Raw genomic sequence first — 102538 nt, 5'->3', positions numbered from 1 at the left:
TTTGGAGTATTTCTGTTAGTTTCTTGTGTTAAAACGTAGACAAAAGCTTTGTGACAGTCTATGAAGTGGGCATATATTTCTACGTTTATATACCGGGTTCTCTGTGTAAGTAAATTGAGCAAGATTACTTACAGTTTGCATTTCTTATATTTATGCGGTTTTGCATGACTCCCAAGAATATTTTTAATACGTGAAACATCAAGCTTATCATACGGATATCAGATTAAGAAGCTTAGCTTTTTTATTTAAGGTCGCGAAAGTAAACTGTAGCCAGTATGTGGGTATTTTCCCAGTTCTGTGTATGGTATTGAACAGATCTGTCAAAAAGCTTAACTGTCCACATGGATTAGGAGTTTTAGGGTTTCTAGACCTTTTTTATTCATAAAATATAAACTAAAATATAAAATTATAAGATAATACTATAGATACTTATGTTAGATTGCATCAAAGAAATTTGAGCTTTTATTTCAGCTAAGTCCACAAAAATTTTCAAATTTTTAAGCAATATTCTTATAGTTTATAATTAACGGTATATTCATCAATGACAATGATACATCAAGACTATTATTTCATACGACGGTACCCACACTCTACACTTAATACTTAACACACTAAAGCACTACAACACATTGATGATATTATTAGAGAGAATGTCTCTTGAAAGTGAATGCAGTATAGAAAGGGTAAGAGTGCCAATCTGGAAAAGTTGTTCCAGATTCAAAAAAATGAGCCTCAACACCATTCCTGTAGTTAAAGAAATACCGAAGCCGCAAAGTTAGAGATAATAACACTACAGTTTTGGAAAAACTACTAAACTAATTGTTTTGAAGTAAATATAAACCGAAAAGTAAATTGATTTGCATGAACTTTGTTTGTGATCGTCAAAAAGTAGAATTCTTATGCTCTTAAGAACGACCTTCTTAAAAATCAATATTAATTATTATTTGTTTTTGAAAATAACTCGTTTAATAAGAACGAGAATTTATATTCGTTACCAAAAATAATACTGAGGTGTATAATAATGCACAAAATCTAAACAAACCTTTTAAAAAGCAAAAAGCACTACACATAAATCCACACCTTATGATGTAATCACATGCATGCATTTTCTTCTAGTCACATTACCCATTCCCATTAACTATAATGTTTTTTTTTATCGGTTTTCCCATGTCAAAATAAAATGATTCCAATATTTACAAGAATTTTGTTTTAATTACATACCTTTAAAGAGTTTCAAATACACGACACAGCAAAAATGGAACAACGAGAAACACTTCAAAAGTAAAAACCATACAACATAAAAATGTGGCCACTATTGAGTCTGCGTTAATTTTCTCAACACACATAAAATGCTTCTAAATTTGATCTGTAAATAGGTAAATCGATAAATTGACGATAACACCTTTAATCTTTTAAAGTAAATAATATGAACTTTGAATAGTTATCTATATATTTTTGGAGTGACTGTATTGTGGTTACTTTATTATAAGACCTATTTATGTATATTACCGATTGTAATCAGTATATGATATGGTTATGCTAGGCTATTATGCACTATGCAGTATTCACCATTATGAATAAGTTTGTGGTTAGTGTAGACAGAGTTGAATTAGGTAACATGGATTCATCGATTTTTTTTATAAACGTTTTGTGTAATTAATTATATTTTCCATAAATAAGCTTAATGTATGCGAACTGCTAGAAGCAAATAATTACCAGTTTCGCCGATTTCCTTCTCCTCTCGAAAATTATGGAAACGAAATGCTTTTATTCTAGTTATCATCCCTTTTCTGTGTTTGGCTGCTGTTTGAGTCCAGTTTGAAACCAATTAAGTCTTGGACCAATCTCTAGATATTTATAACAAATGCTCAAATTATTCGGATTATTTAATAATATCCAAGACTTCTGCTAACGATTTATCGGGTTTCGCCAATTGGTAGTTTAATTAACGTGCTATTTACTTCTTAAGTAATCCCCGACAAAAAAAAACTTTATGCAGTTAAATATAGGACCTATAGATTGTCCCAAAGTGACTAGTCTGTACAGGGTAAATGCACAACATCGATGCCATACTTCTTTGCAAACTTGTATTAAAATAAACGTCACTTCTTACTATTTAACCTAATCCATCTTTTGTGTTGAGGGTAGCTTAAGTACTAATGCCCACTAACGACCCTGCCTAGCTTCCTTCTGTCAGTGGTTCTCAAGGATAAATAATATTTGCTACAAATTACTTGGGTTAAATTAAAATAAAATAGAAATTAAGAAATGCCTTTTATTTATATCACACAAGCAGTTTGTTTTTAATTCTACAGTATGTGCTAGCGATACAAACCATTTGTTTATAGATTTAAATAAAATCGAATAAAATAAAACTAAAATATAAAGAAACATTTTATTTATGAATTGTTCCGTTTAAAAGTTAAGGGAGGAAGGACTTTTACAAACCGCACTGTATATGTTGGTAGTAACAAAACGTAGAAGTATCCGAAAATAAAACTAATAAATATAAGCTGAAAATATAAGAAGTCATTGTATTTAACTTCGTGTGTAAGTAATCGTAATTGTACACCATTATATTTAGTTCCTTTTTCTGTCAATCACTGTCACATTTAGTTTTTGCTTCACTATCATCATCATCATTATTATCGTCACTGTCATCACTATTTCCGTTGTTTATATTTATAATAATTGGTTCGATATCATCCAAGAAATTGTCAATTTCCCACATTTTTTTTTTCTGTTTCTGTAATTAAATTTCGCATTTCAGCTTCTTTAAAATTCGCTTTGCGTCCAGCTATATACCGTTTCACTTCACTCCAAACCATTTCGATGGGATTGAGTTCATAGTGGTGGGGTGGGAGCCTCAGAATCTTCACATTGTGCTTTTTGGCAATATCTTCTATTATGTACCTGTCATATTTTGCTTTGAAGGCCTTGACTACATCAAGTAACTCGCATTTTAGGTAGTATTCTTCAAAAAATAGGTCCTTTGACAGAAGCCATTCTTGAATATCTTTTTTTAGTGTTAAACTGTTGGGAATTTGTTCTGACTTTCTGCTGTGATAGGAGGTATTGTCCATTACCACAACAGTTTTTTTCTGGCAAGTTTAGCATTAAGTTATTTTCGAACCAATCTTCGAAGGTCGGTCCATCCATTTCGTCGTAGTAGTCCTGAGTATTTTTTCTTTGCCAAAAACGTGAGCTCTGCTTCATCCAGAAATCCACTGGTTGATCCTGCGTGCAATAAAACGAACCGTGCACCACGAGCTGTTGGAGCTTTTAATCCTGTTGTCAGACCACGAACAAAAGCATCGTGATGAGATGTAATTGTTTTATCAACCCATTCTTTTTTCACACTGTGCCCGATATTTACCCATGATTCATCCAAATACACTACATTGTATCCTTCTGCACGGTATTTACGGAAAGCGCGTAAATAACGATGACGCCACGAGATGATTTCTGATTTTTCAATCAAAATTTAATTTCTGCCACGTTTTATAAACACAAAATCCATATCACTCAGCAAACTATGTAGCGTTGCCCGTGAAAAGTTGGGCAAAGTTTCTTCGACATTTACAACAGCTAATATGGTGTTTATTGCACCAACAAATAATAACAATAACAAAACAGTAACAGTATATCCAAGATGGCACAAATAATCGTAACTCGAATATGTTTACGCGCTCCGAATAACAAATAAAGACTAATTAAGGCCCTGGATGTATCAAGCTTTTAAACATATTCTGTACAAGAATTACTCTAATTGCTTCTTAATTACTGAATAACTTAGAAGAAAGTATTTACAGTTGATATCAATCAAAATTACAAATTCCTTACACATTATGGCAGTAATTAGCACCGCAGGGACATAAATAACATTTTAAATTTGGCAGTTAGTAGAAATTACCGGAATTATTTTAAACTTTGAAACAAATGTTTATTTAATGCACATTTTATTATAGTACTGCTACTAATAAAAGATAAAAGTTGATAAGTTACTATTAGAAACAAATAATGTATAGTATTATGTAAAATTATTAGCAAACGATATTTGTAAATTACATAAAATTGTACGTGAGGACTTGTTGAGAACTCCTGGTTTATTCGTTTTATTTTGAAAGATAGACAATAGAGAACGCCAATAAGCGAAATATGAGAATTGTTTATAACAAACTGCAAAAGTAACTATAGGTACTCCATACGAATATGTGATTATAGATGAACAGCTATTGAATTTTAGAGGACGATGTCCATTCAAAACGTAAGAACCTACCTAGAAAACTGGAAAAATATGGTCTCAAAATTGTTACGATGTGCAACTCGGAAACTTATATTATTATGTGATTTGCTATTCTCTAGACTTGAAAAGATCCATATAGAGACCCTCGGGGCGGTTCGATTCCAACGCAATATATCAATGTCACGAATCGTAACATTACAATGAACAATTGGTTTTCGTCATTATAGTTAGCACGGAAGTTGCTTGAAAATAAACTCAGCATAGTTGGAACTCTTTGCAAAAACAAAGGGGAAATGCCGATACAATTTTTGGATATAAAACGCCAAGAGATCTCTTCATCAGTTTTTGCTTTTTAAAAGTCATTACCGTAGTTTCGCATATATCAGAAAAGAAAACATATGTGGTGTTAATAAGTTCTACTCATTTTCAAGACAGTATAAATTTGGAAAAAAAAATGCCAGCTATTACAAAGTTCCACAATTCGACTAAGGGTGGAGTCGATACATTTGACCCACTTCGTCCCTCAAAAACAGTTTCCCGAAAAACTAGAAGATGGCCATTATTAATTTTATATGGTATGTTAGATTCCGCTGGATTCAATTCTTTTTTATTATATCGATTTCAAACATTGGACAACGGCGATACTCGAACTATTTAAAAAAAAAAATAGCGGATGTTCTGGTCGAAGTTCATATAAAGCAAAAGCGGAAAATAAACAATTACTAAGGAATTTAAGACTGCTTATTTGCGACTATCTTGGATTTACTGACAAACTGCCGTTCTATGAACCATAAAACCGTTCACGTCGTTATGATTTTTGCCCAAGAACTCGCCACCAGAAATGACGCCATATTTGTGTTCATTATGCAAAAAAATGTGTTCGCAGAACATCAGTTTTGCATTTGTAAATAATACATGCTATACCGATCGGACGTGAATGAAACTGCAGGCGACCTGCCTGATGTTGGGTCCTGAAGTTCGTTTCGACCGCCTGAAGTTAAGAATGAACAATATTCATGAACTTGCCTGACAATAGATCCAAATATCCAGTGACAGAATAAGAGATGAATATAATTCTCGATGCAAAAATAAGAGCTTTGAAGTCTGGTTTTATAATCCACAACGTTGTCGAGGCCTGTCGACTGCCTAAACTGGAACGACAATAGGAAGGTTCGTATGAAATCCAAGTATAAAAAGAATATCGGGAAAGAGGTCCATATGAAATTAAGAAGAGAATAAATGATGTAATCTTATCTTATCAGCTTATAATAAAAGCGCAAAATATTTTCATTCATGGAAACAGTCCATTTCATGCGCTGCCTCGGTCGTCCCGCTTGAGTGAGTGCCGGCTGATGTTCTCGGAGCGGAGCGGAGCTCATGTTGTTTGGCTCGCTTCCGGTTGTTGTTGTTGGGCTGCAGCTGATCATATGACAGGAGTTCGCCTCCTCAATACCCTTGCCACCGATGCGACGTCCAGCGCCGGCTTCAGACGTGCCCTGACAATCTCCAGGCAGCGACTCTAAACATAAATTAATAAACTCCATTTTTATGAGTGTGCATTTTATACCTCCTGCCAGGTGTCAGTTTTTCTTCCACGACAGGTTTCCCTGCTATCCTTTGGGTATTGGTGCTACGAATACCCAGAGAGCGTCCTACATTCGCAGGGGACCGTGCCTGATAGAAGAACTGGCAAAACACCCCCACAGGGAAACATATTATTATTATCCCAGATTTAGCAATATGGCTTACACTCCCTCTAAGGTGAAAATTCACTCATCCAAATGATTGAGCTCTGGCGGAACTTTTTCCGTATTATCGAGCCCTAGGTGACTTGGTACGTTAGAGTATCTCCCAAAAATTTTCGTACGCATCTGGAAGTCGAGAGTAGCATAGCTTTTTGCATGGTCTTATACATGTGTTTACTTAGATCCAGCTGTTCTATTTTTTCTAGGAGATTTTTCGGAATAACACGAGTAGTAGATATAATAATAGGTATTGTCTGGGTACTTTCCATTCTCCATTATCTCCTGATTTGTATTTCTAGATCTCTGTACTTGCCAATCTTTTCGTTGTACTTAACACGCAAATTATTGGTGTTAGGTATCTCCACATCAATAAGTGTTGTTTGCCTAGTAATTTTATTAAGTAGGATGAGATCCGGTCTGTTGTGTGCCACTGGTTGGTCTGTGAGTACAGTGCGGTCCCAGTATAGCTTGTAGTTGTAATTTTTAAGCATTCTGTCAGAGACGTATTAATAATAAGGTAGATGGTCGGTTTGAAGAAGTCTCATTTTGTCAACTAGTTCTTGGTGGATAATATTTCTTACTGAGTTATGGCGTTTTTTATAGTCAATATCGACAAATGTCTGGTAGTGCCCTGTAAGATGTTGGATGGTTTCTTGGGCTTGATGGCATCTATATCGGCATTTGTCATTTTTGACTTCTGAATGGTAAGTAGAAAACCCTCAGTCTCGGCAAACATCTTTCCTGATGTTAACCAATAGTTTGACGCTGTATTGTTGACATATTCTTGGCTGATCTATTTGATATGTCGCCTATGCAGAGGTTTACTCATCCAGGTGCGTATTTTTTCTTACATTAGTCAGGTGGTTTATGCGCATTTCTTGTTCCCTCAGTTTAAGCGGTGTTGTATCATCTACTGCGCCAATCGCTCGGTGTAGAGCAGATGTCTCAGCATGCATCTGAAAATAAGTTCTTAAATCGGCAACCTGTTTTTCCAGTTGCTCACCTATGTCCATAAGTCCTCTTTACCCTGGATATCGCGGTAATGTTGTTCTCTCTACAGCACTACGTGGACTTGCACCTTTGCACCATACGGAGCAGACATACGTATTTAATGCGTTAACTAAATTTTTACTATTAAGATATGACCGATTTAGTTGTCTTACTCTTCGTATGAACTTGGAAGTTAGTTAGGTTTTCATTTGTTTATGGTCAATTTTCCGCACTTGCTTTACCTTAAAATATTTCTACATATCATTTTCACCCATTGTCTCGATGTTTTGGCCATCTTGCATATCAAAACCTCCGAGATGAACCTATACAACACTTGTCTAGTCCAAAATGCATATTGGTATCATTTGAGAAAGTTTCTACAGTTCAAGCATATGATCTAGGTGGTTTCGAGTGGAAGCCATTAATTTCAAATCATCCATACACAACAGATGATTAAACTTCGCCACAACAGTATTGTTATTTTTGATGCTAAATCCTGAGTCAGCGGAGTTCAGTAGCTGAGATAGTGGGTTCATCGCTAGACAGAACCAATGTTTACTCAACGAGTCTCCCTGGAAAAGGTCCCGGTTAATTGGGATATCTTCAGTTTTTATATTGCTTTCACCAGCTATTTAAAGGCTATATGCGGCACCGAATCAAAGGCCTGACCGGCCAAATAGGAAGAACAGACGTGGATAAACGTAACAGAGAGAGTAGGAACTCTCCTTGACAGCCTTGACGTCTCCGTAAACCCGGGGATTAGGCGAATACTTAGCTTCCCTGACTCAAACTCAAGTATAAAAAAAGAGAATCCTGAATTTTACTTTATAGTATGGTAGTAAACTCACCTAGGATCTCTTAAACTAATTATGGAGGTACTTCATACCCACACACGAATTAAAGAAACGGAGCAAAGAGGAAGTATAACAAACGTCATAGGGGAATCGGTGAGGAGATGGTTAGACAACTTCCAATACGATGTCACCGAGAGATGAAGAGTAAAATATCCCAAGCAGACATATATTCCGCAGAATGGCTACTATGAGTAAACTCCTCACTTGTAAAATGTCAACCCAAATGGATCCCTGGCATGGATTAGGAATTAAGTCAATACTAAAAGCCTTGGACTTGATCCAAGCTTTAAATCCACAGCGGCCTTGGTTAGAAAGATCATAAAGGTAAATATCACGTCTGATCTCCAGATGCTGTGGGATAGGCTGATGCAGATTAGGGATGAGGTAGGCGATGGGAATAAAGTGGCTCTCCATCGTGTGAGTACTCTGCAGCTTTAAGACCTGAGGAATATGTGCAAATGTATCTTTCTACAAGCCAACACAGCCATGCATAACCTTCACGGTCACAAGTAGGCCGACATATGGAATGATTATGAATGAATATGTCCTTTGGGACACAAAGTACAAATAATTTCTATCTATTGTAAATACCACCGTACAGGTAACAGGAGCTACTGATGCCATCTGTATTCTTAGGAGTACGAAGAAAACTGACGAGTAGTGACAAGAACCAAGACGCCCTTAAGCAAATTAAGGCTGTGCTATCTGATAACAATTTTCACGGGTGATACGCTGGCGACCACTGTCATCCATTCTAAAGCAGCCGCGGTGACAACTGCAAGGGACCGGAGAGAAGTGGATCCTGCTTTAACCGCGGAGAAGCTGGCCACGAATCGAGAAATAGTTAATCTTCATCTAAATGCATTCTGTGCAGCAAATCACACAGGTATGGTACCAATAATTGCCCAAAGTTTAGGACAGCTCTCCAGGTAGCCAGAAATACCGATTAAATACAGTCAAGATATCAATGGACAGGACTTTCGTTAATGGGAAAATGCGCGAGGATGACCTCTTTCACCCTGATTTGAACACACGCTAGGGTCATCACAAGTACGGTCTTTAGATGATTTGAAACCTTACCCACTAGATACGTCACCGAATAAATAACAATCAGAATGCCCACTCTCAGATGCCACCTTTGAACAGGCGATCGCCATACCTATTTTAAACGGAAACACAGAACTCGGATTGAGAAATTTGTGACAAGCTACGACAGAACCGTACATTTTTTTATATATCCTTGTCAAAATTTTCCACTTTTATTTAAGTTGTCTACTTTAAAATATATAAATCGTAATTTTAAAAATCAATTAAATATTAACATTGAAAAATTTTTATATTATATATATATATTATATATATATATATATATATATATATATATATATATATATATATATATATATATATATATATATATATATATATATATATATATATATATATATATATATATATATATATGGCTGATCCCGTCTGCGCAAACAAGATACGCGTACTTATCTTAACAAGCAGAGTGGGTATTCTGATTGTTTTTTTTATTCTGTGGTTACGTTATGTCTAACCATTTTTTAATACAAATATAAATACAATCTGTCTATAAACAACGTTTATATTGATAATGACATCGACATTTAATAATAAAATCCAGAACTTAATTACAATTTTTTCAATGGCTCGCTATTTATCAAAAATTTTTTCGGATATTTTGTTATTACTTACAAATTTCACTTTCTGATTGAATAGGAGCAATTGACTATTGATTACAGTCAACATTTTTTAGAGGCGTTTTTTTAAACGTAGTGTATCAAAAAAAATTGTATCGAAAATAGTTTAAATATGAGCATTAAATTTTTTTAATGGCAACTCAATTGTACAATACCGATGAATGTAATAATTTCAAACATATTAGGTAAATATTCTCTACTTTGTAATATAATACTTTTTGCCGAATAAAAAGATCTAATTCACCTCCCAATTTTGTGGGACTGAGTCAATTCACTTTAAATTTGGTGAGTTATGGTAAAGTTCTCAAATAACAAAATTTATATAACGCCGATCTGTGATTCCGCTCCAAGGGTGGTTGCCACCCCTTCTAGGGGATGGACATTCTTTTGCTCAAAATAATCAGGGGAATCGATAGAGGATTAGATTCTATGCAACTCTTAGTTTATAGAGTTTTTCATAAAGTCAATACTATTTGAGCTGTTTATGGTTGAATATAACTCAAAAAGTATGCCTGATCGAAAAAGTATGTAAAACAAAAGTGAAGCATATAAAATAAGAATGAGATTAATTTTTTAAAAGAAATTCTAGATACAATAAAAAGTAAGATATTGCGAGGTTCGTGTCTCTTACTGGAGCTTGGTGGGGTTTTAATTCACCATTATTCACAAAGAAAAACACAGCTATTGCCCTTTGCACTTTAATATCTACGATTCTAATGCATTGACATTGTGGTAAGTCGCTATGCGTCGGATAACTTAACTCCAGTCACCAATTAGTTTTTACTACATTTTCTGCTTTGAAAAGCGGTATGCTTTTTATATCTTTCGACCGAGTCAGTTTACAAATATAGTTTATATCAGTGGTGCTCAGACTTAACTGCATGGAATCTACCACATAAACTGCAAGCGTCCGGAGATCGACTGCTATACCCTGTCTTTAAACCAGGAGGAGTAATTCAAATTTACCGCGCCGCAATGTTTGTTTGTAATTGGTCCAACCTCAGGTAAGTTTACTCCACTGTTATGAAATTTTGACACTAATGACATTTCATAGATTAATTAAGTTACATCGGCGATTTTTTGTGTTTTCTGCGTTATTCTTTTAATTTTTAGATTTTTAGTCTGCTTTTATATAAAAACAGTTGTTTTTAGAACTCTTTAGTGACGTATTAGTATAATATAATATTTTTGGATTACCGTCGAAGGCCGATATGATCTACCAATAAAGAAGATGTATTTGGTAACTTTTCTAGTGATTTTCTTGGGTGTGAATCTGTTTCTTTAGTTTACTTCTCCTAGTTTAAAATCAAAGCATAGTAAAAAAACAATTTTGAAAATAAAACACTTTATTGCACATTTCTAGTTGATAAAAAGATGTAACTACAGAGAGTAATTAAAGTCATGTTTTTCATATTAATTTTATTTGGATGTTGATGCATGGCACTGAATATTATCCACAAGTATTTCATATGATGGTACATAATTACCGAGGGCCAAACGCAAGCATGAAGAGAGATGTTCGTCAGTTAGCCGATTACGATATTTTGATTTCATTATCTTCATTTGGGAAAATGCAGACTTACACAAGTATGTTGATCCAAAGAATACTGTGAGCTACAGAGCTACTTGTCTCAAAGACGGATATTTCTCAGACGATATGAAAGACCAAAATTTCGTATCGGTCGCTCTGGATTTAAGGTGTATATCCGAAATTATTTTCAGTACCCCAGTTTGGACGGAAATTATCTCCATATTGAACGTAACGGATATTTCAGTGGCTATTTATTCCACGTCTTGACAAGAAAAGAGGTTAGACATGAATGTTACAATATCTGTCAGTTTTTCTCCGTCTCGTAATAAACATAATTCAAATAAGCGGCTACCCTTTTGTTCAACGATGGAAAGTTGTTTAAATCCTTTCTGCTAATTTGGTTAATCAATAATTTCAATTTGTTGACAAAAGAATGTATTGCGCTCATCATATCGATAATTGTTTTATTTTTACCTTGTAATTCAAAATTAAGGAGTTTTAAGTGATTTGTTAAATCTGTTAGCAAAGCTAGATCACTGAGCCATTTTTTGTTTTGAAGTAGATGAGTGTCGTCCCCTCGTTCTTCTAAAAAAGAAATTATTTCGGGAAGTAGCTCCTGGAACCTATCTAAAAATTTCTCACGGCTCAACCACCTCACATCTGTATGCAAAAGTAAATCAGTGTGTTCCGAAGAGTCGCTAGCTTCCAATTGCGCTTTAAAAAGACGTCGTTGCAAGCTTCGCGCTCTGATTGAATTCACAATATTTGTTGTCATCTTCATGATGTCGTCCATATTTAAAATTTTGGAACACAAAACTTGCTGGTGAATGATGCAATGAAATGAAAAAAACGATGAAAAGTCATCGTTAGCTCGACATAATGCAACAAATACATTGTTAACATCAGTCATGGATGGTGCACCATCTGTTGTAATACACACGAGTTTGTAAATCGGTAGCTCGTATTGTTTCACAAAATTTATAAAAACGTATATATCTTCTCCGCGAGTTTTTTCTTTCAGAGGCAGCAATGTTAACAATTCTTCTTTAGCCAACATGTCAGAAAATACCATCCGAATGAAAATACACAACTGGCGGTATCAGTCATATCGGTTGACTCGTCAAATTGCAAAGAAAAGTACATACACTTCATAATATCACTTTTAACTTGGCTTTCTAAATCTTTACCCATGATTTCGATACGTCGAGTAACCGTTGGACGTGATAACTGTACTTCTTTGATGGGAAACATAATATCTGTTTTATTTTTGAAGTCCTCAAATAATACATTCGCAGCCTCAGTGAATGCTGACGCTACAATATGGTCGTTGAAAGGGATTTTTTTGCGAATATTTGAATCAATGTATTCAACGTTAAACTGTAAGAAAAGGGTCGATTTTTCGTGGGTAACAATATTAAAATTTTTTTAGTCCATCCAAAAAGTCATTAGCATGTAAACGGAAAAAGTTAAAGCTCGTTAAAGATGAACTCCTCGAATATTTTAAGTAAAAAAGGGCAGTATAATTAGCTTAATATCAACCAGAATTTAAATGAATCGTTTTTCTTCTACAATACATTTTATTTTTGTGTTCTTCATTAGATGCAGGAGTTTAAAATGCATTATTTTTAAAAGAAGTTATGTAAAAAATTGTTCTTTTTTCCAAAATAACTTAAAATCTATAATATATACGTAAAAAATAATATAGTACAAAAATGTATTTTTTCAATAAATATTCTCGTTTTTTTTTTATAAACTTCTGTACCGTAAAAAACAATGGAAATATCACTGATTAAAATGTATGTCTTGGTGTGAACACCCCCTGTTTTGAGTGCTCCAAACCTTAATTTCTTAAAATTGAAAGGTGTTTTGGCTTTCTAATAAACCTATCCTTGTAGCCCTTGAAATTAACTTTCAAATGGGTATGTATACATATATCAAAGCTTGAAAATTAATTGATTTATCGAAGAAAAACCAATGATATTTTTGTTAGATAATTTTGGAGCTGAAAAATATACGAATTTTGGAGCTCTCACATGGTATTTAAAGTATGCATAATAGTCTTGTAGAAGAATATCTCGGCACCAATAAATAATAATAAGTGCTTTGTACCATTATTAGCATAGGGGTAGCATGGGGTAGTTTTTAAGGGTTAAAAACTTGCAACCAAAGAAATAATGGTTCATAAACATGGAACAATTTTTTATTGATTTAAATACATAAGTTTAGAATTTTAATGTATACAAAACTATTTTAAACATTTTAGTCGTCTTTAGGGGTGATCTTTAGGAATTTAAGAATTTAAACTTAAGCGAGAAATGAATTTTTAGTTATCTAAATGAAAAATTAAAACATTTTAAACTATAAATAGGCTTTTTAAGTATTTTCTTTTTCATAAAGAGATGCTTTCTAGGGGTTAAAAACTTTAAAACAATGAAACATAATTTTACAAGCGATGAATAAATTGTTATTGATTGTATTATTATAATAATAAATTACAATAATTATTATATACTTATAAGTAACGCATTTTACAACGTAAAAAAATATTTTTTAAAGTTATATTTACGTCATAAGCAAGGTTGAAAATTTGTGTTGAAGTACAAATTATCATTGAATATGTTTAGTTTACTTAATTTAATCAGATTTTAATGAATAAAACGCTTAAATACGTGTTTTCCTATTTTTTCCACTTAGAGGTAGTTTTAACACATTCAAAACAAAAAGTACACTTCGCTCATATATAACTTTTGCAAAGGAGGGTAAGACAAGCTTAAATAAAAATTTTCAGCGAAATCCATACAGTCCGACAGAATTGAGAGGTAAGGCCCAATTTTCTGCCCGAGTTACTGGACTACATGGCAACCTGGATTCTCCGGAACGCGAGTGTCTCTATTTAATAGAAATATTCCATTAAGTTGCCGCTCTGTATCCCATTGATATTGGCATATCATTAATAATTAAATAAAGCTTTAAATTAATCATTATTAATTTAAAGCAACAAGCAAACTAAGTACGGTCCTGTAGTCTAACAATCTTCAGTTTTATTGCAATTTGGAAATCGTCCGTCGTTAAATATATCACGTGGTCGATAAATATTTACCTTATTCAATTTCTAAGCACCTAATTTATTATTGTTAGAGGTAATGTCTCACTATTTTAAGATTTTGCACGTAGTCACTTTTCTTACATGACAGAAGTATTTACGAGGGATTTTTTGATAAAAATATAGGTAAAGATATATGCTATTATAGCAATAAAAAAATATAAATACACGATAATGTGAAAGAGTCTGTAAAATACATTAGAGCATACATCATTATTAAGTTACTCTATTCTTATCATGACGATTATCGCGAATATTAATCTCCCAAAATATTATGAGTATGAACTATTTCTTATATTTTGCAAAGTCTTAACTATTTCCATTGTTTATAAAAGATATATTTCTAAATCTATCTTTAAATATAATCTCAATAGTATGGGTGGGGGTAAAGATCCGCACTGGCTAAAACATCGAGAAAAAAGACAAAAGAGGGAATGTAAAGGTAGTGGGCGCAAAAATATTGTTAGACAGGAAGTGCCATCTTGAGAGGCCACATTAAACACGGAAAGAGAGACTCTTTCCTTGTTTAAGAAATCAAATTTAGTTGGGTTATGTTATTGCTGATGTTATTGTTTGTCCCAACTGTCACATGAAAGATATTATTTGTATTTTCTATTAAAGTTTTTTTAACAATTGTTTCACATTTTAGACTATTATTGTTATTATTTAATTAAAACTTTATTGTGTTCTAGTGTTAAAAAAAAGTATTGTAAGTGTATTATGTATTAATATTATGTAATATTAATATTATGTAATATAACAAATAAATAGATAAATTAGAACCCCTACACCACTGTATGATTATTGTGAAGTGTCATGAAATTTAAATTTGGCGCATTCGCATTTCCGGATATGTCCGCCATCAGAGGCCATTTTTTTGGTCTCCTTTTCATAACGATTAGATTCTTTTGTCTTTTTGCTCGATGGGCTAAAACCACGCATTAGCTTTTTGAATTTCCCGGGTAATGTATTAGAGCCGGCCGCTACGTGGATGATCGGTAATTATACAGTTCAGTGTAAAATCTCGTGTAGCCAAGAGTTTTATTACCCGAGAAAATGAGGTTAGTAGATTTTTCGTAGTTTTGATCTAATAGTTGTGTTTATTAAGGCCAAGGTAAATATTGTTGACGTACTTTTAAGAGTAAGGGTACGTTTATGTTGGAGCTGCGATAAACGATAAGAACGGCGATACTAGCGAAGCAAAGAAAATGATGTCATTATTTATGCAGGTGTTTATATTGGAGCGACGCGTTGAGCCATGCAGCCGAGCAACGATAAGAGCGGCGATAGTTGTTCCGTCTATTTTCTTTGCGTTTATCAGAGGTGGCCGGCATGGATATCGACAGCTTAATTAGTGAAATATTTATTAGATCCCCCTTGTGGGACAAAAAAAATCATCATAACAGATTTGTCAAATTATGGGACGAAGTAGCTATAAATTTGAACACAAAACGTAAGTACCAGTTTAATTATTATTAAGAATTAGTAATTTCTTTAAGTAGGTGTAATAATAAATAATATTTGGGAATTTAATAAAGAAAAATGTATAATACTAATAGTAATAGTATATGACTCAGTAGGAACGATTATCCACGAAGAAGTAGCTCACAAACTGGGACTTCTCCAAACCGATCATCTTCCTTATTATCAATACGTCCCTGACAGAAGACAGAATGCTTGAAAATGACAACTACAAGCTATACTGGGACCGCACTGTGCTTACAGACCAACCAGTGGCACATATTCGACCGGATCTCATACTAGTTAATTAAATTATAATTAATATCCAACACCAATAATTTAGTCAAATACAACGAAAATATCGTCACGTACAGACATCTAGAAATACAAATCAGGCGACAATGGATAATGGAAAGTACCCAGACAGTACCTATTATTCTAACTACTACTGAAGTAATTCCCAAAAACCTCCTAGAGAACATAAAACAGCTGGGTCTAAATCAACATCTCTATAAGGCCATGCAGAAAGACACCTCGCGACGTCCAGATGTGCTCGACAACACGGAAAGAGTCCCACCAGAGCTCAATCCTTTTGATACCTTAGGTATCTGGGATGAGTGAATTTTCCCCTTAGATGGAGTGTGATCCGTATAGCTAAATCTGGATAGTATATGATAGTCTATGAACCCTTCACCATAGAAGAAGTCTCTAATAGCATCAAAGAGCTTCATTACTGGAAATCTCCTGGACCAGACGGAGTTCAAAACTTCTGGCTTAAGAAGTTCTGGAGTACTCATGAGTGCTTGTCAACACTAATTAATCGTGTTATTTCTAATCCGCAGGAAATACCATCATTCCTAACTCAGAAAACAACTTATTTAATACCGAAGGATCAAAATAATACCCAAGATCCAGTCAAGTACCACCCAATTACTTGTCTTCCAACTCTGTATAAATTGGTCACATTCTGTATAGCCCAGCGTATCTACCAACACTGCGCTCTAAACAATATCATAGAACCTCAACAGAAAGGATGCGCTAAGGGTTCTATGGGTTGCAAAGAACAACTTATTAACATTAGTACAACATTATTATTAACAACTTATTATCGACTCAGTCATTTCTAACTAGGCGTATACCAAAAAAGGGAACCTTTTTACTGCCTTTATTGACTATAAGAAAGCATTTGACTCAGTGCCGCATGAATGGCTGGTAGATATATTAAGAATATATACAGTCGATGATAATATAGTGACCTTCTTAAGATATATAATGACAGATTGGAAGACTAAAATTCACCTCCAAATACCTGGTGAAAACAATATCGAAACGGAAAATATCACAATTAACCGCAGGCCTATTCAAAGGAGACTCGCTGAGTCCATTGTGGTTCTGTCTAGCGATGAACCCACTATCCCAGCTATTGAACTCCACTGACCCAGGTTTTAGCATTAAAAACAACAATACTGTAGTGGCGAAACTTAATCATCTGTTGTATATGGATGATTTGAAACTAATGGCTTCCACTCGAAATCACTTAGATCAAATGATAAAAACTGTAGAAACTTTTTCAAATGATATCAGTATACACTTTGGGTTAGACAAGTGTCATGTACTAAATATAGTCAAGGGAAAGGTTCAGCTCGGAGGATTCGATATGCAAAATGGCCAAAACATCGAGGATAAGGGCGAAAATGACATGTATAAATATCTAGGAGTAAAGCAAGCGCGGAAAATTGACCATAACCAAATGAAAATCGAGTGAACATCAGAGTTCATATGAAGGGTAAAACAGCTACTCCGCTCACATCTTAATAGTAAAAATTTGTTTGGCATTAAACACCTACGCATTTTCCGCGCTTAGCTACTCATTTGGGATTATTAAGTGGACTAAAACGTATATAGAAACTCTTCAGCGAAAAATACGAACACACGTCACAGAGCCCAAAAACACCATCCTCGAAGTGCAGTAGAAAGAACGACATTACCGCGGTATTTAGGAGGATGAGGGCTTATGGATATAAGCGACCAATTAGAAAAACAGATTACTAATTTAAGAACTTATTTTCAGGTGCAGGCGGAGGCATTTACTCTTCATCGCGCGATTTTTGCAGTAGATGACACAACACCGATCAAACTGAGGGAACAAGAAATGCGCATAAACTATCTTACTAAGAACGAAAAAATGCGCATCTGGATGGGTAAACCTCTGCACGGGTGACATCCGAATGAAGTCAGTCAAGACTATGTCGACAATATAGAGTCGAACTATTGGTTGACATCAGGAAAGATGTTCAATGAAACAGAAGGTTCATTACTTGCCATTCAGGATCAGGTTATACCAATCAAAAATTACCTGAAATATATAGTCAAAGACCCTCAGGTCCAAAACGACAAATGCCAATATGGATGTCAAGCCCAAGATAAGGTAAGATTTATGTTTGGTAAGATTTATGTGATGTTTCCAGTTTAGTCGAGAAGCAAAGATTATTCCCAGAATTTTATAATTATTAACTACAGGTACGGGATCGTTGTTGATTGAGATTAGTGGAGCGGGGGAAGTGGCTTATCTGCGGAATTTAATAAATTTGATATTTTTGGTAATAAGGATAAACCTAGGTTTTGAATTTTGTTTTGTAGGACATCGACTGTACGAACGAAAGTATTGAATATATAGCATATATATAACATATATATATATATATATATATATATATATATATATATACATATATATATATATATATATATATATATATATATATATATATATATATATATATATATATATATATATATATATATATATATATATATATATATATTGCATTTATAGCAAAAATAAAAAGGGTGGGCTAATAACAGAACCTTGAAGTACTCCGTGGCTTTGAATACAGATTCTAGATTTACAGATACTTTTTTAAAGGTTTATGGAAGGGCAAGGTTGTCCCGACTGGATCGATTAAAAATTTGGAATTTGATTGTACTTATCCAAAAACCATAGGAGTATTTTGTTAATAATTTTCTCAGGAAGTTTACAGGCAGTGTAAGTAATGTATGTAAGTAAAAATGTATGGAATGTAATCAGGACCTGCTGCATTGCTTCTACAGGAGAATAAAGCTGTCAAGAGGGTCAATAGAATTAATTACGATAGAAGGGACAAGAGAGGAATTGGACGCAAAACACGAATTCTTACTTTTAAATTTTTCTTCAGAGTGAAGAGCGAAAGCTTTAGAAATCGATTGATTATCACAGATAACTTTGTCGTCTATGATAAGATTAGGACCCTTATTACTAGATTTGCTACCCTGTATATGTTCTATTTTGTTCCAGACCTGACTTGGGCAGGTATGAATTCTTAAGGATGAGACGTTATTTTACCAAGAATTTTTTTTTGCTTTGTTTTATAATATATTTGGCTTTGACTTTAAGTTTTTTGTGAAGTATAAGACGGGTATAAGAGCGGATTTGGATTTGCGGATAGCTTCTTTTGCGGGTGAGAGATGATGTTTTTTTACCAACATACTTGTCAGCCGTTAAAATAATACAGTCGATTACTTTTTTAAGGGCAATCAATGTTTGTATCTGAATCAAAAGTTTGAGTGGAAAGGATGTCTTCCGTTTCAATTGTATATCTTGTCCAGTCAGCAATCAGACAAAAGTACACGAAAATTCTAAAGATGGTGGTGCACGACATGAAGCATTTACGTTATCAGAACAAACATTTGAAAATTAATTTGTAGTATTAATAGTTATCTGCTATTGCAGCATGTAGAAAATTCCTTAAAAACTATCTAATATTCAAGAATAAAAAATTTTTTAGTACGCCCCTGGACCAAGTATAAAATATCTCGCCGATTCTTTATTTAGTGATGTAAAGAAAAAATCCTAAATTCCAGTTATAACTACGACGTTAAATATGGTTAGATTTATTTGTATGCTTTAGTTTTGAGATTTTAGCTGGGAATGATTTAAGGTCATTTTACGATATAATTTGAAGCATGTTTGTCAAGAATTCGGTTGCGAAGACTGGTACGAGGGGAAGGAGAGGTGGGACGCAAGACTGGAAGTCGGCCGGTATTAGGAAGGTCGAAGAGAAGTGAGGTTTGAAATGTTGGCCATTGTAAGCAGACGTGTTCCGTTCGGCTCGCTGAGATAAGAATACGGCTGAGGCGATTTTCCCTGCCTGTCGTAAGAGGCGACTATTGGAGGTGTCGGGTTTGTAGAAACCCACGCAGGGCGCTTCGGCGTTACGGTCACCGGTCTACACTCCTAGTATCCGAGACGAGTCTCTCGTGGGACCACTCTACTCTCATTCCACAGAACCAGGTGAGTTTGAACGTACTGCGTCCCTGACACGCCCTTTCCCCATTAAGTCGTCCCCGTCTCTCATCTGAGATATTTGTAAAACGGCGTCTATAACAACTTTGATGAATAACCACATGTTGCCATTGTGTCCAGTTGCACCTATTCCTGTTTTTTTAAGAAGCCGAGTTCAAGGTTTGCTTCCAGTGCCAATTTCAACCTCAAATCTGCTTTGTCCTAACTAAGAAGCCGTTTCAGAACATAATTCGCAGTGTGGGATGCAGTTTTTTGTGTGGCAGAAATTCTAAAGTCCAATGTAAGTCCCTTAGTTTCAACCTTAAAATTCTTAAAGTGCATTTAAGTGAAATCCAGGTAACTTTTTTTGTTTGAACTTTTAAAGTAAAAATAGACATTCTTTTCTAATAATAATTGCTTTCATATGAGTTTGTAAAGAAATTGTAATATTTAAATCGTATTTGAGATTTTGTTTTGGTTTTTTAAAGAAGGTTAACCTCTATGCATAGTTTCACATAAAGATAATTTTTCATTTGTAATAAATTATTTCTGCTACAAATCGGCGCCCATTAACAATTGTAAGTTTTTGTAACTATTGTAACTATTTATATAGTATTTTTCTTGTATTACCATTTATATTTGTAACTGTTTGTGGTGAGACAGTAATAAATGTTTAATTTTTTACCCTAAACCATTTTGTCTATTTATTTTAAAAACGATTCTAACCCTTTTTTTGTGTTTTTTACGAAGGAAGAGCCTTTTTCTTTCATCCAGCAGGAAGCTCCTTAAATCGGCGTCCCATTTTAAATAGTTAGAGGACCTTCTTGTGTTTTGATTGTTCCAGGAGATTCATGTAAGTACCCCTTTGTTTTATTTTTTTAGTTGCCACAATCCAACCCCCTTGTCATTCACTTATCCACGACCCAGTTCTCCAAATAAACCTTGAGTGGCCTTTCGTTAAAGTTTCGATTTTGTTTTGCTTGCCCTATTTCTAGCCCCATAATTTCTGTCCCCAATTTTCAACCCTCTATAGTAATATCATATGTGGTAGGCAAAATATTCGTTACAGTATAATCTGTTGTCCCACATAAACATTGTTAGTAAAGCCTTACAGATCAGTTCAAAGGATTTAAATAATGCTGTTAATTTTTTATAATCTTGTTCAAAATATCTTGAAAATCATTGTTCCAGTTCTTTATTATGTAATTTTGAGTTTTTTCCTTTTCTACTATGTACACTGTGTGTACTTTTTAATTTGCAGCAAATTTGTATATTCAAGTATAAAAGGTTACTGTTTTACACAGTATTTTTATGGTATAATTGGTTATGTACTGTTTTAAACACTAATAATAATTACTATGCTTTGAATTTAGCTTATTTATAATTTACTTCCAATTTAATAATGAAAATCAATATAAACAATTTCCGTAATTAAAAAAAACATTACACTTATTTAGGGGAAAAGAGGGTACAGTAAGACAGAGGGAACAGTGAGACATTTGCCAATATTTGGTAAATTAAATGTCGATTGTTGGTACCCTAAAAAGAAACTAAGTTGGCGGTATCACTATGATATTGATCTTTTAGAAGCAGTGACAGTTGGAAGCATTTTGTTCTTAGTCGATGTCAAGTGTTCAGTCATTGCCAAAGTAATTGTTTTGCTCCCAATTTTAAAGTGTGTATGAAAAAAACTATTAACAATAAAATTGTGGTGTTGATAGTAACTGATTTAAAGTAATTCTAAAGCATGTTATTTTCTTACGCACTAGTTTCAGAAACATTTTTAAGTCGTTTAACTGAAAAAATTGTGATGTGGGTACAGTGAGATATTTCATATTTGGGTACAGTGGGACATTTTACAAGTTGTCTCACTGTTCCCTTGTAAAATTATGTTATTTTCCTTTTGGTAAAAAATTAAACTAACTAAACTAGTCATTCTTTATTTGCAGTATGGTACGTTCCAAGAAAACTGCAAAAACCGCTGGTCGGTTCACGGACACAAATGAGGGAGGCGGTACTTTTAGTTACAAATGGTATGAAAATACGTTGTGTTGTCAGGGAAACAAACTTAAGCTTCCAAACTCTAAGCAGATATGTAAAAAATATAAAGAAGACCCTACTTGTAGGAAGAGTCCTAACTACAAAGTTAAACAATTGTTTTCGTCACAGTTAGAAGAAGTTCTTGTTCAATATATTGTGACTTGCTCAAAGATGTTTTATGGACTAACTGTTGCCGACTGTCGCAAGTTAACCTATGATTTGGTCAAAGCTAATAATATTAACCCACCGGACAATTAGGAACAGTCAGGCATCAATAGATTGGTGCAAAGGATTTCGAAAACGGCATCCAAATTTGAGCCTACCGACCCTCGAAGGTTGTAGTTTAGCTATGGCAGCAGAATTTATTCCTGCTAATGTACAATTATTTTTTGAAAAACTATAAAATGTTTTAAGAAGGCACGAAAATTTCTCAAATGATCTGAGAATTTATAACTTGGATGAAACGGGGTTTTTCGACAGTCGCAAACATTCTAGCCCAAAAGGGCGTCAAGCAAGTTTCGACAATTCAAAGTGGCCAACAAGGAACATTAGTTACAACATGCTGCATCGTAAACGCCTGTGGTAGTGCAGTGCCACCTGTGATGGTATTTCCACGAGTACATTTTAAAAGTTATATGTTGGTAGGAGCTCCTCCGGGTAGCTTAGGACTGGCTAAGAAAGCCGGCTGGATAATCACGCAGTGCTTTATAGAAGTATTGAAGCATTTTATCAAACACACCTTAAGTTCAAAAGAAAACCCTTCGTTCTTAATAATGGACAATCATGAGAGTCACATCTCACTAGAAGGAATTAATTTGTGCAAAGAGAATGGTGTAACAATCCTGATAGTTCCTCCTTATTGTACACATAAATTACAGCCGCTTGATGTAGGTCTTCTAAAACTTTTTCATATCGTTTACAATGATACGTTCGTGATAAAGCTAATCCAGCAATACCAGTAACTATATATCATGTGGCATCATTTGTAGGAGTGGCCTACCCCCGAGCAATCACCCCTGTAAATATAGCTGCAGCTTTCAAGAAGACAGGCATTTTTCCATTTGATCGGAATGTCTTTAACGAAGGAAATTTTCTGGCGAGTCATGTGACAAATAGACCCCCAGAATAGTTGGAAGAATTACCTTCTACTTCTACTATTGACGTTCAGCTTCATTAACTTGACGAACAAAGGAAAAAGACACCAAAAAAAGATATGAAACTACAATTTGTAAGCCCTGTGGGAATACGAGGATATCCAAAGAAAGCCAACGTACTAGCAATACGCAAACAAGAAGAAAGAAAAGACAATAATTGCTACAGATACACCAGAGAAAGACGAGCTACAAAAAATTAGAATAAAAAAGACGGCGATTGAAACTGTTAAGGTTAATAATTCCAAAGAGGAAAAAATGATAGAATCTGATGACTCTTCTTCTTCAAAATTTTCAGTTCACGACTCAGATAGTTTAATGGGCCTTGAAAATTCAGATGATGACGAAGAAGATTTTACCAATTTAACAGTTGACCCAGTCATAGTTTCAAAGATTCAAGTCAAAGATTTCATATTGGTTGGACTTGATTATGATGCCAAAAATAAAACAGTGATAAAGTATTTTGTGGGGCAAGTTGTAAAACACAATATTATGGCTGTCGAAGTTAAATTTATGAAAAAAAGTTCAAAAAAACAGTAAATGTTTTTATTTCCTAATGTCACGGAAATTTGTACTATTTCTGCAGGTCAAATTGTTAAAATATTAAAAGAACCGCATGTTACCAGAGGGCGTCATTTTTTTGTTAATTTAGTAACTGATACTATTTCTTAAATTATGTATGAGTGATCCAAAATGTGTTTTTCTTCTCTTTTTGTAACAAGGCTTAAAAACAGCAATAAATTTCGATTTAAGAAGACTGTCTATTAGTTTGAACAATAATAAATCACAAAGATACTGTTGTATCACTGTTCCCCCAAGGAAGGGTACAGTGAGACAATTGCACCTATTATTTTGTTTGAGCGAAACTTTTTTCTATACGATATTTTTGGTACTTTAAGTGTTCATATGTATTACCAATTGACCTAGTCATGTCTTTTTGCCATACTTTAGTAAATAAAAACATTTTGAAAAAAAAATATGCAGACCTAAATTTTTTCGTCTCAGTTTACCCACGTTTCCCCTACTTGATCTGACATTTAATACAAAAATATAAAATAAGCTTATACACAAAACAATATAAAGAGAATTAGTACCTAACATTTTGAACTATATTTTATTATTACTAGTTCTGCCAGATACTTAATGATCAATAAAATAAATTAATAAGTTGAGCTCTAAACTATTTTAAAATAATGAACTTACATACATGTTTGAAGCCTTTTCATATTTTTACAAAATTATTCGGTATTGCACCATACAAGTACGATGAGAATACTAAAATTTATAAAATAGATAAATATGCTATGGTTTATTCTTTTCTGATAGCATTACTTTGTTTTTATGCCAGCAAATATCAGTATCGAATTAATGACAACGTTGAAGGTCGATACGCGTATACATACTCTCTAACATTCCTCACTAATTTGGACTTGGTTTCTTCTTGCCTAAATTTGTTAATGCCTTGTTTGAAAATTCATAAATACACAAAAACTTTTACAAGGCTGTTAAAAGTTGAGGATCGCTTTCTGGCGTTAGTCGGAGCCATAGATTATAAAATACTCAACCGAAAATCGTGGATTGGAGTAATTATCTTTATAGGAAATTTATCTTTCAGGTGTGCCTTAGAACGACTTATTTTTTTCGAAGGCAATAGTACTCTTAAATATTATTGGAACACTTTTCATTCAGAAACTGTAATATATGTGTTATGTATATTACTGAATACGCCATTATATATACTGAAAAAATTGAACTTATATTTGAAGTATATTCATATTCAACATAAAGGTATATATTTTTTTTTATTATTTTTATCGTTACACATTTTTTTAAATATTATTCATTACCTATAGTCTGCTGTTTAAAAAGCAGATCTTTAATTTAAAAAAATATTCATTAGATTCAATCATCAATAATAAAATTAACAACAAATTATGAAAACAACATGGCCCGTGAAAAAATAATTCGTAAATAAAAGCTCAATATATATGTTCTTGGCTAGTGTGTAAGATGTAAGTGTTAAGCAGCAATTATTTTCTTCTTAAGGATGGTGCATTGAATCGGCTCAGATCGCTCGGCTCGGAACGGTACGATTAGATAGGCAAAGTGTACCGCATACTCATAGTACAATGAACACAAGGTATGATACATAATGTTCCAAAATCGGTTCGCTTCGCGCATAACGTAGTAAAGATCCCTTCTTCACGCAACATTTGAATCATCGATAATTTGAATGAAGTTGTATAGGATAGACTTTTAATTTTAAGTTTTTAATATAATTTGGCTAATTTAAATATAATAATTATAATTCTTCGCATGTATAGACGGTTACATGAGACAGATAATAGAATAGAAACTGTAATGATTCAAGAAGTATTTAACACTACGTTTAAAAGACTTTAAAGATAATTGTTTATATCGTATGGGTATATAGCCCAATCTGGTTATGCAAAAATCATCGATTTCACGGCAAAATTTTTCGCAGATATCTGAAGCTTTTAAGACATAGGTGGGGGTTACTAGATGACGAATAGATGAAAAAGTACTCGTATTTTTACCTTGAGTTTTTTTAAACAATAATTTATGGTCACAATTTTATTTTTTGTCTATAAGTTTTTTCCCTTATATTTTACATAAACAATATTTATCATTTTTTTATATCAAATAATAATTTACGGAGTTATTTGCAAAAAAGTAGTTTTTTTGCACTAATTTATAAATTTTATTAATTTTTTTATTAACAAAATAATATGTTTAATAAATTAATACATTTGAACATCGAGGAATTACCGTCTTTTAAATTTGTGCGAAATTTCCCCCCGATCGGTCAAATAGTTTAAAAGTTATTTAATTTATTTACCTCTGAGGCTAAATATTTAAACTATTGAACTTGCTAAATGTGTCTAGCATCTATTAATGATGGTAGACACATTTAGCAAATTTCATAGGATTCTTTTAAGACTTAAACTATTTCAAAAGTTAAATGCATATTGCGTTTTCATCGACATTAGTTACAAAATAAACATTTAAAAAAGGGGTATATTTTTTACTTATAAACAATTGTAATAACTTCTATATTTTTCAAGCTACAGACTTGTACGTACAACCATTGGATAGCTGGTAAAAAACTCACATTAAAAAAAAAACCTTCTATGACCAATAGGAACGAAGTTAGGGACTATTTTTAAAAAATCATATCTCCATTGTTTATAAACATTAAGAAGTAAAATTTGCACAAATTTTGAATGAAAATCTTAGCTTTATATTAAAATTTATACCTATAAAATTTATCCAATTGTTCGCAACTTACAGCCCTTCAAAACTAAGGTACTTTCGAAAGATCGACATAGGAAAGTGGAGGGGATAACTGTTTCAGCTTCGTTTTTTTCGGGATCGGAACTTCAAATTGAAACACGTATAAAAATGTTACATTATCTCAGCTTCCATTGCAGCTAGAAGCCACTTTTTTTAATCTGGGGTCCACTTTCCACTTAGCAAGTTTTCTATCTGCGTTAATACATCGGTCACTTTTGTTTTGTTGCGGATCCAAGTATTTCTTTTCTTGTCTGATAGCCTGATGTTCAGCATTTGCCTTTCCATGGCTCTTTGGGTCTTTGCTATTTTTTCCATGTTTTCCTTTGTAAACGTCTAAGTTTGAGAACCGTAGGTGAGAACAGGAAATATACATTGGTTGAAGACTCTTGTTTTTAAATATTGGGGGTATTTTCTATTTTTTAGTATATAGGAAAGTTTTCCGAAGGATACCCAAGTCAACCGTATCCTTCTCTTTATTTCTCCGGTCTGATTTTCTTTATTTAATTTAACTAGTTGTCCCAAATATACATATTCTTTTACTTGTTCTATAGTTGTTTGTGCAATTGTAATTATTAATTCTTCTGGTTGGTTGGTCATAATTTTCGTTTTATTATAATTCATTTGTAGACCTATTTTTGTTAATTCACTATTTAATTCATCCATCATATTGTAATTCTTCCCTTTTATCTGTTATTAATACAATGTCGTCTGCATATCTCAAGTGATTCAAGTATTGGCCATTTATGTTAATACCCCGTTTTTCCCATTGTAATTTCCTCATAACGTCTTCCAACGCTTGATTCGGCTAGTTTTTTTAAATTGTAGTATTTAATAAAAACATATTCGCATAGTGCTTAAAAATTTGTTACTTTCCCCTATGGGGACTGGCATTGACTCGAGGACACTTTTAAGTGCCTCTAACAATATTGTTAGGTCATGTGAAGTAATGGAGCCTGAAGAAAACGTGATACCGTTAAAAAATAGAGGATTTAACATAATGTTATGTCTTTATTAATTCTAATTTATTGTTCTTATTTTAATTTACTAAAACACGATAATTTATATCAATTTATTAAACCACTGTACAACAATTTATTTGACTAATAATTATATAATTTATCTATCGTACGTTACAATTTAAACGCGAGCGCGAGCTTCTCTTTGACTGCCTGTTTTCTTCAAAACGGTCCTGTTATATATACCCAATACCGTTAGACTAGAAAAGTCGATGGCCGTCTCGACTAGACAGAACTGCGAATAGTAACGGCAAACTGGTATTTTTATATCGGCTCGTCTCCAGTAAGTTCGATTGTTGTTTTTATAGTGGAGGGGGAAACATTGTGTGTCAGGTAGGTATTACCTAGAAAATACGTGAATGAATGAGAATATTAGTAATAAAAAATGTTTACGGTTTTGGGTCAGAATTTATTGTAACATTGCCCCCCTCTTAAAAGATGGTTCCTCCTGGAACCTTGTCGGGACAGGAACTGGAACGGTATGCTGGTATCGACAACTGGACCCTCTTTTACAACTTCCAGTTGTATAAAAATGACAAGGGACGGTTTTCTCTCCGTACCAGTAACTATGCGGATTGCAACAGACTAACACCTGGACTTCGGTGTCTTTAAAGATCTCCACCATATTTCGGATAACCCTCCAATCTAATTGGCGGCACTCCAACTTTGGCATGGCTAACTTTTGCACGTCGGACTCTAGTACGTGCTCTCTCAACTGAAGTAAGGTTTCCCATACATCTCGGTAGGTAGGTTGGTCACGGGCAGTGTCTTTTGTTACCAGGTAGAAAAGGTAACGCGATACATCTTGGAGTTTCAAGGTTTTACCGGAAGCTGGCACTGGGCATTGAAGTTCTGCAACTCGACCAAACTTCATTCGAAAGACGGATGCCAACCCTGGTGCGTCTTTGATACTGGCCGGGATGGTAAGGGCCAGCGAGTAGTCATCGGGGAGCGCGAGTAGATCTTGCTTTTCTTCAGTGGTAACACCATGTCTTGCTTTACCGGTACCTCCATAGGCACCCATGAATTCCTCAAACGTGATCCCAAACATATCTTGGACTTGGTTTACTTCCACTTCTTCATCTACGTCGTGGTCACCTTCGAAATACGCCAGCCGGTTATGGTGTACTATCATCGGCTTTCCTCTCGGAATCTTGCTTATTCGGTAGATGACATCGTTGATCTTCTCCATAATGAGGTATGGACCTTCCCAAAACTGCTGCAACTTGGGAGAACAACCTTTTCGCTTTTGTCGTTCTTCTTAAAACATCCCTTTTCGGCTTGCGTATAGTACCGTTTCTTCATTCGGTCACTAGCGATCTGGAGGTGGGAACAGACCAACTCGTGTACATTGTCCATTCTTCTTCGTAATTCGATCACATAATCTTCACCTGCTACATCTTCTCCAGGTCGACACTCAAACTCTAGATCACAAGGTAGTCGCATCTCGCGTCCGAATAGGACTCTGGCTGGTGTCTGGCCTGTCGATTCGTTAACAGCAGATCTGTAGGCCATTGTAAAGAACGGAAGATATTGGTCCCAGTCTCGCTGATGATTGGACACCATCTTTGTCAAATACTTGCCAAATGTCCTATTCATCCGTTCTACCATACCATCAGATTACGGATGATATGCTGTAGTTCTTGTTTTCTTCATGCCTAGTCTATCAAGTATTCCTTGGAATAGATCGCTTTCGAAGTTCCTGCCTTGGTCACTATGGATCTCCAAAGGCACTCCAAATCGGCTGATATATTCTTGGATCAACTTATCTGCAACGGTGGCGGCCTTCTGGTCTGGAAGTGCGTAAATCTCGACCCACTTAGTAAAGTAATCCATTACTACCAACATGTACTTGCCTCCATTTTCACTTTCTGGAAATGGCCCAGCAATGTCCAAAGCTATTCTTTCTAACGGGCTTCCAACATTATATTGTCTCATAGGGGCTCTCCTTTTTCGATAAGGCCCGTTACTCGTAGCACAAATAGTACATTTCTTACACCAGTCTTTTACATCGTCGGAACTGTTCATCCAATAAAACCGTTCCCGAATTCGCTGAAGGGTCTTCTTTACACCAAAATGCCCTCCTGATGGACTGTCATGTAACTGACGAAGTACTTCGGCTATTCTGCTCTTTGGGATCACCAACTGTCTTCTCTTCTCTGAACCGTCATCATTTTCCAGGACTCGTTTGAGCAAGCCATCTTCGATGATAAATGAGTCCCACTGGGCCCAATACGTCTTAACTACTGAGCATAGGTTTGATATTTCTTGCCAAGGTGGTCGACGGTTTTCCTCTTTCCATTTTCGGATTTTCTGTATAACTGGATCTCTCTCTTGTTCTTCCCTTATCTTAGTAGGCGTCCAGTCGTCGTTGACCATCGTCGTTCTTAGCACTGCTGCTTCCTTGGATTCCGTTTTGTTGCAGTGGGAACACTCTGTTGGGCATGGCCTTCTGGAAAGAGAATCAGCGTTTCTGTGGCTAACTCCGGCCCGGGGCTCAATCTTGAAATCGTATTCTTGGAGTCGTTCGATCCACCTGGCTATCTGACCTTCTGGATTCTTAAACTGCATCAACCACTTAAGGGCAGCATGGTCGGTTCGGATTAAAAACTTTCTTCCATAGAGGTATTGGTAGAAGTGCTTTACTGATTTCACTACTGCTAGAAGTTCTCTTCTCGTGACGCAATAATTCCGCTCAGGTTTCGAAAGAACTTTACTAAAATATCCAAGAACTCGTTCCTGTCCTCCTTGAATCTGAGACAGCACTCCTCCAATTCCCACATTACTTGCATCTGTATCTAACATGAACTCTCCTTCTGGCAGTGGATACCCTAAAATTGGTGCTGTTATTAAATGCTTTTTTAAGGTCTCAAAGGCATTTTGGCAGTCTGTATCCCAGCGGTATTCTCTTGCTTCCTCTGTAAGTCGCGTTGGTGGGTAAGCGATATCTGCAAACTTCTTAATAAACCTGCGGTAATAAGTACATAGTCCAAGAAAACTTCTCACTTGATGTTTGTCAGTTGGTTCTGGCCATTTATTAATGGAATCGATTTTTCCCTTATCCACGGCCACTCCTTCTTTACTGAATATATGACCCAGATAATTGACTTTACCTTGAAATAGCTGGCACTTCTTGGAGTTTAACATCAATTGCGCAGCTTTAAGTCGAATAAAAACGTTTTCTAAATTCTTCAGATGGTTTTCAAATGTCTCAACCAAGACGATTATGTCATCTAGATAAACCAGGCAGCTTTTCCAAGATAACCCTCTCAACACATTTTCCATAAGTTTCACACAGAACCTCGTCGTTCCGTGTTTCTTCTTAACCAGGACCACCGGAGAGACCCATGGGCTCGTAGAAGGTTCTATCACCCCGTCTTTCTTCATTTTCTGAACAATCGTTTCAGCTTCCTCTCTTTTCGCCTGTGGTAATCGTCGAGCTGTTTGACGAATTGGCTTAGCATTACCAGTATCAATTTTATGCTTAATAACGGTAGTTCTTCCCGTCTTTCCTCCTTTCGGTACGAAAATATCACGATACTGCCGAAGAAATTCCCTTAATTTCCTTTTTTCAATCTGATTCAGAGACTGTCCAGCAACTGCAACCATTTCGTCGAATTTGTCGTTGGAATTATCAGATGTTGTCGTCTGACGGATTATGGATGTCATAGGTACACAAGTTCCTACTTTTGTCTCATTCTTGATATTTACTGGGTAGTCATTGACATTGATAAGTCTCACAGGAATTTCTTTAGCCGCAGTCACCAATTCCTTTCCAATTATGATTCCTCGGCCAACCTCGTCGTCATGGTTCCAAGGCTTCATCATAACGGGTGTCCCTTCGTCCACAATTCCCTGTAGCCGCGCTACTATGATTGTTTCACTTCTCGCAGGCAGGACTGTATCTTATTTAACGGCTGCTTGCATAGTGTTGTCATCATGTGGATGAAGAAATACCTCCTCGTTACCAACTTTGATTACCTTATTCTTAAAATCCAATTGGAATCCATGCGTATTCATTACGTCCATTCCTAATATAACATCCTCTTCGATGTCAGCAACTATAACAGTATGGACGAACTTTTCTGCTCCAATTCCTAATTGTATCTGGATTTCTCCATGAATGTTGGCATTTTCACCCGTAGCGGTGCAAAGTCGCAACCTCGTTGGTAACAGTTTCTTACGGCTGTTTATAACTGTCGGGCGTATAATGGTTCTGGTCGCTCCGGTATCCACCAACAACGTATGCTTTTTACCATTTATTTCTCCATCTACATAGTTGAGTGAGTTTCTTGATTTGCGTCGTACCTAGGGTGCTTACAGGAACTTCGTACGTGTCCTGCTTCCCCACAATTCCAGCATCTTATGGTCTTCGTTTTCTTGTATGTCATGCTTTTCATCATATTAACGAGCTGGTCAAGTTTATCTTCATCTCCTTCCTCTTTTACAGTCCTAACTTTACTGTATCCGCCAGAGGCCTGCGTAGCTGACTCGTATTCGAGGGCGGCGGATAAGACATCAACCAGCGTCTTGTGACGAGCTAATCGTAGTGTTATCTGCATTTCATGATCACGAAGACCATCAATAAACGTTTGAACGGCCAACTTGTCCATCATGTCTTCGGGAGCTGTTGGATAAGCCTATCGTACTAATCTGGCAATATCTACCTCATATTCTTGAAGAGCCTCATCTTTCTTTTGTCTTCGATTTTTAAGCTGTGACTGATATACATGCTCCAAATGTCCGTGACCATATCGCATATTTAACCTCTTCTTGAGTTGTTCAAAATCATCCGTCTCCTCTACGGCTATGGTCTGAAGCACATCTAAGGCATCTCCTCGAAGAGCGATAGTCAGGTTTACAGCCTTTTCTTTTTCAGACCATCCATTCGCTTTTGCAGCTGATTCGAACTGTTTCATATAGTTGTTCCATGACGATTTTCCGTCGAAAGTTGTGACTTTGACATGAACAGAACCTCCACTTCCTTCAAATTTCGGCCGTGTTTCCAACTTACATTTCGTATTGTCTTCTTTTGTCTCTGCTGTAATTGGATTGTTTTTCTCTCTGCTGTCCCTGTTTCCTCCAGCTTCTTTTCCTTATCTTTTCTTTGAAGGCCAACATATCGGCAACAACTTGGTTTTTTAACGAAGACACTCTATCGTCAAGAGCAGACATCCCAGAAGTGACTTTAGAGATTTCCAAAGAGATGTTAGCAGAAACTTTGCTTTCCAGAGAAGAAATCTCGTTAGAAACTTTGTCTTCTAATGATGCGATGTCACCAGAAACTTTGTTCTCTAATGATGCGATGTCACCAGAAACTTTGTTTTCCAATGATGCGATGTCACCAGAAACTTTGGCCACATCAGAAGAAACTTTCGAAATATCGTCAGAAACTTTGTTCTCTAATTTCGAAATCGACGAGATGACAGCATCATATTTATCTTCAAATATATACGTTTCTGGATTAAACCCATCTTCCTCCAAAGCGTTCTTTAGTCGTTGGACTAACTCAGCCTTTTTTCCGGTAGAAGCTAATTCTCTGTCCTCGAGATGTCTTCTTAAATTCGTCACTGTGAGCTCATAAATCGTCGTCATTTTCACAATTTTACTTCTGACACCACTGTTATGTCTTTATTAATTCTAATTTATTGTTCTTATTTTAATTTACTAAAACACGATAATTTATATCAATTTATTAAACCACTGTACAATAATTTATCTGACTAATAATTACATAATTTATCTATCGGACGTTACAATTTAAACGCGAGCGCGAGCTTCTTTTTGACCGCCTGTTTTCTTCAAAACGGTCCTGTTATATACCCAATACTGTTAGACTAGAAAAGTCGATGGCCGTCTCGACTATACAGAGCGGCGAATGGTAACGGCAAACTGGTATTTTTATATCGGCTCGTCTCCAGAAAGTTCGATTGTTGTTTTTATAGCGGAGGGGGACCCATCGTGTGTCAGGTAGGTATTACCTAGAAAATACGTGAATGAATGAGAATATTAGTAATAAAAATTATTTACGGTTTTGGGTCAGAATTTATCGTAACAATAACTTCTCTAACAAAGTATAATCTTGAAAATATTTTTGTGTATATTGAAAGGATAGATAACACTGATCTTGGTCGCTTACATCCAATTACAATAGGTCATATTTTGTACAAAACACTAGGAATTTCTAATATCCTTCAAGTAAGGGGAATTGGTAGGAACATAATTAAGGCAGTAGTAGCTTCTATACATGATGCAAATAGTTTTATAAATAATAGTAAACTAAAGGAAGAAAATTTAAAAGCCTTTATTCCGTGTCACTTATTAGAAAGCAAGGGTTTAATTCGGGATATTGATACTCAATTTGATACTGTATATTTACAGGAAAATATTGAATCTCCTTCACGTATCTTAAATATTAAACGAATGCACAGAAAAGTTGAAAAAAAAATGTTACAATTGACTATGTTGCAAAACGAACTGTTATTGTAGCTTTTGAAGATAATATACTGCCTCAGTATGTTATTATAAATCGAGTTTTTTTGTCCAGTCGAACAATTTGTAGGTAGGGTTACTCAGTGTTATAGGTGTTTGAGATACGGTCACATTTCAAAACAGTGTAGAAGTTCTCAAAATCTATATATTCGATGTAGAGAGAATAAAGATGAAAATCACTCTTGCGAAAATTCAGACATTATTTGCATTCATTGTAAGAGTACTGAACATGTTTCGGTTTCAAAAAATTGTCCTTCTTACCAAAAACAACAAAAAATTAAAAATATTATGATTAAAAATAAAATTTCTTTTATAGAGGCCAAGGAAATTAATGAAAACTCGTATTCAGAGGCTCAAGGCCAAAATAAGTTTTCAATTTTATCCAACTACGATAAAAATTTTCCTAATATTACACAAGATAAAATGTCCCTAACAAGGAAAATGCAAAGGAAGTATACTCCAAGTATTAATCATTTTAATGATGAATTTATTGAAGAATTTTTTGGCAAATAAGAACCTCAATACTGCTATAGAAATTCAAAATAATCCTATAACTTTAAGTCACTTTCTTCTAAATCCATTTACACGGGAAGAACTTGACTTTGCGCTAACTAACAGGTCTAACACCGCTCCGGGCTACGATGATATTAAATATCTTATGCTTAAAAAACTTCCAAATATAGCAAAAAACGTATTACCTGATACTTTTAATGATATTCTTTTTAAAGGTGCAGAAACTGATATATTAAAAACTGTTTTTGTCATACCAATTCTTAAACCAAATAAAGATCTCAACTTGGTACAATCATATAGGCCAATCTCTTTGATATGTGTTTTGAAGACTTTGGAAAGAATTATCAAAGTAAGACTAGAATGCTGGATAACTTATAATAAATTAGCTTGTCAAAATCAATTCTCTTTAAAAAAAGGGGTTGTTCTCTAGATGGTCTTAGTACTCTTGTGGTAGACATAAACAATAATTTTATTACAAGCGCAGAAACAATTACCTTTTTGCGCTTTTTATAGACGTAGAAAGTGCGTGATATATGCCTCCCCATTTTAAGAGATAAGATGTTGAAATTATTTCATATTAGAAATCAGGTAGTCAACATGATTATTAAATTCTATACTAATAGAAAAATATGTTTCAGAAATTTTGATAACACAATTGTAGGTCCAAGAAATATCAACAACGGACTTCCACAAGGTTCAGTTTTAAGCCCTTTTCTCTTTAATTTGTATACGGCTGATTTACATCAATTAAATTTTAATCACATTCCGTTTAAAATAGTACAGTATGCAGATGACCTCTGCATATATACTGAAAATAGGAAATTTAATACCACTATGACTTCTCTCAAAGACACCTTTGGTGTTGTTCATGAATGGTTAACATTAAATGGTTTTCAGATTTCCTACTCCAAGTCTGAAGTTTGTGTTTTCAGTAGATACAACATACCTAAATTAAGTTACATTGTCCTAGGTTCTTATAATTTTTCCATTAAAAACTCCGTCAACTATCTTGGCATGGTACTTGATAGGAAATTGACATGGAAAATGCATATTAATTACATGTTAGACCAATGTATAAAGGGTTTAAATTTAAAAAAAATGGTTACTATGACTTGGTGGGGAGCTGGCGTTGAAACCGCCTTACTATTCTATCGTGCCTATATAAGGTCCATATTGGATTATGGATGTATCTTGTACGGCTCTGCTAGTTCACAGATTTTAAACAAAATAGATATCTTGCAGAACTTAGTTCTACGTGTATGTCTTGGTACCATGAAAATAACTCCAGTCGAACCTCTTCATGTAGGATCTATTGAGCCTCATTTAAATCACAGAAGGCAGTTCCTTGCAGATAAATTTCTTCTTAAAATATCCAGAACCAACAGTAATCCATATTCAAATATAGTAGCATTAAATGAACAATATCTGACAAATAAATATTGGTCGAAGAAAAATTCTCCACTACTGTGTATCGCACTTCAATCTAATCAAGATATCCTTAGTGATTTATATGATCCCAGTTCAACTTTGTTAGATCTTTATGATAAGCATTCATTGTTTCTAAATATAAAGATTGTAAAACCTTCATATAGCGATAATTTTCACATTAACATTAACTTATTATATTCAATACTTGCAAGCTTCGACGAATCTGTGGCAATATACTGATGCTTCGAAGTCCAAGGATGGTGTGGGATGTGCTTTTTAAATCCCCTTCAAAAATATTAATTATTCCTATACACTGGAAACATAGTTTCTATATTTACTGCTGAAGCTATTGCAATCTACGAAGGGTTGACATTTTTATCACAGTCTACAATTGATTCTGCAATAATTATATCGGACTCCCTGTCTGTTTTAAATTCCTTGGTTTTGACTAAATACCCAAGTTACTCCTCCAATTATATCATATATGCAATAAAAAAACGGATTTTAGAACTGCAAAAGGTTAACAAAAACATTAATTTTGTATGGGTTAAAGCACATATCGCACTCGAACATAACGAGTAAGTGGATATGCTGGCAAAAAAGAGTGTAAAAAATGGTTTGACCAATAAACTACTTTTATGTTTTTGTGATGCAGTAGTTTATATTAGAATGAAATATCTCAATATTTGGATCGAATCTTGGTCACAACATATTTATAATAACCCTTCTAGATACTGCTGTATACAAAATCAAATACCGAATAAAACGTAGTTCCATATAATTATTCAAGAAAATATACCACAACTATATTGTTGCGTAGCGCAACCTAAAATTATGATCCAAGTGACGAACACCCTTTTTTAAAAAATAATACTTTTAGTTTTAAGTCGAGTTGTACCCGAGAATGCACGATAGATGTTGCATATACTCTTTGCACATAATTGCGAGATTATCACGTATTCTCTTCTCAATTTTATTAGAAAAAAAACATCAGTCATTGTGTCACCGTCACATTTGATTAATAAAAATTAATTCGCTCATTTTTCAACACACAATGTTCAATTAACGCAAAATAAAGTTTCTCAAGTAGTAAGATGTTTTTTAAAGTGTAATACGGGAAGTGTGATCGCCAAATGTAAGGTAACACATTTTAATTAATTAATAGATATAATTAGAACCAGATCGAAGGTACTGCCCCAACAGGCAGTGAGCAACACGTCAGGAGGAGAAGATAAAATCCCCCGGTGTTCTACATGGTCCTTCGAGCCGGATACAGCAACTGTTCCCGTTTATGTAAAGCTGGAAGCTGAATTTTCATTAATTATAGCACGAGGGCGATCATCTCTCGTTTCTGCAAAGGCGTTTTCACGCAGTACTCAAGATTTTCTCACACTATTCGTAAAAAACATCACTCGCTTCCTCATTTCTTCGCAAAGAAAAGACATAGTTTTTATTCTCTCATATACACACATTGGAGTTTTGGCGGTTCCAGGATCCAAGGTTGTTCTATTAGCGCCGGGAGGCTGGTATATCGACATCGACACTTGCAAGGGATAAGGAGTTTATGTGAGGTCGCGGTTGGATTTAATGTGCGGTTTGATCATTTATTGTAACTTTTACGAATTGTTTTTTGCATCGTCGCATGTCATTTTATTTTTAGATTTTAGATTCGCAGTGATTATAAGTAGATTTTTATGGTAATATTATTTAGTTCATGATACTAAGTATCTCTTGTTGTATTTAAAATTTGTATTATTTTTTCTCACGTTCAAAATGACTGATGTTGCAAAAATTATAAAATTGAGAGGGCATACTAAAGCTTGTATTACTAGAATTCAAACATTTGTCTCAAAAAACCAAAATGTAGTTTTAGATTGCGGTCAATATATTGCACGCAAAAATGTATTAAATGAAACTTATCGCGAGTATCTCAACCTACAAAAGGAACTTGAATTAGAAGATTTTGATAAATATTGTTCAGATAGAGACATAGTTGAAGAACAGTATTATAATTTAGATTCATATTTGTACGAGAAAATCACGCAATTATCTGCAAAACCAGTTCAAACTCAACCTATTGTAACAAATGTAATACCATCTGTTAGCACAATTCAAAATGTAAAGTTGCCAGAATTAAAAATACCTTTTTTCTCGGGCGAAGTCTCAGAATGGCCAGCTTTTTTGATGTTTTCACCAAATTAATAACAAATGATAAACAGTTATCTAATGCTCAAAAACTTATTTATCTCAAATCAGTGTTAAGGAATGAACCGTTAAAGTTAATTGACAATCTAGAAATAATTGATTCCAATTTTGAAATTGCAATACAAAATTTATGCAATAGATTTGAAAATAAATATTTAATAGTAAACAGTCATTTGAACAGTTTATTAAATGCTCCACTCATTACAAAACCCAATGCACATGCTCTAAGGGATTTCTTAACTCAAATTAAAAGCCATCTCGCTGCCTTAGAAAACCTCAACATCTCGAATCAACTCACTGATTTAATTCTCATCAATCTCTTTACTCAAAAATTAGACTATAATACTAAAAGATCATTTGAAACCGAGCGTAATATAAACAAACTCCCAAGTTTAATGGAGTTCCTTGAATTTATTGAAAGAAAATGCAAAATTCTCGAAAATCTTGTTCCTGAATACTCTCATTCTCCGAAACAAAAACAATCTTCTCGTTTTACTTCTCTTAACACAGTTAGCAATAATTTGCAGTATAGTAGTAATAATCAGTATTTTAAATGTTTCTTATGTCAAAATAACTCCCATAAAATATACACTTGCCGGGAATTCTTAAATATGTCTGAAGATGAGCGTTTTCAAACTGTCAAGGCAAAGAAAGCGTGTCTCAACTGCTTGGCTAGTGGTCATTCAGCAAGCTCATGTACCTCTGCGTCAAATTGCGCTAAATGTAACAGGAGACATCACACATTGCTCCACTTCTCTAACGCTTCTACTCATAACTCAAATAGTTCTCGTTTCAGAACAAATCAAGATTCTCGTAGTCTACCCACTAGAAACACTCATTTCCAAAACACTCGTCACTCTCAAGACTCACAAGAAAATCATAATTCTCAAAATACTCGCCAGTCTCACAATATGCATGATACTCCAAATTCTCGTACTCACTCTAATGTATCTCGTGATCCCAATACTCAAAGCGAAACTTCAAGTTCACCTGCAATCCCACGAATAGCAAATCAATCTCAGTCTAATGATGTCTACCGAGCATCATCTCTCTCTACACTCTCAGGCAAAAAGGAGGTTCTACTCCAAACAGCATGTGTTACAATTTATGATTCTCATAATAATCCCGTTAAGGTTCGCTGCCTTACAGACTCAGCTAGTCAGCTTTCGTTTATCACTGAGGAATTAGCAAGTCGCTTGAAATGTATTCCTTACACAAAAAGTCTTCAAATTTCTGGAATATCCGAAATCTGTTCGACGTCGAATAAAATGGTGGATTTAAATATTTTCTCAAATGTTAATCCCACAAAACATTTTACACTTTCTTGTGCGATTCTCCCAACCATCACTTGTAAGCACCCTCAAATTACATTGGATTTTAATGCTCTCAAAATTCCACCAAACATTCACCTAGCTGATCCAGAATTTTGTACTCCTGCCGAAGTTCAAATGCTGCTTGGAGCAGATGTTTATTTCGACTTACTTACTTACGGGTTAATAAAATTAGGCCCTAATCTTCCTACCTTAACAAATACTCATCTCGGTTATCTTGTAGGTGGAAATGTACCTCAATCATCTGGGTCAATTGACTCATATTCTATACTTAACATTCAAGAAAATACTCAACCTCGAAATGAAGTATCCTTGTTCGTTCAAACTCAAAATACCGATTCACTCGTACGGTCGTTTTGGGAAATAGAAGAAATCTCGTCTTCTACTTGTACTCCAAAAATCCTAACTTCTTCGGAGCAACAAGCCGAAGATATTTTTAAATCGTCACTTAAAATATTATTATCTGGTAGATTCCAAGTAGATCTTCCTTTCAAATCTCCCAACGAATATAAAAAATTGGGCGAATCGTTTTTCCTCGCAAAGAAGCGATTCCTAAACCTCGAACAGAAACTGATCAAGTCAGATCAATTATACGCACAGTATAAACAATTTATTCATGAATATATTGCACTTGGACATTGCAGATATGTGCCTCTCTCCACTCGAAATATTCACTCTGATTTAAAATACTTTATTCCTCACCATTGCGTTTTAAAGGATAGCGTAACAAATAAGTTGCGTGTTGTCTTTGATGGCAGTATGAAAACTACCTCAAATCTAAGTCTTAATGACATAATGCTTCCTGGTTATACGGTACAACGCGAATTATTCGATATTTTGATAAATTTTAGATTATTTAAATACTGTATTGTAGCAGATCTATGTCATATGTACAGACAAATTCGAGTAAATCCCGAACAGGTATTTCTGTTGAACATCTTATGGCGTGATTCACCTCAAGAGGATTTGAAATGTCTTCAACTTGAAATTGTCACTTATGGATTAAATAACTCCGGTTTTCTCAGCACTAGATGTCTTAAGGAATTAGCTCAAAAACATTCCGACAAATTTCCCTTGGCTAGTGATGCTCTTTTAAATTGCTGTTATATCGATGATGTGCTGTATGGCTGTAACGATTTTGAAACACTCTTCGAAATTCATCGTCAATTAACCGAATGTTTGAACCTCGCTTGTTTCTCGCTTCATAAATGGTGTGCAAACTCACCTGAATTTCTCGCAGGTATTTCTCATATCTCTAATGAAGCTAGTTATGTAATCAATCCTGAAAATAACACGAACAAAATTCTCGGCCTATGTTGGAATTCTCACTCCGATCATTTTTCAGTTCTTGTGCCAAAGGTTACCGTTAAGGATACCTATACAAAAAGAGAAGTTCTTTCTTTAATTGCTTCCATTTATGACCCTATCGGATTGATTAACCCTGTAGTGGTATCTGCTAAATTAATTATGAGAAAGATTTGGTTAGAAGGGTCGAATTGGGATGACCACCTCAGTCCAAATTTGCTTACACAATGGAATCTATTTTTACAAACACTTCCTCACCTCTCCAATCTCAAGATTCCTAGGTTGCTGCAAAATTCTAGCAATGTAACAAGTACTCAAATACATAGGTTTTCGGATGCAAGTCTTAGCGCGTATGGTGCTTGCGTTTATTTAAGAACATCACATGAAAATGGCTTTATCTCTTGCAATCTAATCTCCTCAAAGAGTCGTGTTAGTCCTGTAAAAGTTGTGACTCTTCCTCGATTAGAACTTCTAGGAGTATTATTACTCTCTAATCTTGTTACGAAGATTCTTTCTGTCTTGATTCCATCCCAATCTCAGATAAATTCTGTCAATTTATGGACAGATTCCGAAGTCGTCCTCGCATGGATTAATTCACACCCTTCTCGTTGGTCTACCTTTGTAGCCAATAGAGTAACTCAAATTCAAGAACTCACCTCCAACCATACATGGAGACATGTACGATCGAAAGACAAACCTGCGGATATATTATCTCGTGGTGCTACACCCTTGCAGTTGCTTGATTGTGATCTTTGGTTTAATGGTCCTCAATTTTTGTCAGATCCACACTTTGATTTCAACCTCTTTGTATATAATGGTCCTTCGAGTATTAATGTTGATGAACTGCCTGAACTCAAAAGGGTTACTCATCTGATCAGAAAACCAGATTCACAAGTGTATGATGCCCTCTGCAAATTTTCATGTTTCACTCGACTTCAGAGAGCTTTTGCATACTGCATTCGTTTTATTCACAATGTAAGAGCTAAGTCTCATAGACGTACAGGTCCTCTCACTCCAAATGAACTCTCTAGTTCTGAGTTAATGATTATCAAATTGACCCAGTCTCATTTCTTCAATTCGGAAATCCAATTTTTAATGGATAATCGTCTGCTTAACGATAAGTCTATTCGTAAATTGAATCCCTTTCTAGATTAGTCTCAAATGATACGAGTAGGCGGTCGTCTTCTCTTTTCAGATGTTTCTTATGATCAGAAATTCCCTCTACTGTTGCCCTCAAAATCACATATTGTCAATTTATTACTTACCCGAGAACATCGAAGACTTCTACATTCTGGCCCTCAAAATACACTGTCCAATGTTAGATTGAAATTCTGGCCTCTTGATGGTCTTCGACAAATCAAACGTATAATACAAAATTGTCTCACTTGTTACCGTTTTAACGCACAAGTCGCTTCCCAAATCATGGCTACTCTCCCGAGGGAAAGAGTTCAAATTGCACGTCCATTTATAAACGTTGGAGTTGATTTTGGTGGTCCATTTCCAATCAAGACCTCTAAACTCAAGAGAGCTCCCCTTACTAAGGCCTATATGGCAGTGTTTGTATGTTTAGCTACTCGCGCCGTGCATGTGGAATTAATTTCCAGTCTTTCTACTGAAGCGTTCTTATTGACTCTGAAAAGATTTATCGCCCGAAGGGGTAATCCGAGTATCATTTTCAGCGATAATGGCACCAACTTTCTAGGTACGAAAAATCAATTGAAAGAACTTTATGAGTTGCTTCTCAAAGGTGATACCTCTGAATCTATTCGCTCTTTCGCTACTTCATGTCAAATTCAATGGAAGTTTATCCCTCCACGCTCACCACACCACGGTGGTATTTGGGAAGCTGCCATAAAGAGCTTCAAATATCATCTCGTAAGAATAATGGGTAACTCCAATTTTACTTTCGAAGAACTATCCACTGTACTTTCGCAGATTGAAGCAGTGCTCAATTCACGCCCTATCTGTGCGCTCTCAGACGACCCGTCCGATTTTTCCTTTCTTACTCCCGGACACTTCCTTATTGGATCTAACTTAATGTCTTATCCTGAATTCGATCTCTCTGATATTCAAGAAAATAAATTGTCTTTGTGGAATAAATGCACAAGAATTCAGCAGCATATGTGGAAGGTTTGGACTCGCGATTATCTTAATAGGCTTCAAAATAGACCTAAATGGTTCACTCCTCAGGTAGGCATAAAGCCTGATGATCTCGTCTTGCTTAAGGACGAAAACTCGCCTCCTCTCAAATGGCCTATAGCACGGGTAGTTGAGACATATCCGGGAAAGGACAACAAGGTAAGAGTTGTTAAGGTCAGAACTCCTGAAGGGTTATACGTTCGCTCTATTGCTAAACTGTGTCCTCTTCCTATGACTCACCTTCAAGAATTTTAATAGTTTTTTTAGATTAGTTATACCTTTCTTCAAATTGTACACAAATATTTTTTTTTGATGCGTTCACATCAAGAGGGGGACTATGTTGCGTAGCGCAACCTAAAATTATGATCCAAATGACGAAAACCCTTTTTTAAAAAATAATACTTTTAGTTTTAAGTCGAGTTGTACCCGAGAATGCACGATAGATGTTGCATATACTCTTTGCACATAATTGCGAGATTATCACGTATTCTCTTCTCAATTTTATTAGAAAAAAACATCAGTCATTGTGTCACTGTCACATTTGATTAATAAAAATTAATTCGCTCATTTTTCAACATACAATGTTCAATTAACGCAAAATAAAGTTTCTCAAGTAGTAAGATGTTTTTTTAAAGTGTAATACGGGAAGTGTGATCGCCAAATGTAAGGTAACACATTTTAATTAATTAATAGATATAATTAGAACCAGATCGAAGGTACTGCCCCAACAGGCAGTGAGCAACACGTCAGGAGGAGAAGATAAAATCCCCCGGTGTTCTACATATATCACGTCTTAGATTTGGCCACGCCAAAAATATAAGGATGAAACAGATCAATTTATTCAACAATTACATGATCTTAATGTACAGGCTTCGTTTAATATCCTTAGTCTCTTAGCTAATGGAAATGAGAGAATTTATAATGCATTAGTAAAATTTCTGTCAAGTACCAAAATAGTCTTGTAGTGTGAATTTTCAAAAAAAATACATGTATATGCAAAATTGTAGTGAGCAGCTTGGACGGTCCATAGCAAAGCAGCTGTCGGATTGAGTAGATAGCTGCTCAAGAGATTGCTGTGGAACTCTGAGAACCTCATCATCTTGTTTGTATGTAAATATAGATAAAAAGGAGATGCTACAAAAAAGTGTTTTGAATTATATTATGTGTACCGTTTTTTGAACACACTGATGATGTTGAAAAGATGCTCTATTTAACTTGTACCTTATGTTAAATTTAGTTCTTACAGCATATTAGCATATTATTCAGCTCTTCGTTATTGATATTTTATGGACGTTACGGTCATAAATTTTTTATGTTTAAGGTATTAGTCATGTTGTAACTGGCTGATTGACACCTAATCTATGCCAATAAAGAAAAATTAATTTAAAAAACGGGAAAATAAAGATATTCTTGATATAAAAAATGATATTTTATATAAAATATAAGGGAAAAAACTTATAGACAAAAAATCAAATTGTGACCATAAATTATTGTTAAAAGAAAACGCAAGGTAAAAATACAAGTACTTTTTCATCTATTCGGCATCTAGTAACCCCTACCTATGTCTGAAAGCTTCAAATATCTGCGAAAAATTTTTCGACCTTTTTTTTAACCTGACTGGGCTAATAGAATATAATAAAAATATGCTTTATTGTCAATGAAAATTGTACAATTTTATGGACAAAGCTTACAAAAAGTCAAATATACCTATAACAATTAAAATTTACTGAAATTACATAAATCGTCAATATCACAAAATAACAGATAATAAAGTAAACAATCCATTGCAAAATTTAAATAAATTGCTAATTACATAATAAAACCTTACGAACTAATACGTTGAACTTGCTGCATATGATACCCAAACATAATATGTTTTATGTGTATATGTGTAACATGTGTATATATTATAAAAATATTTTATTTACTTGTACATAAAGGTTCTGTAATTTCCTAGTGATTCGTTGCTTTTGTCATTTTACCGCAATGAATTTGGCGACATTTTTAAAATATATATTGTAAAATGTCAATATGTTACCGTCAATTATGTAACCACATCCATGATAACATATTTGACACTAGGTAACATAAATGACAGGGTTAAATATTGACCAAGAAAAAATATTATGAAGTATTCTTAAGTTTTTTTTTACAGATGGCTTTGACAGCAGCGGAGAAGCAAAGGCACTACAGAGAAAGAGTGAATGCAGACCCAGAGCGACGAAGTGAACTTCTAAGGAAATTGCGGGAGCACGCAAAAACGACGGAAAGGAATTAAGATTGATAAACCCATAAATGACTTTTGGAGCGAGAATAGAAACGCAAAAGAAAATACTGGAAAGAAACTTAACGAAAATATTGTGAAAATAAGAAAGTCCGTGGAAGAAAATTGGAAGCTATTGTAAACAATACACCACCGAGTAGCCCATCCTGCGAATTACCAGTTTTACAAGTCAATGCATCTACAAGAGACAGAAAGAAAGTACGAAGAGATCGAGCAGCAGTTTATAGAAAAATAGCAAGGCTAAAAAAGGAATTAGAAGATGCAAAGAAACGAACTAACCGATACAAGACTAAAGTTCGGCGTTTAAAGAAAAAATAATTGGAAACACCTAGTACATCTCAGTCTCCTCTATTTATCTCAATTGAGAACTTAAAGACCAAGAAATTTCAAAATCGGTGAAACAAAAATTATTATTTCAAGACGTTCTTCTTGGAGAATTAAAAGGGACTTACAAAAGAAGTCCCAATGAAAAATTAAAGCAAACACTCTCACAAGTTTGTAAAGGATCAAATTAAAAAAAATACATTTGTGACTTTGGCTTTTAAGAAATTGGGATTCAGATCCGATGCCACAAAAAAAGATGCTCAGAGAAAGCGGCTTAGTAAATTATGCTTAAAGGTAAAGAAGGTTTTTTGCCAAGGTGATAATAGCCAACAAACGCCTGGAAAAAAATAAACAATCACTTTTCGAGGAGTTAAAAAACAAAAAAGATTTTGTTGCAGTCAATTAATAGCAAAACTATGCAAAAAGCAACTTTTTCAAATGGCGTTCTTTTTGGGTGGTGCAACCAAAATTATCAGAACGTGACTCATGTTTATGTAAAAAACATGACAATCTACAAAATAAACTGAATACTTTAATTAGAGAAAAAGTTGTTGGTGCCGTGGAATTAGAACGGCTCTGCGAAACTGTTAAATGCCATGTGAATGCGTTATGTATGATTAATAAATGTCCAATTTGTAAGGATAAAAAAGTGGTTAGCCAGGATTTATATTCATCCAAGCAAGTTACATGGTTTGCTTGGAAAACCGAAAGAAATATAATAGAAAAAAATGGAAAAACATTACAATTAAAAAAAAAAAACAGTAAAAGTTAAAGAAGAGGGAAGCTTATTCGATTTAATTAAAGGTTTTAACAAAGAATTTAATGAACAATTCTGTCCACACGTATTTAGAATCAGTCATCAATTTAACTAGTCCAAAAAATGCAAATCAGAATTATCCTACGATGAAGTTGATGTTCACATTGATTTTTTAGAAAATTACTTATGTAAAATGGGTAAAGAAATTCAAGCTTTGCATTTTGGCGCCTCTCATAATCAAGCTACCTTGCACACAGCAGTCCTCTATCGGGAAAATGGAGAACACCAGTCTTACTGCATAGTATCTGATTGGAGAAGACATGATCCGTCAGTAGTGTGGGCCCATCTGATGCCAGTTTTATTAGAACTCAGAACAGAAAATATTGACGTTGTTCATTTCTTTAGTGATGGACCAACCTCGCAATATAAAAACAAAGACAATTTTTTTCTTTAATACTCTGTTTCATAAACAGGTACAGGTGTGGTACTTGATATTTTTCAGAAGCTGCCCATGGAAAAGAAGCGCCAGATGGAATCGGTGCTGTTGTAAAAAGGACTACAGATAATCTTGTTGCTAGGGGATACGATGTGGAGTATGCTAAGGCTTTCTTTCAACTGGTACAAGCCCAAACCAAAGACATTACTGAGGATGACATAACATCTACAGAACAAAAAAAATCTCTCAATCAAATAATGAAAATTCCAGTAATAATGAACGTTCATCAAGTTTTGTCAGTTGGCCATAAACAAAATCTCTACATTCCAGAATACTCATGTTTTTGCAAAAAATTGCCGGTTTTGGATTTAATGTGTTTTAACTGCAAATAAGTTAAAGTTTTTGAGTCGAATACGCTACCAATAGAAAATGAAGAGCAAGCAACTGTTGGAGAAGTAAATCATATTCCGCTACATGAAAAAAATAAAGCTGAGCTTTTTGACTGGGAAGATGATATTCCACTATCATCAATAAGAGACCTAACCAAGTACCTGACCGTGGGCAAATTTGTTGTTTGAAGATTCACTTATGATAAAGGAACAAAACATGAAACCAAAAAACATTTGATGATGACACTTCATATTTTATAAGCTGTTTAAGGAAAAAAGGAAATGAATTTGTTTTTCCTAATATTGAAAACAAGAATGTTGTTACATTTGAAAATATTATTTGTGTTTCACCACAAGCTCATATTAGGCGGGGACATTACAGTTTTGGGGAAACACTTCCGGAAAACTTACAGTTTTTTTAATGTTTTCACGAAATTTGTCATTTATGTAACTTTGGCTCACTTATGTTACCACTTTTCAAAATCAGTATTTTTCATATATTTATAATTCCATTTTTAATTGGGAACGTATTATTTGTTTCAAGAGATAAATAAAACATAAATTTTTAGTAGTTTTACGTTTATTTAATGTGCGTTTATACTTCTTTATTTAATCAGTAACATATATGACTGTCATTTATGTAACGATCGTAATAATAAAAAAAAACAAATAACAATTATTATAAAACCTCACTGCTAATACTATATTTGTGGTCTCCTATTAAATTACTTTAGATAATTTAGTACAGATTCTAGGGGTTAGAAGATGGAGGGAAATTGCCAGGAATCGACAGGAGTGGCGACTTCTTTGTGAGCAGGCCAATATCCACAACGGATTGTCGAGCCACTTATGATGATGATGATGATTAAATTACTTTTGTCTATCGCCAAATTTAATAAGAAAGAAAAAACAATTTCTTTCTATTTTTTCTGGTGTAACATTCCAGGTTATCTTGGAATTAACCATATAAAGAGGAAAGCGCTAAAATCTCGCGATTTTTGAAATAGTTTCTGCAATGTGTTGTTCTTTTCACGCCAAACAGATACCGTATTGTCTTTTTTTGTAAATTCAAAATAACATCGGATTGGGCAGTTGTACTAGAACCCCAAAGAAGGAAGATCATATCGAAGATGAGTCCTCATTGAGAAAAATATGTTATTTTAGAAGATGCTAAATTGATTTTCTTCGAAACAGATTTTATTGCATAGCAGGCTGAGGATAGTTTCTTACTTAACAAATCGATATGAACAGAAATTTTACAGTAACATGTTGTAAAGCTTTAAACTGATATCTTATTATGAGCTCTAGGTCTTCTTTAGTGTACAAAATGATGTCCGAGGGATCTTCGCTACGTCACATGCCTGGTTCCGCTGTCAAATGTCATGCGCAATATAATACGTTGTGTTTATTGTACTATGCCGCACACTGACTTGCTTCTCGCTCTCCTCGGCAGTTTCGTATCAGCAACCGTTTGACACACACTTAAATTATTTTAAAAATGAGTTCTAGTTCTTCAAAGTTTAAAGATATTATGATTGCCTTAACAAAAACCAACGTATTGGATTTATAACATTAATTTAAAACAGGAAACTTATGGGAAGTTTATCATTTCTTTCATGACCTATTCGAAGATGATGAAAAGTTCTTCAAATATTTTCGAATGTCTAGTGTAAAAATATTATGAACTCGTTGAGCTATATATGAGCAGGACACAAACTTTCGATAATCAGTATCTCCTGAAGAAAGGCTAGCGGTTATTCTAAAGTAAGTATCCTAATTTTCAATTAAAATAAATAGGTAATACATATACATATACTGTATATAGGCTAAAAACTAACTGTTGAGTAGGTGTTCGTGTTTGGGGTGAAGGTATATTGGATTGAGCTTGCCACTGGCTCGTATCATTGTCTCGATTGATTGTGCTTAAAAGAGGTGAACAGGAAACAGAAGATGATATGCTATTAGAGACTACTAAAGGTACTTAAAAATGTACTGGATAATTATTCGCAATTTTGTTCATTATTAAATGTTTCAGTTCATACTCGCTGACTAAAATTGATATTTTTGATTTAAGTTCAATTGAAAGATGGAGTGAAAAAAGTCCTTACAGTTTCCAGCTTCAAAATTTTTTTTGTAAATGATTTGCTTTTCTAGTGACTTTTGATGCAGCTTTTCCTTCAAAATAATTTTTCAACACTTGCGCTATTTGATTCGGTGGTTGTCTCATATGCTTAGATGTAGAAGCCCTAAATTCTGTAGTTGCTGCTGATTACATATTATTGTCATGAGGAGGATGTTCCGAGGAACTCGTAGAATTCTCAGTAGCATGATGTCGATGATGACTGTTCCATCATCCGAATTATTTAAACAATGTTTTTCTGCAGGCTGTCTGAAAGATTTGACTTCTGTTCTCTTTCTGAGTAGAAGGGGACTACGAAAGACATGATGTCTTCATATTTTCACTTTTTTATTGTGGTATTCCTTTGGCCATTGACTGTTTTTTGTTTTTAATTGCTTCACGGAAAGCATCTCTAAGCGCTGTCCACTTTTTTTGTAATCTGGAACTATAAAAAGTTGACACTAATTAATTTTAAATATATAATATATACCTACATTCTTATTGTGATATTTATAGGGGTATTTCCAAATCATTGGCGGACTCTGTACTTATTTTTAATTATCAATTAATATATTTCTTATTTGTAGGTTTCTGGGTTATGGCGATTCAATTTCTACATTTAGTTTTAGTTACAGATTAGGAGAAATAAAAATTAAGAGAAATAATCACACATGTCAAAAAATATGGACTACAACATCGTTAGTAATGCCTACTTCGACTTTAGAACAGTAACGAAAAATAGAAGAAGGATTCCGTACAAAATGGAACTATCCTAACTGTGTTAAGACAATAGACGGCAAACATGTGGTATTTGAAAAACCTCCAAATTCCTTAGTCATTTGGATGAAATAGTGACGGGAGGGTACTCCGTTCATTACAGCTTAGGATAAAACTTATAAATAACATAAAATTTACCTGCAGATAAAGCGTTGCCTCAAATAGATATTGTTTTGTTCTTCTTTCTATGGCGTCCAGATTAAGGAAGGTTGGCGACCATATTTCTAAAAGATTCTCTGTCTTTTGCAACGTAGAATAATTCGTCTACAGTCATGTTTGTCCAGTCTCGAATATTTCGCAGTCATGACTTCCTTTTTCTACCTATTCACTTTTTGCCATCGACTCATGATGACCTGCAGAAGACTATATTTATCATTCCTCAGTATGTGTAAAAGGTATGCAGTCTTGCATACTTTTATTGTTCTCAACAATTTTTTGTCTCGAACCATCCTTCTAAGCACTTTCTCATTGGTGACCCTGGCAGTCCATGAAATTCTCAACATTCTCCGGTATATCCAAAGTTCAAAGGCTTCAAGCTTCTTAACTATTTGCACTTTTAACGTCCATGTTTCTACCCCGTATAATAGTTGGGACCAGAAGTATCATTCAACAAAACCTCAGTCTCAGCGGTGTATTCAGATTTTTATCACAGAACAATTGCTTGAATTTTATGAACGCTGCCCTTGCCATTTCTATTCGTACTCATATTGGTACGAATTGTTTTACCCCATGTAATTGTCGGGGACGAAGCATTCCCCTTATTGTCTAATGTAGTAAGACCGTATCCAGGAAGCCAAGTAAGCAATAATGAAGGAAACAGAATTTATAATTATCACCACTGCAGAGCTAGTCATGAAAGTCTAAACTGTAACTGTAACTGAAAGCAGTAAGCAGTAACTGAAAAGGCATTTGGAATTATTACGAAAAAATTCCGAATTTTTTTTAAAGTTTAATATTTCGCCTGACCTAGATATACTTACTTTAGCTTGTACTGCATTTCACAACATTGGAACTATTCTTGTACGTGGCAACCTGAAGAACTTGAGGATGAGGAGGTGCCTAAAGGTCTTGATAATATGGTTTATATTGGTGGTAATTTTCAACAAGAAGCTTTCAATATCAGGGAAAAATTTAAACAATATTTTGGATCCAATCAACGAAGTGTAGCATAGCAACGTGAGAAGATATATGCTGAAAGATAACGTATCGTATAATAAAACTATTATATAAGTACACTAAAATTGGCATATTTTAAATTAATGAGTCAAACTTTGAGTTTTAATAAATCTAGTACTAAGCATAATATTAAAATTAAAAATATATTTTAAATTAAAATGATATGATAAATAAGTGGGGAAATAAATAATTATTACTTACCGGAGCTTCCTGTTTTTTTCGCTAACTCACTACAAGTGATTTCTTTTCGATTACTGTTATGATCCTCTTTTGGGGATCATATATAGTATTACATATTCTCGCACATTTTCTACTAGAAGTTCGTCGATCCTAGTGCGTTTATTAAAATTCAGACGTCTACTTTTCTATGCATAGAATACTACTAAAAATAGACAATGACAACACACTATTCGGCAGTTATTGCCTTTTCTATCATTCTCCGCCGATGCCGAGCCTATTCAACCGGCCTTAGATGTTCCTAAGCGGTGCGCGGCGGCTCATTTATTTTCAAGTATAGCAAAATCTGCCGATTGTTCTTAGCAGTCGACCTGTCTGAGCCGATTTAGTCAGCGCTTTCCTTTAACGTCTTACGAGATTTTTGGGATTTAAACTAGTAAAATCGTATAGAGATAACAGCTAAACCTGGATTTAGTTATATATGTTAAGATGTTCATCTACAGAATAGGGTTGGAAATTTTTTTAAGATGTTTGGCAAAAGTTTTGGATTTACCTTTATTACTTCCTCTCCATACTCAATCTTTAGTTCGGATACGGGGTTAGAGAGTTGAGGGCGGTCTATTTGCTTAATTGCTTTCCAGAAGGAATGCTTGGTCGCTTTTGACGCTGTAAGATATTTGAGATAGGATATGTGTGCCATTTGCATAACTGCAACCTAAGTTTTCGTTTCTATTATATTTTATTTACTTATATTTTGAATTTCTTGAGTAGGGCGATTTGTTTCCGTGACTGTGATTGATTTCCATACAGCTTCCTGTATGGATTAGTTGAGGTATTCTATTGGATTACCTACACACACTCAAAAAGTCTAAAGATATTTTTATATATATAGATTTTTTTTCTACATGGAATATCAGATCGTTCTACTCAAGAGACCAAGAAATAACCCAAGTGCTGAAAGAGAAGCAAATATACAAAATCACCAGGAGAGGACAGAATACCGAACGAAATCCTAAAGTACGGAGGACCAAATCTGACCAAACAACTATTAAAACTAATCCAAAAAAATAATAGAACAAAACAGACTTCCTCTTCCCCTTCTTTAAAAGGGGAGACAAATCGGACCCAGAAAATTACAGAGGAAATAATTTATTAAACACAACACTAAAATTAACAACCAAAGTAATAACAAATAAATTGAATGAAATTATAACACTAGCAGAAGAACAACAAGGTTTTAGGTCAGAAAGATTATGCACCGACGCTATATTTATAATGGGCAAGTGCAAGAGAGATAATTAGAATACAATAAACCTGCATATCCATGTTTCGTGGACCTGACGAAGGCATTTGATCGAGTCAAATTAAAGGACGTTATCCACTTATTGTACGCAGGAGCGATATCTTTAGGCATAATCTAAACGATCGAAAATATCTAACAAAAAAACACAATGAAAGTAAAAGTAGAACTAACTGGCCCTATTAAAGCTGGCAATGAGATAAGACAGGAAGATTCCTCTACTGTTTAAACTGATTACGGAAGAAATAATAAAAAAAGTAAAAACTAAAAAAGGATAACAAATAGGAGAAAAACAGCTTAAAATAATCTGCTATGCAGACGACACAATACTACTCTCTTAGGGTGAAGATGATTTACAACGTATGCTGCACCAATTTAATATAACCGCCAAAAAATTTACCATGTCAATTTTTCAAAAAAAGACAAAATGCATGGTTATAACAGCAAATTTACTAAGATGTTAATTGAAGCTGGAAGGTCAGATAATAGAACAAGAAACGATATGGGAGAAAATATCGGGAACGAAGTGAAAGGAAGAATTTACAAAACAGTTATCGGACCAATAATGGCATACGCGGCAGAAACACGACCTGACACAGAGGGGACAAAAAGGATGTTAGAAACACAGACATAAAAACACTTAAAAAATTGATAGTAAAAAACTATGGGACAGAGCTAGAAGTACAGATATACGACGTAGATGCAAGGTGAAGAACATTAACAACTGGGTAAGAAATAGAAGAGTAGAATGGACAACAAATAGTGTAGTAAAACGGCAAGATACGATTCCCCAAAAGGAAGGCGATCACTAGGAAGACCACGTAAACGATGTAACAACAACTTACTGGAGGCACATTGAAAAACAGAGTCATGTCTACATAAAAAGAAGAAGAAGATTTTTTTTTCTGGAACTACCTTAGATAATTATTAACACATTTACAGTATTTAGATATATATATATATATATATATATATATATATATATATATATATATATATATATATATATATATATAATGATCAATAAAATAAAATTGGTTTATGTTTTAAAAAATAACTATCTATAAATAGTATCTATAGGTAAAAAAATGAAACCATAATCGAGTTACAACGAAAGGCATATTAAAGAAGGCCTACGATGTAGCACTACGTAAACGATGTAACAACAACTTACTGGAGGCACATTGAAAAACAGAGTCATGTCTACATAAAAAGAAGAAGAAGATTTTTTTTTTCTGGAACTACCTTAGATAATTATTAACACATTTACAGTATTTAGATATATATATATATATATATATATATATATATATATATATATATATATATATATATATAATGATCAATAAAATAAAATTGGTTTATGTTTTAAAAAATAACTATCTATAAATAGTATCTATAGGTAAAAAAATGAAACCATAATCGAGTTACAACGAAAGGCAGATTAAAGAAGGCCTACAGCCCTATTCATTTAAATGATGTTATTTTACACACACACACACTTCATTTAACTCACCTAACAAACAATAACTCTCTAACGTCAATGAAATCTAAATTATCCAATATTTACTAATATAAAAAAGGCCCGTTTTCACACTACGTCTTATTGTACGTTTTGTGGGTCATATAAAACGTACGACAAAATGTACGTTTTGTCCAGTGTATACACACTACGTTTTTCCTTCCGTTTTCTACCTCATTTCTAATTCAGAGTCTTGAGTTGTGTGAAGTTTGTTTAGTGTTTTTTTTTATTATGGAGGAAACACGGCTGCTTTCTTTTATTTTTTCAACTATAAAGATACTACGACTGGGGAAAAAGGGGATGAAGAGGGAAAAGACAAGATGGTCAAGAGAGTGGGCTTCTAAAAAGAAGCCAGTATTCCCACGTCTCGTTACTAAAAGAGGCGAACCAGATGACTGGCGCAATTATTTGCGAATGGACACCTCAGCCTATTGTCAATTGCTAGATTGGTAACACCATACATATTGAAATAAGACACCTCATGAGAAAAGCCATGACACCCCATGAAAGACTCACAGCAACTCTCAGATATCTTACAACAGGACGCAGCGTCAAGGACTTGGAGTTCACAATCATAATATCCAAACCAGCGTTAAGCCAAATAATTCCTGAAACCTGTAATGCAATCTACTTGGTTTTAAAACATAACTACTTAAAAACTTTTATACAATTCAATAAATTCCCCGAGAAAATCGTGGGTGCATTGCTGCAAATCTGACATTATTAGGCTTTTTTTGGGAAAAATGAAACGAACTGCAGTGGAACTAGTCGTCAAATAAGTCAAGATCGGACGACTTGTCTGAACATGTATTTTCACGTAACGTTTTATCCTATCAGTTCTCGCAAAACTATGCTTCTCATATCATTTCTACGATCTGATCTTGGATTTCATTTCGATTCGACGTTTTGCTGTTTACATGCCACGTTTTATTGTATAGGATTTGTCCTATCCAACAAAACGTATAATAAGACGTAGCGTGAAAACCGACCTTAAAAGTTCTGTATTTTTTTCTCTCCTGTAAATAAATTCATAAAATTGGTTATAAGTAAAACTTGCTATGGATAACTTGTAAAAAAAAATTGTTATAAATGCTGCGTTTCTGTTAACATATTATAAAAATATAAAATGAACACAATGAGTGTTTGTAGGAATTAATTATATACTTTAGATATCCGTGAAAATTTATTTTTATTAATTTTAGGATCTTTCTCAAGAATTTTTTTATGTATATTTTCTGGTTTATTTTAAGTGAGACATCTAATTGTGGCTTATTAAAAAGTAATTCTCTAAATTGTTTATGGATTTGTTCGTTAATATAGGACATTATGCCCTATGAACAATTTATGAACTTACTTCGATAAAAACAATGGATTGGTCTGATCTTAGGTCATAGTACATTGACGAGCCCACAATTGGTTGTAATGAGCCCATTAGTAGGTAGATAAAACTATGAGAAAACATGACTAGCCTTTTGGCTTTGCCAGTGCCATTAACTTAGGAAAAAAAAATAGTAGGTACATGGTGATATCAAAATCTACTAAGTCTGGTATTTTATTTCTGTCGGTACGCTAGTAGGTACTGTACAGTTTTTAAATAAAACGAGCGGTTCTAATTTATATAAATATATTTATTTATAAGTTTACAGCACGATTATATCTTATCAACTAACTTAGCTAATATCGGAGCTACTTATATATACAAGTTATTATGTCTAGAATATTCTGGAATAGTCCACCTTTATTCTTCGCGTTCGAAAAGGCATCGAAGATGAGCGCTATTGAAGTGCCAACACTTGAATATTCTACATTTATCCTTCTAAGATTTGTGACACGTACCACGCATCGGAGATATGCTATTTTGTTACACTGCTGCCCTCTTAGATCTAAGCGTCCCGATTAGTAACTCTAGATGTAGGCCCAGGATGGCGGAATTTGCAGAACTCTCCAGCTCTGCATAAACCCTTCAAGAAGAAATAACAGTCTACTGACTTTGAAGGACACGATCTCTTCAGGTTAATGCAACACACAGTAATTCGTACGCCGGTTTTTCGGAAGATCACTTCAAGCATGCTTCTGACAAGTGCATGGCCTATCTTGGGTAAGGTCAAATTCTTGATGTCATAATTGCACACGATTTTCTTCAAATTAGCTAGAGCACTTCATATATCCTCGTAGCTTTTCCTGTCTGTATACGACTTCCTGGTCACCATATACAGCAAAGATCGAGAACCATCTTCTAATCTCTGTACTCTTCCAACTTTAGGCTGCTGATTTTTTAACTCATCCAAACGACCGAACTTCTTATAAAATACGGATGAGATTCCTTTAGTCATCTCAAGATCTTGGGCAACACAGTAGGCTAGAGAGACGTTATGCGGAACACTAAAAAGATCCTGCTGAACTTCTGTGGTCACGCCGAATCTAGCACTCTTTCTCTCTGCATAATTTGACATAAATTCGTTAAAGCTTGGTCGCCGGCCATCTTTGATCTCATGTTGAAGGATTCGTGCTTCTTCTGTTTCATTTAAGCCAGCATAAAATGCAAGACGATTTATGTGAACTACTTTTGATTTACCTTTCGGCAACTTCTTAATTCGGTATATTACGTCATTTATTCTCTTTTTAATTTCATACGGACCTTCCCATTGTCTTTGCAGTTTAGAAGACAAGCCTCGATGGCGTTGTGGATTATAAAGCTAAACAAGATTACTTACTTCATAGTTTTCATTCTTGCATCGAGAATCATATTGATCTTTCATTCTGTCATTGGCTAACTGGATGTGTTGTCGGACAAGTTCATGAATGTTGTTCATTTTTAACTTCAGGCGGTCGACATATTCTTCGCTTGCAACATGTTCTTCAGAAAGTCTGCAGCCAAACTCTAGGTCGCAAGGCAAACAAACTTCACGACCTAACATCAGGCAGGTTGGAGTCTAGCCTGTAGTTTCATTCACGGCCGAGCGGTGGGCCATTCGGAATAAATAAATATGCTGGTCCCAATCTCTTGGGACCAGCATGTTCTGATACAACTTTGGACAGATGTTTACCCATCGTTCGGTTCATTCTCTCGACCATTCCATCTGATTGAGGATGCAGGGGTGTCGTTCTAGTCTTATTGACACCAATCAATTTACGAACGTTTTGGAAAAAGGTTGACTCGAAGTTTCGCCCTTGATAGGAGTGGATCGCCAAGGGAACACCAAATCGGCTAAAGAATTCTTTAACCAGTACCTCTGCAACGGTAGCAGCTTCTTGATTTGGTGTCGCATAGGCCTCAGTCCATTTCGTAAAATAATCCATGGCTTCTTCTTCTTCTTAGCCTTCTGTCGTCCATATTTGGACATAGGCCTCTCCCAACTCCTTCCATCGGTCTCTATCCTGAGCAACATATTTCCAATTTGTTCCGTCTATTCTTTTAATATCATCAACCCATCTCATCTGTGGTCTTCCTCTTGGTCGTTTACTTTCGTAAGGTCTCCAATCTATGGCTACCAGGATATATTTATTTCCATCATTTGTCTCTGGAAGTGGACTTGCGATGTCAATTGCTACTCTTTCCATAGGGCTACCAATATTGTACTATTTCATGGGTGCCCTCTTTTTACCAACTGCACCATTGCTGGTTGCGCAGTTCACATTTCCGCCACCATCTTCTTACATCATCTTTACAGTTCAACCAATAGAACCTTTTGCAGAGCCTTCGTAATACCAAAGTGTCCACCTGATGCACCGGCATGCAACTGATGTAATAATTATGACACTTTACTTTTAGGTACAATCAACTGAAGCTTAGATTCTGTACCATCATCGTTCTCAAAGGTTCTGTACAGAAGATCATCTTTTAGCACTAGGGAATTCCATTGGCTCCAGTAAGACTTGACTGCTGGACTACATGCACTAATGTCTTGCCAAGTAGGTCTCTTACTTCGATGTATCCAATCTAATACTCTTTTTATACATGTATCATCTGCTTGAGCGTCTTGTAGCTGTTGGGGCTGCCGTTGATCATTAATGATAGTAGTTCTCACGGGGCAAAGTCGTTCTCTTAATTTAAGACAGTGATTACAATTTGCACTGTATGGCCGTCTTGACTGGGCATCATCATTTGAATGACTTTTTCCAGCCTGGTGTTTGATCTGTTCTAGCTTTCTGACTGTTGTATTATTTTCTTACAATTTACGGCGAATTTAAATTATAATATTATATAACACCTACGTCGCCACCATTATAACATTTGGTTTCGTGACTCTTCGGTATCGTGTTACGAACTATTTTTCGTACCATTTCTTTCAGACGTTCATCGTTTGGTTCGTCGTCTTCATCAATGGTTCTTACTAGATGGGTCCGTGAAGTTTGACTAGCTGTTTCATGTTCCAAGATAATAGCGAGCGCTTCATCTAGAACTTTCGATCTTGCTAGTCGTAAAGCTTTCTGTAATTCATTGTCTTTTAACCAATTGACGATGATATCTACAGCAATTTCTTCCAAAATGCTGTCTGGTGCTTCTGGATAAGCTAACCGCACTATACGAGCAACATCTGCTTCAAACTCTTGCACATTTTCACTTGCCCGTTGAATTCTACTTCTTAGTTGTGATTTGTAGACTTGTTGTAGATGGGCATCTCCATAACGTTTGTCTAGTCGACTGACCAAGGTCTGGTAACATTTTTCCTGACCCTTAGGAATCGATCTTAGGATATCTGCAGCATCACCTCGTAAAGTAGCAGTCAAGGAAACAGCCTTTTCTTGTTCTGTCCAATTATTTTCTGTCGCAATAGCTTCAAATTGTCTAAGGTTTATGGACCAAGAAGATTTTTCATCAAATGATGGCAATTTGAATCTCATATGATGTGTCGTTTCATCTCTAGGTGATTCTTCTTTCACTATAGAATCTAAAACGACTGCATTAATTGGTGGTAGCACTTTAGTTTTAGTTATCATGCTCTCTAGCTGTTTGATCTTCTCTTCTACGTCGTTTACATTTTTCTTTATTTTATCGAATGTTCTAGAAATTTCTTCAAATTTCTCGTCGAATCTTCTAGAAGCATTTTCGAATTTATTATCATTTTTTCTAGAAGTTACTTCGATCATTTGAGACACATTTTTTATTTTCGGTAAAACTGTTTCTTCTGCTGACTGGAACTGGAATGTCTCTAGGTCATCTCCATTCTTGTTGAGAATATCCTTCAGTCGTTCTTGAAGGATCTTCTTAGACCTGCTGCAGTCTTCATCGCGTTCTTCTAGTTGCTCACGCAACTGTTTTACTGAAAGTTCTACTATCAGCATCTTTGGTCAGGCACACACGTACTTTTTTAAATGTTCTTTCGTACAAAGATCACTACCGAACTACGCGGATGTTCCCGACGAACAATACTTTTCAAAAGTTCAAAAGTCTTTTTCAAAAGTCACTGCTGAATTTATTTTGAAATAAATCAATTATCCTCACACCGTGACACCACTGTACCGTTTTTAAATAAAACGAGCGGTTCTAATTTATATAAATATATTTATTTATAAGTTTACAGCACGATTATATCTTATCAACTAACTTAGCTAATATCGGAGGTACTTATATATACAAGTTATTATGTGCTAGAATATTCTGGAATAGTCCACCTCTATTTTTCTCGTTCGAAAGCGCATCGAAGACGGGCGCTATTAAAGTGCCAACACTTGAATATTCTAGATTTATCCTTCTAAGAATTGTGACACGTACCACGAATCGGAGATGGGCTATTTCGTTACAGTACGTTCGCCTGCAGATATATGTTTAAGACTGTTGTCTTCCATACATATATAAAGTTGTCTTTCTTCTGGGAAAAGAATTTCAAAACCCCAGTTATGTGTTTATGTTTACACAAATTGCTATTCTTATAACTTTTTATATATTTTATATACTTTTTTAATGTACTTTTAGCCATACCTTACGATGGGACTAGTTGTAAATTAAAATATACAATTTGTAAATTTATTTATAAAAAAATTGTTTATAAAAATTGGTACCACTTTTTGAAATGGGGGAACTACATATTCGTATTCAGCGAACTTACATAAGATAGAATAGTTTTTAACTATCCACTCTTCTATGCATACAGAAAGGTACTCAGCTGCCGGACTATTATGGGACCGGGGCCATTATTTCTCGCGTTTTCAAAAATGGTAGTAAAAAAACAAGCCTATTTTACTTGAAGAACGCTTAATTATACCGAAAAGTCATATTCGACAGAGTTACAACAACAACTTCTGTAGTATGGGGAATCAAATTTTTTTAACAATGTTTATTTGGGAAAAAGTTAAACTTAATCTCAGACTACAAGGCATTTTTCGTAGTATTTTCAAATGGTTTTAATTTTAGTATGAAATACATGTTGGTTAGATAGACAAGCGAGCCAAGTGGATAAATCGAATTCACTTTGAATGATCTAGTGGTCGATGGTTTAGCTATTAATTAATTAATGGATCTGCTATTTAGCCTAGTATACGCTGGTGCATCATCGACCTATGGACGAGCAGAGGAGCCTTAATCTAGTGGGGGGTGGGGGGAGACACATGAGCTGAATCCAATTAAACCTTCACCATATTTTTTTCACCCATTTTTCAATTTTTCACCCCTAAAGCACGCTTCAGGGGAGCGATTTTGCTGACTTAAAGTTCAAGCTAGCAGAATTAAAGAAAAATTCAAAAACAAAATTTTTTCGCTATTGTAATTTATTATCAACCCAACAATTTTTCAACCTCAAACCTACCCCTAATGGAAGCGATTCCTCTAGCTTAATATTAAAGCTAGCAGAATTAAAAAAAAATTATGAAATGAATTATGATTTACGAATTTATTACCACCCTAGTGTTTTCAAACCTCAACTACCCTTTTCGAGAAGTCAATAATTCTCTTAGGTTAAAATTTAAACTGAAAAAATATTTTTTTAACAATATCAATGTACTCTTCTTATAACTGAAATAAAAAAGTTTTGTGGTAAGATTTTACTAAAGTTTGACTACCCTGATAACTTGTCACCCGTAAACAATCTTATTTGGAAACGTTTCCGCTAGCTTAGAAATAGATAGAGAAACTAAAAAAATTATTTTTGAGATACAACAGTATTCTGCTAGGTTATTTACGAATGTATTACCACCCTAGTAATTTTTCACCCCTCAACTAACCCTTGTAGGAAGTCAATAATTCTGATAGGTTAAAATTTAATGCGAAGAAAATCTTTTTTATAATTTCACTGTAATCTATTTATAACTGAAGTAATAAAGTGCTCTGCCATAGACGTTTTTAACAATAAAATGGCTGCTCTATATTATCCAGGAAAATAATTCTCACTAGATCTATCGATGGTACCGTAGAAAGGTATACTTAGTTTTAAACATAAAAGACATAAATTCGGTATCAAGATCTATATGATAACTGAACTTACTGGTATTATTCAAAAAATACTGCCTATATACAGGAGCCTTGGACTGTGGACTCGATCGTAGGAGGGAAAGGATATTCCGCTAAGGTTGTTCTGTAAATTGCGAAACGATTTCTTAATTGGCGACATGCTATCTATATGGATAACTTTTAAAATAGTTTTATGTTAGCCATCTCCTAGCGCTTAAATCTTATTGCACCGCTACGCTATGTGCAGGTCGAACAGGAAATCCAATAGAGGTTACCAGTGCTCGATTAGCCAAAGGAGAAACGAAAGCCAAATATTTGGATGTAGTAATGGTTTGTAAATGGCATGAAAAAACAGATGTATTTTATATATCACTGAGTTTCCACATACTATGACGGAATATAAAATGAAAAGAGGATGGGATGTTGTCAAGCCATTACCAATATTAAAATATAATAAGTATGTACCGGTAAGTATGGCCGGTATAGATCGGTAGGATAAAATATTGTCATATTACCCATGTTCCAGAAAAACTTTGAGGTGGTATACGAAACTGGGGCTCCACTTTCTTTAATTAATGCTGCTCATTGCCTTTTTCCGTACAATAAATATGCTGGAACCAAAATGTCTCGAAAAGATTTCTGGTTAGAAAAGAGGTAATTTAAAAAAAAGCAAAAATACACCGCACACAAACATTTACCTAAAATCACTAATCACCTAATAAATCGGACAAAGGCGAAACGAAAAGGAAAAGATAAACAGTATATTCTTTCCAAAAAATAAGAAAACATACAATTTATGAGTGTGTAGATTGTTCCAAGAACCAGGTCTCTACTTAGGTGATACTTAGGTTACTTTCAAATATTTGCATAAACAAAATAAATAGGATATTTTTCTGTAATACCCTTTAAATTTTACCTATATCTAACTGATAATAATTTAATATTGACATAAAATTAAAATAAAAACTTATATAAATATCCTTAAATTTTTGAAATTCTGTTAATATACAGTAAATTAATTTTTTATATGTAAATTAATTTTACTACGGAAATAATCCAAACCAGCTGTTGTGACCAGTCTGTAATTTTAGTCTTATTTTAATATTCTTAAAATATTTATATCCTAAAATGTTTACCAAATAATATAAATTCTTTATGCTACACAAATAATCTAAACACTATGTTTCGACCATTCTTTAATTTCCATCCAATTTAAATAATATTAAAATATTATATACCTAAAATATTTTCCAAATTACAACAATAATAAAAACAGGTATCCAAAAATAACAGGTATCTAAAATAATAATAAATATATAAATATTTTTAATAAATATAAATCTTGTAACAATAGTAGCCCAAGCTGCCTCGACCCGCCTTTACTATTAGGTTCTTCTTCTTCACGTGCCATATCAGAGTTATCCGACGTTGGCGATCACCATTGCGAAGGCTTTTCGATCTTCTGCCACATGGAATAATTGTCCTGCATTTGATCAGAACATTTGATCTGAGTCAATTCACGAATGTTTTTTAACCAAGAAACCGGTTTTCTTCGTACACATCTACGGCCTTCTATTTTGCCTCTAAGGATCAGTTGTAATATCCTGTATCGATTTCCTCTCACTATATGTCCTAGATAAAACATTTTCTGATGTTTAACAGTCTTTAGCAATTCTCAATCTTTGTTGAACCTCCTTAGTATTTCCTCGGGGAGGGGGGAGACTTTAATGCGAAAATGGGGTTCAAATAAGATGATGCAGATTCCCCTAGAAAACAACGACCTGTATGAAGATACACTAACCAGACATATACAAGACTCGCAAGACGAAACAGAAGATGTAGATCAAGCAAATGATGGCATAACGAAGGCTCTAAAAGACACGGAAAGGGAGTGCTGCCCGACAGTTCTGACCCATAAAGAAAAACTAAGCCAAAATACCAAAGAGCTAATAGATAAAAGAAGACAGCTGACGGAAAAATACGGCTCCGACTATACAACACTGAAGAAATTAAATAAAGATATCCACCGGTCCACCATTTATCACGAAATGTATAAGAGCACTGACGAAAGGCAAGATCAGCCCCTGCTCAAAATCACAAACCAGGGATCAGAATTAATGCCAGAAATAACTCCATACGAAATCAAAACGGCACTTTGAGAAATGAAAAATAATAAATCCCCTGGCGATGATTATGATGAACTAGGTGGAAATAAAATTATCCAGGCTTTGCCCAAGCTTTTCACCGAATGCATCTACCAAGCAAAAATTCCTTCTCAATGGAATAATGCAGTCATTACTTTATTGCACAAGCAAGGAGACATAACAGATTTAAAAAACTACCGTCCTATCAGTTTGCTTTCACACATATATAACCTTTTCACAAAAATTATCAAAAAAGACTGGACGCTAAATTAGACTTCTATCAACCTAGAGAACAAACTGGATTTAGATCGTGATGCAGCACGAACAATCTCTTACTAGTGATAAAAAACCTGATAGAGAAGTCTGCAGAATACAACAAACCATTGGCACTGATATTTGTCGACTACGAGAAAGCATTCGATACCATAAGCCATCAGAAACTGTTAAAAGCATTGACAGAATGCCGAATAAACCATCGCTACACTAACATAATCACATCTATCTACCAAAATGTCACAGCTAGAGTAAGACTATCTGAACAAGAAACAAATAAATTCTGTATACAGCGAGGAGTAGGTACGGCAAGGAGACACAGTGTCTCCAAAGCTATTCACGGCGCTTTTAGATCATACTTGTAAGAAAGCACATCTGAACGAGCATGGTATCAACGTAAATGAAGAGAAGCTAAGTCATTTGAGATTTGCAGATGACGTCCTTATAGCCGATCGTATGGATGATGCAATAATAATGTTTGAAAAATTACATCACGCTTCCTTGGAGGTCGTACTAAAGATTAATATGAACAAGACGCAAATTATGATTAATCTGGTGCTAAATCGAAATATTGCTGTTGATGCAAGGGATATTATGCAGACTACATCGTATAAGTACCTAGGACACAGAATAAATAACAATCAGGATGTCCACTCTCAGATGCCGCCTTTGAAGTGTGTCAGCAGGCGATCGCCATATTTTAAACGGAAACATAGGCTCGAATTGAGAAATTTGTGATAAGCTACGACAAAGCTGTAATTAAAATTTTTAGATATTAATAATTTATTAAATTTAAAATAATATAATCTATTCTTCAACTAAAAGTACGAATAAAATAGTGCATATTATGTCTATGGTTGCCGTAAATAAATTAAGCGGGTTAATTTTTCTATCCACATCAGATAAAATTTCATTGAACAGCACTGGTTCCGTTTAAAACATGGCTGATTCTGTCTGCGCTAACGAGATGCTCGTACTTATCTTTACAAACAGAGTTGGCATTCTGATTGTGTATTATTCTGTGCCTAGGACATGAAATTCGGTTGGGCAAAGATAACCAGATATGTGAGCTCCCACGTAGCATAGGATTATGGTGATCCGTGATGGAAAGGGCTGAGGGAGACCTATGTCCAGTAGTGGACGCATACTTAGCGCAAAAAGTGCCTGCCTAATTCCCATAGCATTTCTAAAACCAAAATGGTTATCTTCGAGATCTTCTTCGCATTTGAGTCTAATTCTGTTGCGGAGTATTCTTAGGAAAATCTTAAAAGTGTGGCTCATTAGGCTAATTCATCGATATTCTGAGCATTTTATAGCATTGTGTATTGGCAAAGTAGATTGATAACTTCTTGATTTATCGGGGTCATTCTAGATATATCCAATGCGAAATGGATAAAGCAGTACATTTTAAACATGGGTATAAAATACTACTTACGTTTAAATTTTATTTGCTTTCTTTTTTTTATTAAGAATCTTTAACAGAATTATTGTCCAAAAGATATAACTTGCATTGAGTACTTCATATAACTAAAACAGTAATAAAAATCATATTCATTTTTATTTCAAATTAAAAGCGGTTATTTATTTGAAAATAATAATATAGTATTAATCGGATAAATCCAGAATACAACGAAATATTCACAAATACTTATGTAGCTTTATCCACCATACTTGGATAATTCTAACGTTATCCGGGCAATTCTAGTACTATTCGATATTCGCAATTTAAGCGTTTTAATGTACTTTTTTTAATATAAAATATGTTTATTATATCAATAAAAGACCCGTATTAACCGTAACAAAATTAGGTATGTCTAAATCAGCGATTGACCAATGGTCCTCTCTTTCTCTTTATCTCTCTCTCACCCTTGCTTCCTTGCTCCCTAACATACACACTTCCTAAACTTATTGATGTAATATTGCAATAATAAAATGTTTATCAATAAAAGTATTTTGATATCAAAAATAGTGAATTTGACCATTAACATTCTGAAATATATTATTATTATATATATTATTATATTATATATTAATTATATAATTAAAAGTAGAATATTATCGTCATAGTACCAATTATCATCATGTTGTGTTGATAAACTATGCTGATTTTAATTTTGAAATACTTTTTCATTTGATTTTTATTTGAATGTATTATTTTGACATCAAAACACACAATGCACTCTTCACACACACACTTTCACAGTTTTCTTTGGCACATCTGTTATTTGTTTTTCAGATTTCAAATTGTTAAAGAACAAAATCGATGAAGTTCATTATCTCTACAGTCAAATTTGTGACATTTGCCTGGATATAAACGACCTCTTTCACGTTCAGACTTTAGCGTTTTATCTTCACTTTGTCTTAGCAGGCGTTGTTGAAATTTATTACAGTTATTTACTTAAGGAAGATTTGAACTTGATGAAGGTTTTCTACATCTATGTAAACGTGCAGTTTACCTTTGGTAGAGGAGTTGGTTTGATTATAGTAGCATATCTATACAGATCCGTTCTCGAACAGGTAAATCTTAGTTTTTATGTTTAAATAAATTCACGATTAGCTTTGGATGGCACTTAAATATTCAATACCTACCTTAAGTAAAATTTTTTAACTTTTAACAAATATTCATCCGAATATTCATTCATCATCCATTTATTCAACCAAGCCAAGAGTAGGTTCTCTTTTTTTCAATAATCAAATATATTTCGGTATGCTTTATAACATCATCAGTGATAGCTAAAAATTTTTTGATGAGTTATATTATGAATAAGGCGACAGTTTAGTGGCCGATGGACTTCTCAATGGTTACACATCCAATTTTAGCATTGATACAAGAGAAACAAGGGCAGCGATATGTAGACGTTTCCTGGGTGAGTTATTTATAAGGACAGTATCGACACCTCCCATACTGGAGACATCGACAGACAAAAACAGAACTGTTAATGGGAAAAGATGTGTAAAAATAGAACTGGGACATGTCTAGATAGAAGCACTGTCCCTTAAATCCAAATCGTAGATTAGTTTATTCTACGACAGATTATACGACAGATTCTACTGTCGATAGTGTCGACATCGTGTCCGAGGATTGGTTTATTGTAGATGTCAGAAATAGGTCATTAGTGGTCAGCAATGAAAAAATTCTACTCTTCGTCTCCATAAATCAGCAAAATAAACTGAAGATGTTAGTCGCAGAAGACACAAAGATGCCTCCTAATAGGGAAAAGATCTTGATTTCACAAATTGATGGATCTGCTGGCTTGGGAGCCATGTTATTAGAATCAGAAGGACAGATTCATAAGAGCGCCATTGTGACGAAGATCATAGTTATGATGTTTGGCAGACGGGGAGAAAAAGACCGTTCCAGTAAGAGTGGCCAACTCAAATAACAACAAGACCACCTCCAAGAAGGGCCAATTACTTGGAATATGCGAGCCAGTTATAAGAGTGACTAGAATAGAAGGAAACGTGCCAACAGCTAGCAGTACACACCAACTCTCCACTGAATTGTTGGAAAATCTAAAGAAGTCATGGAGCCATCTATCCGAAGAATACCAAAAAGAGAAGAGTTTATCAAAAACGAAAGTGACATCTTCTTTATAGGAAAAATAACTGGCCGCACTGGCTTGGTCCAACATCGGATAAACACTGACAACACCAACTCCATAATGCAGGCACCAAGACGTTATCGTCTTCTTTAAATATTTTGGAAAGATTGCCAAACCTCTCCATAACCTGACTGAGAGGAAGCTGTCATTTCACTGCGCACCAGACTGCCAGCGTACCTTCACCATACTCAAGCATTAATTGATAAGGTTAGGTTCGATCAGAAATTCACTCATGTTAGCTTTAAGGAAGGTGATGCAGTCTGGCTCTACCAACAAACGGGAAGGAAAGGTTTAAGTTGCAGCAGCCCTAAGAGGGACCGTACCTAGTCACCAAAAACATAAACGACCTTGTATATGGGGTGCCACGAAGTAATCCAAAGGTCGTCCACCTGGAGAGACCGGGTCCTTATGAACTACAGAACCCAGCGATCTGGTTTATTTAAGTGATTTCGGGCGAACAGGGGGGCAATATTATGTGCTTATTACGGTCCTGTACTTCACGAAGCAAAGCTCTTTTCGTTCGCGAAAATTCCAGTCAGAGTTTTATCTACGCGGAGAAGTTCTCGGCTTTCAGTATAATAGACCCGTAAAATCCAGAAATTATCACCTACTTATTTAAGGCGCTCAGTCGTCGTTTGAAGTTTAGTTTTTATGCTAATAGCGAAGTGTTTATTTTGTAAAGCGATTTACAATATATATTAAATACTTGTTACTTGGTGAATTTTGTAGTTCAGCGAGTTAAAATAAAGTTATTTGAGCCTCGTTTGGTTCACTTAATCCCTGAATCCACAGAAAAAGTAATAATACGGATCTTTTAAACAAAATATAAGAACCTGACACGTACCTACTAAGACTATATCGACCGGAAACAATACCTCAGGTAGTCAATGAACTTGAATCCAGAAACATGGCCATAACTGCCTTACAAGAAATTAAATGGACTGGAAAAGGCATACTAAAAACTAATAAATCTATAATATTTTTCAGCGGAAGTGACCAGGAACACCAATTCGGCACTGACTTGATAGTCAAGGAAAGTCATGTGGGGTCAATATACAGACCAACAATAGGTAACCATAGTCTCCATATTTTGGCAACGATAATGGAATGACGTTAATAGACTTTGCAGCATCTCATAACCTACTAATAAAATCAACAATGCTCGAACACAATAAAATACACAAAGAAACGCGGGTATCCAACGACGGCAGCACAAGAAATTAGAGCAGGAGGGGTAGTAACTGCTTAGACTAAGAAGATTAAGAGGGCGGATGGAGACCGCCTGTTATTTCAAAAAGGTAAACAGATAGCGCTAACACAGACAGAGGATTATGGCAACCTAGACTCTGCTTGTAAAAATATAAAATTACCTTTGAAAAGCGTATCAGATAAAATACAAGGGCAAAAAAAGAGAACAGCAAAAAATGGTTCGATGACGATTGCCTGAAATTCATAAAAGAAAGCAAACATGGCTAAATAGAACATAGCTAAAACAGACAAGAACCAAGACAAACAAGAAAACTAATGAAAAGAAGTAACAGAAACAAATAATCGGAGATATAGAAGTAAATCGGAAAAACAACCAAGTAAGACAATTATTTAAAGAAGTTCCAGAGATCTAGGCCGGATACCAAGCAAGAACGAATAGGAAACTACCTTCAAAAGAACAGCAAGCAGCATATCACTGACAAGGAAATCCTAAAAACCTGGAAGGAATACTTCTACCAACTGTAAAACGAAAAATTTATCATAAATACATCAAACATAAAAGTGCATGCAGCTGAAATAGTAGATCAATACCCGACATACGAAGAAGTAACACAGGCACCCATTTTGGAGCCATTATCAAGAGTGATACGGTTCGGTTCCAGTTCGGGGTCTCAATCTGCCTACTCCCCTCACTCGAGACGTACCAGTATCGTGTTCTGTATTGCAAGAACTGTCTCTCGGCACTGAGGTCTCAATCTGCCTACTCCTCAGTGTCGAATGACAACCGGTCTTACCCTGCGTGGCTGCTTTTATACTCGTTGTATGCGCGGGAACGGTATGCGCTGACGTGGTCTGAACTGACGTGGCCTGAGCGGTGTGGGCGGGAGGTCGCTGAAGCAGGGGTCGCCATGTTGCCGGCAATCGTTTCGCGTCATCGCGCGTGTTCAAGCTGTTAGGCCGTTTTTCGATTTCGATAGCTTCACGAATGATTCTCGATTCTAAGGAGCGGATGGGGGCGATGTTTTTTGCTTTTTCGAAATCTCTTTTGTGGCCTGTTTAAATATAATGTTGGGCTAGGGCTGAAGTAGTATCGGAATGTTTGACAGATATAGAATGTTCGTAAATACGGTTATGGATTCGTCGGTTTGTCTGTCCGATGTATGTACGTGGGCAATTGGAACAGGGTATCTCGTAGACACCATGGTCTTCATTAGGGATTTAGTCTTTTACGGATCTGACGAGATTGGACAACTTGGAGTGAGTAGTGAAGATGGTTTCTACTGATCTTGTCAGTGACACCTTTAATAAAAGGTAGAAAGATTTTGGGTTGATCCGGCGGCAAGGTTTCTTTTTTGGATGGAATGGGGTTTAGATGTTTTTGAATGCTCTTATTGATTTGGGTTTTGTGGTAGCCGTTTTGTAAGAGTTTACCTTATTGAATTAATTTCGGATGACCTATGATTGTTTATCGCTAAGTCTTATGGAACGAGAAATGAGAGTGTTGACAACTGAATTGAGTTGGGCGGGGTGATGATGTGACTGGGCATTAAGATATCGGTTTCGACGGTGCCGAAACGTCGAGTCATAAATCCTCAACGCGGTTCTTCCCGAGAGCTAAGTAATTTTTAAATATATATATATATATATATATATATATATATATATGTGTGTGTGTGTGTGTGTTCTATTTACTAATTACAACTAGAGCTAAAATTAATACTATTATAAAAATTAATATTAAACTCACCAGTCTTCCGGGTTAAACCGCGTTGATTTTCATTGCGCCGAGTTTTCGACATCCTCTCTGATGTCTTCTTCAGGACATTTTTTATGTCATACACACGGTTTGTCAAAAATATAATTGTGGATGTTGTTAACTCTTTTAAAAAATTCATATTTTTTGACAAACCGCAGATATGACATAAACAATTTAATATCTGATGATTGTATTCTAAGTTTTAAAAATTAAATGGGAAATTTATTAAAAATAAAATTTGTTCAATATTGTCCAGTTAGGTCTGGACTCGAATCATAAGATTCGAACTTATGAAATAATAGTGAGACCAACAGTATTGTATACATGTGAAACTTGGACAGTGAATCAAAAAGAAGAAAAAAAGTTAGAGATTTGGGAGAGGAAAATTCTGAGAGAAGTTTTTGGTGGGATAAAGGAGTCTAATGAAGAATGGCGCAGAAGAACAAACCAGGAGCTAATGAAGATCTATAAGAAACCTAAATAACGCAGAAAATCAGACTACAGAGAGTTAGATAGTTGGAAAATATTTCATTTAGATAATTATATTTGCCTATTATATTTTAATAAAGAAATATTAAATAATGTTGGACAGTGGTGTGTAAAATTTAAAGGAATGTAACATTTCATTACGTCCAAAAAATTGCAAAACCAAAATAATATAGCAAAAAATATACACAAAAATGGTAAAAGAAAATTACAATCAATAAATCAAAGAAACACAATAATGCTATAAGGCTTAATAGTTAGAAACTTCTTCGATTTTCCTGTCTGAGATGTACAAATGATTGGGAAAAACGCTCCAGAACCAAAAAAAAGTAGAAGGAAATTGTGTTAGACTAGGCCTAATGAAGTGTTACAAAAAGTTTGGAGAGAGTATGTGTCATACCCTTTTTTACCGATGGGCACTTCAACTATAATAACACCTAAAAATTGAAATATAAATCGTGTTAATCGTGCAAAAATTCTACTCTTGTATTTTAATACTAATGGAAGTAACACACCAACAGAAAAGCTAATGTTTTATTTTTTTGTAGGCAAATATTATGAAAAGAACTGTTCATGACTTACTACGTAAACTAAAGTCACCAGAAGTACAGAAATCAGTAAGCATATATATCTACTTTTTTTGAAATTTCTCAGTTATAATAAAACAATAGTTTTTTTATAAGATAATCTTTTTTTTAATTTTGTATGGAAGCATAGTTACATATAAATTAAACAAAAAGCTGCCTGATAAAAGCGCGACAGCCAAGTATGAACATTTTTTATCGAGCTCAGTTTGACTGATTCTAATTTTTTTGAAAAAGAAACAAAATTGATTATCAAAATAGAAGTTTATTTGAAGAAATACATCTTTGTACAGAGTATGTGTTTTTTGAGACAACTCTTTGAATTTCTAATGGTCTCATAAACACGGCCTGACAAGAAAAGAAAATCCCTGCAAACGCTACTAAGGAAGAGTCTATCCAGTTGGTAAAAAACATATTGAGTCATTCTCTGCCGTAGTCGCATTATACAAGGGCCACCAGTCAAATACTGTATTAAGACACTAAATTATACATTAAAACAATGTACAATCTCTTATCTCGAAAGTCTAGCTAAAAATCAAAAGCCAGTCAGCCATTGAAAATACAGGCAAATTTTTGGCAATGACTAGATATCATTACTCTTTTTTCGTTTCTAAAAAGTATCAATGTATATTACGCAGTAAATGTAACATGGCAGATTCAACAAAAAAACAAGATTTAAAACTAGAATATTCAATGCACATAATAAGTAAGAATGGCTGCCGTGAAGCAAAAAATACAGATAAAAGTTATCTCGAAATGACAAGACATTTAAAACAGCAACGTTCCTTCAAAGTGTGCTATAACTCCCTCACTCCCCAGTATCCCCATTTTACTACTCTCGAAAATTGTGTGTATACAATTTAACTAAGAGAGTTGCATTGCAACTTGTGTCACGTTTCAGGTAGGTAATTTTGAAGAGTTTTTGTAGCTATGTGCCTGTTTAAAATTATATTAGTGGTACGTTCTGTTATTGTTCTGGTTTAATATTATTGTATTAGATATAGCCCAGTCTGGTTATACAAAAATCATCGATTTCACGGCAAAATGTTTCGCAGATATCTGAAGCTTTTAAGACATAGGTGGGGGTTACTAGATGACGAATAGATAAAAAGATACTCCTATTTTTACCTTGCGTTTTTTTTAAACAATAATATATGGTCAGAATTTGATTTTTTATCTATAAGTTTTTTCCCTTATAATTTAAATAAACAATATTTATACCATTTTTTTATATCAAGAATATCTTCATTTTCCCGTTTTTTCAATTAAAATTGATAAATAATTTACGGAGATATTTGCAAAAAAGCAGTTTTTTTGCACTAATTTATAAATTCAATTTATTTTTTAATTAACAAAATAAAATGTTATTAATACATTTCAACATTGAGGAATTACCGTCCTTTAAATTTGTGCGAAATTTCCCCCCGATCGGTCAAATAATTTAAAAGTTATTCAATTTGTTTATCCCTGGGACTAATTATTTAAACCATTGAACTTGCCCTATGAATGATGCTAGACACATTTAACAAATTTCATAGGATTCTTTAATACTTATACTATCTTAGAAGTTAAATGAATATTGAGTTTTCATCGAAATTATTTACAAAATAAACGTTTGAAAAAGGGGTATGTTTTTTACTTATAAACAATTGTAATAACTTCTATATTTTTCAAGCTACAGACTTGTACGTACTACCATTAGATAGCAAGTAAAAAAACTCACATTCAACAAAAAAAAATAAACCTTCTATGAACAATAGGAACGAAGTTAGCGACAATTTTTTTGTTAATTATATCTCCATTGTTTATAAACATTAAGAAGTAAAACTTGCACAAATTTTGAATAAAATTCTAAACTTTATATTGAATTTTATAGCTATAAAATTCATCCAATTTTTCGAAACTTAAAACCTTTCGAAACGAAGTTACTTTCGAAAGATCGACATAGGAAAGTGGAGGGGAAACTGTTTTAGCTCCTCGCTGCAAAATTTAATATTATGGTTACGGATTTATCGTTCAAAAGCTTCAACAGTTCTGTAGGAATTTTATCAGGTCCATTTGCTTTTCCATTTTTAGCGTTTTTTATTGCGTATTCTACTTCTTCTTTCAATATGTCTGGCCCAGTTGCATTGATTATCTGAAAGTTGTTTCTATCGTCTTCAAATAATTCATTCAGGTATTCTGTCCATCTTTTTATTTTATTCTCTAGATCTACAATAAGATTTCCATCTTTGTCTTTAAGTTTACCTATTTGGCATTTCTTTATGCTTCCTGTTATCTCTTTTACTGTTTTGTGGATATTGAATATACTTTTTCTCATAGGTTTCCCTTTCTTCACATTGTTCTTTAATCCACTCCTCTTTGGCTTCTTTTATTTTTTTATGTGTTTTTTTATTTCTTTGTATTTGTCTGGGTAATTCTTCATCTTTCTTTTTTGTTCCATCAAGTCTAGTATATCTTGTGTCATCCACCCCTTATTCTTTGTTGTTGTTTTTGTAAGATGTTTCTTTTCTGCTGTTTGTATAGCTGTATTTATGTACTTTAATTTTTGGTTAACGTTGTTTGTATCGTTAATTTGTTGCTACACTGAACGGAGGTTTTCATTTATTTCTTCTCCTATTTCTTGTCGTATATTTTTGTTTCTAAGTTTATTTAAATCTAGTGCCTTTCTGTGTGGTCTTCTAATCTTTTTTGGTCTCGCCTCTATCACAGTAATTACCGGGTTATGATCTGAGCCTATATCAGCTCCTGGGTACGTCTTAGTACATTTAACAGCATTATGATACCTCCTTGCTATCATAATATAGTCTATTTGATTTCTCACTATTTTTTCTTTTTTATGTTGTGGAGATGTCCATGTATATAACCGTCGAGGAGGTAATTTGAAAAAGGTATTTGTTATTACAAAGTCTTCACTTTGGCAAAATTGAATCAATCGATCTCCTCTGTCATTTCTGTTTCCAAGCCCATATTTTCCTACTTGTTCTCCTACCTTACCTTGACCCACCTTGGCATTAAGGTTGATCTTCACCCTAGATTAATTTGTTTCTGATCCTAGAGATGGCTCTACTGCGGCATACTACTGTGGTAATTTTTTTAACTTAATCGTAGATTTCTACTTGATGACTCTGTGATATTTCCAAACCCGAACATAAATTGCAGTTTTCTATCATTATATCAATTGGCTGAGTTGCCAAGTTGTGTAAACAGTAAATATCAAATACCTACACTATAACTTATAATATTAGTAGACCAAGTAAGCAGAGATATCTTTAACACCATCTTTATGTATAATACTTTACTGCTCTGCTGTGTCACTCGGAATATAATAATTATCTAAACAATTTTATCGACAAAGAAATTATTGCTGCTATATCTGTGAATATCATATTACCATTAAATTGGTACATCATATTATATTACATTTTTGTTGATAGTTAAAAATTACTATCTCAGTCTTTATGGATTAATACATTTTACTATGTCTTCGTTTTTATCAAATTAGTTCATTTGTTTATTGTTTGTTTGTTCTTCATCAAATTAGGTCATTATTTTTAATGGGACTGATTGTATTTTTATTTTAATTTTGTTTAGGCTTCTTAATACCATAGTGAAAAGTAATCACATTTTTATCTCGAAAAAGAAAATATAACGATCACATCACAGCTACAGAGGGAAATTAATTACATTTACTTTTAAGTAAAGTGCATACTCAATTTTTAATTGTAATTAATTTGTTCCCAGCTCTGATATCTAATAAAAAGTCTATATTGTACCAAAGTATCGTTATATTATACGCGTTGACAGTACACGCAAAAATTTTAACAACGCATACATTTGCCTTTAGGTACTGAACGTAAGATAGTATGCAAAATATTCTTCATGAATACCCTAGATATTTCCGAGAAAACCATCAGATCTGTTGTGAAAAAGAACAATAACTGTACTGTCAAAGGCATTCAGGATGAAGATCTTAGAGGAAGACACAATAATCATCACCAGATTAATCCATCTCTACGACGACGTCGGGGTTCATATTAACTCCATTCCGAGAATCGAGAGCCATTATTGTAGATCTCGTTCTAAACGCGAATATATAGAAAGCGGTCTTACCATTGCTGCTTTACACCGAAATTATGTTACTAAATGTGTTTCTGAGGATAAACAATATATTCCACACCAAATGCATGATGACATTTTTGTGATAGACTTTAATATCTCCTGTCAGCCCAAGAAAGACCAGTGTGAAGAATGTACATTCTCTAATAATGCTGACGATAAACCAAGTTTACAAGCGAAACAAAAACCAGATGAAAGAGAAAATTCTTTCAAGATCAGAAAAAGAAAAAGACAAACAAAAAGTTACTGAGATATTTATAGTTGCAGTATATGACTTGCAGGCTGTAATGCCTTGTCCACAGGGCGAGGTCTCTAGTGTTTATTATATTTCGAAAGTAAATGTACTTAATTTTACAATTACCAGTCTGTGGCTCTTTTGTATTGAAGTAGCGATATATAGCGAGTATATTTTAATATACAATACATACACACAATACAAAATATACAAAATAAGGGGGTTTTGGGGGTTACACCCCCCTTCCCCAGAGCATATAAAGTAAAAAATATATAAAGAATAGTAGGAAAATGTAACTTGTCTTTCACATACAATACAAAAAATTCAAAACGCTAATTGAATAATTAAATTACCACGTTAAATATGTAGAACATAATAATTATTGTATAAATACACAATAATTAATAATATTTTTCGTTATATTTAGATATAGATACCTAATATTAGGCTTATGACAAAAGTAGACAGGTCGTAGACATTGTGGACTATCACGGGTTGCATGTCTCTGCATGTGCTAGCAGTAGAAAAGACACATTTCACAAAATAGAGCATTTGACAACAGCTATAAAAAAAGAAGAAAGGGAAAGATCAATGGAAAGATGGCAAGAAGAGGAGAACAACAAGGCAGATGTTGCCCAGTGGACCAAGATGCTGATCCCGAGCCTAAGTAGACTGGTTAGATTGTCTGTTTTAGGGCGTATCTTCACATGTTCAGAAAGACAGATACAGATAAATGCCTATACTGCGAATATTCCAACATTGTTACTCACACAATGCTGGAGTATCATAGATGTACAGTGGAGAAAAACAGAATGTATAACGAAATAGGTATAAACCCTGCGACTGTAAGAGAGATAATCGTGAAGATGGCGGGAAGTACGGAGGGATGGAATAGTGTTCACAATTACATCCGAGCAGTCATTAAAAAGAAAGAAGAATAAAAGAAACACCAACCGGGCCAACGACTGGATTACTATTTTAATGGGAATAAGCCGGAATTGAAGGTTAAAATGAGTTTATTGACGTTTGAATCTTTGATCTTTGATCTTGCACTGATAACTTGTTTATACTCCAACAATTAATGGAAAAAAGAATAGTGGGAATCCACATAGGAAATGACGTAGTGTTCTCCCTAAACTTTGCGGATGACCAAGTCGTTCTAGCTCAAGATTCTTATGATCTAGAATTTATGATGAAGCGTCTATACAGAGAATATGTAAAATGGGATATACTTTGGCCCCAAAAACTTCACAAATTGAAGCCCCCTGGAAGAAGAAAAAGAGATAGAACTTGACGCTCATGGAATGAAGGAATTAGAAGAGCGATGGAATCAAAAGGTCTGGAGGAGGAGCATGCCTTAAACCGGCAGGATTGGCGGAAAAGAACGGGAATACGGCGATAGCCGTCTCCAAAATGTATTGTATTTACAAGTTGGATTAATGTCAAACATTAATAAACTTATTTTAACCTTCAATTGTGGCTTATTCCCATTAAAATAGTAATTACTTTAAAATGCCACAAGAAAGGCGCTTTAGAACAATAGATAAGATTTAGATAAGAGAAGTGAGTGTTCCAAAAAGTGAGTGTCGTCAGTCTTACAGTGACCTCCCCACCTCTTTCGGAGTACGGTACGTGCCTCCACACTCCTTTCGGAGTACGGTACGTGCGACAGTCAAATGCACACACGTAAGAGAGGGTGGTTTTAGTTGGTAGGCAGGATAATAAATACCTGAATCTTTGGCACTGCTATCTTTAGTACTTTAAATTAAAATAAAACCCAAATTTTAGGGACTCACAATAGAGGTAGCATAAAAAAATTTCAAAACCTAACCCTCAGAAAAATTGTGAGTACGCCACTGGTTATGCAAGGAGCACTATTGTTTATAAATACTAAAATAATTAACTAAAATTGCCTAAATAGTTTTGTAAAACTAAATAGGTTTTTTATAGATATATTACTTATAAAGTGTAAATTTTATAATATCGTACTTTCAAAATAAAAGTTGCAGTATCTACTATTGTGTAACTCTGTAAGTTTCAGCATGACCGGTTCAAAATTCAAACCGATAACATTTATAATAAATTTTGTTATAATCTGCCAAAGTGTTGTACAAAGTAATTGATATGGCAACCCTGTTAGTATGACGTTTAGTTTGAAGCGTTTCGAAGCCGAACGTAATGCTATCTATCGATGATAAATACTACCATTGTTTCAGATGGAGCCATCTCCCTACATTACAATTTGAAGGCGGTAGTTCAAGACATAATTCTTGTTTAACGCGATTTTTCATATGTTTAGGAAAAAATATTTAACGTTTTATTGCAAATATTTTCCACTTTTACAGTTTTATATATGTTGTTATTAAAAAAATTTTCGGTTTCTTACCGGTAACTTTGTTATAAGCCGAAACATATTACTTTTTCCTATTGGGACAAAACTGTAAATTCAAAAATTTTCAAAAAATTCATGAGTATTTCTTATAATTATATCTTGATGCTGTAAAAAAATTAACAGAATCCTATGTTTGGTTTTCCCGCTTTATACTTGGAAAAAAGTAGTTTTTTTGAGTTTTTTCAAAAACGAAAACATGAAGTTTGCTTAAAAGTTGTCAAAATACTTCTAGTTATCACATATACCTTCTCAAATTTTTTCAAATTTTTTGAATTTACAGTTTGTCTTTTGGGGGGTGCACATCAACCTTAAGATCGCCCATTAATATGTTAATGTATGGAAAGACTGACTTAATAAGTGAAGACAAACAACCTGCAACAAAAAGGTTCAGACCTGACAGTGAAGTCGAATAAATGAACCAAATTTTAACTTTTAAACCAATGTATGTAAAGAAAATAAAAAAAGTAAAGTTCAATAAACATTGCAAAATTTAATAAGGCAAGTGATGAAAAAATCGACTTATTTTATCAAAGCAGTAAGGCAGATTAGATTAATATTGTATATCATATTTGTAAGAAAAATAGAATAAAAATCAATATTGTTAATTATAAAAATACAAACAATTATAATTAATATAAGGAATATAATAATATAATGTGTAAAAAATTACCTGAAATTTAATTTATAAAATATATAAGTATTATTACATCATTGATATAAAATGAAAAAACATATGTTGATTTTCCGGGATTTTCCTAGATCTATGGGGGTGAAAATTATGTCATCATTATTAATACTGCGACAGACTATTCCAGCAAATTTAAAAAAAGTAAGTATTTAGGGTGAATTTCAAATGGACTCAATTTTTCCGAGTTTTCCCATATTTTCCGGCCAGTGAAAACTATGTAGTTATTTATATTTTGACGAGCTACGCCAGTATAAAAAAAAGAGGCTTGCAGCTGCAAAGGAAGCCGAGAAAATGTAAATTTTTCCTACGTGTTGCAATTTGAAGTTCCAATGCCGAAAAAAAAAAACGGAGCTGAAACAGATATCCTCTCCACTTTCTTATGTCGATCTTTCGAAAGTACCGTCGTTTCAAAAAATTAGATAAATTTTATAGCTATAAGTTTCAATATAAAGTTTAGATTTTCATTCAAAATTTGTGCAAATTTTACTTCTTAATGTTTATAAACAATGGAGGTATGATTTTTAAAAAAATAGTCACTAACTTCGTTCCTATTGGTCATAGGTTTTTTATTTTTTAATGTGAGCTTTTTTACCAGCTATCCAATGGTTGTACGTACAAGTCTGTAGCTTGAAAAATATAGAAGTTATTACAATTGTTTATAAGTAAAAAACATACCCCTTTTTCAAACGTTTATTTTGTAAATAATTTCGATGAAAACTCAATATGAATTTAACTGCTGAGATAGTCTAAGTCTTACAGAATCCTATGAAATTTGCTGAATGTGTCCAGCATCATGCATAGGGCAAGCTCAATAGTAGTAGCTCAAAATAAAGATATTCTTGACATAAAAAAATGACATAAATATTGTTTATTTAAAATATAAGGGAAAAAATTTATAGACAAAAAATCTAATTGTGACCATAAATTATTGCTTAAAAAAAACGCAAGGTAAAACCTTGCCAGGAGTATCTTTTCATCTATTCATCATCTAGTATCCCCCACATATGTCTTAAAAGCTTCAGATATCTGCGAAACATTTTTCCACCTTTTTTTTTAACCAGACTGGGCTAATAGTTCTTGATAGATTAAATGAAGAATTTAAAAAACATTTTTAATTTGAAAAATGTCAGTGGCGCACAATTTTTTCTTTAAAAAAATTGATGCCATTACCCGTCAACGGCAATGAGAATATAAAATTCATCAATGTGTATGTCAAAAAATGCGCAATAACCAACTTCTAAAACCCACCAAATTTCATTAGCATATCTCAACCAGTTTCATATCGTTAGTTTTATAGTAATAAATAATAAATCGTTAGTTTTTAAGAAAAATTTTAACACCCCGTATCTTGGAAAAGGAAGCATTTGCAGGCATACGTTTATATAGCAAACTGTCATTATCTTTTATGCTTAATTAATTCCTGAAGTTAGTTGCACGTATTTACTGAAACATGCATATTTGGATCAGCATGGCCTCAAAGCTACCCCTCTGCAAAATTTCAGATAATTTAACTGTAACCACTTCTACATAAGAAAAATGCTGAGGTCCTTTATGTAGATCATTTTTTTTATATAACAAACTTAACTTCAGATGATACTTGGTCGGTAATTAGTTTTAAAGTAAAATAATCTTGGAGCTAACAGCTCCAGATGTGGCTGTCGAAGTACAAAAAATCTCATTTATGAGATACCTATTTCGGACTGACCTAAGTGCTCCGACAATTAGTTTATTTCAATACAAAAATGTATTGATTTTAAAGGCAAATACTTTAACAAACAATAAAGCAGATTTTTTCGAAAAATATGTTTTTATTCAAAGTATAATTTGTATGCGTGTCGTAAGATTGTTTATCAGTACGCATGCTTGGTTGTATACTAACTTCCAGCCATTTCCAGTCAATGTTAAAATTTGACAAGTATAACTTTAATTATTAAATTTACTACTACTTTTTATTGAGTTTGATAAATAGAGCATAACAGAAAAAGTTCAATAAAAAAGTACGAGCAAAAACAAAATAAAGCGATATCGATTACCCCATAAAAAATGAATACATTTAAGACTATTTTCAGAAAAATGAGAAAGAGAAAAAGTAAAAAGTACGTACAAAATAAAAAATAAAAGAAAGCTAAATGTGAAAATAAAAATAGTAATACACAGAAGAAAATAATGAAAATACGAGTAATTAAAGAATCGCGATAATAAAATGGCCAAGGGTCAACTGCAAATACTCAAAGTTCAAACAAACCAAATACCTTTCCTAAAGCCTCCAAAAGGATAGTGTAAAAGCAAGAAAAAGGGAAAGAACAATATTAATGTTAAATACGCTTTTTATTTCCTATTTTCAATAATTTTATACATTATCATTTTTTATTATTTGCTTACTTTCCATAATTTTTTGTTACCTACGGTTTTTAATAGGAATGGGACACATTTTTAACCGAAAATTTATTTATTTTGACAGTTCAATTTTCGACGTGGAACTCTACTTAAATCAAAATGTATTTTTAATTAAAATTGTGTTTATTTCCCATTAGAAATAGTAAATATCGTGCTCAAAATGCCCAAAAAAATAGTTTCTGAACTTCATTTTTTTGTCTGTGCACCATATTTTATGTTAATTACTTTAGTCAATTCAATTTTCCCAACTTTTCATTCGTAAAATTGATTTCGAATCCTGTTATTTTATAAAAAGGTTTTTTGTTGATATCTATTAACATTTAAAGAACCGTAAAATAAAAGTAAAATCAGGATTCATGTGATTTTTTATTTTTTGTTTTAGCTAAAATTATTTTCTCTGCATGAAATCAACAGGAACTTAAATTTTACAGTAATGGGATTATTTTCTGCTGACTTTTCTATGGTTCATTTGGTAAGAGCACTTTAATACATCTTATAAAGTTTACTTATTTATTACAGACTAAATCTTTAAAAAATACAAAGTTAATAGTAAAATATACATAAGTATTTACCAGAAGTGGCAAAGTAGTAATGAGTGGAGACGAAATTAGTAATAAAACGAAAACATTAAATGTAAATAAAAGGAATATACTCAAGAAAAATAATAAATTATTATTTAAATATACCTAATGTGCAACGTGCAATGTATGAAGCTTGTTCAATTGAAACCCATTTTTTGAACAGAAAAAATTTATTGGCAAACACATCTACAAATCATTACCACTACAATTAAGAAACATAACTCACCAACTCAGCTTCAAGAATTCTTGTGGCTGTTGCTTGAAAAATTCTTTTACGGTATTTTTTACTTCTTTATTCAACTGAAGATTACCTTTTAACGCCTTTTTCAGTGGTCCAAAGATATGAAAAACGTAAGGTGATAAATAGGGACTGTATGATGGATGCTTTAATATCATTGTCACGTTAGTCCTTTGATTGGCAACACCAAAAATACAAAAAAAAATATGGTACAAAAAAATCAGAAGAAGCAAGGGGAAAGCGGTTTTTGAATTCGTTGCCTAGAAGCAACATTGCCAGTCAAGAAACACTATTTGGTACGAACTACGCTAATGAAGATCTCAAAATTTAGTTTAATCATATTTAAAGAACTATTTAACTAAAAGACATTTTATTGATTAAAAAAAAATTTTACATATAAAGCGCCTCAGACTAAAAAATTCTATAGGCCTAATTCTAAAGGTGGAATGACAAAAAACAATTTTTGTTCATTGTAAAACAAAGCCGCATGTTACGATGTATAGCCAGTTTTACAAAATCTATATCTTCTTTTAGCGCTATAAACTGGCCAGTGACCTAACGCATCTGTTGTGGTAGCATCATCAGACTGTACTTTCCGTACTTGATGGACGGCCTCGCTTTATTTTAATCTTTTCAGTGTTGAACAAGGACCTAGCTAGTTGGACAAGAGGAATTCGTGAAAAAGTGGCTCAATAATCTTTATTGCTGGCAGCTGCACCACCATCATAAAAATCTAAGCGGAGAAAAATCTGTTATTTCGGAAGTCTTTGTGTTCGCCTGGTATATCATATTCTTTATTAGAATTAGTGAAAAAAACCTCGTAAAATACTTAAGAGGCAATGCTACCTCTACTGTCCGTTGTCTACGGTTTATAGCCTTACTGTACACCTCCCTTCGAGGAAAAAAATGAAATCAATGGAAAATTGTTGCGCTTCATTTTTCCGTCCGTCTGTTTGGTGTAAAGATATATAGTCTGTTTCTCTTAAAAATAAAAAAAATAAAAATGACGGTATTAGATTTTTGTTTCGATACAGGGCAGCAGCAAGCCGCTTATACGTATTTCGACCTCTTTAGGTCTCCGCAGAGCGGTATAGCCACTGCTCTAAATCTAAACAAAATCTATCCTGTCGTAGACCAATAATTATTAAAATAACTATTTACGGACGTAACTACGTCATCTAATATCAAAAGGAGATGCCCTGTATCGAAACAAAAATCTAATACCGTCATTATGTTTTATTTCTTTACTCCGTTTGGATTACCAAAAACTGAATTCACTACGAATTTTGACCATGATGAACTTCAGGTGAAATGCAATTTTTAGATTTCCTTGCCGAGTAATTTATCAAGCTGTTTGCTTTGCAAGTTTTAGAAGGCACAGTGGTAAAAAATTGTATTCGGTTTCGCCAGGTAGAAATCGAATGATTTCTCTTTTTGTTAAAAAAATCGTTTACAATAATTAATAACGCCCTAAATATTAAGTAATGTTCTTTCTATCTCCACTTAGTCACTTTACACTTTGCGCTATTGTTTACCCTGTATTTGTTATTTATTTAACCAGTATACAGCTTAACATTGTTCTTATAAATTAATAAGTATTTATTGTTTTTATTTATGATAATGTTAGGTGCTTTATCTTCGATAACTGTATATGGACCCGAAAACAAAGGATCTAGTTTAGAAGATGACTCTTTCCTAACTAATACCTTGTCTCCTTGTTTATATATTACTGTGCCTATTTTGGCATCATATCTTTATTTACTGACTTGTTTTGAACTTGTTAGCATCTCTCTGACCTCTTTAGTTGCTGTTTGCAGTCTGTATCTTAGCTCTAAGGGGTGATCCTCAAAATTGTATAGCGGTTTAATCCCGTTCTGTACATTTGTCGGCAGTTTACAGGTTTTTCCGAATACTAATTCAAACAGCGTATAACCTGTTGCTAAATGTACCGAAATGTGTATGCAAAGCAATAATATTGTACCCACGTGCTCCATCTTGTCGGGAATTTTGACAGTTGTATTCTCAGATACGCATTTAAATGCTTATGAGTATTCTCTAAAGTTCCAATTATCTCGTGATGATATGCTGTGGAGTTTAGTTGCTCTATTTGCAGTAATGCGCATGTTCCTTAAATATTCTTGTCATAAACTCTGTGCCTTGGTCCGTTACGATCCTTCGAGGTATTCCATACCTCAAAATGAAATTTTCTACCAATGATTTGGCTACTGTTTCGGCTTCTTTATTTTTTATTACGTATCCTTCTATGTATTTACTTAATTCGCATTGTAACGTCAATATATATCTGTTCCCATTGTCATCCACCTCTAGTGGGCCTACTAGGTCTATGAATATCGTGTCAAATGCGCTGATGGCTGTCCATGTGATATTCATGGGCTGTCTGTTTCTTTTAGAGTGCTTATGTCTTTTACATATTCTTCGACATATCTTCGTAATCCGTTCCAGAAATAGTATTTCCGGATATTTCTGTACATCTTATTTATTCCTGCATGTCCTCTTGTAGGTAAGATGTGGAAGTTGTTAGTTATAACTCTTCATAATTTCCAATCTGCTATGTTTTGTTTGTCTTGTACTATACAAACTTTTATCCCTTTTCCTTAAAATATTTTGGATTCTTTCGTATTTCTTTAAGAATTGGCCGATTCTTATTATCTTGCATTACTTTTTTTTAATCTTTCTTTGAAATTTATCATTATGTAGTTCAATCCATTTATTTCGAATTGGTTAGCTTCTATCCGTGGACTCACGAAAAAATCTACTTCGGGTAGTGTATTTTTTCATTATTCCAAAATATATTCAAATATGTTCCTGTTGCATTACCTCTTCTATATCCTGTTTGTTGTGTTGCTTAGTTGCTGTTCCTTCCTCTCGGTGTTCTCCAAGTTCCTCTACTTCTTTGGAAATTGGTTTGGCTATTGTATCGTTGCCTTTTCTACTCATGTGTTCCTCTATTCCTGTTATCCTTATTTTCTTCTTTCCTTCTATCAACCCTAATTCTGTATTCGTACGCCATGTTTCTTCTTCCTTTTCCGTGCGTCTTACTCATATGGTATACCATCGAAGTTTCTGTTCGTGCCATAGATTCTTCGTCTTTTGCCATAGAGAATGCTTCCGCTAAAGTTGTGACTTCTCTTGATTTTAATATTGTGTTTATTTTTTCGTCCTTAAGTCCATTTTTGAATAGGCTTATAGAATTTTTTCATTTACTTTTGATAACACAGCTTCTGACTCACTGTTGCCATCGGCTTGTGCAATCGTTAGTTTTGCCATTAGCTCCTCCAAATTCCTCCCGAATTTTTCTTTGGATCTATTTGCTTGTTTGGCTGAGTTTCTCGGCCTATAAAACAGGTACCGATTGTTTCACTATTAATTTGTCCTTCTGTTACCAGTTCGCTAATTGAGGCATATGAATTTTTCAGTCGTAATTTCGCTGACTGGGTCAGGTTAGCCTTCAATACGTATTTCGTCAATTGTGTATTTCCTAATTCGTCCAACAATTCATTATATCATTCGATTGCATCCGAGAATGCCTTGATTGACTCTTCGGTGCTTTCAATATGTGGAATCAAGTTCCCTGCGGTTTTGAGGTCACATTTTGCTGGTATTGTATCGCTTTTGTTCTTCTCTTTTCTTCTTTGCAATTCTACTTGTATTGCTTCAATTTTTCCTTTATTCTTATAATTATCTCTTCGACAATTATATCTTTCTCCTCCCTGTCCCTTTCTAAATCGTATATCGTATATGTAGCTTTAAATTTATCTGTGTAGCTCCTTAATTTCTCTAACCATTTGGTGGTCTGTATACTATTCTTCTGTTGTACAGTGTCTTTTGTTAGATTCCTGTGCAATCTACCTAGTTCTTCCAAAATTCGTAAAAACTTTCGATCATAAATCGTTCCTTTTAAATTTGTCTACAGTTTATTTTTGATAATAAATGAAACATTTGCTTATATAAGTAATAACATTTTTAGAGAATAAAATTAACAAATAACTTTCGTTTAAAAATAATAAAATACGGTCAAATCTCTATATCAAGCTGTATATGATCAAAAATATAAAAAAAAAGGGTAGGACAATAATTATTAACTCACAGGTGGTTTGTGTCCTTAACAGTTTCTCTTAGCAGGTTGTAGATGCTCCTGAAAATCTAGCGTCCAATCCCAACAGCTTCGTTAATTTGGTCACCTCCCGTCGGATTTGTCGTTCCAACTGGCTGCGCCATTATCTATACAGCAACAATAAGGTGAATATGAAAGCTAGGGCAAATGCTACTACCCCCAATATCTCTGGAATTGATATGTTGTTACCTTTCCCGTTATTAATTGTAGTGCCTCCGCTATTTCCCGCCTGCTTTATGAATATTTGTTCCTCCTTCTCCTTGTTCTGGTTATTTCTCTTCGCATGTTCTAAAAGTGAAAAGGGCAGGCAGTATCGCCATGTCACGTTGGTCCTTAAGGGATAAAAAGAGCCAACTTTCGAACTCAAGAAAATCACTAACTTTCAGTTACCGTATAGGTCTACGAGGAGTATGTTACGTTATGTACACATCTCAAACAGTAAATATACAATAATAATCCAATAATAAATCTCTTTCACGTTTTATATATTCTCTCAGGGTTACCTTACCGACTTTGAATCTACGTAATGCAAGGCTGTGTATAAAAAATAAATGTTTGTAATCCAAACATAACTGCTCGTGTCATGACCCACTTTTGACAACATATATGATGTAAGATATTCTATATAACATTACAATGTAACGGTTTATACCCTTACTGTACATCATACATATTGTTATGGATTTTCTTTAATTGCTTTAGCAAAATGAGGCTAAGCATTTTCGAGCAGAAGGATGACACGATGTTGAGAGCTTCGCTGGACGTTTTCGTCGTATTGCTTGATGGGGTTTATTCAAAGTTTAATTTCACAGGTTAACATTGATACGAATTTTAGATTCGATAAACTCTACGAGCAATGATCCTTTATGTTCAAAAACACTTTTAAAATGACCTTGCTGCAGAAGGTTGAACTTTAAGATTCTTTGGTAGCACGCAGACGTTATCGTTTTGCCTGTAAATCCGTAAGATGTTGCAAATATAAATCTTATTCGCAAGTTCTTTTGGTCATCTGACAAAAGGTGAGGCATTCATTACGCACCAATTTGGCTGTAACCCAGTTTGTGTACAATACTATACACAGATTCTATACTCTCACCAACATTTTTTAAAATTGCTATGATTGAAGTTGTCGATTTTCTTTAATCAAGCCTTCCACACATGCCACATCCCTATTAATGCACTAATAAATGCGTCTATTAATGCACTAATAAATGCGTCCGGTCTTGGCTTATCATTCGGTTTGTCTCTTCCCCTCTTAAATTTTCTAAACCAGTGCGTGTTTATTTGGCGTATTAATTTACAATGCTTACAAACCTTCAGTATTATATTTAAACAGATTGTCTTAAGTGCAATGTTTAAGTCACAATACTTAAAATCGCAGTTAAATTCAAATGAGAGAAACTTTTTTGTAAACGCTTTTGTTCTTCTCTTTTCTTCTTTGCAATTCTACTTGTATTGCTTCAATTTTTCCTTTATTCTTGTAATTATCTCTTCGACAATTATATCTTTCTCCTCCCTGTCCCTTTCTAAATCGTATATCGTATATGTAGCTTTAAATTTATCTGTGTAGCTCCTTAATTTCTCTAACCATTTGGTGGTCTGTATACTATTCTTCTGTTGTACAGTGTCTTTTGTTAGATTCCTGTGCAATCTACCTAGTTCTTCCAAAATTCGTAAAAACTTTCGATCATAAATCGTTCCTTTTAAATTTGTCTACAGTTTATTTTTGATAATAAATGAAACATTTGCTTATATAAGTAATAACATTTTTAGAGAATAAAATTAACAAATAACTTTCGTTTAAAAATAATAAATCGTCCGGTCTTGGCTTATCATTCGGTTTGTCTCTTCCCCTCTTAAATTTTCTAAACCAGTGCGTGTTTATTTGGCGTATTAATTTACAATGCTTACAAACCTTCAGTATTATATTTAAACAGATTGTCTTAAGTGCAATGTTTAAGTCACAATACTTAAAATCGCAGTTAAATTCAAATGAGAGAAACTGATCAGATTAATGTTTACAAACATAACTAACATTGCAGAATGTTACTTAAGCGGTTACAATTGCTTCAAAGGCTAACCTGACCAAAAATGGGTTACAATTAAACAAGTAATATTAACTACGATCACTTAAATAAAATATAGTATCAAGCGAAAACAAGATTCTTTTAGACAAACTAATTGTTTTGGAAGCTGATACATCCCATAAATTTGTTTTTATATCTAAAAAGATTTAAACTTTTGGAATTCAATAATATTTACTGATGAAACCAAAATAAACTTGTTTATAGTTTATTTTTATGAACGAGAGAGTAATTAGCATAATTTTAACTGGTAGCTCCGACCACTCCATGGGCGTGCTCAAGATTAATTGAAAAATTACTTTGAATAATTGTAAAAAATAAATGAATTATTTCAGTGTTATAAAGTGTTATGTGTATGTAAACAAAAGTGACCTCTTTTATCACACACTATATTAGAACTGACTGGCCTACATTAAAAAGGGTTTTAAAAAATTCACATTTTTTTTTAATTTTTAAAAATTACAAAAGAGAAAAAGAGTTTTTAAAACCGTCTAAGGTATGTTAAATAGATGAATAAAAATATTAATATAAAACTTACAGCTACTTGTTACAAATCCAAATCAGATTCAGAAGATGAACTTTCAGAACCAAGATTTATAAAAACTGGCTCGATCATTTTATCAGTAATATTGTCCAGCTTCCACATTTTTTCCTCTTCTTTGATAGTGTGATTTACTGCCTTTTCCCAGTTTTCAGGTTTTACATTATTTACGACCTCCAAAAACAACTGTTTAACATCATGAATTTTAAAAGTGGTATTTTTTCTTGAAACTTCACTCTTTATCTGTGCCCATACCAGTTCAATCGGGTTTAATTCACAATGATATGGTGGGGATCTAAGTACTGTCATTCCACGATTTTTGGCAATTTCATCAATTTCGTATTTTTTAAATTTTTCTTTATGAAGGGCACACAACGAATAAAGTTCCTTTCTTATAGATCCGGGATGGTACGTAATATTTTTTAAACTCAGCCAATTCTGCAAGTCTTTTTTTAACCACTTGGTTGTGGGCAGTCCTTCTATAAGTCTGGAGTGATAACTTGCATTATCCATTACTATTACACAGTTCTTAGGAAGAAGATCTATCATTTGTTCGAACCATTCTTGAAAGACATCGGCGTTCATGTCTTCATGGTAGTCACCGGTACGAGTTGATTCAAAAGTTAATAAACCAACTTCAACAAAACCGTCTGAACTGCCAATGTGTACTATTATCAGCCTGCGTCCCTTTCCTGATGGTGGGTTTAAACCAGTAGATAAGTTATTTACAAAAGCGTGCCTTTGACTTGTAACAGTTTCATCCTGCCAAAATTTATTTGGTGTATGACCCTCGTTGATCCATGTTTCATCAAGATAAAATATCTTTCTTTTTTGGTTTCTCATTTCCTTTATGGTTCTTAGAAAATGTCTTCTCCATATGACAATATCGCTTCTTTCTAATAAAATAGACTTTCTGGGATTATTTTTCCAGCGGAAGCCTATTTCTTTTAAAATTTTCCATAACGTACTTCGACTCATTTCTGGGTAATCCTTATCATCTCGAACTGAGACAAGAACTTTATCCAATGTTGGAAATTCTTGTCTAAAGAAGAATTCATGCACTTTCCGTCGAAGTCCTTCTTTAAAATGATATTCTATTTGAAATTTTGGTTTCCCTGGAGCATTACGTGGCATTTGAAAACTACCACATTTCTCTTCTTTAATAACTCTGTAAATCGTAGATTTCCCAACACCAAGTGTACTGCTAACTAACTCAACGGTCTCATCAACACTTTCACATAAACGTTTGTCTGTAAATGATTTAAAACAATTAAATATTAATGTTTTTTCATTAACTGTTAGAGGAACAATTTTTCGGCGTTTACACGGCACTTCCAAATTTTCCATAACACTAGTATACACAATAAACTGCACCTTGCAACTGAAGTACCTACTTTTAGTGAACTGTTAAGAATTTTGAATACGCCACTTGGACCTTCCTACAAAATGGAAAAACCCACTATCACATTTTCTGTGGAATAAGTTTAGAAGGTAATTATCTAGTCAATTACTGTCGTAGATTGCTGGAATTAAAGAATTAAATGTTTGATTGTTGAAACCCTTACTTCGTGGAATGCACTCATTTCAGATAAAATAAAAAGTTTTATTTTATCTAAAGAATTAAACTTTATTTTGCAAATAGGCAAAGAATTAAACTTTATTTTGCAAATAAATAAAATAAAACGTTTTATTTTATCTAAAGAATTAAACTTTATTTTGCAAATAGGTAGGTACTTATTAAACTTTTATTGGTTATATATAACCAATAAAATAAACATCTTACATTTCTTGCAAATTCATTAGTACCTGTTAACCTCCATCACTCCGACACTGGCAACCTTATTTAGGGATTAGTAATCCTCACAACTATTGTATTCTATTCTGCTCCAACCTTTATACCTGGTGGTATAAAGGTGGTATAAATACTCAATTTAAAATTGTTTTCCTATATACTTCTGTAAACTTGTTGAGAAATATCTGTTTTTCATTGAGTCACCCGTATTAACAGTTTAGGGATTTGCATACATAATTTATTGTTTTATTACTCTCTCATACATAAAAATACACTATAGGTTAAATGGAAAAATATTGACTTGGAGAAAGCCGAATAAAAAACTAACATTAAAAAATATGAAAGCTACGGTAAAGCACGGTGCAAATGTAGTGTTGATGTAGGGGTGTATGTCATCTGCAGGGGTAGGTAACATGCATTTCATAACAAGGGAATATGAACCAGTACATGTACTCAGATATATTAAGGCAGCATCTCGCAGCTAGTAAAAAATTAGGTATTAATAACAATTACCGGTTTTATTGAGACAACGATCCAAAACACACGTTATATCGTGTTCGTACTTGGTTGCTTTATAATTGCCGAAATGTCATTAAAACACCAGCCTAGTCACCAGATTTAAATGTTATTGAAAATGTGTGGTTGACATTAAAAAATAGTAAATAGTGCCCCAATATCAAATAGAAATCAATTGAAAGTACTCAGAATTTTCCCAGAGTACTCTAGAAAGTTGGCTAACTAATGCCTAGACGACTGCAGGCTGTAATTGACAATAAAGGAGGACCTACAAAATATTAGCAATCATTTTTCAATACGTAGAGTTTGTTTTCTTTATTAATTTTTTAAAATATTTATTATTATTTAAGTATGGTATATTTGAAACCAAAAAAATTGGTTATACTATTTTAAAAGACTTATAGTAATTTAATTTCAGTCCACTGATACAACTTAGTTTTATTAAGTAGCTACTGCGTCATTTAAACTGTGAGTCACTGTATATATACATATATATATATATATATATATATATATATATATATATATATATATATATATATATATATATATCTTCTTCTTCTTCTTCTTCGTCTATCCATATTGTTTTTTATTGTACGCTACTTGTAGCCAATTTTTCCCGGCAGTCCTTTTCAGATCATCTGTCCATCTCATAGGAGGTCTGCCTCTGGGTCTTTTGTGTTTTTATGGTCTCCAGGTTAAAATTGATCTGTGTCATTTGTTTAGATCGCTCCTAGCTACATGTCCAGCGTATTCCCATTTCAATAATGATTTTTGCACCACATCGGTGACTTTGGTTTTCTGTCTTATCCATGTGTTTGTTTTCTTGTCCTTAAGTGATATACCTAGCATTGCTCTTTCCATCGCGTGTTGAGTGACTCTAAGTATATTCATATTCTTTTTTTGTGATTGTCCATGTTTGTGCCGCATAAGTTAATATCGGAATAATGCATGCATCAAAAACTTTAGATCTAAGATGTAATTGAATTTGTTGATTTCTGAGTATATAGTTCAGTTTACCGAATGCTGCCCAAGCTAACTTTCTTCTTCTTTTTATTTCTTCAGTTTGAATTTCCCTATTTAGTATTATTTTTTGTCCTAAGTATATATATATATATATATATATATATATATATATATATATATATATATATATAATATTATTCTCTGTTTTATTAAATTTTAATGATGACCTGCATTAGAAAAAAGAACTTAGAAAAAATTATTATTATTAAAATTTAGCTAGTAAGAAACCGATTGAAATAAATTATTGTCTTGTACAAATTTGTTAAACATTTTTTTTAAATAGATATGTATACAAAACTAATAAGATCATTGATATTTTAGGCTTTTGGTACAATGACGACATATGTGGTGTTATTAATACAGTTCAATGTAGGAAGAGAAGAAAGTGGTTGATACTAAATTGTTGAAAAATATGTAAAATAAAGATGTTCAAAAAATAAATGTTTTCCTTTTCAATTAATTAATTAAAGATCAAACAATAGTGGTAAAGTAAAATACTGTTTACAATTTTTATTAATAAGTAGCTAAAAATTTTACTGATTTAGGAAAAACATCCGAGAAAATTTATTTATTATCACAACTTATATCTTTAAATAATAAAAAAAAGATACATAACGACAAAAACTATAGAATTTCTTAAATGGTATGAGGGTAAGGAATTTAAGATTCATATTTGGATCGGAAACTAATAGATACCTGAATCAGACTTCTTTTATAAGTAATAGAAACCGATTTAGTTATTATTATACATTTTTTATCTTATATTGACTTGAAATTTAGTGGTTAACATAAACCCCCAAAAGCTTAAAATCATTAAATTTAGAGATATAAATCATTAAGAAGGGGGATTTGGAGAAATTAGCGAATTATGGTGCAGTAACCCCGGAGCTCAGCAATCCCAACCAGCAGTTTTGTCGGCATTTAATTTTTATATAAAAGAAATACTACTAAGTTCAGTTATTTTCAATCAATAAAGCAGTTCAGTATACTTGTAAAAGTTATTAAAAAGCGTCTTTTTAAAAAGTGCCTTTGTGAGTGAAAACCTTTAAGTGGCACAGTGCAGTACGATAGTGGGAGAGTCTCTAGAATATCCTCGTCATTCTCAAACGTTTACCCGCTACGAACCAACCAGAAAATAAAACTACAGACGTTCAACTCCAGAAGTCTACAAAAGACGAGGGTTGAAGTGTAGAAATCAATTTATATGACGAAAGACGATAAAAAGAAAGTGAAAGAAGTAAAGAAACCAGATTCCGAACAGAAATGCACCCAAGCATCATCATTTATCTGTAAGCAAATTTAATCTTTTCTCTAATCTAAATTTAATTGCTTCACAAGTTTCATCTTTTAGAATAAGTAATTCGCTTTCAACTATTAGTGAATCGATTGTCGAACCTGGTGCTGCTTCTATTTTGCAAAATAACTCAGCTTCCAATTTAGTTTAAAAACCAACGTTAGTTTTTTAAGTAATACTTTAAATAACTTAGATATACCATCTATAATTATTACTCCCGCTAGTCAATTAGCTACTATGGCCGTCGCACCAGCTCCCGCTCTCGTTTTCGATGTCAATAAAGGCCTTTCTATCGTACCTGATTACCTGATTACCTGAACTTCACAACTTCACGGAAGTTATTACAATGCTTCTTAATTATGTCTGGGATCATAATAATCCCGACAACCATCAAAATCAAATGATAACTCAAGGTGTAATGAATAAAATTAAAGGAAGAGCTCAAGAAGTCATTTCCGTATATGTGTGTAAAGATTGGCCCACAATAAGAACACACCATTCAAATTCAAAATTTTGCCGATCAACGTAATGAAAACTACGTTTTATTACTGTTTGTCTCACTTACAAGAGACATAGTAAACTTGAAGCAAGGAGCCAATGAAACTCCTTAACAGTTTCACGAGGTAGGTATGTCACTTTTAAACACAATTTCGAATCACATAATGCAGATCTAAAGAGGAGCAAAAAGGAATTCTTTCAACAATAGGCTCTAACTACATTCTTAGCAGGATTACTAGAACCAATGGAATTAACCATACGATCAATGAGGCCTACAAATCTTGCTTTCTCTCTACAAGGCATCCAGGAAGAGAACAATATTACATACTTGAAGAAAACAACCAATTTTTCATTGCCATATAAGATTTCTACCCACACACAACCCCAGAGACAGCCACAGTTCATGACACCACCCCAATGGCAACAACCCATGCCCAGGCCACAGTTACTACTACCATGCCTACTATGGAGAACAGGCATACTACTATCCAAATCAGGACGCATATTCAGATAATTACCACATAGAAGATTACCAAAATGTCCAATACGAAGAAGAAGATGTAAATTTTTCAAAGCTCCAAGAGGAAAACGAAGAAACGCAATCGAACTCCACTCCTATTCAGATAAAAATGAACTTCCATATATCAAAATTAAAAATCGTCATCTTAAACTTCTTCTTGATACAGGGGTAACCAAATCATTTCTTAACCCCGAAATTGCATCCAAATTTTATAAAAATTTTATTAAGCATGAACCGTTTGTAGTCAGTTCAATACCAATGCACAATGATATTGTGCCGAAATTTTAATTTTTCCAGAATATAACTCTAATATTAATTTAAAATTCTACCTTTTTAAATTCAATAAAACATTTGGTTGTCTTATCGGCAACGATATCTTAAAACTTCTACAAGCACATCTTAATTTCCTAGTACCCACACTAACTACAACACACTTAGTTCTCCCTTTCTTTTATTATGAAACCAACAAAACACAATTTTATACAATTAAATTGGAACCCAGAACAATCACGCAAGTACGACTTCCAGTAAAACAAATAAAAGACATCATACTTACATCAAAACAATAAATACAAGAGGCCTAAGAGAAACTTTCAGTGAAGCCTGCAATCAACTAGCCTGGACCGAAATGATCAACAACACTGATGAACCTATTCAAGCAGCACTCATTGATCCTATTAGAAGCAATCCAATATATCTTCATGAATATCACCTACTTGGATACTTCGGATATCGTTCCTATGGAAACAGAAAAAATAATAGATAACGACCCTCTCATCAAAACAGATCATCTAAATCCTGAAGAAGAGATGCACATCAGACGTTTATGCAGAAAATTTGCAGATATATTCCATAATCCTGATGATACTTTAACATTTACAAATCAAATAAAACACCACATAAGAACAACGGATGAAGTCCCAGTTTTCACAAAATTTGGAAGTAAGTTTAAAATTCTCTCCGATAACCGACAATACATAAGATGACAATATATCCATCATCAACCATCCAAGTTCAGTGTGCGATCCAGACAAAGCAGCTCCTATAGATGACTTGGACGTAATTATCAAAGAAAAACCAACATTCCGCCTAAATGCAGAAGAAATGAAAGTAATAAACAAACTTCTACAATAAGAAAACTTAAGGATTGAAAGTCAGCCAACAAGTTCGCGTCCATCTGGGAAAAAATTATTGATTGCACGTAAAAATTTTATACAGATATTTAAAGGTTCTAAAAGATATATGAGGGTTAGTTAATAATAAATCTGTGAAGACATACAGGTGATTTTGGCTATAAACGTTTTTTATCCAGTTTAGAGAAACATAGTTAAAATAAAAATTGTAGATTCAAAAAGTTCTTCCATTTGTGAGTTTCTAAATTAAAATATATAAAGAATTCACCAAAATAGTTGCAAAAAACCCTTGATTTTGCAGAACTTTATAAATTTTAATAACTTTGTTTTTGCATAATGGTATGTAATGTAACTAATAAAAATAGTGACGATTTGTTTATCGTAGAAAGCGATTATGTAAACAACTTTTTGTTGAGCTATCCCAGTTTAAAAAAAATTTATGTTTTACGTGCCACAGAAGCCAAGATATTGCAAATTTTGCAATCGCGCTTCATTTTGAAAAAGTTCAAATCTAAAAAAAAACCGAGCTCAAATGGTTCTCCATTCTACTTTTCCGAAGCGGTATTTTACGAATACCATCATTTTAACGGGTTATAAATTTTTATTTCTTTACCGCATATGCCATATGTAAGTTGGAACGCACAAGTCAGATCTTCATTTAGTGTCCCTTCAATTTTCAGCTCTTACTGTTGATAGACAATGGAAGTATGATTTTAAGAATAAAATGCTTTGGTTTTAAATATAAAATGCTCTCTTGCCTGGTAATGGTCATAGAAGATTCTGTTTTTTTTTTTTAGAAAGTGTGTTTTTCACCAGTTTTTCATAAGCCTCTAAATAAGTTTGTGGCATAAACGATATCAACGTTATTATAAATGTTTATAAACAGATTAAATAACCTTTTAACTATTTGCTCTGATTGATATTTAGCGCATTTTAATAACTTATTCATTTCCATAATTTCAAGGAGCTATGTTACATGTCTTTGCGCAAAAAAAGAGTTATTATAATTTATAAATAACTGCAAAAATAAGTTTTTTTTGCAACTATTTCGGTTAATAGTTTCATGTATTTTAATTTGGATACTCTCAAAAATTACATAACTTTTTATGATCTACAACTCTAAAAAAGCTGAAAAAATCTTAAACAGATATTTAAAGTCTCTAAAAGGTATATGAGGGGTAGCTGATGACAATTATGTGAAGACTACAGCTAATTTTGCTTTGCTTTTTTATTAAACGATCGTAAAAAGTGAAAAAAGTTTATGCGCATAAAACGTTTCTTATTCATGTTAGAGATATATGATTAAAATAAAAGTTATAGATCATAAAATATTCTCTAATATTGAGATTTTTACAATTAAAATACATAAAGAATTGACCGAGATAATTTAAATATAAATAATATAAATATAAATAACTTTCTTTTTTGCATAACGATATGTAATACAACTATTTAAAATTTAAAGTGTGCTAAATATCATACAGAACGACCATACAGTTTATGAGTTATTCAATTTGTTTATCCAGGATACCGATTATTTAAACAACTGTACTTGTCCAAACAGTCACTCTAGGGTTATTTTGTAAATAGAAATCGATTTTTATGGCTTCGTTTTAAATTATTAAAAACAAACATCAAGATTATATTAAATTTGTTTTTAAAAATCAGTTTGAAGAATAACAAATTTTTAGCATATAAAAATTTCTAATAACTTTGACTTTTTTATGTGATACACTTGTATCTAGGCTCAATATAAAGCTAATAAAATCATTTAAAAAAAAAACCAAAACCTTCTATTGCCCAGAGGAAATCAAATAGCATTTTTTTTTCTTGTTTAAGAAATTGCAAATATTTTCATTGTTTATTAACATTAAGAGCTGAAAATTAAACACATTGTAAAAGAATATCTAAATTTTATAATACGATTTATAAATGGCATACACAGTGAAGAAGTAAATTAGTTTTGAAACATTAAAATAATGGTACTCGTAAAATATCGCCACAGAAAAATGCAAGGGAGATCTGTCCGCTGCAATTTCTCAGCTTGTTTCTTGTTATTGGTTATGGAAATTTCTGTTTTTTTTTTTTAAGTGCTTTTACACCAGCATTTCATTGAGCCTACGTACAGCCGTATGACATGAAAAATATCAAAAGTAGTATAAATGTTTAGAAGCTAAAAAGCACTTTTTCATACTGTTTTTGTAATAAAATGTTGAAGTTTACAAATAAAGCTTCAAATAATCGATTCAAAAAACGTCAAATAACTGTCAAAGGTTAAACACCCTTTTTAAAGTTCCTCACGGATTTTAAAGATTTAAACAGTGTTAAACAGATAAAGTAATTCATCGACGAGTTAACAATACGAAGCGAAGTTCTTTAATCACAATGTGATAAGAAAACGAGTATCAAATTTGGTTTTATATTTCAATAGTCGAATTTAATTGCGGCTATATTGGTGTAATTAAAGAAAACCAGTGAAAATCCCAAGAAATAGGTGAGATCCTTTTTTCTTTCTTTCCAGTTTGGGAGAGGGTTCATTAGGTACTCACATTTAGGTATTGTGTTACGGTCTGGGTAACCAGGACTACACATCATGAACAGCAATTAAATATTTACATTTACACAAAACAACTTCAATTCCAACCCAAAATCATATTTCGTTGCCGCAGTCTCTAGACCTCCTCTCCGTTCGTTTTCTAAAAGGGAACAAGTTATTGTCATGCACTCCATTTTGAATACTGTTTTATTTAAATATATTACAGAAATTGGTGAAATAGTTTATCCAAAAAATATTACTTTTAAATCTCGCATTTCGAATAATCGAATCTGCATTTTCCTCACTTCTACCGACATCGTTGATCAACTAATACACCGAACGTCATAATTAATTCCACCGTCATCTTTATCTGCAGGCTTCTTTCTGCGACCAAAAGAATCCTTATTTCAAATGTATCTCCTTCCATCCCACATTCACTAATCGAGCCGTCCCTAAAAAATACGGAACATCAGATGATCAATAGGCATATATCAGGAGTTTTCGTAGGGAAACATTTGTAATCCCTGACAAGGTGAACTTCGAAGTGCAATCTTCTCTGTTAATTAACCATGAAAATACATCCTTTAAAATATTTTTATTCTCTGACAGACTATAGTGTTTTCTTTGTAAGCTTACGGGTCGTACCGTGGGGTCTGATTGCAAAGTCTCCAGTTGACCAGATCACACACTTATTGCAGCTAATGCTCCTCCCTCTTCTTCATTTTCAGCTGACTCTAAGGAGTCCTTAATCTTAAATCCTTAACTTCATCAAAAGAATTTCTATCTTCGGAAATTGAGTCCATCTCCGTTAACTACATACCCATCCTGGCTGCCATTATGGATTTATCCATCCCTCGTCGTACTAATTCAAAGCCCATGTTGGCAGTAGGACAAAAAAGGTGACACTTCAATGACAGTCCTCCTGATACTCCTACCATTCTATCTTCATCCGGTATTCTTGCTCTATTAAGTTCTGTTCCTCCTTCGGCATTTTCGATGCCACCCAAACCAGCCAAAAAATGTCCAAATCTAATCTTTGATTGGATTACTCGATGAAACCTTATTATATTTCCGCTATAGAAATGATTTACAAAGATAATCCGACTAATTTTACACTCAATTCCACGCAACTTATTACATTTCTTGAGAACACTTTTGTATGTATCACCCCACTACAAGAAGCTTAAAAATCCTCCAACATAAATGGTATTCAAAAGGACTTATTGCAGCTCTACATAGGTACAAGGAAAATATCACTAAAAAACCGTATCACTAGAATCTTAAAAAAGTTAAAAGAACAGCCTACCTCCGACTGACAAGAGTAATATAAGTGCATCCTCTGATAATTCTTCTGGTGTCAAATCTAATCACAGCATACATGATGAATAGAATTTCTCTCTTTCTCTCGCATTTATTCATTTTTTCTGCTTTCTGTATATTTTTACTTCATCTTTTGCTAAATTTAGACACGATATTTAATTAAGTAAGAAAACTTTATGTACTTCAAATACTAGCCCAAGTCCAGTGTGGAAAAAAAAATTGTTAATAAAAAATAACCTTAAAATATCCAATCTCTTTTTTAATCGAAAGGTTATCCTTGACAATTAAGAGACAGCCAAGATTCTGACAGAAAATTTAAAATAAAAGTTTTGCAACAAATCTGGACCTAACCATATATACTCTTTTCTTCCTTCGCCCTTTCATTATTCATCCTCAGTTTCACAAGATACCAATTATCCGAACTCTCGTATAAACTATTTCGAACTAAAAGCTGCACTCAAATTTTATAAAAACACAAAAATTAGGGTTTTCTAGAATGATCTTGAAAAATTTCTCGAAAATTCCTTAGGCACCAACGACCCTCTAAATGAAGCCAGTAAATTTACCACTGACATACCGCTGACAATCGTTAATGAAAGATCTTGCCCTAATCTATACTAAGGTAAAAGAAAGATCATTACAAAAAACAAACGAACACAAACGGGTTATGTCATGAAGACAAATCGTTTTCGGAATCCATATTCCATCATCAGTGTCTAGGTGTACATTACTTGAGCCACTAAATATCTGGGTAAAAACCCGTTAAAAGTTATATGTTACAATTTATTTACATTATTTAGTCTGATATATTAGGATGTTAAAGTTACCAGTGGATATGATAACTCCACTCTCATTTATAAAAAAAAACTGTTTCACAAATCCAAGGCAATAAAACTAACCTTCATCCTATGAATTTAGTCATCCTTCATTCCTATATCCTAACTATTTCTTCTATCATCTTCAACAACACAGTTAGTTATCTCTGACAGTCAATTCATTTCCGACACACTCGCTAATGGGATTGAAGACAGATTCAATAAAAGTAATATGGCTTTTACTCCCAGTTCTTTACGCGCTCAATCTTTCTCCACCATCTCGTCAACTCCACACGATGTCACGTTTATGAACGCCTTGTTTCCCCTTAATAAACTAAAATTTACCTTGTTTTCATGTACAAAATCTGTTGATGATCCCGATGATATCCCTTATATATTTTTAAAAAATCTCTCTAATACATCTCCCTCCAAACTTCTCGAAATTTTTATAACCTTATCTAGAACACACAAAAATTCCCAGATGTTTGGGGCAATTCTATAATCATTCCAATTAAAAAACCTGACCAACCATCTATACCTCCAATATCTTTCGTCTGATTTCTCTTACTTTTATTACCTGCAAACTTCTTGAAACAATGATCAATGAAATACTCACTTGGTTCGTTAAACAGTATAATATTATTCCCGACACTCAATGCGGCTTCCGACGTAATCGGTCTACTATTGATAAGTTTTTTATTTTTCAAACACACATTTCTTAAGCAATCTATAATCAACAAGATGTCGTAGCAACTGTACTTAACGTTGAAGGGACATTTTATTCAATCTCCAGAAAAGCAATCATTTACAAAATCTCCCACTATAATTTAAATGGTAATATTTTCTCATTTGTAAAAAAATATCTAATTGAAAGAATCTTTAAAGTCCTTGCCAAGGGTAAACTTTTTTAATCTCTTCCTCAAAATTAAGGTGTCCCTTTAGAATCTGCATTAAGTTTAACTTTATTCATTCTTGCCATCAACGAAATTTGCCTCCCATCAAATATGTTCAATACGCTGATGATCTAATCATTTACTGCCATATTAAATATGTCCCAACCTCATATAAACTTATACAAAGTGTAGTAAATCTAACGAACTAGGATTATCACTCTCTGAGAGCAAAACCAAATTAATAAAATTTTCCATAGGGATTTCCACTCCCTTACCCCAAATTTTATTTAACAATTCTCTACTTTCTGTATTGAAAAAATCAAATCTCTGAACTTAAAATCAATTGTTTTAAAAGGTTGAACAATTTTAAAACCCTCAGTCATCTACAATGGGGTGCCAATAAAACTACTTCTAGGTCTGAGCGCTTTCGCTTTAGTCCTATTGAGAGTGTATACCGTGAATCTAATGAACTTTCTCCTACCCAAGACGATAATCACTTCTACTTCCGTATGCTGGATCAACATCCGCAAATCCATTTAATCCCGTTCATTCCCTAATTGCCACAATGCCATCTTCTTCCACTAACAATAACCAACACTTTATCATAAAACCTATACCTCAATTAATTTGTCCACTACTTAAAAATATTGACCTTTTTTTGACTAGTTCATTTCCTGTACCTTTACTTCCCCTCTGGGCTAAAGATCTCCCTTCAATATATACCTCACTCATTATTTTTAACAAACTTGAATCTTCTAACCTTCTTATAAAGAAAGCATTTTTAGAATTTAATTCTCTATACAGATGCTTCTAAAACTACCACTGGTATTTGTTGTGCAGTAGCCACTAAACATGAACTTGTAAGATCATCTCGGTTACCCTTAATATGCAACGTTTGCACAGGTGAACTATATAGTACTGTGTTGGCTTTTAAATGCATCTCACATCAAAACAGACATATTGCCATTTGTTCAGATTAACTTTCATATATCCATTTAGTCAATACAATTTTCACTGAGCACCTATTAGTTCAAAACATTCATGACTTAATACCAAAATCTCTCTGCTTACGATGTAACAGTCTCTCTCATATGGCTGCCTTCTCACACCGGAATTACTGGTAATAAAACAGTAGATCATTTTGCCAAAGAAGCTACCAACCATGGGGTG

The 102538-nt window shown here is 33.7% G+C and overlaps 4 protein-coding genes across 5 annotated transcripts; all 4 read left to right on the top strand.

The window, feature by feature from the left end:
- Positions 1 to 15130: 15130 nt before the first annotated feature.
- On the top strand, positions 15131 to 92784 carry LOC140438277 (putative gustatory receptor 28b). Of its 2 annotated transcripts, none has more exons than XM_072527970.1 (5): positions 15131 to 15257; positions 66215 to 66495; positions 71580 to 71648; positions 81829 to 81918; positions 92681 to 92784. In XM_072527970.1, exons 2-5 carry the CDS (start codon positions 66397 to 66399, stop codon positions 92750 to 92752), a joined length of 330 nt encoding a protein of 109 aa, XP_072384071.1. In that variant the 5' UTR covers positions 15131 to 15257; positions 66215 to 66396; the 3' UTR covers positions 92753 to 92784. The 2 variants fall into 2 exon arrangements, with proteins under 2 accessions (XP_072384071.1, XP_072384073.1); XM_072527972.1 differs by lacking the exon at positions 15131 to 15257 and adding an exon at positions 48610 to 48867.
- On the top strand, positions 22477 to 22980 carry LOC140438723 (uncharacterized). The gene has a single exon (XM_072528369.1). The coding sequence runs from the start codon at positions 22477 to 22479 to the stop codon at positions 22978 to 22980; it is 504 nt and encodes a 167-aa protein (XP_072384470.1).
- LOC140438722 (uncharacterized) lies at positions 38750 to 41929 on the top strand. The gene has a single exon (XM_072528367.1). It carries the CDS (start codon positions 38750 to 38752, stop codon positions 41927 to 41929), a length of 3180 nt encoding a protein of 1059 aa, XP_072384468.1.
- On the top strand, positions 42197 to 45191 carry LOC140438721 (uncharacterized). Its single transcript, XM_072528366.1, has 2 exons — positions 42197 to 43072; positions 45069 to 45191. Exons 1-2 carry the CDS (start codon positions 42197 to 42199, stop codon positions 45189 to 45191), a joined length of 999 nt encoding a protein of 332 aa, XP_072384467.1.
- Positions 92785 to 102538: the final 9754 nt, after the last annotated feature.

This window comes from Diabrotica undecimpunctata, chromosome 4, assembly GCF_040954645.1.
Source record: "Diabrotica undecimpunctata isolate CICGRU chromosome 4, icDiaUnde3, whole genome shotgun sequence".
In the NCBI taxonomy this organism is placed as follows: Eukaryota; Metazoa; Arthropoda; class Insecta; order Coleoptera; family Chrysomelidae; genus Diabrotica; species Diabrotica undecimpunctata.
This window is presented reverse-complemented; position numbering and strand designations above follow the sequence as displayed.

Coding starts and splice junctions, on each gene's coding strand:
- LOC140438721 (XM_072528366.1), top strand. CDS start 42,197: ATGGCTACTCTCCCGAGGGAAAGAGTTCAAATTGCACGTCCATTTATA. Junction 43,073..45,068: donor ATCCGGGAAAGGACAACAAG/GTAAGAGTTGTT, acceptor TTTTTTTTACAG/ATGGCTTTGACAGCAGCGGA.
- LOC140438723 (XM_072528369.1), top strand. CDS start 22,477: ATGAAACGGGGTTTTTCGACAGTCGCAAACATTCTAGCCCAAAAGGGC.
- LOC140438722 (XM_072528367.1), top strand. CDS start 38,750: ATGTCTGAAGATGAGCGTTTTCAAACTGTCAAGGCAAAGAAAGCGTGT.
- LOC140438277 (XM_072527970.1), top strand. CDS start 66,397: ATGAAGGTTTTCTACATCTATGTAAACGTGCAGTTTACCTTTGGTAGA. Junction 66,496..71,579: donor ACAGATCCGTTCTCGAACAG/GTAAATCTTAGT, acceptor ATTTTTTTGTAG/GCAAATATTATGAAAAGAAC. Junction 81,919..92,680: donor ACTTTTCTATGGTTCATTTG/GTAAGAGCACTT, acceptor TTGATATTTTAG/GCTTTTGGTACAATGACGAC.